Source organism: Indicator indicator, chromosome 27, assembly GCF_027791375.1.
Source record: "Indicator indicator isolate 239-I01 chromosome 27, UM_Iind_1.1, whole genome shotgun sequence".
NCBI classification, from domain to species: Eukaryota; Metazoa; Chordata; class Aves; order Piciformes; family Indicatoridae; genus Indicator; species Indicator indicator.
Window position 1 is genome coordinate 13,439,810 of NC_072036.1, and position 137,202 is coordinate 13,577,011.

General features: G+C 50.0%; 7 protein-coding genes across 7 annotated transcripts in view; 5 read left to right on the forward strand and 2 right to left on the reverse strand.

The window, feature by feature from the left end:
* Positions 1 to 1,752, reverse strand: part of PRDM13 (PR/SET domain 13) — a 6,690-nt gene extending 4,938 nt beyond the window's left edge. Inside the window, exon 1 of the mRNA XM_054393173.1 lies at positions 1,612 to 1,752. Within this exon, the coding sequence (XP_054249148.1) occupies positions 1,612 to 1,752 (141 nt within the window). The remainder of the gene's footprint in view (positions 1 to 1,611) is intronic.
* Positions 1,753 to 17,665: 15,913 nt separating this feature from the next.
* On the forward strand, positions 17,666 to 31,511 carry CCNC (cyclin C). The gene is made up of 12 exons (XM_054393009.1): positions 17,666 to 17,697; positions 18,424 to 18,530; positions 22,557 to 22,641; positions 22,893 to 22,962; positions 24,513 to 24,564; positions 24,841 to 24,896; positions 26,510 to 26,545; positions 27,634 to 27,725; positions 28,379 to 28,446; positions 28,727 to 28,806; positions 30,579 to 30,697; positions 31,405 to 31,511. The coding sequence occupies exons 1-12, from the start codon at positions 17,666 to 17,668 to the stop codon at positions 31,457 to 31,459; spliced, it is 852 nt and encodes a 283-aa protein (XP_054248984.1). The 3' UTR covers positions 31,460 to 31,511.
* A 1,714-nt stretch (positions 31,512 to 33,225) lies between these two features.
* TSTD3 (thiosulfate sulfurtransferase like domain containing 3) lies at positions 33,226 to 35,799 on the reverse strand. The gene is made up of 4 exons (XM_054393037.1): positions 35,721 to 35,799; positions 35,415 to 35,570; positions 34,704 to 34,863; positions 33,226 to 33,953 (listed from the first exon to the last, which is right to left on the reverse strand). The coding sequence occupies exons 1-4, from the start codon at positions 35,797 to 35,799 to the stop codon at positions 33,890 to 33,892; spliced, it is 459 nt and encodes a 152-aa protein (XP_054249012.1). The 3' UTR covers positions 33,226 to 33,889.
* Positions 35,800 to 38,434: 2,635 nt separating this feature from the next.
* USP45 (ubiquitin specific peptidase 45) lies at positions 38,435 to 76,043 on the forward strand. Its single transcript, XM_054393161.1, has 18 exons — positions 38,435 to 38,468; positions 42,827 to 42,936; positions 44,025 to 44,194; positions 44,766 to 44,869; positions 45,882 to 45,982; positions 53,990 to 54,135; positions 55,208 to 55,303; positions 57,031 to 57,161; positions 62,505 to 62,592; positions 64,250 to 64,331; positions 66,068 to 66,159; positions 68,484 to 68,540; positions 70,141 to 70,284; positions 71,300 to 71,969; positions 72,568 to 72,665; positions 73,045 to 73,131; positions 73,759 to 73,912; positions 75,077 to 76,043. Exons 2-18 carry the CDS (start codon positions 42,837 to 42,839, stop codon positions 75,208 to 75,210), a joined length of 2,454 nt encoding a protein of 817 aa, XP_054249136.1. The 5' UTR covers positions 38,435 to 38,468; positions 42,827 to 42,836; the 3' UTR covers positions 75,211 to 76,043.
* A 2,152-nt stretch (positions 76,044 to 78,195) lies between these two features.
* PNISR (PNN interacting serine and arginine rich protein) lies at positions 78,196 to 95,058 on the forward strand. The gene is made up of 12 exons (XM_054393162.1): positions 78,196 to 78,261; positions 83,415 to 83,533; positions 85,174 to 85,359; positions 85,922 to 86,145; positions 88,028 to 88,214; positions 88,717 to 88,907; positions 89,462 to 89,599; positions 90,048 to 90,147; positions 90,806 to 90,859; positions 92,308 to 92,478; positions 93,556 to 94,657; positions 94,988 to 95,058. The coding sequence occupies exons 2-12, from the start codon at positions 83,446 to 83,448 to the stop codon at positions 95,016 to 95,018; spliced, it is 2,472 nt and encodes an 823-aa protein (XP_054249137.1). The 5' UTR covers positions 78,196 to 78,261; positions 83,415 to 83,445; the 3' UTR covers positions 95,019 to 95,058.
* A 3,084-nt stretch (positions 95,059 to 98,142) lies between these two features.
* COQ3 (coenzyme Q3, methyltransferase) lies at positions 98,143 to 103,263 on the forward strand. The gene is made up of 7 exons (XM_054393038.1): positions 98,143 to 98,239; positions 98,589 to 98,682; positions 99,018 to 99,170; positions 99,887 to 99,986; positions 101,022 to 101,264; positions 102,321 to 102,480; positions 103,034 to 103,263. Exons 1-7 carry the CDS (start codon positions 98,143 to 98,145, stop codon positions 103,228 to 103,230), a joined length of 1,044 nt encoding a protein of 347 aa, XP_054249013.1. The 3' UTR covers positions 103,231 to 103,263.
* A 1,828-nt stretch (positions 103,264 to 105,091) lies between these two features.
* Positions 105,092 to 113,671, forward strand: FAXC (failed axon connections homolog, metaxin like GST domain containing). Its single transcript, XM_054393168.1, has 6 exons — positions 105,092 to 105,360; positions 105,984 to 106,119; positions 106,901 to 107,097; positions 110,094 to 110,311; positions 111,750 to 111,866; positions 113,388 to 113,671. The coding sequence occupies exons 1-6, from the start codon at positions 105,092 to 105,094 to the stop codon at positions 113,669 to 113,671; spliced, it is 1,221 nt and encodes a 406-aa protein (XP_054249143.1).
* Positions 113,672 to 137,202: the final 23,531 nt, after the last annotated feature.

The window sequence follows — 137,202 nt, forward strand, 5'->3', positions numbered from 1 at the left end:
GAAGAGCCTGGGCCCGTCGGGGACCTGCAGCATTGCAGGGGGAAGAGAGTTTTCCCTTGGGTAGCACTGGCCCAAACGCACCCCAGTATTAGGATATTAGGGGAAAAAATATTTGCTGCAAGAATGGTCAGTGATTGGAACAGGCTGCCCGGGGAGGTGTTCAAGAAACCTGCAGCCATGGCACTCTGGGACATGGTTTAGTGGCCAGGGTGATGTTGGGCTGAAGGTTGGACTCGATGATCTTAGAAGGCTTTTCCAACCCAAATAATTCTATGGTTCTGTGTTTTTGCGGTTCTATAACTCTCAGCTGTTATACATATCTATATCCTAACGCTCTATTAAACGCCCCAGGTTTACTATTTATTTTCGTCCGGAAAGAGCTTCTGAAGCCTCTGAATCTGTGCGAAAGAATCGCGACATAGACGAGAAACGGGGAGGAGGGGGGGAAGGGGAGAGGATCCTACGCAGCTACAAAGTCTCTGTAGCCCCATACTTCATAATCTGCTCGTCCATACAAAGAGAAAATGAAGTGCCCATTCCCTGAATGACCGTGCAATAAAAGTCATCGGAACAAAGCAGTCTAAAGCGAGAAACCAAGGGAGCCAGATGAGAAATAAATTTGAGTGGGCTGGCAGAGCGTTTAAAAACAATTAAGGGGCATTAAAAATCCGAGCGGAACGCGTGAGCCGCGGCTGCCCGGGGGGGTGGAAGAAGGGCTCTCACCGCTGCCCCCTAAAATGCCTGATGGACGGGGCGAGCACCCTTCAGCACCTCCTCCTCGCTCCTTCCCCGCTCGCACCCCGATGGAGCCGGTACCCGGTGGCCGTTCCCCTGCCCCGCCTCGGTTGTGCAGGTTGTTGCGGCTCCGGGGATCAGAGCTGGCCCTGAGCTTTGCGAGAAGGGTTGAGCAGCTCTGGACTGCCCCGACACCTGAGACCTACACCCCGCCACCGCCCCCGGGTACTCCCGGCCCTCTCGCAGCACGTTCCCCGCCGGCCCCAGCCAAAGGATTGGCAACTGGCGAGAGGGATGGGTTGCGGGGGACCACACAAACCCGAGCCAAATGCAGAAATAATTTGGTCCATTTGCCTCTCCCCCCTGCTCCTTCTCCGAACAAAACCGGGGGGCTGAGAGAGCTGCCTGCCCTTGTCCCGACGGGAAGGCGGCAGAGAGGAACCAGGCGTGGCAAGTCCCGGCCCTGCCGGGGAAGGGGCAATGACCAAGTGAGAGGGGCCGGACCGATGCCCTCCAGCCGCGGGCAGCGGGGATGTGGCGGTGCTTTCAGCACGTCCTTGTCCAAGGCGGGGGCGAGTCCGCTCCTCTGAGGGAGCCGTGGGGTCCTCTGGCCTCGCCGCGGAGGCCAGCTTAGGCTAGCGGGGCCCGGGAGCTGGGGAGGAAGGGGGGAGAGCACAGGCGAGCAGGTTTCCTGGCAAAGCCACGGGGAGACATCTCGGGACGCTCTGGGAACGCTTCCCTCTCCATAGCAAGGAGGATCGAAGAGAGAGGGAGGGAGAGCAGCCTCTTCTCCCAAGCTGGCTTTCCCCGAATGAAGAAAAAAAAATCATAAAAAAATGCAGGTCCAGCGGTGCAGGAGAGGCGGCAGGAAAATACCTTTTTTTTGGGTCCCGGCTCCCTGCGGTCCGACAGGTACTTGCCCAGTTTGAAGATGCCCGGCACAGGACCCAGGCGCAGCCCGGCCGGGATGCAGCTCTCGGCGCTGACGCTGGTGGCCGGAGCCCGGCTGGTTTGCATCGCTGCGAGCCTCGGGAACCCCAAGGACTGGAGGGGGCCGGAGTGACAGCGGCGGGAGGATGAGCACAGGCGTATCTCCGCCCGCAGAGTGACGCGGAGCTGCGCGGACGGCGGCTTTTGAACGGCAGCAGGAGGGGTACCCCTTGGCAGGGGGATGCTCTGGGGCGCGGAGTTTGGTGAGAGAGTTTGGCTCCTGGAGCAGCTGCGGAGTCCCATCCAAGAGGGTCACATGGAGCCTTTCCCTAACCCTCCTGCATAATCAGGCGGAGTGAATGGCTGGCAGACAATGGGCCAGGCGACCTTCCCATTCCTAAAAATCCAATTTGTCAAGGGCAAAGAAAAGGCGCTGGTGAATCAAAGGTCTGGAGGGACCATTAATCCTCAGCATGGGGTATTGTCCCCGAGACAGTTACGATATTTTAAGTGACAAATCCACTGTATAATTTCTCCATAAATTTTACTTCCTTTTATTGTTCCCCGACAAACCAGTTTTGGAAAATAAGTGACTATTTTAAGTCTACTTGGCTGAGCCTTTTGAGGTTTAATATACTTCAAAGATTTTTAATTCTCTTCCCTTGGCTTTATTGTAAAGGAGATTAAACAAAGAGATGGGGAATGTTTTGAGGACTTGTTAACTTCTATTGATTCCCGGCGTGTGCCATACAGAAATTGGGCAGGTACTTGATGGGAAAACACCAGAAAATACCTACACTTTTTTTTTCTTTTCCTTTTCTTTTTTTTCCCTTTTCTTTTCTTTTCCTTTTTTTTTTTTTCCCTTTTTTTTAAAAGAACGACCATATTACCATTTCAGTAGGTTGGTTTCAGGCCAGTAATCTGTTCAGAAGAGCAGCTTTGATCCTTAAGGAAAGTGAAGAGCGCAAGATATGAGCCCATGTAAAACACAAACCGCTGCCTCTCCGAGCGCTGGGGAATCTGTGTCTGTAGTTTCTGCGATTAAGGAAGGGAGACAGGAGGAAATAGAGCCATACAGCCACCAGGAAACACAGACACGGCCAGCAGATAACACAGACGTCCAGCGAACAGCCTACAGCTGGATTCATCCTTTAATTCATCTACAGGTTCCTCTCCCACACGCAACATCGCCTGCACCCAGGCTGCTTTCAGAGATGGAATCAGCAAAAAACGACTGTAGACAAAGCCGGAGAGAAGAGGTTCCAGCAGAGAGCATCTATGTCCCTCCTCTTAGCATTAATATTCTAATTAAGATGCAACGAGGCTCGAGGCTTAAGTCAGTTTCTAATTCAGGATGAGGGAATGCCTTAGGAAATTTTTTTCCCAGGAGCTGATAAAGAAAAGGTGTGCGACTATTTTCAACTTCACAGTCCTGCTGTGCTAAGGGAACAGTAACAAATTCAGTTTTCCACTTTGACTTTTTCAGTCTTAATTCCCACTAGCAGGTTTTTTTCTCCATAACTCTCCAAAAGAGAGATTTTTCCGAACCTTTCTTTGGGGAAGTTGGACGTGCGATTTTATCCGTCGCTTTCAGAAGCAGATGCGGATATGGAGGGGTTGGTGGGTCGTTTTTTTTAATTATTATTATTTGGGGATGAGGGGGTTGGTGTTTTGGGTTTGTTTGTTTTTCCTGACGTTTTTCTAATTGTCAGAACCAATACATTTCAAGAGAAAAACCCCCCAAAAAAAACAGGCTTAGAAGTGTGTCTGCTAGTTAGGGGCCAGCTAACCGAGTAGGCTCTTCTCAGGCAAGATAAACCTTGGCACATCGTTTTCGGTGTGACCATTGGTGCGGATTTTACTCTGGATCCATTTGCCGCCTTCACGAGTGCCACCGTGGGAGCAAGGGCCACGGGGATGGAGGCGCACAGGCGGCACAAACCATTTGGAACGGGCGCGTCTCAAAGTGTTAGAGGTCATAAAGATGCTCTGTCCCCTCTCCCTGCCTGGCACCGCACCGGGGGAGCAGCTACCGCTGCTGCCGGTGGCATCTGCCCATGCCGGTCACTGTTCGCCCCTCTCCCGCCTCTGCCAGTTGGTTGCCCTCCGCAGGCCACCGGTGTCTGGAGCCGTGAGCTGTTGGTGCCACTGCTAGACCCGCGGGCAGCCCAGCGCTGGCTACCCCGTACAGCCCCGCACCTCGGATCTGCCCCGACCGGGACCGGGAGCTGGAGCGGGGGCTGCCGCCTCCTGTTCCGGTTGCTGCTGGCCGGTAATGAGTTCCCGTGGGCCGTAGATGTGTTTTGAGTACCGATACCTATCTGCCTCCCCCGCAGCATCAGTGGCTATCGATCGCCTCTGCCTGGGATGCCGTGGTAGGCACCGTCCCGGCAGCGGCGGGGATTCTTTTTTTCACTTCAGGGACGGGAAGGGGAAGGGGAGAGGGAGAGGATGTGTGGAACTGAAGATGACCCCTTTGATCAGCGGCTTTAATGGGGGGGGAAAAAACCCAAACAGATAAACAAGAAGTTGAGGGCGATAAATTTAAGCCATGAACATGTCCCTGTAACCTCTGGCCTGGCCACTTGAAAATGAGCATCAGAGGTGGAGAGAGAGGCTTTTAAGGCGACCAAGGTACCCAACTGCTCCGCCTCGGGAGCTGCTCCCTCCCAGGCCTTAATGAGTCAAAAAGCGTGAACGACACGCGAACAATTTTATCAATAGGAGCATGTAAAGGCCGACTGTGAGGAAAGTTATTTATTAATATAGCCGATTGTGGCTGGTTCCCATCCACTCAGAAAAGAAAAGCCCTTGCTCTGGAAGCATTCACACCAGTTCTCCAATTTTTATTCTGTCCTGTGGCTCAAAGTTGAAGTTCCCCAAGTGAAATAAATTGTCCACAAAAGAGGAAAGGAACCACATTTTCTTTTATTTTTCCTTCCCTAAAAAGGAAGGGTGAAACCGATCTAATGTGCCCACTGGAGCAAGATGCAGCATGAAAGGCTGGGTGTTAAAAGTAAAAGCAGCCTTTGGAGCAAATGGGATGGAAAATTAAATGAAATTAAATAGCTTGAACGACCGTATTGTCCCTTATTAAAAAGACACATTAATTACATGGTTTCAGCTTTATTCAGAGACAATGTTTAGGCTCAATCTAAACATTCCACTATCGCTCTTTATATACTTAAACTGGGCTATAGAGGCACCATTAAAGCCAGATCACTTTTGCCCAGAGATGCGATGAAAGTTATTTTCCTCGGCGGCCCTTATTTATGCCCAGCGCTGAACTGCCGGTGCCCCTGCCTAACACTTTGGCACACTGTTCTCCCTGATTTAACAGGTTGCCCCATAATGAGGCATGAATGTTAAGGAACAACAGTCATCCAAAGAGGCACAGTTGCGGAGAGCAATGTCCCACCAGGGAGCTCCATTCAAACCATCAAGCCGCTCCGGCACAGAGAAGGTTCAACACCACATTCAGACCAGCATGAATGCCTGTATACAGCCTCATTATGCCGCCCAGCATCGTCGCCGAGAAGCCAACAAAATGCTGCAAGTTCATTCAGCAGGCCATACTGCGGCGGGGCCGCCCAGCCGCCGGCTCCCGCCATGACCTTTTTCCCCAAATGGCTTTGCCCCGCCGAGGAGGCTGCTCCCGAGATGCGGGACGGGATGGACCGGGGGTGCCTGCGCTGCCCGGGGCTCCGGTGATGGCGGTGGAAGGCAGCGAGGGAGGCTGGCTGAGCACCTGAAACACAGAGATCGCCTTTAAATTAAGAGATCAACGTGGCCTGAACATTTCCCTTCCCTTCCCTTCCCTTCCCTTCCCTTCCCTTCCCTTCCCTTCCCTTCCCTTCCCTTCCCTTCCCTTCCCTTCCCTTCCCTTCCCTTCCCTTCCCTTCCCTTCCCTTCCCTTCCCTTCCCTTCCCTTCCCTTCCCTTCCCTTCCCCGCCTTTTTTTCCTTTCTTCCTCCCTTCCCTTTTCTCTTTTCCTATTCTTATTTCTCCCTCCATTTCTACCATTTTCACTCTTTCAGCCACGCTCTCTCACCCATACCCCCTCCCTTTTTACCACCTTTCCTCCCTCTCCTTTCCATCTTTCCCGTGCCGCAGCCGCCGCCTCCCCTCCGTGGCGATGCCGGTGCCCTGTACCCGGTGCCGGTTGGCAGGACCAGGCGGCTGCGTCCCGGGCCGGCGGCCCCCAACCAGCTGTGCGGTGTAGACGAGATGCGGGTGGGATATTAAAGCAGCTTTTGAATAGTAATTGAGGTTCTCTGGGAACCCGGGCAGATGACAGGAGCTGGGGTTGGTATTCGTATTGTTAGCGGCGGGCGTCAGCCCAGGTCGGATTCAAACGCGGTTTGTGCTCGTTAACAATTCCAGTGTAAGAGCTGAGATTTCTTTTTTTTTTTCCTTCCCCCCCCCTTTTTTTTTTTTTCTTTTTTCCCCCTTCTTTTAGCCCAGTTTCAATTGGAGGCGAAACTTGCCGCATAAAGTATTCAAAGTCTGTCTAAAGTTGCCTTTTAACCGGATTCTCCCCCTCCCGCAGCACCCCCACCGTATCTCTTGGTTCTTTCGGTTGACATGGTGCAAATAAAAGTCAGTCAACTTGTTGCTGAATTGCAATGTTTCGGTGTACCTTATAAATTCATACCTTTTCTCCCTCGATCGCCTCAGAATGAGCCCCTGCCTCAATTCGATTTTCCTTGCTGTTGGGCACATTTAGGGGAGAGTCTATTTGTGAAGTTCATTTCTAGGCAAATGTATTCAAGAGCTGATTGGGATGAATAGGACCGTGTGTCAGCCGCCCCTAATTGGGATTAAAGCACTTCGGGCCATATGCAGAGAGTGACAGAAATTCTCAGGTTTCATTGTCCTCAGACTTCCACCCGCATGGACACTCCCCCTGGAAAAAGGGGGGATTTATAAAGATTTCAGGGAGTACGTCTGTCTGGTAGAGACTGATCTGTCATCGAAGCCCTGCTAAGAGATTTTAACTTCTTGCAACACCTGGGAAACTGAGGCAGAGCAGGTCTGGCGTTTAACCAAAACTTGTCCGCAGCCGCAGTCATCAAGGCTGCGGTGGTTAAATTCAAACAGCTGAGCGAGGGAACCGAGGTTGTTTAGTCTGGAGGAAAAGAGGTTGAGGGGAGACCTCATTGCTCTCTGCAACTCCCTGAAAGGAGGTTGGAGCCGGGTGGGGGTTGGTCTCTTCTCCCTAGTAACAAGTGATAGGAGGAAGGGAAACGGCCTCAAGTTGCACCAGGGGAGGTTTACGTTTGATATTAGAAAAACTCCTTCACTGAAAGGGTTCTCAAAGCCTGGCACAGGCTGCCCAAGGAGGTGGCTGGATCCTCATCCCTGGAGGTGCTACAAAGAGGCAGAGATATGGTGCTGAGGGACGTGGTTTGGCACTGGCCTTGGCAGTGTTGGGTGGAGAAGAGCCTGCGCCGCCGTCAGGAGCTTTTGCAGAGGCCACTTTGTTCTAGCGAGGTGACCCAGAGCTAGTGTCTCTCTGCTGCTCTCGTCCTGTCTGTGCCCCCCTGCAAAACACCCATCCCCTGACAGGGTGGGTTTGTGCTGGTGTCCCTGGCAAGCTGATCAATAGCTAAAGCCTGAGTGCTAGGAGGATGGAGCCAGATTCTTCCCAGCGGTGTCTGGTGAGAGAACAAAATGCGGTGGGCACAGACTGGAACCCAGGAGGTTCCCATGTAAGTATAAGGAAAAATCCTTCACTTTGAGGGTGGCAGAGCACTGGAGCAAACTGCCCAGAGAGGTTGTAGGGTCTCCTTCTCTGTGGTCTTTCAAACCCCTGCTGATCTAGGTGAATCTGCTCTAGCAGGTAGGGTGGACTGGACGATCTTCAGAGATCTCTTCCAACCTCTATCATTCTGTGATATCCACAGACACCTCAGAGGTGGGTTTGCCTGTGTGTCCACCCATATACATACAGAGATTCATTCATAAGTCACTGCAGCCTCTTTTTCTTTTCTTTCTGTGGGTTTCATGACAGGAGTGTAGGGGTGAAGGTCCTTCCTCTCCTCCCTGGCTGTCTTCTGGGGCTCTGATTTATGGAAAAGCATCCTGGAACACACAGCACATCTACGAAACATCTGTAAAGGTCTGCTTGCTGCTGAGGAACCGAGCTGCTCTTGTGATTCAGAGAGCAGCAGGGTAAAGAAGTAGAGGATGATTCCCTCCTTCCCCATCCTCCAGCACCTAAAGCATCCCCAGGAATGCAGGTCATCGAGTTATGTTCTGATCCAAGCTCCTTCTGAGTCGAGCTTTGTAAAGACAGTGGTTGCGCCACTTAAAGATGAAAATCTTGAGCTTTGATTGTTGGGTATTTTAAACCGCAGCAGGAGTCCTCTTCTCTGAGCATCTCCGTGGCCTGTCTCTCTCTGTCCTGACAGCTTGGGAGATCTCAGCCCTCCCCTGAATTTCTGATTCTTTGAGTCTTCCCGGGGTGAAACTGCCCAGCGACAGAGAAACCCAAAGCAGGCAGGCAAAGCCTGCATCCCACGGAGCATCCCCCCTCCTCCTCTTCCTCAAACCCCTCTGCACTGTTCAGTTCGGCTGAAGGAAAAAATATTTCTTTATACACGTTGTAAATTTGTTTTTGCTGTTTATTTTTCCTTAATAGCTTACCAGGGAGAGGCGGGGAGAGGCGAGGGGGCACTCATCTCTTGGAAAACCAGAGCAGTGTTTACCGAAGAGCTGCGGCTGTAAAATGAAGCATTTAAATCTCTGTACATCTCCCCGGGGGGCAGCGTTATAGCGCAGTAAGAGCAACGATACAGCTGTAAGGATGGCTCCTAGGGAGATGCCAAGGAGCAGGGGAGAAGCAAGTGCCCTCCGGTGCTGGAGTGGCAGCGGGCACCAGGGGCACGGCAGATGCTGGTTCCTAGGGAGCTGCCAAGGAGCTCAGGAGAAGCAAGTGCCAACGGTGCTCAGGTGGCAGCAGGGGCACGGGGAATGATTTGGTTTGTGAGTGGGGAGCTGACTTTGCTTCCCCTGAACCCAGCGCTCGGTCTGAGGAGAGTCAGGGAAATAAATCATTGGCACGGAAGACAGAGATGGAAAAAAAATAAAATAAGAAATGGTAACTGCTGGAAGGGAGATCTGTCTGTGCAGTGGCACCAGAGAGCAGGGCAGAGCTTTCTGGCTGGCTGGTAACAGTGTAAATGGAGAAAGAGATAGGTTTTGCCAGCAAGGAGAAGGGGATGTAAAGGAGCTGACTTCCTAATGAGCGCATCTAATGTTGTAAAGGGTTTTGTGCTTTTCGAGATACGACTATCAGCAAGAAAGAGGGGGGGGGGGGGGGGGGGATGGAATTTAGCAAAAACGCAGCCATCAGAAACTGTTGGTTACACTCTGGTAAACATCCCCTCATGGTGAAATTGTTGGTGGGGAAGGAAGGCAGGGCAAGAAAATGCATCTTCTTCTAGTGTATGCAGCTCTCTAATTAATGAATCTGACAAACTGAAAGGTCTTCTTCTGGTTCCTGCGACTTCACTTCTTTTTTCTTCCCTTTTTCTTTATTTTTAACCCAGTAAGTATATCCAAAACAAGGAAGTATTTGCTTTAGATACGCAGAATAAAGGAGGTTAAACCCATCTTGTCCAGGGATTATCTTAACCCACGCTGCCAAGTGCAGCCCTTTCCCTTCTCTTTATCTCGGCGTTGCAATTTCTACTACTGAATTATGCATAATTTGTTGACAGCTTCCGAGTTACGAAACCAAAAGAAACTTGTAGGTGTCATCTGTCGGAAATAATCTTTCGTTGCAGCCTGTAGATTTAACGTTGTTCTTCCTCTTCATTATTTGTGCTATTAAAAATAAAATCTAAAGAAAATTATTCAGTCTTTCTTTTTTTTTTTCTTCCCCCCCCCCCCCGCCCCCCTTTTTCCCTGATCTCCTGTGGACCGCTGCCCTCAGCTTCCCCAGTGTCATCATCTTTCAGTCTAAACATTCAAATACGTCTTTAGAAGAAGACGACAACTTAACCTCCAAGTTCCTGTCTCCCTCTATGTCTCTCACACGGAAAATCAGGGCTCACTTCGGGCACACACATGAAGAAGGCTTAGCTCTTCCAAAACTGCAAGGAAAGATTCTTTTTGCCTTCGAATATTTCTGTCACGGCTTGGGATTGGGGAGGGGTGCGCCTTGTTAACAAACTGACCTCTTAATTAGTCGTGGAATGAACCCTTCTTAAAATCGGGATGAAATTAAGCTGCACTCAAAATATCAGAGCCAGACTCCCTCCTGCTTTTGAGTCTCTGGGTTTAAAGTTGAAATATTCTGCCCGCCGTATGCGTGTTTCTGCCTGGGAAAGGAGACTTGCCACCGTCGTGTTTAAACCCGTGTCCCGAGGGATTTGGGAAAGAAAAGCAGGGGCTTTTCAATAGCCCCTGCTAACCAGAGCAGCCCCCGGGCTTTGGGGCTCTCCTCCGGGCGCAGAAACTGTGCTCGGGTGGGTGCGGGATTGTACCCTCTGCTAACGTCATCCCGTGTGGAGGGAATATTTGATTTTCCGACATCCCTTTTTAGCCTTCCAGGAAGCTTTTCCTCAGGAATTTGAGACCCAGACCAGTGCCCGCAACCCCTCGCTGCACCAAGCTGTCCCTGCTGCCCACCCCCGGGCTTGGGGCTGAGCTCCCACATCCCTCCCGCTCCCTGCTGAGACTCCGCAGCCCTGGGCAGCCTTTTTGTGGAGAAAACCCATCACGGGCATCCCTTGCCCGCTGTGCTACGGCTTCCCACTCGTGCTTTGTCTTGAGAAGAAAATAAAAGCAAAGAGCAGAACCATGACTGGCCCCTGGGATGCGTTCCTGGGGGAAGGAATATCTGGATTTTCGTCCTGGCACACCTGAAGCTGTCACGGTGCCAGCGGGCACAGCCAGCCCCGTTCTCAGTGCCTCTCGGTTCCTGCAAATATCGCCGTGAACGGCATTTCCCCCGCAGCCTTCTATGGCTGAGGGATGCTGGCGGGGGGTGGGCTGCGCATCCCCCTGCCGCTGCCCTCAGGGGTTCGTTGTGTTGAAGGAGGTGAAATGGCAGCTTCTCAGCTCTGCCAAATTTGCTAACCCCCAAAATTTCCCTCCATTGAACAGTTTAAAGCCTCAGCTTGCCAGGGTGCTGGGCCAGCTCATTCCGACTCCGCTGTTACCCAGAAAGGTTGGAGCAGATGATCCTTGGGGTCCCTTCCAGCCTATCATTCTGGGATTCCATGATTCTATGACTGATTCTCTGATTCTGTGAAAACTGGGTGGCAACGGATGTGTCTACACATACCTGTGCAGGGGCACCTGTCCAGGGGAATAGAGACCGAAACGCACAAGGCATCTGTGATGCATTTATTTTCCTCCCTCTATTTGACAGTTTTCCCTCATTTCTGTAGTTTCAGACCTCCTCTATGGGGTGCTGGGCTGGAGACAAACCGTTTGCTACCTGTCTGGCAGCGAAGCCTCTCCTCAGAAAAGCGTCTCTTAAGCGTGAGCCCGAGAAGATGCAGCTAATTAACTCCCGTCTATATTTTCTGCTCATTTCTCCCCGGTGCTGTCAGGGGCTCGGAGGGGTAGGGGCTGGGGGTGTTCTCCTCGGGCCAGGCTCTGCCGTGCGCACCGGGGAGCAGCAGCTCCCTCTGGTACCTTCGCCCAGTCGTGCAGAAAACTCAGCACCGGGGTCCCACGGGAGCGGGGCAAGCAGAAAACGCCTGGTTCCATTTTAATTCGAATGGAGTTAACAGTCAAAGCCACACGACAGGTCTGCAAACGCGGGCGGCTCGGAGGAGCTGCTCTGCGGGGAGAAACCTGCAGGTTTTTGGGTGCAAATCTGGAGGAATAGAGAGAACTTCACAATTGTTAGGTCCTAGGGAGGTGGGGACAGCCCCGGTGCAAGCCTGGAGCGGCACCAGAGCATCCCCGGTGCCCTGCTGGGGGCCGCGGGCCCCTTTTCATGGCAGCATCCTTCCTCCCGAGGGACCAAGGGCTCAGAGCAAGGAACCTCCACCTTCTGGCAGAGTCATCTCTTCCACAATGTGTTTAGGGTGCAGAGGGGTCCCCCGAGATACCAGGGGTGCAGGGGCAGCTAGAGAGGGCTTCTGCTCTAGGCTGGGCCACAGACTCGGGCAGCCTCCTGACTTCTCAGGATGCTTTTCATTGCCCATAACGGCTTCATGTTTGTTGAAATGAACCTTTGGGAAGAGGTGAGAGAGAGGTGAACTCCCCTGCGAGGTGCAGGCTACCTCAGAGACCTTCAGTACCCTCCTCTTGTCTCCACGAAGGTTTTCAGTGGAGCCACCCCCTCCCTTTGCAGCTTCAAGGCAGAGAAAAAGGAGAAGCTGTGACTCTGCTCAGCTCTGGGGTTTGAGGGGCAGAGGGAGGGCACCCCAGAAAGTACCCTCTCAGGGGGGCTGCACTTCACACTGAAAACTTGGTCATTCCAGGAAGGAAAGCTCTCCCTAATGGGACACATGCCCCATGTGAGTGAAGGACCACTCAGTGTCTGGACCATGAGTTGGGAAGTTGCACCAGGGAAGGGTTAGCTCAGAGATTAGGAAAAATTTCTTTGCTGCAAGAGTGGTCAGGGATTGGAACAGGCTGCCCAGGGAGGTGGTGGAGTTCCCGTCCCTGGAGGTGTTCAAGAAACCTATGGCCATGGCACTTGGGGACATGGTTTAGTAACAGCCATGGTGGTGTTGGGTCAGTGGTTGGACTCATCACCTTAGGGGTTTTTTTCCAAGCAAACCAATTCCATGATTCTATGATTCTGTGATCCACAGGCTGCCAGGGCTTGAAGATCATTTTAATCTCTGTCCCAGCCTGGACTGGGTGTGCTGCTAAGGATTTGGCCCCACACACTGGGGCCAGGGACACCTCCAAGCACACCACCCCTGAGCCATGGAAGCAGAGGATGCATTTCCAGCTGACCAGAGGAAAAAAAGAATGCAACCAAGATAACACTGATTTGATTCTCCATCCTGCATATGCTCCTGATGTGTGTGCTTTGCTGAGATGAGGTGGGGTTAAACACCACAGTGTCTGTGACCCAGAAAGGAAAACCCTTTGAAATAACATTGTGGAAATGCTGGTGAGGCTTAAAAATGATTTTAAGAGTGCAGGTTGGAAGGAGGTGGCCAAGAGCATCTTTTTGAGCCAGCTGCCCTCACCATGGAGTTCTCACAAGGGAGCTGATGGGCTTAACAACACCTCCAGATCTTGGTATTTCTCTTCATGTTGTAAGCTGGACACTCATTATTCTAAAGCCTTTTTGTCACCAGATGAAATCATCCTGAATTTCTTCTCTGTAAAATATGAAGTGTTTGCTTTTGCAAAGGTCTGTGTGTGTGTGTGTGTTGGGTGGGAGGCTGAGGGGGCTTCAAATAAAACATTCTGTGATAGAAATCCTCTGCCCCTGAAACTGACAGTCAAGAAGGAGAGGATCCTGACAGTCAGATCCGTGCCTTACTGAGCAGCTGAAATTGTATTTCAGATGCAGAAACGTTATTTGTGGATACTTCCTACTGGTTTGACATGGGGCCACATCCAGAGTCACCACTCCTCCAATCCACCTCCCTCCTTGCAAAATATAGCCCAAAAGACCACCATTATTGGGAGAAAATATCAGACAACTGTCACATTACCTAACTTAGTGAAATCATAACAAAGGCTTCCATTAGAAGTGACATAACATAAGCTGGAAGGGGTTTTCAATTCCACTTACACTTCTTTTCCCCCATTCCTTCCCTGAAATGTCTCACATCCTTGGCATGTTTTGTGAAAGCTTGATTAAAGTCAGTAAATCTGGGTTTGTCCTGCTCCTTCCTTTCCTGAGGGGATATTAAAGAGAAGAGGGCAAACAGGAATGCTTATTGTCAGATCTGTGAGGAGATCCTCGCTGTTTGCAGTGATTAGATGAATATGTAAACATGTAAAAAAACCCCCAAAACCTGACAGTATGAAAAATAGAGACTGTGTGTGTATGTGTGTGTGTGTGTGTGTGTGTCTGTGTGTGTGCAGCTGAGGGAAAGGGCTACAGGAAATATTGGGGAGGAGGACTTGCGAACAAAAAAAAACCCCAACCAACAACCCTCAATGGGCATCATCCATAATTTTAAATGCTATTTATAACATGGGAAGATGAATTTGTTTTCTAAATAATAATAACAACAATAACAACAACAGCAACAATAATAATTAAACTCTCCAACTGCTCTGTGTGTATTTATATCCAGCACTGGACTACTAAGTATATTCAATGTTTGTGATGGGTTTTGTCAGGGGGGCAGAGTGGGGGAGAGAGCAGGGAGAGCTGACAGATAATTTCATCTCACAGAGACGACAAAGTATAATTTTACCTGCAGGTTCTTGGCTGCAATTTTTTCATCCTCTATCTGGATGTCCCTCAGAGCAGCAGCCAGGTCTGAGGCTGAGCAGAAGATGCTGGCACACGCAGCAGCACTGCACATCTGCTTCATGAGATCTCCATTTGCCTGTTTTGACAGAAGAGAGGACATGGTCAATAAAGTGATCCTCTGCACGGCTCCCGGAGAAGAAAGGCTGCAGAGCAATGTTGAAGGGGAAAGGCTATGCCTCGTCTGCCCCACGCCGTGCCCCTGCTGAGGAAGGCAGCTCCCAGCCGTGCCTGCAGAGACACAGAGCCGCAGCAGCAGCCACGTCCTCCAGGAGCCACAGGAAATCACACATGGCCATCAGGCCCCCTGCCATGGGTCTCCTGGCCTGGCAGTGGGCATCCCTGGCACGCTACTGTCAGGAGAAGCCTTTCTCTCTTTGCCCAAGGTGTGCAGCAGGGCTGGGATGGATGCCCTGAAGGACTGGGAGCACCCCCAGGTGCCATGCTGCAGAAAGGCTCTCTGGCATGGCAGGATGCCCCTTTGCAGGGCACTGGGAGGGTAGCTGAGCAGTGCTATGCACATCCCAGGGGCGCTTTGCCTTTTGCTCTGCCTCTGGGTCTGTGGGTCAGGGAGGGTGTGCCCCTGCAGAGCCTTGGCATTGGTGAGGGCTGCTGTGCAACAGGGTCATGCAATCTGAGGGCCTGTCTTGGCAGGAAAAGGCAGGCTGGGAGTGGGGCTGGAGAGACTCTGTGGTGCCAAGTGCTCCCGTTCCAGCAGCCTTACACAGCCCCTGCAGTGCCAGGTGCAGGGCAAGCAGAGCTGTGCCCTGTGCCCAGTGTGCAGCAGAGCGATGGGATTTATCCCAGCTGTGGCAGGTCTCCTGCCCAGTCCCTGCTCAGCATTCCCTGCCACGCTGCAGTGCACAGAAGCCTGAATCAGCAGCACGAGGGAACAAAACACAGGTCCCAAAGCAGAGCAAGGAAAAGGCAAGGAGGGGGCAGGTGGAGGTGGATGGTGAGACAAAGAGCTGCCTGCTTGATGTGCAAAGCAGCAACACGAGGGCTGCTGCTGGCTTGGTAGCTCCAGCAAGCTCAGTGAGGCAGTGAAGCTGCCCAGCTTCTCCCTGCTGGCTCCTGGGTGTTGTGCTGGGTGTGATGCAGTTGTGGGCAGCTGTGATCCAAAGCCATGTGCTTGGCAGTCTGCTTCCTCTCTTCATAGCTGTGACATTGAAATAGTGGAATAAGGACTTTCTCCTTAGTGTTTTCACATTCTCAGCAAGTCCTGAAAAGTCTGGATGGTTTTCTGGGGAAGGCTGTCAGGTCAGAAAGCCTCCACAGGAATTCCACAGAAGCCAACCTGTGGTATCCCTCATGTGTCCTTCAACTGAGGGAGAAATAAAGGAAACACAGCCAAGGCATGCAAATTCCTTCTTCCTCACCTCACCCTCACACTCCTACTTATAAACAGGGTCTCAAACGTAGACTGCTCTGACATGGCAAGGGAGCTGTCTCATTCTGCCAGCAAAGCCACTTGGAAACGTGGCAGTGTCCATCTTGTTCCATGCATCTTACCTCTCTGCTTCATAATTCCTCACGCATCTCCAGCATCTTAGCTGCACCACCAGCAACAGATCACTGCAGACTGGGTCTGAAATGCCTGAAATGGTTTGGGTTGAATATTAAACAAAACTTCTTGACTGAAAGGGTTCTCAAAGACTGGAAAAGGCTCCCCAGGGAGGTGGCTGAATCCCTACCCCTGGAGCTGTTTCCAAGAGGCAGAGGTGTGGTGCTGAGGGCCATGGTTTAGCCCCAGCCTTGGCAGAGTTAGAGAATAGTTGGGCTGAATGACCTTGAAGGTGTTTTATAGCCAAAATGAGTTTATGATTTGATGAGCCCTCTCTCCAAATCTGGAGCAGGGTTTAGCCAGGTGTGTGGATATTTGGTCTCTAACCCTTCTCCATGGTTGTGCACTGCCAGCTGTCCCAAGTACCAGGCAGGCTTGCTTGGCTGGGAGGTGATGGTTTGTGTTCAGCTAGACTCCTTCAGACCTTAAATATGCACTTTTCTTACTGAGCTCACTGCAAAACTCAGGTGAACTTCCCCTAGTGACAGTGCTGCCTGGAGAAGTAAAGGCAGCATCCCACCCTCCCTCCATGCTGACCCTGCCAGGAGTAGTGCAGGTATGGGGAGCCTCAGCCCCTGCCCTGATGCACCCATCCCACGGATGAACCCATCTCAGATCCCACTCCAGGCTTCAGAGCTGTGCTTTGTATCCCACCACAAGGAGGAGCTGGAAAGGAAAGCTGCAAAGGATTTAGGTTGAAGTTTGTGTGGTTAAACTCAAAAATAAAAAGAAATCCAGAGGCTCACTCCACCAAGGAAAATGCCAGCACAGAGCAAGCACAGGGCAGGAGACAGCTTCAAGACAGGGAACTGGTTTTGTTAGGACTTTATTTGGAACCGCCTGGTACTGAATTCAGACAGCAGAGATTTCACTCTAAAAGAAGGCAGGGTCAGAGTGTATACATGGGAGAAATTTTTTAGGATCAGGGGGGTGAGAAAGATTTCCCAGAGACATTGTGGATGCCCCCTTGGTGCCTTCCCACCTCCCCATCACCCAGCCCTGTGTGGGCTGGAAGGACACAGAATCAGAGTCATGAAGGTTGCAAAAGACCTCTTAAACCATCAAGTCACCACCAAGTCACCATCAACCCAACTCTTGCATGGCCACTAAGCAACATCCCAAAGTGCCATGGCCACAGGTTTCAAGAAACATCCCCAGGGATGGGGACTCCACCACCTCCCTGGGCAGCCTGTGCCAATCCCTGACCACTCCTGCAGTAAAGAAATTTTTCCTGATATCCAACCTAACCCTCCCCTGCTGCACCCTCAGGCCATTTCCTCTCATCCTAGCACTTGTTTCAAGGAAGAATGTGATGAATATAGCACTTCACAACTTGCCCCTCACATCTCCAGTGCCACAAGCAGGGTTTTGAATGCTTCCTACTGTGTCACATTGACCTTCTCATCAACACAGAATGGCTCAGCACAGGTCCCTGCAGCTCTGACCCACATCACAGAAACCATTGCTGTAGGAATGCCTAAGAAACAGCAGAAGGTCCTGGTTTGCCTCCTCAGGACTCCTTTCAGTGGGTTCAACACCATTGTTGGGTTTTGATATTTGTATTTCTTCAGCAAAGAGAATGTGTTGAGTGCTTTCCTCTGTTCCTTTGGGATGTGATTCTCAGAGCACAACAACCCTCGGAGTTCAAGGCAAACTACAGCTCAGAAACCACCTTGCAGAGCAGATGCTCTTAGGGATGGCATCTCCATGTGCTGCAGGGAGCAGTGCAAGAAGAAAATGCCCTGAACACAATGCCCAGTTTCGAATGGATCATGTTACTTTTCGACAGCTGTATTTCATCGGCAAAGCAAGTTTGTGGAGAGCTTTTCTGCGCGGGGCCGGGCGGAACCCCCGCGCCGGGGAACAGTTCCGAGCGCGGCGTGTGGCCAGCCGGCGGCGGTCGGGGACGGACCTGCGGCCGCCTGCTTCCTGCTGCCGGCGCGGGGGCGGCGGCGCTGGAGCGGCGGGGCCGGGGCATCGCGGGCCCGGGCGCCTCCTCCCCTTTCCTCTCCTCTCCTCCCCATGGCCGGCAACTTCTGGCAGAGCTCGCACTAGTGGGTGCCGCGGCCGCGGGGCTGGGCAGGGGCTGAAGGGGCTGCGGGCCGCCGCGCTGTGCCCATTCATTGCCGGGGCGGCGGGACCGGGCCGCGGCCGCGGGGCGCAGCGCCAGCGGGAGGCCCGGCGGGGGCGAGGGGAGCGCCGCGGCTTTGGGCTGCGTCCCCCAGCGACGGCAGAGCTGCTGGTGAGGCCTGCCGGCCGCGGAGCCCTGCCGGGCTGAGGTGCGAGACCAACCGGGGGTGCCCCGGCTCCCGCCGCCGCGCCGGCCGGCCTGGCTTCGCTGGGACTGCCCAACGATTTGGGCTCCCTGCGAGAGGAACCGCGGCCTAGGGCTCCTACCCGCGGTGCTCTGGACTCCAGCGATCGAGTGCAGTGTGATCTGCTGATCCCCAGCCGTGTGATCTGTTGATCCCAGCGGCAGGGCTGCCAGGACTGAGCTGCGTTAAACCACCTGGCTCTGACCTTGTTGAGGTTCGGTTTGGTGCCTGTGATGTCCTAAATCGAGCTTAAATCAGTGCTGCTCAGCCAGGTTAGTTTACTGCTGGTAAAGGCCAAGCTTAGCCCCTGCTGGGTAGGTGTCCAGCCTTGAAAAGCCTGGTGAACATCTGCTGGTTGTCTGGTTTGGGTGATGGTTGCTGTCTCCCATCTGTAGTCTCTCGGTACAGGAGACGTTGACCTTAGTGTTGACAAGGAGTCACTGAAACAATTCTCCCTTCCTTTAGTTTACAATGGATTTTGGATAAGCAAGATCTGCTGAAGGAACGCCAGAAAGACTTGAAATTTCTGACTGAAGAAGAGTATTGGAAGCTGCAGATATTTTTTACTAATGGTAACCTTGTTTTATTCTCATTCCTGCTGTGAAATCCCTGCAGCATCCGCAGTGTGTAAATGCAAATCTGAATTGCTGAGGCAGTGTCATGTTTGGGGGTACCAGGTGGGCTTTACAGGCTGTTCTAAAGGTTTTGGGTTGTATTAACACATTTTGAGGAGAACTTGCAGGCAAAGGAGCTGCCTGTTCAAAGTTTTGAGCTGTGATGGGACAAAGCAGAGGGCTTTTGCTTATATTGAAGAGGTTTTTATCAAAAGCACAAAAGGAGAAGCAAGCAGAGAGTGTTAAGCTGGCATGTTAAAGGCTCAGTGCCAAGCATTAATACTCAGCCTGGGCTTTTGAGGGGCTCCTGGGCTGTGGCAAGTGTCCTCTCTGTGGTCCTTTGAAACAGCAAAGCCTGGAAACTTGGTGTTCAGTTACCTCCTCTGAAACCTGCACCACAGCCTGTGTCCTGCCTCCTGACTGATTCTGCAGCACCCAGAGGCTCTCAGGCTGTCTGCAAGTTGCTGAGAGCTGTCAGCTCCCAAAGTTTGTTCTCCCAAAGAGTCTGGGGCTTGGCTGTGAACTTACCTGAGACTTCCTTGATCCTGCAAAGCATTTAACTGTGTCAGTGGCTGCACTGCAGCACAAGCTTTTAAACTTTTTTCTGTGCAACTCTTCAGGCTGGCTGAAGGTGAGCCAGTGTGTGCCCAGTTGGCCAAGGAGGCCACCAGCATCCTGGCCTGGATCATCAATGGTGTGGGCAGCAGGAGCCGGAGAGAGATTGTTCCCCTGTACTCAGCACTGGTGAGGCCACACCTTGAGTACTGGGTTCAGTTTTGGGCTCCTCACTCCAAGAAGGATGTTGAGGGGCTGGAGCAGGTCCAGAGAAGGGTCTGGAGAACAGGGCTGGTGAGGAGCAGCAGAGGGACCTGGGGTTGTTTATTCTGGAGAAGAGGAGGCTGAGAGGAGACCTCATTGCTCTCCATAGCTCCCTGAGAGGAGGTTGCAGTAAGGTGGGGGTTGGTTTCTTCTCTCTAGCATCAGGTGACAGGATGAGAGGAAATGGCCTCAAGTTGCCCCAGGGGAGGGTTAGGTTGAAGATTAAAAGAAACTTCTTCCCTGAAAGGGTTCTCAAAGCCTGGTGTAGGCTGCCCAGAGAAGTGGCTGAATGCCTGTCCTGGAGGTGTTTCCAAGAGGCAGAGATGTGGTGCCCTGGCCTTGGCAGAGTTAGAGAATGGTTGGACTGGATGAACCCAAACTATCTGATGAGAAAATCTCCCTAAGCAAAGCATTTTGCTGAGTGATTTGTTTGCAGACAGCTCTTTAAGTGTTTTTCACAGCAGTCCCTTCAAGTACTGATTTTTTTTTTTTTGTCATCTGGCCAGACTTAGAGAAGTGACTTTCCCAAGGCCACTGGAAGAACTTAGGTCAGTGCTAGAATGGAATCAGTGAGAGATACTTAGCCCAGCTTCTCTCTTAGCTTAGGTATTTCATAATCATGGTGTGTTCTGCAGATCTGATGGCTCTTGTGCATCTCTGGTACTGCTTAGGTGCACCAGGAGATTAAACCAGCAGGGATTTACCTGTTCAATCAATTCCTGGAATTGCTTGAGGTTAAACCAAGGTGTGGTAGCAAAAAAAAAAAAAAAAAAAAAAAGAGAGAGACCAGGATGCTGGTATTTCTGACCCTGTGTTTCTGTGTTCCTTTTCGCTGGTGTTAGGTGGAATTGTGAAATGTGCTTTTTGCCTTTGAGTTGTGTTGTATCATCACCTGCCTCTGCTCCTTCTCCTCTGCTCTCCCACCTCCTGCATTGCCAAGCTATGAGTCTCAGCACAGGTTGGCACATTAAGCCCAGGAGATGATTATTGCTAGCAGCCTAAAGAAGCCACAATACTGCCTGGAGAGAGACAGTTTTGGTGCTGCCTCCTCTTTGGAAGGCAAATGCAGTTAGTAACCAAGCAATGGTGTGGCCAGCAGCAGCTGCTCAGAATGTTAATCATGAAGAGAAGGAAAAGGATCATCTTTTAAAATAGCAGGGAAAAAGACATTGATGTTGATTTCTGGTTTGGATCAGTCTGGTTTTGATTGAAAAGTGCATGAGTTGGTTTCCCTGGCTGGTTTAGGGCAATTTGTGTTGCAGGCTGCCCAAGGTGCTCAGATTTAAACCGATTCTTATTTAATAAAGCCCAAACCAAAACAACTTCTTTTGTAAACATGAAGGAATAAAGAATCCAAAAGGTTCTTTTAAAATACTTCAAACATGAATTACCAGTGTTGGACCTTTTCCCAAGCTTCCATTTCATTAAGTCTCTCCAGGCTCTTGTCCATTTTTTGCCCTAAACCACACTTGATTTTTCTCTGACAGCAGATGGCCTAACAGCTCCTGAAAATCCCAGGGGATTGAGAAACATATTTGGAGAATTCTGTTCAGTTTAATATCTGAATTTTTCTGCTGCCCCAGTAGCAGGACAGCTTTGTAGCCCCACAGTCAAATCAAAAGGAAGAATCCTTTCAAACCTCCCAAGACTGCTGATAAATATTTTGATATTTGTCCAGATACCGCATGCCAGGCTTCACCTTCCTGACAGCATTGCTTAGCCTGCTCTCACTGGCAAAATAACCTCAATTTGGCATTCTTCTCTTCAGGAAAAGAGTGATGTGACATGGGCAGGGACAGATGAGAGGTGACAAGTAAGGGAAAAAATCAGGGGAAAAATTTGCCAATTGTCAGTGCTACTGAGTGTGGTTTTCTCCTTCCCTCTATGTTCAGCCCTTTCCTAGCCAAGTGTCCTTAATATTCGAGTGTTTTTGGATGCTATTCATTAAGAGTGAGGTGCACCCTGGCTGTTCCCAGAGGATGTGAGGAGAAAAAAATGTGGATTTGGGTGGGTAGGGAGAGACTTAAGAATTTAGCAATGACTGCTAACAGAATCCTTTGCTTTCCCCACCAGTGGTTGCTGCCTCCATCTGGCTGTCCATATTTTCAGTATATATTTAAGCATATTTCACATAATTTTTGGATATTTCTGGGGAGGGAGGGAAAAAAAGAATGAGACTCTTAGCCAAGACTTGCTCAGAATAAAGGCCACAAAGCAGTATGGGAACAATAACAAGTAACAACCTTCTGCTTCCCTGTGCCACTCTCTATCCAACCTCTGCTCTTAATCTCAGCTTCATGCATCTAATTTCCTTGGCACCTTTCCTTCGCCTGGGAGGCCAAACAAGAGCTACCTGCACAGATGACACCAGGGTTGTTTCTTGGCCAACTGGCAGAGGACCACCATGATGGAGCAGCTGACTGCATCCTCTGGTCTCCCACCCCCTCTCCCTAGACTAAATATGTCATTTTTTTTAACACCTGCTGCCTCTGCCAATTTTAATGACCATGTTTGTGTTGGCAGCTTTACTTGTTTGAAAAAAACTAACATCCATTCTGTGTGGCACTGAGGAGCCAGGGGCTTGTGTTTGCATTGGGCTGACTGAACCCAAGCTTTACCCTCCTGAGGTTTGTGTTATCATAGAATTGTGGAATGGCTTGGGTTGGAAGGGACCTCCAAAGGTCATCCAGTCCAATCCCTCTGCAATCAGCAGGGGGATTCTCCACTAGAGCAGGCTGCTCACAGCCTTGTTGAGCCTGACCTTGAATATCTCTGGGGATGAGGCCTGAACTCCCTCCATGGGCAACCTGTTGCAGTGTTCCAGCAGCCTCATGGTGCAGAACTTGTTCCTAACATCCAATCTAAAATCTCCTCTAATTATCTAATTATCATCTTTAAGGTGATGCTCACTTTGTACTACACAATGAAGCCAAGTTACCTTTTTGAAGGTTTCCAGAAGCTTCGGGATGCTTCTTCCCCTGCAGGTCTGTAGGATTGCAGCAAGATGTCACAGCAGCACTGAGGGAGGAGCCTGTGCTGCTGCTCCTCAGAATCCCCAGCCCTAGTCCTGTTTTGAGGTCCATTGCTATTTGGTATCAAATGGTTGTAAAAAAACTCAACTCAAAGCTTTTGTTGATGGTTTTGTTTTTGTTTTCTTTTTTTAAGTTATCCAGGCTTTAGGTGAACATCTTAAATTAAGACAACAAGTTATTGCCACTGCCACAGTCTACTTCAAGAGATTCTATGCCAGGTATGACTGTTTACTCTGATGGTAGAAGAATAAACCATTTGCTAGGCACATTTTTTTTTTGGTAGCCCTTTTAAAATGCTGTATTAAAACCAGTGCCACTTTTTGTTTTCTGGAGGGTGTTTAAAAGCTTTTCTGCTAATGAAGTTAACTTAAGCTTTGCTTTTTCTCCAAAGGCAAGTGTGGTGCTCTTAATAGATGAATCATTGTACCTGTGTGAAACAACCTATTATCATTTTGTTATAACATTTCAGATATTCCCTAAAAAGTATAGATCCAGTATTAATGGCTCCTACCTGTGTGTTTTTGGCATCCAAAGTAGAGGTATGAAGCATTACAATTTTTTCCTGTCAAATGATGTGATGTATGAGAGATAGAGAGAAAACCTTTAGGCCTTTAACGTTTTTTTGTCATTCTTCACGCTTTGGGGGTTGAAATCTTCTCTTTTTGATAGAGATTTCTGTAGCCTTTAAGAAAAGGAGATGGAGAAGAAGGCCCTCAAACACATTATTTAGTGTTTGAGTTTTCAGTTTTGTCTAAGTTACTAACCCTGAAGGGTCTCTGCAAATTGGAATTGGAAATGGCTGTTTCCCTGTGCTATACATTCACCTCAAACTGGGCAGGGGCTCCTTTCTGCTCTGGTTCTTCCTTATTTATGTTTCCTCAAACTTTAAAACAGAATTTGAAATTATTTTTTAGCTAATTCCCCTTTTCCCTTTCATCTAGTGAGGGATTCTCAGCTTGCCACACTTTCATTACTTGAATGTTAACTACGTTGTAGCTGATGACACTGAGAAGTTATCATGAGGACCTGACCCATTAGCTGCCTTCCAATAGCTGAAGGGATCCTACAGGAAGGCTGCAGAGGGACTTTTCCTGAGGGTGTCTGGAGACAAGACAAGGGAAAATGGTTTGAAGCTGAGAGAAAGCAGGGCTAGACTGGAGCCGAGGAAGAAATTCTTCAATAGAAGGGTGGTGAGACTCTGGAACAGACTGCCCAGGGAGGCTGTGGTTGCCTCCTGCCTGGGGGTGTTGAAGGCCAGGCTGGGTGAGGCCTTGAGCAGCTGAGTCTAGCTGAGAGGTGTCCCTGGGCATGGCAGGAGGTTGGAGTAGATTATCTCAGAGGTCCCTTCCAGCCTGGGCCATTCTAGGATTACAGACAGTGGAAGCTCCATGCCTCCAGCAGTAGAAGTCCACTTTGAATGTGGCTGAGAGTTAGCATCAGCTGGGTACTGCTCTTAGTCCTCTCTAGTGCAAGAAGCTTGTCAGCTGTTTGAGAAGTGTCTGTGTATGGGAAAAAATCAGCCTGGCCAGTTTGTGGTCAGCATGGGTGAATTTTACAGGAGGAGATCAAACACCCAGTGGGTGGGAGAAGCTGTCCTGCTACACCAGTGTCTGCTGTGATGCTGCTGTCTGTACAGATGCTGAGCTGCCTGTCAGTTCTTGGAGGAGGTGAAGGAAAAGAGAAAGACACAAAGGAATGGAGAATATGTTAGTCATTAGCCTGTTAACGAAGCCTTGAAGAAAGTGGAGAGCCAGAGAGGTACAGAGGTGTGCCTTGTGTTTTAGAACAAGCACTGTGCAGCCTGCCTTTCTTGAAGCCCTCCTGTCTGTTTTATCTGTGCAGAGTTAGCCAGCTGAGCTTTTGTGACTTTAGGACCTTTCAACTCCACAAACTAATCAGTGGCAAAACTCTTTACCTAAGAATTTATCCTTCAGGAAGAAAATAAAAATGAAGGGGAAAAAATGCGGGAGGGGGAAAGAAATCCTGCATAAAGCAGCTCAGTTTAGGAGGAAGCTGTTACTTGAATTTGCTGACAGTGAGGATGATGTATTCCTGGTGGTTCACCTCACTTCCCATTCTTTCTCCTCAGGAATTTGGTGTTGTTTCAAATACAAGATTGATTTCTGCTGCTACTTCTGTATGTAAGTATTGGTGATTTTCTTTATACCATAAGGCAATGGGCAACCCTAGATACCAGTCTGGGCTGGGGGGTGCTGAGATTGAGAGCAGCCCTGCAGAAGAGGACTTGGGAGTGCTGGTGGGTGAGAAGCTGGACAGGGTCAGCAATGGACACTTGCAGCCATGAGATGTCCTCTGCATGTCACGGAAGTGGGGACAAAATGACTTAATATAGAAAGGGAAAGAACTAAAAGAATGAATCCCTTCACTTTTAACATGTTGATTTCTCTTTCTTGCAGTGAAAACTAGGTTCTCATATGCCTTCCCCAAGGAGTTCCCTTATAGGATGAACCATGTGAGTACCTGTCTGAAATGCACCTGGGTCAAAGACATTCATGAATTGTGAGCAGGAATCCTGCCCTTTAAATTCTAACCAATGAACATTTTCATGTTTCACCATCAACCAGCAGTGCTCTCATGCAGCCCAGAAGGTAGCTGTGTGCTGGGCTGCACTAAGAGGAGTGTGGGTAGCAGGACAAGAGAGGGGATTCTGCCCCTTGGCTCTACTCTGCTGAGACACATCTCCAATCCTGCCTCCAGTTCTGGTGTCCCCAGCATAAGAAGGACACAGAGCTGCTGGAGTGAGTCCAGAGGAGGCCACAAAGATGATCCAAGGGCTGGAGCAGCTCTGCTGTGAGGACAGGCTCAAGGAGCTGGGCGTGTTTAGCCTGAAGAGGAGAAGGCTCCAGGGGGACCTTAGAGCTGCCTGCCAGTACCTGAAGGGATGCTGCAGGAAGGCTGCAGAGAGACTTTTTCTGAGGGTGTCTAGAGACAGGCCAAGGGGGAATGGTTTGAAGCTGAGGGAGGGCAGGGTTAGACCGGAGCTGAGGAAGAAGTTCTTCAGTAGGAGGGTGGTGAGACTCTGGAACAGGCTGCCCAGGGAGGCTGTGGCCCCTTCTTCCCTGGGGGTGTTCAAGACCAGGTTGGATGAAGGCCTTGAGTCTAGCTGAGAGGTGTCCCTTGCCCATGGCAGGAGGTTGGAGCAGATGAGCTCTGAGGTCCCTTCCAACTCGAGCCATTCTAGGACTCTCTGATATTCCTATGTCAGGTTGTTCATAATTAGTTTTGGATTGGGAGTGTTTCTTTAAAAAGTGATAAATCTGAGCTAATTAAGGTTGACAGGGATGCTGTAAAGAGCAGTGCCACGGCTGGGTGACTGAACTAGTGATTTTTATATAGCATGATGATAAAAGAGATTGATTTAGCTTTTTTTGACTGCTCTTGTTTACAAATACATTGCTCCAGGGAAGGTAAAGAGCCCTTGCACCTGGGATGCTTCCAAGCTTGCACACAGGAACAGCTGGCTTACAGGAAGCAGTTTTATTTTTGCCTGTAAAATGTAACGGCTTTTGAAAAATAAATTGGATTTATTACTTAAAATTCAGTGGTTTGCAAGTCACAGTGCTGAGAGATTTTGTAGTTTTTCTGAAAAGCAGTTTTAACCAATTGTGTGGTATTTTCAAAGTGAAACAGGTCTGATTTTAAATTATTTAAGTCACTAGTACACAAGTGGGATTTTGGCTGCTTCCCTAAAAAAAAACCAAATTTAATCCATTCCCTCTCCTTCCAATGCTTTACAAAGTATTTAAGGATAAGAAATTTGCATAATATTAAAACCCTAAATCATGTCCTAGGGAAAATTCATAGAGTCATAGAATGGTTTGGATTGGAAGGGACCTCCAAAGGTCCCCCTGCAGTCAGCAGAGACATCCTCAACTAGAGCAGCTTGCTCATAGCTTGTCCAGCCTGACCTGGAACAGCTCCAGGGATAGGGCCTCAACTACCTCCCTTGGCAACCTGTTGGAGCACTGTTGAGGTTTGCTCTGCATTCATGGTGTGAAGCTGGCTGCTTGTTAACGATTTTTGCTGTCTGAAATGTGGTTTAACTGGGATTTTACTTCTTTGCAGATACTAGAATGTGAATTCTATCTCTTAGAGCTAATGGTAGGTGGAGTTTTTTTGAGCTTTGCTTTGCCTTTTCCTGTCACCTCGGTTCACTTTGTACTGATGATGAATTTTATGCATTAGGCTGTCTCTGGTTGGTTGTTTCCAGTCTCAGAGCAATGTCCCTGCAGGGCTCCTCTTTACATTTTTAGCAGAATGCCATCATTGCTGTGCTGTCACCTAGGCTGAGGGAGGCTGTGCTCTCCTCCTTGCATTGAACTTCTCAAGAGGAAGAGGGCAGATGCAGGAGTGGTATGGACAGGAGGGGTGTGCATGGCTCTGCATCCTAGTGCTCAGAGAGAGCTCTTGGGAAGGGTCTGTCTGCAGAACTGCTTCTGTTACTGAGACAAAGGGAACTAAGTCCTGATGCAGAGACTAGGATGTCTTTTCTTCTCTTTTTCCTCCCTTTCTTTTCTTCTCTTCTCTTTTTCCTCCCTTTCTTTTCTTCTCTTCTCTTTTTCCTCCCTTTCTTTTCTTCTCTTCTCTTTTTCCTCCCTTTCTTTTCTTCTCTTTTTCCTCCCTTTCTTTTCTTCTCTTTTTCCTCCCTTTCTTTTCTTCTCTTTTTCCTCCCTTTCTTTTCTTCTCTTCTCTTTTTCCTCCCTTTCTTTTCTTCTCTTCTCTTTTTCCTCCCTTTCTTTTCTTCTCTTCTCTTTTTCCTCCCTTTCTTTTCATTTCCTTTCCTTCTTTTCTTTTCCTCCCTTTCTGGTTGCCTTTCTTGTTTCCTTGCTTTCCAAGCCAGTGCAAATTCTTTTGGCCTGCTGTCCATGAATGGTATTTACTGACAGGCTGTTCTCTGGCAGAGCTTTGTGTTTCCAAGTGGGAATTACAGGTTTGTAAGCAAATGAGGTTTCACTGTGCTGCAGATGTGGCTTTCCCTGTCTCTTAGGGGAAGGACAGTGACAGGCTGGCAACCATGCAATGTGATGGTATTCTAGAGAGAGCTCTGCCCTCATTAGAGCAGGATTAGGTGTCAGAATGCTGCTTAAAAAGCCCTCAGTAATTGATTTGTAAGCCAAATGTTTCTAACAGGAACTGACAAGACATTCTGCACTGTAACCTGACTTGAATCCTGTTGCCATTCTCCCCAGGACTGCTGTTTGATAGTCTATCATCCCTACAGACCTTTGCTCCAGTATGTGCAAGATATGGGCCAAGAAGACATGCTGCTACCTCTGGCATGGTAATGGAGGGCTTGATAGGCTGCAGAGCCCCCTTTCCCTGCTGAACAGGCTTCAGAGAGGCTAAGCAGGCTGAGCCAGATCTGTGTGCAGAGGCTGCCCCAGTGAAGCTCTGCAGATGCATGCTCCTGACCTAGCTCATTCTGGCTTCAGCCCTGCAGTGACTGGACTTTGCAGTGGTCTAATTGTGATTTTTAGACTAGCTCTAGCAGGACAGATCTTTCCAGTACCAAGTGGTGCCCATGAGCAGAGGTGAGCTCCTTCTCTCTGTGTTGGCTTTCTGCTGTGCCTTGTCACAGGAGGCAGAAGCAGTATGTAGGGGGTTGCTGCTGTGTTAGCACAACCCCCATTCTTGGACTGATTCTGAAGTCCAGAAAGACAGCAAAAATACTGCTTCTGTGCTTGGCCTGGCTTCTTTGTGAATCAGGGGGAACTATGTTATAGTATACATCAACACCCTCTGCAGAGAGACAAGAGAAACCTCTTCCAAAGAAACTTCTGCTGTGACTACAAGGGAAAAAAAGAGATTGTTAGTGGGGCAGAGATCTCTACCTTCACTGCTGCTGCTGTGGGGGAAACTGACAGAATGTTGGTAACCCTGCAGCAGTTTCTGCAGGTGAACTGGCTGGCACTTACAAGTTCTTTCTTTGCACAGGAGGATAGTGAATGACACATACAGGACTGATCTTTGTCTGCTGTACCCTCCTTTCATGATAGCTCTAGGTAGGTGACACCAGCAGTGTCTCTTGTCATGTCTAAATGGGTGTATTTTGGTGCTGTCCCATCAACAGGCATTTCTTGGAGTGGCCTCAGAAGGTGCTTCAGTTTATGTTCCATGCAGTGCTGACCAGCACAGCCTGGCAGCTTAAAATGTCTTGCAGAAAATCAGCTCTTTAATCCTAAGTTTTCTCTGTTGGCCTATGCAGTGTTTATAAAGCCCTGACTGTTTCTGACTATACAGAGTGGATTTCTGTTCAGTACCTGTGTCACCTTCTCTTTGCAGCCTGCCTACACGTGGCCTGTGTTGTCCAGCAGAAGGATGCAAGGCAGTGGTTTGCTGAGCTGTCTGTTGACATGGAAAAGGTACTTTGTGTTTGATTGCCACCACCTCCTACAAACTGACCACAAGTGTGGTCATGGTTCTACAACTCCTGTCCTGATCTGAACTTCATTCAGTGGTCATTCCAGTACCCAAAGGGCACCTCCAAGAAAGCTGGGGAGGGGACTGTCTACAAAGGCATGCAGCACTAGGACAAGGAGCAGTGGTTTGAAACTAGAGCAGAATTAATTTAGGCTGGACATTAGGAGGAAGTTCTTTACTATGAGGGTGGTGAGATGCTGGAACAGATTGTCCAGTGAGGTGGTGGAGGCCCCATCCTGGAGACATTCAAGGTCAGGCTTGATGGGGCTCTGAACAACCTGATCTAGTTGGGGATGTCCCTGGTGACTGCAGGGGTTTGGACTAAATGAGTTCTAGAGGTCCTTTCCAACCCTGTGCATTCCATGGTCATGTCAAGCACTGCTGAAGTCTGGGAGCTCTCTTGGGGAAGGAGACTGTCAGGTTGGGGGGTAGCACCCTGCTCTGGAAGTGCCAGCAACCCAAGCTGGTACTCATACTCCTTACCACACTGCACATCCTTTTTTCTTTGGAAGCTGAGTGTCTGGAATATAACAGCATATCATGGATGAGACCTGCCACTGCCCTCTGTGCTGCCCTTCATTCCACTGATGATATCCTGGCATTGCATTTGTATTCCAGGATTCATCTTCAGATTCCAGCGCAGTGTGGATGCTGTGCTGTGTCAAGAGCTCTGAGTGATGCTGTCATGCATGTAAATGATCATAAATTGGCAGCAGGGGAGAAACAACCTATATTTGACAGCTAAGGTCACCATGAGCTTGATACTGAACGTGTCTGAATGTTTCCGTGGTTTGGTTCTGGTGCCAGTGATGCACTCTAAGCTTGATTTATCTTTTTATATTAACACCATGGACCTCTTAGCCAACTACAACTTTGGATTCAAGGATATATATTGTGCTAGCACTTGAAATTCGTGTATGGAAAAAGAAGAAAGAAGCCTACTTCATTATTTTAGAGGATGATAAAACAGATTCTGAACCAGACCTTAACTGCTTTTATACAGAACATAGAACTGCACTAGAAATTTAAGAGGAAATTCAAATAGTGGAGGTGCAATAGGTGAAAAATGTCCAAACTCGTAGTGAATGCTGACTCTTCCAGAAGTGGAATATGAGTCACTGAGCTCAGCAGAAGGAATGAAGGTGTCCCTGCCCATGGCAGGGAGGTTGAAACTAGATGATGTTGAAGGTCCTTTCCAACCCAAACCATTCTCTGAATCATGAAAGTTCAGCAACTCTTACTATAGCTATATAGGAATATGTAAGATAATAATAATATAATGTGCTAAGAAGTATTTAGATACCCCTCGGCTCTTTATTTCTTGGAATGAAAGAATTCAGGCAGATGTTTTTTGCTTTTAGGCTTTTTTTGTCCCTTCACTGTGGCTCTGATGTGTGTAGAACATGGATGATCTTCAGTTCCTGTGTTGGTGATCAGTGATGATCAGGCTGCAGTCCTGCTGTCAGCAGTCCCAGTTACAATAAATAAATAGCAAGCTGTTTAGCTTGCAGGGGTTGGATGGGAGGGAAAATATTCTGTTCAGGCTTTCATTCACAATGAAATTAAAAGCTCATTCTGGAAACGGCTGATTGTGAGACAGCTCTTTTATAATGTGGAAGTTGTGCTGCATGTTGAATTAATTACATAGTTCAAGCGATAATGACAAAGATAAAACCACCCCTGTGTCTGACCTTAGGCTTCTCTTTCTCATCAGATTTTAGAAATAATCAGGGTTATTCTGAAGCTGTATGAGCAGTGGAAGAACTTTGATGAGAGGAAGGAAATGGCTACTATTCTCAATAAAATGCCTAAACCAAAACCACCTCCAAACAGGTACGGTACCCAACATGCCTTCAGCATGACAACACCAGGCTGCTGGCTTCATGGGGTAATGTCGGGCTGGAGGTGCAGCCTGGCTTCCAGCACAGCCCTTCCTGTCACAGGAGCTAGTGAGGAGCAGAGCAGTGTTCTGTGCAGAGCCTTCATGCGATCAGTGCAGCTCAGGGAACGTGAGGAACTGCAGTGTGAGGCAGCGCGGCCAGGCCAGATTGGCTGGAACTGGGCCTGCTGCGTGTCCTGGTTAATTACTGTGACTAACCATCACTGCTGGCAGCCTGCACATCACAGCCCTCTGCACAGCCCCATGGCATCTGAACCTTGGGAAGGCTGACTTCATGAGGGGATTCAGCAGGCAGCTGCCTAGGTGTGTGTTCAGATTGTTAGTCAGGTAAACTGAAGTAATTTGTGCATGCTGAGAGCAACCTTTGCATTTTCATGGGGCTGAGCAGAACATCTGAACCTGTTTGGGTAGATGTTGAAGCATTTTCCTTCAGAAGATTTTTCCTCTAACCTATTTATCTGTATGTTGAATTCTTTCCTTCAGAAGGTTTTTCCTTTAACTATTTATTTGTTGAAGTATTTTTCCTTCAGAGGTTTTTCCTCCTTTCAGAACACTGTCATTTTGCATGAAACAAGCCCAAACTGTGATGTAATTGCTTCTTTCTTGACCTCTGTTTTTGCTTTTTCTCTTCTGCCAACAGTGAAGGAGAACAGGGTCCAAATGGTAGCCAGAACTCTAGTTACAGCCAATCTTAAGACATTCCAAAGAACTTCTTTATGGACCACTTTGACTCAAGACATCCTGGGATCCTTGCTGTGTTCATGACATGGACAGAAGGTTTTTAATGACATCTTGGACAAAGAACTTGAAGAAGAAATAGCTTGTTTGTGTCAAGCATTTGGAAAGCTTTTTCTCTAAACCTGCATCATTTTCTCTGGGGCTGGAGCAAATGTACTAAGATTTTTAATTTTTTTTTCAGAGTAAGGAATCAAACCTTAAACCAAGCTGCAAAAGATTAACTCTATCCACTCAAAAAAAAAAAAAAAAAGCTCATTTTTGGTTTGAGAAAATTGTCATTTGCCATGGCAGTGAACTCTTTTTAAAGCAACAGTAACCTGAAGCCTGAGTGTTAACTATTAACAACTGTGTTGTCTTCATAATGTTTGTGACTGGAGGAAGTGGTGCCCTGTGTGTGAAATTTCTTCATTACCTTGAGTTTGTTGGTTTTTAAAAGGATAAAACCAGAGCCTGTAACAAGTAACACAACAACCTTTCAGAAACAAAGTCTACTATGGCCTGCAGTGTTGGTACAGCTTTAATGAAGGCTGCAGGGAGGAAATTCAGTTCCTTTTTCTGGGTTAGGAAAACACTGCTTTAGACAGTAGATGGACTTGGGTGGCTTTGCTGTGAAGCAGAGCAGCCCTGCTTGGCAGAGCAGTGCAGTGGGGATAAGGGAGTCTGCAGGTTCCTTCAACATTTCAAGTGTTAGAATTACCAACCCCCACAAGTAAACACACTGTATGGTGCAGCTGAATTTCACTCAATTAAAACCTGACTCTGATGGTTATTTGTGAGGGTGTGCAAAGAATGCCCACTGCTGCTCTGCCCTTAGCGCTACTGTGGATTTGTGTGGTTCATTAGGGAGTTTTTATTTAAGAGGATCAAGCTTTTGGTGAGCTTCATCCTGGCTCATTTTAATTGTGATTTTTAGGAGCAGCTCTATAGACTAACTGACCTGGGATTCCTTAACTATGTGCTGGAGAAAATGAGATTCCTTCAAAGAGGAGGCCATATCCTGTGTTCCTTACTCAGGAAGATAGCCCACTGAAGAAGTCAGGAATTGGCCTACATTGATTTTCTTGATTTTTTTTTTTTTTTTTTAATAACTTTGTAATTAATTTCTGCACAACCTCATTGCCAACTTGCCCAAGTATAAAACCTGAATGATAAAATAAACTGCAAGTAACACTGTTCTTTTTTCTTTCATATTTTCCATTTCACTGAATATTGGATGGAAATTTTTGCTACGTGATGCATCTTGGTTCTAAAAATTGACTCCTTAACCCCACCATGGGTTTGCCAAATGTCTTTGTAATTGGCTGGTCAGTGAAATGCAGCTGAAGTGTGTTTGTGTGGAGCCCATTAGGCTACAAACATTTCACTTCAGGTTATTTTGCTAAAACCAAACACGTTGGTGAGACAGAAAATCCAAACATTTTGGTCTTTGCTGCTTTTGTTGCCATTTGATCCATACTTTTATAGACACTTGATTGATGAAGTGGAATTTGGCTGTTTTCCTTCTGTTTCTTGAAGTTTAAAATGTGCTATTTGTAATGTGGACTCGGGGAGCAGAAATAAATCAATGCAACTTGAGCACTGTGTGGAGTTCTTGAACAGGAAAAGTTCTTCACCTCAACAGGGATCTTCTCACACCCCCCACATCATCTGCTGAGAAAGCTCAAGGTCATGTTTTCAAATGAGGGATTTCCCACTAGGAATGAAGAGTTCTGGATGGAGTGATTGAAGTTTTTATTGCTGCTCTTCAGACTTCACCCCTAAATTACCTATGTGACCTAAGCTAGAATATCAGGTACTTCTAACTTCACTTGTTAAATCTGTGCTTAGGGCACAGGATTAGAATTCACAGATCCCCAGAATGGGTTGGGTTGGAAGGGACCTTCAAGATCACCTTCTTCCAGCCCACTGCCATGAGCAGGGCCACCTCCCACTAGCTCAGGTTGCTCAAGGTCTCATCCAACCTGGCATTAAACATCTCCAGGGAGGAGGCATCCACACCAACCACATCCGACCTCCTTTGAGAATAGCTGAAGTTAATTACTCTAAACAGAATACCCACTAGAGTTTTGGAAAATGCAATTTTATCTGCCCTGTGGATTAAACACCCAGAAACTACAGCATACAAAAATCTTAGTACACATAGTAAGTGCTTAGGTTCTTTTCACGTGCTTTAGGCTGTGTTTTCTAGTGAAACTAGAGGTGGTCAAATGTCACCTCCTGTTCATGTCGCAGTCTTTAGCTGTATTTTACACCAAGCAGTTAGGTGTCCACTTACACAAGGAGTCAGAAGTGGGCTGTATTCTGGAGCTGGAAGGCAGGTAGTGTGGATGCTGAAGCCTACGAACCATCCTGAAGCCTTGATGGGGCAAAGCTTGGGGCACTCCTATTCATTTTTTCTCTGGAGGTTCATGTTTCACCCAGTCTTCAAAGCCACCTTCATACTGCTGAGCTCTGAAAACAGGCAGAAGATACTGTGCTAAGAAAGACTCTTCTTGGAAAAGGTATCTAAGAGCACATGGCAAAAACCCCAAACAAATGAAAAAAGCCACAGAAACTTCTCTGCCATCACTCTTGTACCCAGCTTCAGTGAGCTAGACTGGCATGGATCTAGTCTCGTGGGAGGTGTCCCTGCCCACAGCAAGGGGGTTTGGAACTAGATGATCTTGAAGGCCCCTTCCAATCCACACCATTCCATGAGTCTGAATTCTTGTACTTCAATACTGCTTCCATGCAGTGTGGTCTGTCATAATGCTGGAGATCAAACAGAAGCAAGTAGCAGCACCTGGATCAGTGAACCAGTCTGCCACTTCTTTTTTGTTTCACAAAGGCAGATGGACATACTATGTCTAACCCTTCAGATGTCATCCAATAAATGCAGCACACTGAGCTTTAGTTCCTTGCAAACCTACCCACTCTATAGCTCTTGACACAAGCCTGCATAGAACCTAACTTTGGAAAACAAATCCCTACCAGCAAACCAGCACTGGCTCCCTCAGGAACAGACAAGATGTTGCACCTCCAAAACCAATCTTTTTATAAAACAAGAATATAGTTCCACAGTTTGAATTAGAATGAGCAGGGATATTCTGGTTCAGCACAAACATGGACAAACAAGCAATGAGCTAAATTCTATCTGCAATTCTCAAGCCAGTGAGGGACCTTCTGGCACAGGTGTGACAGTTCTGCCAACAGCACTCATACCTGCTGAACCCCAAGGATGTGGCAACACCAAGTGCTTGTTTACTTCTTGTTCCTGCCAAACAAGAGAAAACCACAGGGTCTGACTTGGATGGCATCTTTTGTTTGTACTGCTTCTTGAAGTCCGTTGGGTCCATTTGCAGAGCTTCCACTAATTCACCCACTAGGAAATGCAGACAAAAAGGTCTCAATAGTTCTCCATGCACAGACAGGATCACACTGTAAGGCTTCCAGATCTTCTGGAGGAAAAGTTTAGCCTCACAACATATAGCTGCTGTTTAGCACAGCTTCTTTGCTCAGTCACTACTACTTGCCCACAGGCTTAGCCATCAAGGTCAAAAGGAGGCTGACGGGAGACCTCACTCTCCACAGCTCCCTGAAAGGAGGCTGGAGTGAGGTGGGGGTTAGAAGAGGGGAAATGGCCTCAAGTTGCACCAGGGGAGATTTAGGTTGGTCATTAGAAGAAACTTCTTCACTGAAAGGGTTCTCAAATCCTGGCACAGGCTGCCCAGGGAGGTGGTCTAATGCCCACACCTGGAGGTGTTTTGGAAAGGCAGAGCTGTGGTACTGAGAGCCATCGTTTAGCACCAGCCTTAGTGGGATTAGATAACGGTTGAACCGGACGCTCGGAAAGGTCTTTTCCAAACGGAATGACTCCCAGCTGAGGCAAAGGGACACAGCCAGCACCGCGCCGGAGCGCCGCTCATCACTTACGCGGTATGTTGATGGACGCCGGGATCCTTCCGGATCTGTCGATTTCCCACCTCTCCCGCACGTCTATGTGCAGGACGTTGGTCTTCTTCAAGTCTTTGAGCTGTTGGTAGGAAAGGCCTGGAGCCCCTCCGGCGCAGAGGCTGCGGCTGGCGGCACCTGTCGGAAAGGCACAGCCCCTGAGCACAGCGCCGGCCCCGCTCTCCCGACCCCTGGCTGCCGGCCATCGCCCCTCTCACCGCGTGTGCCACACGGGGTTCCCCCCGGGCGCCGGCAGCCCTCAGCCCGCCGCCCGCTCTCCCGCCTCACCGGGCGCCACCGCCCGCCCGCCGCCGCCGCTGGCCGCCCGCAGGGCCCGCGACGCCCGCCACCAGCCCCCGAAGCCCATCCTCAGCCCGCCCCCAAGATGGCGCCGGCCCGGCCCGCGCCGCCTTCTCCTCGGAGGCGGGGCCCGGGCTCCCGGCGGCCGCGGGCCAAGCACCTCCAGAGGAGCCAGGTTCGGTTAAAAACTCTGTTTTAGAATCCTCGAATTGCTAGGGTTGGAAGGGACCTCAAGGATCAGCCAGTTCCAAACCCCCTGCCATGGGCAGGGACGCCTCACACTAGATCAGGTTGCTCAGACCCACATCCAGCCTGGCCTTAAACACCTCCCTCTGATCGCTAACAATTTATGATGTGACACCAGTAAAAGATCTGTGTACTCGCAACCCAGGAATTTAGAGCTCAGCACTGCGTGGGGCACCCTGCGCTATCAGGGGGTTTGGACGAAATGAACCTCAGAGGTCCCTTCCAACCCCACCATGCCAGGATTCAGTGGCCAGTGAGGGCATCCCCCCTGTTGAAGGGTGCCTGGATTTTTCCAGAGCTCCAGAAAGCTGAGAGGCTCGGGCAGAGGAGCCTTAGGCGAGCTGCCTGCTGCCATGTGTGGCACCTGCTGGCACTGGGCACAGCTGGGGTTGGCAGCTGCTGCCTTTGGTCCTGCTACAGCCAGCAACTGCTGCTTTGCCCAAGCAGGGTGAGCTCCGTGACTGAGACAAGCTGTTGAGAAGCCTTAAACCATCAAAGGCTGGGAGAATGAACAGGGATGAGAAATTTTGATGCCACATCCACTCAAAGTAATTAGAAAAAGGCCAGCTTGGTGTCTTCAAAGGGTTATAAACACATCCTGTTTGAGACACTTTGGGATTGAAAGCTGCCTCCCAGCCCCAAGGACTGCTGGCCAAGCCGTGTTTTAAGTGGAGAAATGAAGGTTCAGCGTGTTCTAAATCAGTGCTCCATGTTTATACATCTTTGTATATTATAGAATCATAGAATTGTTTGGGTTGGAAAAGTCCTCCAAGGTCACTGAGTCCAACCATCAATCCACCACCACCACGGTCATTCAACCATGACCCCAAGTGCCATGGCCACACATTTCTTGAACACCTCCAAGGATGGTGACTCCACCACCTCCCTGGGCAGCCTGTTCCAATACCTGACCACGCTTCAATACAGAGATTTTTCCTGATATCCAACCTAAATCTCCCCTGACATGATTTCAGGCCACTTCCTCTTGATACATTACATAGCAGTGGTTCTAGTTTTTAAAGGCAGGATTGTTTCCCTTTAAAATATACCTTTTGAGCAGTATGTTGTTGAATCTTTACTAATGAGAGTTTTCCTTCTGAAAAGGAGAACAGAGTATTTCTCAGTACTGTGTAAGTGTGACAAATTGAAGCTGGCACATCTAACTGGTTCACTAGCTGCCCTTCTGCCAGCCTCTCCATATGGCCTCCTTGACAGGCATTTGCAAAGTGTCTCTTCGAAACACTCCGTCTGCATGAGTTGAAGTTTTATGCATTCCCATTTTTAAGGAGGTATGAGTAGAATACAATACTCCCAGAAATTCTCTTTGCAGGGATAATTTACTGTGTAGTTCATTTGTAGTAAGCTAACAGCCAGTTACTCTCCCTTTATTGCAGGTATCACCACAAGGACCATGAAGTCTGTGATACAGGGGCAGTCTGCTTGCAGATTCTTGTGCTCAGTCATCACCACTGTGAAATGACCAAAGAATTCCTCCTACCTAAATCAAACCCTGCATCATCTGTCAACTTTTTTTTCAACCATGCTCTTCTTGACATCTCATCTCTGCTTGGTCCAATGACTTCTACACACTCCTGTAACCCTTCTTTCAGTCTGTTGTCAACAGACCCACTGCATGTTCTCCATCCTAAGGTGAGATTTGCTGCAGCAACTGCACCCCTTCTCCCTTTTTTCTCTATGTCTTACCACTAGATAATCTTCTTCTAACAAAACTGTGAGCTCTCAGCCCTTAATTCAGATTTGCCTTCTGACACAATAAAGCCCCTTTGGCTCAGCCACATGCTGAGTTTAATAATCTCAACCCGAGTTTATAGTAGCTCCTCCCTTGTGTGCAGGACACTCTGCTCTGCCTGAACCTCACCTGGGATGTGCACCTTTGACTCCTGATTTCACTCCAGGCCCTCCCACGGTGGGTACCTCGACAATCTACACATGGCCCAGATCCTTCTGCAGATCCCCAGGCTGGCACACACAGGCCTGTTCCTCTGCTCCTCCACGCACAAATCCAGTGCAGGATCTGCAGGCATTTCAGCACAACCCTGCTAAATTCAGATGCCAGGTACCCCACATCACGTCTCTTTCCTTTTGCATTCCCTCCCTTCCTTTGCCTTCCGTTTCCAAGGTGTCCCGCAGCCAGCCCTGCCGCTGGTCGCCACTCAGCGGGCCCCGGTACGCTCCCACCCCGCTGGCAGCGCCGCTTCCCCACCCCGCTTCCCATCCGGGACGCGCATTTTGCCCTCGAACCGGCGCTATCCATCCTCGCCCGCATTTCCTCTGCCTCCGGGCCGGGGCCCGCGGGGAGCTATCCGGGCTGAGGCTGGGGCGGAGAACGACGCGGCGAGGCCGGGGGCGGGCCGCGCCGGGCGGAGCGGAGCCGAGTGGTGCAGCGCGGCCCTGGCTGCGGCCCAGCTTCCTCTGCCGCTTCCTGCTGCCGCTGCCTGCCTGCCTGCCTGCCGCCGCCGCCGCCGCTCAGTGAGTGCGGGACGCCCGGGCCGAGGAGGGGGGAGCTCGCCGGCACAGCGCGGGGGACTGGCGGGACCGCGGCAGCGCTTCTGCTGCGGAACCGGGGGGAGCGCGGAGCCTGGAGGGCCGGGCCGAGCCGAGCCGCCTGGCCGTGGCAGCGGCCGGGCCTGCGGGGCCTACAGAGCCGCGTCCCGGGGGTCGCCGCGCAAGTGCGGCCAGGAGGGATGCGAGGAGGGGGCGCGACGCTGGTGCCGGGCCGCGGGCAGTCGGGGTGGGAACTGCTCCGCCGTGGCCTTGGGCCGGAGGGCGGCCGGTGCAGCGCTGCCCGGTGCTACTCCCGCTGTGTCCAGAACTGGTGGCCAAGTAGGGCTGGCCTGGGCTCGTTATGGGTAGCCGGCGACAGGCTGCTGGTGCTGACAGTTCGCTGTCGGTCTAAAATAGGTTAACTCTGCCGTGACATGAACGCGGCAGCAGCGTCTCCGTGACCTGCAGGAAGTTTCTCGGTCCGTTAAATCGGACAGAGTCGGTAGCATCGCCTTTGGTCGGGTTTGAGCATAAGCTCAGCTCACTTCGCATTAGGCAAGTTAGCAAGCGAGCTGCAGCTCCGAAACGGGCTTGTGGCTCCGTGTCGTGAGGCTGGCGTGATTCACCCTGCCCTGCTCTGACAGCCTGGCATATGCTGGCCTGGTGATGCCACCGCCGGCCTGCTGCCACGGCTTCGTGAGTGCGTGAAAGCAGGCGGTGGGCTCCCCACGCCAGAGCTCCTGGCAGGCAACATGCCTGTGGCTGCTGCACCAACCAGCTGCCACCTGGAGCTTGGACTTCAGACCCATACCTGCCTGGTGTGGGGGTGACAGTCCTCTTGGTGGTATTTTAGACCCATAGCTGCAGGCCTGCACCTATTTGAGTTGATGTTTTTGTTCTCTGGTTGCTGGGGTTTTGTTAGAACTTGGTGTAGTCTTCTGCTCTTGATGGTCTTTAGGACTCTAAACCTCCCCTGGTGCAATTTCAGGCATATTAAGCACAGATAGAGAAGAAGACAGACATGAAGAATGTGGAAGCAGATGGCATAACTCCAGCTGTGGCACTGTATTCTTGTTGCCCATCATTTTTAGCTCCAAGTGTTTCACTGTTCTATTAAATAATCGTCCCATACAAGCATATAAAGCAGAGTTATGTTTAAAGGATTCTTTCTACTCTCATCTTCTAGATTTTAAATGGAAGCACAGCAGTGATATGAGCAAGTGTCAGACTGATAGCAGAAGCTGCCTTTGTGGAATTGCTCTGCAGTTTACTACAGCTGTAAATATTTTGTCAGATTTCTTCATGAAATATTGAAGAATTAATGCTCTGTAGTTTGGTTTCTGTGAGCTTCCCAGCAGTGCAGCTAGTGTCTCACGGGTTCTGCTGTCAGCATCAGCCATAGATCCAAGGACAAGTTGCTCCACTTTAGATGTGTCATCGAAACAAACTGGGGCAGTCGGTATGGAGGAATAAAATGGGATGAAGCTTTTTGCTCTCAGCGGCAGGCCTTGACTTTCAAAGAGCTCAGACTACTTTTCCTTAGCCCTTTATGGTTTTATCTGTCTTATCCCCAGTAATTAGCTAACTCCCAGAGTAGGTGGGAACTTGGGTGCAGCCATCGTCTGCCTTCATCTGCTCAGACTCAGCCCTTTGGGCAGCGCTGCAGCCTGAGTCTCAGCTCACCTTGAGCTTCAGCCTTTCTCGCCCACTGTGCTGCACCCACAACTCCTTTTTTGCTGCTTTTGGACTTCACAGTTCATCCTTTGCTCATATTGCTCTCCATGTTCTCTTATGATGTCTTAGACCACTTTTTTCATAGTTCTTGTCTGTGTGGCTGTCCTGCCAAGATAACTGAGTTCACTGGTTTGTGCTTCAGCTGTTTCAGTTGTTACACCCTTGGATTTTCCGTGGTGATGGCACTGTTAGATCAATGTTCATACCACATGAGTGCAGAGCCTGCCTTTTCACAGAGAAAGTTTTCACTTGTAATCCAGCCTCACTAGTTCATAATCACAGAATCATGGAGTTGTTGTGTGGGAAAGGACTCCTAAGATCATTGGGTCCAACCCTCAGATCTGAGGGGGTTTGCGTGGGATGCAAACATGAACATTGACAGACCATGTTTAGTGTGGGCAGCTGGAGAAAAAGGACTAATAACAGTGCTCTGGAATTTTTTCTGTCGCTTGGGAAGTTGTCTCTAGTGGTCTGAAGGCTCTATCTCACCCCTTGTGCAAGAAGTCCACCAGTGTCTCACCCTTTCAGGACTGTAAGATAATGTCAGGACTGGCGTTTGAGCTCCAGTGATGGCGTGTGATGTGCCTTTGGGCTAGGAAATCTTGGAGATGACACTTGCAGAATTTCAGATGACATTTTCCAGGGGAAGAAGTGTTTCTGCCACTACCAGTCAGCAGTTCTGGTCCTTTTACTGCTCTAGCAGGCAGTGGGGGCTTGTTTGCTGCAAAGGTTTTGGTGGCTGTCAGAGCGCGGAGCCTCCTGGCCCACTGATGGGTGCCACTGCCTGGTCACTAGCTGTGATGGATGTGGTTCCTGCTCTGATGGGGTGACATCTGATCTGGCAGTCAGCAGGCCAAAATGCCACAGGTAATGCTGGGAACAGATGTCCAAAATAGATCAACTTGCAGCTTACATCTAAACGTGCAGCAATTCAGCAGAGGATCTGGCATTGCAGACCCACACAAGGCACTTTTCTGTACTTGGAGTGCCTTGTGTGAGCTCATAAAGACCCTTCACGGGTGTCCTGTGGAGCATCTGTGTCTAGAGAAGGGCCAGAAGAATGATCAGAGGACTGGCAGTCCTGCCATGTGAGGAAAGGCTGAGAGAGCTGAGTTTGCTCAGCCTTGAGAAGAGAAGGCTTAGGGGAAACCTTATCACCATGGACCAGCACATCAAGGGTGGCTGTCAGGAGAATGGATTCTCCCTTTTAACAAGGAGTCCCATGGCAAGGACAAGAGGTGATGGGGACAAGTTACTGCTGGGGAAAGTCTCATTGGACTCCAGAAGGAAATGTTTGCCCACAAGCACAGCTGGACATTGGGATCATCTCCCAAGGGAAGCAGTGGAATTCCTCCCTTCCATTGGGCAGTTTGAAGCCTCAGCTTGCCAGGGTGCAGGGCCAGCTCATTCCAGCTGCACCATCACCTGGAAAGGTTGGAGCAGATGATCCTTGGGATCCCTTCCAACCTGGCATTCTGTGATCTTGGCCTTTGGACTTAATCTGCACATCTGTGCTGTTCCTCGGCCCCTTGCTTTGGTGCTAGGCAGCTGTTGACAGCCGGACAGTTCCATGAAAGTGCTGATTTTTCCCTGACTTCAGTGTATGCAATGCCTTTTAAGGCTTATGCAGGTGTTTTTTTGCATTAACAGCATAAAATGGTATAATTTTAACTTAGAAGTTGGACTACAAGTGGTGAGAGAGCTGGGCCTGAGGCTGCCTTACAGCTACACTGTGCTGCTTGTGTCGTAGATGTGTGCCAAGCAGCTCGCTGCTCCTACCCACTTAGATGCCTTTCAGAATCAGACCCAGCCCCCAGCTGGCTAGGTCCTTGATGGGCTATGGCTTTTCTAAATGCTCACAGGTCAGTGACCATTGTCTGTCTGTGTGCTCATGGCAGCTGGTGAGCCTAATGGGCTGGGTTGTCTTTTGGTCTGCCTGCTCTGACTGAAGCAGTGCTGAACAGTCTCTGGGTTGCTGGGTGGGTTCCCAGTGCTGCAGTGTGAACGCTGGCTCCTGCCACGCTTCATTTCTGATGCCTTGTTGGTTATGTAGGGCTAGAAATGCCACTTTTCCAGTCCTTGTGGGTCCAGCTGATAGTGTCTGTTCCACATGTGGTGAAGGACACTAAGTGGGATCAGTGGTGGGTTGTGTGTGCCCTGATCCACATCAAATCCCCTGGCCTGTGGGCCACAGGATGCCGCAGTGGTGAAGACCTGCTTGTGTTTCAGCTGCTCAGACCCGTGGGTGTCCTTTCATGAAGCTACCCAAGCTCTCCAAATGTACTGATGTGAACATGACTTTCATTTGGGTGAAATTTGTGGTTTGGACAGACTTACATAATCTGTCCAAGTTGATAAAAATTGTTATGCTGGAATGAACTGGGAGATCATTTGTGTCAGCACTGAGTAATCTAAACACAGCTCTGTTCCTTCAGGGAGGACATTTCTGCTGGCTTTGCTACTGACTCTGCAGAGTTTAGGGTACAGCGATGAGGTTTCTATCAGCAGCTGTGTTGGCCTTGCTGTTTGATGGATGCTGTGGAAAGCAGCAGTGTCACAAGTGGTGATGGTGTTCAGGCACTAAACAAACCTCTGCTTCTCTTTCCCAGCAAGTAACAGATGCGGGTGAAAGATCCATCAAGAGCCAACCCTGAGAAACCAAAGAGAAGCAAAAGGCCCAACAGGCCACAGGATGAGGACTCTTCAGATGATATTTCAGGTACATGCCTCAGATGGTGTTTGGCCCTGGGGTTGTGGGCTGGTGACCCCCATGCTGGCTGGTGAAACCCACAAATCATCAGTACCGTGAAAGGCTTTTCTTGTTGGCATTGATGACAGAGCTGTCCCCAGCCAAGGGCTTCTGACACGATTGGTTGTTACACTGTGTGACTGCCCTGAAGGGCTGCAGAGTTGGTTGATCTTCAACAACAACCTCTTCAATGCAGGGGAATGATCTTTTCCTGTGTGGGGAAGGTCAAGCACATGTGGCAGGAGGCTCCTTGCCTGAGCAGGGAGCTTCCAGCAGAGCTCAGGGCGGAGAGGGTGGAGGCAAGTTTGTTTGGAACATTGGGCTGGCTGTGACGAAATGTATTTTGTTTTCACTCTGAGAATCATCAGACAGAAAACTGATTTTCTGATGAGTTGCTAAAATCTCTGTCCTTGAAGGTAGTCAACACTCAGCAGGACAAAGCCATCATCAGCTAGCTCTGAACTGATATGTGGCCCTCCTTTGAATGAAGATTTGGACAATGCGGCCTGCAGAGGTTCTTTCAGACTTAGATTATTCTGTGAAACTGTAGTGGAATTTGTGCAAAACAAAGCATGACAGAAGAGTGGTGATTGATCAATATTCATGTTCAGGATGGGCAGCTGTAGGGATGTGTGGGCATGAGAGATCCATGGGGGTGAAATTCTTCGTTATGGATGGAAAAGGAGGCCAATTGCCTGTGTTGCTATATGCAAAAATAAATTTATGTAGCATTTATTGTTGACAAGGCCCCCAAAATCCCAGGGAAATTCATTCTGTACAAAAGCAGCCCTCGTACTTCTGTACCAAGCAGTTGATCTGTTTTTAAGAGGTAGGCATTTCTTGGCTTTGAAAAGGATTTTCATTATATAAATACTGAATCAGATCCTTCATAAAATTCAGTCTGTGGGGAGCAGCTGGCTGAGTTTTCCCCCTTTCAATTCTCTGCTGTTTTTTTTTTCCCTGATACTGAATTGGTTGAAGGCTGTGACTTTCCAGTAGTGCTCCCTTTCAGAGCTGTGCTTTTTCATGGCTGAAAGTCAGTGTGCTCTCCTCTCCAGGCTTAACCTGCCAGCACGTCAGCCAGGCAGTGGATGTGCACCATGTGAAGAGGGCAGTGGCTCAGAGTGTCTGGTCAATATGTGCAGAGTGTCTGAAGGAGAGGAGGATGAGCGACGGAGAGCCCCTGGCGCCGGCCGACGTCTGGCTCTGTCTCAAATGTGGCTCTCAGGTAAGGCTTGAATGTCTCTGCTGTGGAGAAAGGCTGAGAGCCCTGGGGCTGTTTAGTCTGGAGAAGAGAAGGCTGAGAGGGGACCTCATCAGTGTCTATAAATACCAGGGGTGGGTGTCAAGATGAAGGGGCCAGGCTCTTTTTGCTGGTGCCCAAAAACAGGACAAGGCACAACAGGTACAAGCTGGAAACCAGGAGGTTCTACCTCAACATGAGGAGAAACTTCTTTGATGTGAGGGTTCTGGAGCCCTGGAGCAGGCTGTCCAGAAAGGTCGTGGAGTCTCCCTTCTCTGGAGACTTTCAAAACCCACCTGGATGTGTTCCAGTGTGACCTGCCTTAGGTGACCCTGCCTGGGCAGTGGGGTTGGCCTCAATGATCTCTAGAGGTCCATTCCAACTCCTAACAGTCTTTGGTTCTGTGATTTACTGGAAATGTACAGATGTGCATCAGCCCTGATTTTCTAAAGGTTATGTCTGATGTGGATCCTTGCCTGTTTGGCATCATTCTTCACTAACAGTCCAGTCTTTTCCTACTTTTTGCCCCTTACTGTGTTGATGTTTCTGTCTTCAGGGCTGTAGTAAGAACTCAGAGGGCCAGCATTCTCTGAAACACTTCCAAACAGCATGCACAGAACCTCACTGCATCGTTATCAACCTCAGCACCTGGATCATCTGGTGAGAAGGAGAGTCCAGGGAGTTGTGGGTGTCTATGTGTAACTTAAAGCAGGATCTTCTCCTGATAAAGAGTGGTTCTGGCAGATAAAATGAACCCTTTATCTAGAGGAAAGGGCAGCTTTCTGGAGAGAAAGTTAGTTTTGTCCTTAAGACTCACCTACAGTGCTGTGTCCAGCCCTGGGGGACCCCAACACAAGAGAGATGTGGACCTACTGGAGTGGGTCCAGAGAAGGGCCACAAAGATGATCAGAGGGCTGGAGAACCTCTGCTATGGGGACAGAGTAGGAGATTTGGGGTTGCTCAGCCTGGAGAAGAGAAAGCTCTGGGGAGACCTTAGAGGAGCATTCCGATATCTGAAGGGGACTACAGGAAGGCTGGGGAGGGACTGTCAGAAGGGCCTGGAGTGATAGGATGGGGGACAGTGGTTTGAAACTGGAGCAGGGCAGGTTTAGATTGGACGTCAGGAGGAAGTTCTGCACCATGAGGGTGGTGAGACACTGGAATGGGCTGCCCAGGGATGTGGGTGAGGCCTTGGAGACATCCAAGGTCAAACTTGATGTGGCCCTGAGCAAACTGCTCTAGTTGGAGGTGTCCCTGCTGAGTGCAGCGGGGTTGGCCAAGATGCCCTTTGAGGGTCCCTTCCAACCCAATGCAATCTGTGACTCTGTGTGACCCTCAGAAGGGTAACAAATCAGTACCAAGACAGAAGTTTGAGTCTGTGTGCTGTAGACAGATGGCTGGTCACAGGAGTTTGTCCTTCTTGCTTATTTCTCCAAGATCCTTTGCAGGACTGTAAACTGAGATTATTTAACTCCTAACTGTCACTGGGAATAGGGACTGCCCTACAGAAGTGCAGTTATGAGATGAAAGAATTCAATTTGATTCCTCTTTTTAGTACAAAAAATCAAACCCTAGAGCTTAAGTCATTTGTTTAAGGCTGCCTGAGAAGTTTGTTAGAGCTGGGAGGTGCATCCACATATCCTGAATTGCAGTGAATTCTTCTTTTGCTTAGGTGTTATGAATGTGATGAAGAGCTGTCAACACACTGCAACAAGAAGGTTTTGGCTCAGATAGTTGATTTTCTACAAAAACATGGCTCCAGGGCTGAACCAAGTAAGTTTACACAGTTGGGTTTTTTTTAAGATACCAGGCATTTGCTCTCTCTGAAAATTAGTATTTCAGATTTTGAGTCATTAAACATCTGTTTGAAATCCAAATTATCTGGGATGGGAGGGTAGTGCAGTTTGTAGCTGCACAATTTCTTGTCCAAACATAATGGCTTTTTTTTTTTCCTACAGTGTAAATACATTTAAAATAATATTTGGGACACTGTAGGACAGATTTACACATTTTGTCTTTCATAAAACCCCCTTGTGTTTGTTTGGTATTTTTTTAAGAGAAGTTGTTAAGTTCAATAAGATGCCATAGAAATGAATGCACCAAAAAGATTTTGAATTTGTTTTCCACGATTAATGATACTGAAGTTAGTTTTCTGGGGCTGTGTTGTTGGGTGTAATACTTTCTGGTAATTTATGCAGTTGCGTTGTAATTGATGGAATGTTCATTTCTGTTAACAGAAAATAGTAGGAAATTCTTTAGAATAAGCTGAAATTCTTTAGAGAAGGCTCCAGGGAGATCTCAGAGCAGCCTTCCAGGACCTGAAGGGGGCTACAAGAAGGCTGCAGAGGGACTGTTCCCAAAGGCCTGCAGGGGCAGGACCAGAGGCAATGGTTTGAAATGAGAGCAGAGCAGATTCAGATTGGATGTGAGGAACAAGTTCTGTACCAGGAGGCTGCTGGAACACTGCAACAGGTTGCCCAGGGAGGTAGCTGAGGCCCCATGTCTGGAGATACTCAAGGTGAGGCTGGACAAGGCTGTGAGCAAGCTGCTATAGTGGAGGATGTCCCTGCTGACTGCAGGGGGCTTGGACTGGATGACCTTTGGAGGCCCCTTCCAACCCAAACCACTCTGGGATTCTGTGGTTCTGTATCTTCTGACTCTCTGTAGTAGCAGGCAGAGCTGTGTTTGTGTTTCATTTGGATGCTCTCTTTTCAAACCCAGATCGATTTGATGCAAACATTTACCTGATGGAACTGGAACTGCAAACGAATGGACCTGGGAGTGGGCCTAGGAGTGGACCTAGGAGTGGACCTTTTGAAGTGGCAAGAAAAAGAGTTAAAGAGCAGCTTGGCTGGCAGGGTTTGCTTTGGGCCAAGCTGCTGGCTGGAAGAGGCTGAGAAGCAGCTGCGTGTTGATAAAGGAGTTGCAGGGTTCTCCCAGGCAGAGCTGGGATCCTTGTTTCACTGTGATAAAGGGAAGAGCAAGGTCTTCCTGCTCTCTGCCCTCTATCTGAGCTGATGCACTTGGTGCTTGCCCTAAAGAAACGTAACGGAACTACGTTTTTTGGTTCCTTTTCTTTCAATTAGGCTGCCTTTAAAAACAAAACTCTGAAGTCAAGATGTGATTTATGCTGTTGTCCAGAACACAAAGGAATAGCAGTGAAAAAAAATGCAGCAGTTCCAATGAATTCTGCTACTGATCAGTTGTCTCCTGGGTGTTTGGGGGTGTAGGATTTTACGTCATGTTACACTGCTATTTCCAGGGCTAGCCTTTAATTCATAGTTGGCTTAGGTCTTTAACATTTATTTCGTGTATTCATCCATTAAAAAACATAAACTGAATACACGAAAAATGACTCAGGAGAAGCAAATAGTGTAAAACTGACAGTAATTCATATTTCTCACTTAAAAATCAATTTTTTTTCATCAATCTGAGCTCTTTTGTCATCAGTCTAAGCTGCTTTTTTTCATCAATCAAAGATTTTTTTTATTTATTAATCAAAGCTTTTTTTTCATCAATCAAAGCTTTTTTTTCATCAATCTAAGCTTTTTTTCATCAATCTAAGCTTTTTTTCATGAATCAAACCTTTTTTTTTTTTTCCCATCAATCAAAGCCTTTTTCTCCAATGCTTTTCTATTCCTTCCTAGGTAAACCACTTAATGTTCATCTCAGACTGTGGCACTGTAACCACAGTTCATCCCATGGCTGGATGTGTGTCGCTGGTGTGGGGCATTGCTAACATTAACTAGCACAGGGTAGAAGTTTTCTGCAGAAATGCAGGTTGAGGAAGGCTGTAAGTGACAGATGAGGGCTGCTAGAGTTTGTGTTCCTGTTCTCCAAAGTGCAGGAGTCATTTAAAGATAAAATAATCAGCTGAAACATGTGAGGGGGTGTTCTATGGATTTCCTAATTAATGCACCTCGGAAAACAAACAAAAGGCAAATGCTCGTCATTTGGTACTAATGTGGTGGAATAGCGTGGCAGCAGGATCCCTGCTTTTCAACTCAGCCTCTGCTACAGATTCAGCTTCACTTCAGCTGTAAAAATGTGCAAATTACGTTACTGCTACATGACTGACTTTTGTAATTACATTAAGCGATTGAGATAAATCCCAGTGCTGGGTTCCCAAAAGAATGCTTGCAGCTGTGTGATTTTCACATCTGATCCTGGGGCTTCTTGTACCCAGCAATGCCTGCTTGGCTTTTTTGTTGTTGTTGTTGTTTTGTTTTGTTTTTTCTCTTCTTTTTCAGAGGAGTCTGTTTGGTTAAGAGGTCATGTTGGGCACAGGATGGAAGAATAAAGCAAGATTGCTTTCTAGGGTGTACCACCCAGAAAGGTGTTTTGTGCCAAAGGTTAGCAGGCCAGGATGATTTCCACAGCCAGGCAGGTGCAGCATTGTCTGTGTGGCACACTTGTGAGCTTCTCATGGGCAGAATGCACGTGTAGTACACAGAAACCATGCTGAGACATTGCAGGCTGCCTATCTGCTCATTTGCTGCAGAAAAGAAAGGGGTTTGCAGCCTGAAAAGTGAATATTAGCTGCCTTTTTCCCTTACAAAAGCCAAATTAGAGACAAAAGCTTGCAGGCTGAATTTGTTTGTTTTATAGATATAGAGCAGTTAATGAAATTGGTTTGTGTGGCAGCAGAGTGGGAAGGAAGAATGTTTTGGAGTGAGATTTATGGTTGGGAAGGTCAAGCAGAGGAATGAGGTTTTGCTACTAAGTTCAGCTGCCCAGATTGGTCTCTAGGTAAAAGGAGGTTGATTTCTGTTTGAATGGTTGTGAGGGATGTAAACCAATGATTAAAAATAGATAATTTTGCTATAGGATTGAAGTGATGTAAAACGATTAAGAATAGCTAATTTTGATATGTAATTGGATATAAGTGATGTAAAACAATGACTAAAAGGATAATTCTGATATATAATTGTAATGGATATATAATTGTATTGGATATAAGGTCCTGTCCCTGCAGGCCTTTGCAAACAGTCCCTCTGCAGCCTTCTTGTAGCCCCTTCAGCTCTAAGGTCTGCCTGGAGTCCTCTCTTCTCCAGGCTGAAAACCCCCAGCTCTCTCAGCCTGTCCTTGTAGCAGAGGTGCTCCATCCCTCTGAATCACTGGCAGCAAATTTTGTAGCCATTCTGTCATTTTTATCCATGTTTTTTCCTCTTTCCTGCCCATGATTTTAATTACTTGTGAGGTGCAGCCCAAGCCATCTGAGCATAGAGCACCCAGACTGGTGCTTGAGGAGCTTACTCTTTCCCACTGTGCAGACATGTTTCAGCTGGTAACATCCCAGCAGAAGCAGAGAAATAAATTTGGAGTTTGTGATCTTTGGTTTGGTGGGATTGGAAAAAAATCCTGCAAGAGAAACTGGGCTTTGTGAAGATGCAGCTAGTGAGCAGTGCAGAAGAGAAGCAGGCTGCTTTGCTAAGGGCTGGATTCTCATTGTGGTACAGTGTAGGGGGGGAAAATAATTTCTTTTAAATAAAAAAAAGAGTGGCAGACAATTTAGCAGCATTTCATAATACAGCATGAAGAGAACTTGGTAAGAGAAAGGCAGTCTATTAACCTTGCTTTGACTGTGAAGACCTTCAGCTGAAGTGCCAGAGCTGTGTTCTATAGGCAAGGCTCGACCTCAGAATAGAAGAGCAGATACCTGGAACCCTTCTCTTTAATTAAAAAAACAAAAACAGTTGCATTGAAAGGCTGAGCAAAAGTGCTCACTGCCCTGCCTGGAAGAAAACCTGGCTGGCATCTACCCTTCTGCTTGCATACCATCTGCACCCCCAGCAGCAGCACTGGAGCCCAGCAGTGATGCAGGTCTTTGATCTACTGCAGAGACAAAGGGAGAGGGACCTGTGGGAAGTTTTCTGAACCTCCTCTGCAAGTGGATATGCGTTTGTACACCTGCCCCAGTGGCTCTGATTCATGGGCTGAATCATGGGCTTAGGAGTCAGAGCCATGTACCCTTGAGCTGGGGCTGTGCATCTGTGGGACACAGGTGTGTTCTCTGCCTCCTGAGAGCTGGAGAGACAAGGCTAGAGGTGAGCAGAAGTAGGGGGAAAAAAGAAATCCAGAAAAGAATGGCAAGAAAAGGGTGCACTGCAGGCAAGAGCTGTGGCAGAGGAGCAGTCTCTGGCTGCTCTTCTCTTTCCTGTGCCTCTGATGGGAAGGGGATTTGATGGCATGGAGGAGAGCAGGGTGATGGTGGGAAGCTTTGGTGAGCATGAAGGCTGTGCCTGTGCACAAAGGCAGCAGTTTGAGAGCTGGAGGTACAACGTCCCAGGGACCAGAGGCAGGCACTGACCTAGTGAGTTGGGCAGCTCCAGTGGCTCTTGGCAGTGCTCTGCTCAGGCATCTCTGCAGCAAGATACACTTAGGCATGGGAGAAGGAGGCTGTGGTGAGACTTTTCCCTGTGTGACTGGGTTGGATAGGGCACTTTGATAGCAGAACTGCAGAAGGAGTCTTGAAGAGAGGTGAAACCTGAATGTGTAAGCCCCAAACCAGTCATGGTGGGATACACTGTCCCCCCTGCAGAGGCACTGATGTCCACAGTGCCTGGGGAGGGTGGAGAGGCTGAGGGTCACCAGGTCAAACCTCTAAAAGATGTAGAAATCAATCTGTCAAGGTAATGATTGTTGTGCTTCTCATCCCCCTTGTTCTCAGGAATGCTAAGAGGGTCCTTTGTAACAGATCTTACTGCATGGGGCTTAGACCACTTCCCACCTGCTTCCCCAGGAGCTGAAGGCCCTCATGGGCAGCAGCAATTGACAACCATTTTGATCCAGTCCTTCTGCTGCCATTTTGCTGGAATCTTTCAGTTCTTGTTGTGTTTCTAATGCCTTCAAAGTCACTTTTCCTCTCCAGAAGCACAGCTGTTCAGACCTTACAGGGATGCAAGGTTGACTTGGTAAGAGGGCAGGAAGCAGTTGAGTGCAAATTTACTTAAAAAAATTCCACATTAGGCTTTTGATTAATGAGATGCTCATAGCCTTGGGGGGATCTTGCAGAAGGAGCCTGCAGCCCCAGTCTGCAGGAGGGTTAGCTATCACACTCATTACCAGCATCTTCCATTAAGACTGACCAACTCTTCACATGTCAGCTAAACATTCAGCTTCAGGCCTGTCTGTCATTTATCACTGAGCTGGGAACACTGAGCAGATTTAAATGGAAAACTGCTGTCCCTCCTCTGGCTCTGCATATGGCCTTGAAATAGCTGGGTGGGACAAGGGGGGCAGTAGGGGGAGGTTTGGCAGGGCAAAGCAGCACTTTTCTGGCCAGACTTTTCTCACAGGTACAGAAACTACCCCCAGCAACATGCCCTGTTAAAAAATCAAGAGGCAAAAATCAAAACCTGGTTGAAAGGAGGATCCTAACCTTCAGCACCAACACACAGGCCTCTCCTTGGTTTGCTTCTCCTTATCCCCACACTACTTACCCAGCTTAGAGGCCATCAGGGAGCTGGCCCTCAGTCATTGTGCTTTATAACTGCGTGTCCACGCTGGTCCCACAGCAAAGCTGGGTGCTTCAGCTTTGTTTTCCCTGCTTTAGATGTGAGGCTGAGCAAATGGATCCTCAGTACTTGTCTGAAGCTGCCATTTCCCCACTCAGGGAGCTGCTGGCAGCCAGTTTGCCCTGCAGCCAGGGTCTGCCGTGGCAGTGCTGCCCATATTTGGTGGCTGTGCAAGGAGAGCCAGGTGGTGCTGCAGAGCCTAGCACAGTGAAGCGTGGACAGATCTAGGCTTGACATTTGTCATCCTGTACTGCTGAAGGGAAGAGAAAAATCTGCTTTTCCATATGCTTATGCTTTAATTTTTGCCTGCAGTTTTGTCCAGATGGCCTTGTGAACATTGTTTACTTTAAGATGCTGTCCCAGATGTTTTGGAATGCCGATGGATAAATGCAACAACTGTGGTACACTAATACACAAATTATTTACACAATTTGGGCGTTTTTTTCCCCCCTCCTTTTTTTTCCCCCTCTTTCTTTTTCACTCTTTTTAACCATCTCTTCTCCCCAGCACTACTCTGTATGGCACTTAGGAAGACATTAATGATTTTAACTCTTGTCATGATCACCATGAGAACAGGCAGACATTGGAATTGTCTCCCAAAGGAAGCAGTGGAGTCCCCTACAAATTCACTTAAAAAATTGAGATATTAGCCTTTTGATTAATAAGAGGCTTGGAGCCTTGGACAGTTTGAAGCCTCAGCTTGCCAGGCTGCTGGGACAGCTCATTTCAACTCCACTATCACCTGAAAAGGTTGGAGCAGGTGATCCTTGGGGTCCCCTCCAACCTGGCATCCTGGGATTCTATGTGGCACACTCTCCTGAGGGGAAGTCTCCTCTAACGTTAAACTTCCGAGTGAGCAGCACCTCTGGGTTGCAGACGCTTGGAGCTCCCATTCTGCTGCTCCAGTTCTCTTGGAGCTGTGCTGGCTGGACCAAGTCTCCAAGGCTGTAAGCATGTCAGTGGGAAGGTGCTGCTGCAGGCAGCTCATGACTGTGGGGCTGAGCAGCTCCTGAGCTGTTTGTCATTTGCTGCATTGACTTTGCTTTTTCAAGGAGAACTTGGTCTCCTACTTTGCCCTTGCACTGCCTTAGTTTTCCACACGAGTGGAAAGCAGAAGGCTCTGAAGCTGTGTAAGCAGGATTGCCAGGAACACTGAAAATGGATTTTAAACAGCAAAGCCTCTCTGACTGGCTTTTGACAAACTCAGATACAAGTTTGGAAGATAATTATGCCTGGCTGGCACTGCAGGGTGTGTCAGGAGATTGGTGCCTGGTACAGGAAATGATTTCTTTATTTTGTTTTTTTCCAGGAGTGCAGAGAAAAGAACCTTTTGGCATGAGCATTTCATTAATGTAAATAGGGCTGTTAGTTACTGCTCAGGAACACTTTAATGAGACTTCAATGTGAAACTCATTAGGACAAATCCATGGATTCAGATGTCAAGACAGAGATTGCAGCATCACAGTTCTTGGCATCTATTAAGTCCATAACTCGTTTACATTGACATGCATTGTTAATCAATACTTAAGAGACTGCAGATGTCACTAATGTTCATAGTTAGTCCTGCAGCCATGACAATATGAAAGTTGCTAGTAGAATTGGAGGCTAAATATTGTGATCTCAAGTCTTCCCATTCCCTCTAGGCTACAAGTTAATGACTGTCTAACTTTGCTGCCCCTCATCTGTTTGAATAATAAGACAAAGAGGGGACTCCGTGGAGGTCGTACTGGTAGCACATTCCAGGGCAGTTTTACCAGATGCTTGTTGTCTGAAATTAAAACATTTTAGCACTGTGTGTGTTTGGGTCGTGGGAGCAATTCCACAGGCCTTGAACACCCCCAGGGAGGAGACATCCACAGCCTCCCTGGGCAGCCTATTCCAGAGTCTCACCATCCTCATACCGAAGAACTTCTTCCTCAGCTCCAGTCTAACCCTGCTCTGCCTCAGCTTCAAACCATTCCCCCTTGGCCTGTTTCTAGACACCCTGATGAAAAATCCCTCTGCAGCCTTCCTGCAAGATCCCTTCAGCTACTGGCAGGCAGCTCTAAGGTCCCCCTGGAGTCTTCTCCGGGCTGAACACCCCCAGCTCCCTCAGTCTGTCCTCACAGCAGAGCTGCTCCAGCCCTTGGATCATCTTTGTGGCCTCCTCTGGACTCACTCCAGCAGCTCTGTGTCCTTCTTTTGATGGGGACTCCATTAATGTTCTAGCTTAATTCTTAAGAACTAATATGGTTTAATGATTAATATTGTGGTTTAATTATAGGTTCATCAAAAATCATCCATCTGTGTGAGGAAAACACTGAACCAAGTGAGATACTGAAAGGAAAAAGCTCTGGCAGTGGTGCCTCAGTTCCAGTGAAAGGAATCAATAACTTAGGAAACACCTGCTTCTTTAATGCTGTCATGCAGGTAAGATGGAATGGTCTTGCAGCCTCCTCTTCACAGGCTTCAGAAACACTTCACTTGTGCAGATTGCAGGCTTCAGCAAGGGTTCTGACTCCTACCAGCCCTCATTCTGCTGTCTGAAGGTCTTTTTCAAACTTCTTGCTATCCAAGTAATGCTTCCTGTTGTTAAAAAAGCAGAATTTCTGGACCAGCAGCATTTTCCACAGCAATGGGACAAATGCAGATGCCAAGTGCACAAATGCACACTGCCTGTGTGTGGGGGTTGTACTCCAGCATATGGTTTGGTTTGTAGTTCAGCATTAGGCAGTCGTGAGCGATGCTCAGGATCTGGTGGGTGTGAGAAGTGGTACTTTGTGCACAGTGTAGATGTCTGCAGAGTGCTGTGGGATCATTTTAACCCTCTACAGTCACAGAATCCTAGAAGGGCTCAGATTGGAAGGGACCTCAGAGCTCATCTCCTCCAACCTCACCACCATGGGCAGGGACACCTCTCAACTAGACTCAGCTGCTCAAGGCCTCATCCAGCCTGGCCTTGAACACCCCCAGGGAGGAGACATCCACAGCCTCCCTGGGCAGCCTGTTCCAGAGTCTCACCATCCTCATACTGAAGAACTTCTTCCAGTCTAACTCTGCTCTCCCTCAACTTCCAACCATTTTCCCTTGTCCTGTCTCCAGACACCCTCAGGAGAAGTCCCTCTGCAGCCTTCCTGTAGGATCCCTTCAGCTATTGGAAGACAGCTCTAAGGTCCCCCGGAGCCTTCTCCTCTCCAGGCTGAACAGCCCCAGCTCCCTCAGTCTGTCCTCAGGTGCTGATGTCCTCAGCACAGCAGAAAAAATAAAGAATAGGAGAATAGTTTGGATTTACAGAAATATCCTGGCTTTTAGAGAAGTGATGCCTGCTTTTCCTGCTGCTCTGATTTAAACCTCAGCTGTACATGACCAGATGAGCCTTGGGGTCCCTTTCAGGCTGGCATGCTGTGTGATTAGGAAATGTCTCTGAATCTGTAACTAAACCAAGTGTCTAGCTGAGAGGTCAGCACTGGTCTCTTGGGTTTCTTTCTTCCTTTTCTTTAAGAACTTGGCACAGACTCATGTGCTGAACGAGCTGATGTATGAGATGAAGGAGAAAGGAACCAAGTTAAAAATCTGCCACACTTCAGAGTCCCAGCTGGTGAGTATGCAGTGAGAGAGAGAAAGCTGGGGAGGTGTGGGCAGAAGCTGGAGGCTGGGGAGTCAGAGCCCTGTTAAAGACACTCTTACTCTTCTGCTTCTTTTGCCTTTCACTTGTTTATGGCAGCTTGGAACTCACTCTTTTTACAAAGCTAATTATTCAGCCTTGGAGGAGGAGGAGGAATAACCTCCTCCTTTCATATTTTGTGACATTGAAGTAGCAAACAATGCCTGACCTGGCTTAGTTTTGTTTCCCATTTCATCTCTTCAGCATGGATGTATGATGCAGGAAATATTTGGCTCTAGAAGATGTTGATGAGGTATTTTATTCTAATCTGTCCCAACTCTTCCTTTATAAGGCTTGGAAAATTAATTATGTTCTTCATGGGCCAGAGGATTGAACCAAGAGGAGCAGAACTTCAGTGAGGACCACATTTCATGTCCTCAAGCTCCTTGCAGGCACATGGCTGCTGTTGGTGCTGTCAAAAGAATATGCTGCTGTTCCCAGTCATGTCTTCAGACTTGGGTTTCTAATAGGCTTGGCAATAGGGTTAATAACCCTCAGCCTCTGCTAGCTGAAGAAAGCAGCTGGCAGAGGATTCTTCACTCTGCTTTTTCCTTTTTTAGTTTCTGCTTCTCTTCACTGGGAGCTTTCTGGTGGCAGGGATGGGATTCTGGTTCAGATGGAGATTTCTCTGTATTGCTGTGGGTGATGTTTGAGGCTTCTGCAGGCAAAGAACAGTGTGGAGTTTGCTGCACTGCTCTCGCTCTTTCCTCCTGTGGCAGTTCTGAGCAGCAACATTTGACTAAGTTATCCTGAGCCACAAGAGAGATCTGGAGCTTGTTTGTGCCTGCAGGCTTGGACAGCCAGTGGCACAATGGCTTCTGCTTGATGTGAGACTTGCACAGCCATGAGATGGAGAGATTGATTTTTGGGTTAATGACAGTGCTTAAAATGTAAAGAAGATCTCTGTGTTCACTGCCCTTTGTATGTCAGCAGAGGACCAGAGGGCTGCAGCAGCTAAGAGTGATGTAGAAACTCCCAGGGAAAGGGCATTTTCCCACCTTTTGGAGGTGCATGTGATGCAAATATTTTGCATCTGTGTGTGTCCAGAGCATTTCTGTTGTGTTGTCTGCTGTCTGTTTGAGGCACCCCCTCCCTGCTTGTCCACCAGTTGGAGTCTGGTTCTGTGAGAGTCAGGTCAGCTAGTGGGAAGCACTCTGGTTATGGATGAACCCTGCAGGGGCTTAGGCAGAGCTGCTGTGGAGGCACTGCAGGAGTGTATCTTGCTGCTGGTCATCTCCTTCCAGTCCCAGGACTCATTGGTTGGGGCAGATCTGGCACCAGGAGGGGCTGTGTGAGTTGCAGTCTGTGCCTGTTCCCTGCTGCCGTGGTGGACCTATAGGGTGTGCATGAGCCCCTGCTGTCAGCTGCTGCTGCTGGGGCCTGCTTCCTGGAGGAACAGGGAGTGTTGCTGTGGCTGTTGGGTGTGGGGGGATTTTGGTGTGCAACTCACAAGTCAGAGAAGCTGTTTGGGTTTCAGCTTTCACATACTTGGCTTTCTCTTCAGCTGATTTGGTTAGGTGGTGACACCAACACCTTAGGGAAAACCAACCTAAACTCTCCAAGGCTGAAAGTTCCTGAGAGTCACTAATGTCCTAACTTGAAATAATCCTCGTGTGGCATTATCTTGGAAATCTGATGTGCAATTTGCCTTTGCTTTGAAGGATCCTTTGGTGGTCAACCTCTCCAGCCCAGGACCTTTGACTTCAGCAATGTTCTTGTTCCTTCACAGCATGAGGGAGGCTGGAAAAGGTCCTCTTTCTCCCAAGGTGCTCTTCAGCCAGCTTTGCCAAAAGTAGGTATTTGCAGTACCTTCTACTAAGTTCTTTATTTCCAGTGGGATATTTCCTCCTGTACCATCTCTATTGTCCTTTGTAAGGTGCCAGCAGATTTTTACTGGGCAGTCCAGCAAATATCTTCCTGTTTTAAAGCTGCAGGGCTCTCTTCTGGTGCTTATGCTCTTCATGAAATGTGTGGCCCTGTCTATAACCACAAAGACCTGCAGTGACAGGACAAAGGGCAATGGTTTGAAATGAGAGCAGAGCAGATTTAGATTGGATGTGAGGAACAAGTTCTGCACCAGGAGGCTGCTGGAACACTGCAACAGGTTGCCCGGGGAGGGAGTTGAGGCCCCATTCTTGGAGATATTCAAAATCAGGCTCAACAAGGCCGTGGGCAAGCTGCTATAGTGGAGGATGTCCCTGCTGACTGCAGGAGGCTTGGACTGGATGATCTTGGAGGTCCTCTGGATGACTCTTCCAACCCAAACCATTCTGTGATTTTGTTTGGAGGAAAAAAAAAGTATAAGCTTTTAACTGGGCAAACTCTGCTCTGATATCTGACCTTGACATCAGTTCAGAATTCAGAAGGGTCTAGCAAGTAAGGACTTGAAGCAAGCACTGCAGTGCATATGGCTCCAGATTGCAGGGAGCTGACAAGCCCTGAAGGAGCTCCTGCTTCCTGGTGTGGAAAACGTTTACAGTGGTGCTCTGTAGGTGCCCTCAGTTATGCTGCAGACAGCCTTGCATCGTCAAACACCTGCCTTGGAAAAGTCAATGCAGATATTTCAACCTTGGCTTTGCAAGCAAAAGAAGCTGCAGAAGCAGAGGAACTGGGGGGAAATGGAGCTGGATCTCACATTTGAAAATATTAGTGCCTGGGAATTTGGGATCACAGAATGGTCTGGGTTGGAAGGGACCTCCAAAGGTCATCTAGTCCAACCCCCTCTGCAGGAGGATTTTTGCTGCAGGAGGATTTTTGCTGCAGTACATTGCATGCAGCAACAGAATCATAGAATCATAGGGTGGGTTGGGTTGGAAGAGACCTCCAAAGCAGGAAGGAGAGGAAGGAAAGAAAAGGAGGGAAGGGAAGAAAGGAAGGAAAAGAAGGATAGGAAGGAAGGGAAGGGAAAGGAAAGAAAAGGAGGGAAGGAAAGGGAAAGGAAAGGGAAAGGGAAAGGAAAGGGAAAGGGAAGGGAAGGGAAGGGAAGGGAAGGGAAGGGAAGGGAAGGGAAAGGGAAAGGGAAAGGGAAGGGAAGGGAAAGGGAAGGAAAGGGAAAGGGAAGGGAAAGGGAAGGGAAAGGAAAGGGAAAGGGAAAGAGAGGGAAAGGAAAGGGAAACGGAAAGGAAAGGGAAAGGAAAGGAAAGGGAAAGGAAAGGAAAGGGAAAGGAAAGGAAAGGAAAAAGGAAAGGAAGGGAAAGGGAAGGGGAGGGGAGGAGAGGAGAGAAGAGGAGAGGGGAGGGAAGAGAAGGGAAGGGAAGGGAAGGGAAGGGAAGGGAAGGGAAGGGAAGGGAAGGGAAGGGAAGGGAAGGGAAGGGAAGGGAAGGGAAGGGAAGGGAAGGGAAGGGAAGGGAAGGGAAGGGAAGGGAAGGGAAGGGAAGGGAAGGGAAGGGAAGGGAAGGGAAGGGAAGGGAAGGGAAGGGAAGGGAAGGGAAGGGAAGGGAAGGGAAGAATTCAGGAGTAAGAGATGAATTCAAAGAAAGGGAGGAAGGAGCTCCCAGAGAACTGGAACGCTGCTTTCAGCTGCCAACTGCTTCTTGAAGAGCCTAGGGAGAGCAGAGTGTGGAGCTGATTGCCTTGTGCATGACTTGGTGTTTGTGGTGCCTTTCTTTACTGAAAGAACAAAAGGAAAAAACCCTGCTCCCAAGTGTTAATTTTATCAAGTGGTGGGGCAGCCAGGTTGGGAGAGGGGAGAGGAAGGAGAGAAAGGCATGAGTCTTGCTCCAGCAACTGTTTAGCGTCTGGTACTAACTCATCCACTGTTAATTTTGTTAGTGCTGCAGCTGTCAGATGTTTTGGGAGGCCAGATTGTCAGCATAGCTACGGGGCCCTTCTGTTGGTTTTCCACTGTGCTGAATATCAGGACTGCAGCCTTCTGACTTATCTGGAGACTTCCTAACTAATGTTAAGAGGACATACATTTTATTGCCTTCATTTGTTATGACTGAATAATTCTATTGGTGGAAGAAAGCTTAGATTGGTGTAGCAAGTTGATGTTGCAGCATATGAGGCCAGAAAGTAGCTGCAGAGTGTTCTTTTTTCTTTCTTTCTTCCTTGGCTGTGTTAAAAGGAACAAACGGTTGCTTGCTCCAAATTGTACTGGTGGTAACCAAACATCCATAGGGCCTCCCTCCCCAGGCAGCAGTCAACATTCCTTCTCAGGTGCAGAAAGCACAACTCAACGCAGAGGTGGGACTGGCAGAGGTCATGTGCAGCTGGGACTGCTGATGAGTTTTGAAGGGAAACCTAAACAGTGCTTGGAGCAGTCCACAGTTGCCACCCTCCAAGAGGAAATGCTAAAGGCTGCAGCTCAGAAGGCAGCCATGTGCTGGGCTGCATCCCAAGCAGGGAGAGCAACAGGACAGGGAGTGGGATGTGAAACCAAAAAGCAGCAGACTTAGAGCCAGGAGTTAAAAAGAAGGGGGTTTGGTAACCTTCTGTAGAGCTAAGCTGTGGAACTTGCTGTCACAGAGCACTGCTGGAAGGCTTAGCAGGACTTAAAGGAAGAAAGCAGAATTAGATGTCATAGAAGGAGAACACTTTCTTGGTGGGGATGCAAGACCTCATGCACAGAGACCTGTCCTTGGCCACCAGCTTCTAGGAAGAGATTTCCCCAGACAGGCATCTCCATCCCTCAGGCACAGACTCTCTGTTTTCCCTCTGCTGCTCACTCTCTTGAGGCATGGCAGCCCTGGTGTCCATTCAGAGCTGCTTCCAGCCTTTTGCTCAGGTGCATCACAAGGAGGTGATGGTGCCTCATTCTCTCTCCTGGAGGAAGGTGAGCCAGGAGAAGCTGAACAAAATCATCCAGCACGGCCAAAGGAGAGCTGAGTGTGGTGTATCCATGCCCTGGAGACAGCACAGGCATGGCTGGGGTGGGTGGCAGGAAGATGAGGTCAGGCTTTTGTCAGTGGTGCCCAACAACAGGACAAGGGTAACAGACACAAACTGAGCATGAGAAGCTCCATCTAAACATGAGGAGGAACCTCTTTAATTGAAGGGTGGCAGAGCCCTCCAGCAGGCTGCCCAGACTCTGCCACCTGGTGTAGTCTCCATCGCTGGAGACATTGCAAACCCTCTTGGATGTGTTCCTGGTGTAACCTTCCCTGGGTGACCCTGCCTTGGCTCAGTGATCCCCAGAGGTCCCTTCCAACCCCCAGCACCCTGTGATAAGGGTGAAGCATATCACTGCTCAGAGGTCTGGTTTCCCTCTCCTGCTAATGATGTTAGCTGTAGGTTTTGTGATGAACACGTTGCAGGAGCAGATCATCCTAAAGCATTCTTGAAGTGCCTCGGGAGCCACGCTGACTGGTCTGCAGATGAGTCAGGAGAGGCTAGCTAAGGTGTCACAGTTGTCCTTCCCCACTGCTGGCCATGAGCGGGGTCCAACCTGTTCTCCATCACCCTGCTGACATTGTACAACAGGTTGCCTGGTGTCGGCACTGGCTCCCATATGGCAGCACAGCTGTGAGCGGTCAGCAGGACCAAGCAGGCTCACGGCCCCACTCCTGCCTGGCAGCTTGCTCCAAGCACTTGTTCAAGGAGAGGAGAGCACACATCTTTTACTTGTCAGCTCTCTGTGTATCAGCAGGGATGAACTCCCTTTATTTTCACCTCCCCTGATGCTGGTTGGATGTGTTCCTGTGTGACCTTCACTGGATTCTATGCTCCTGCTCTGGCAGGGGGGTGGACTCGAAGATCTCCAGAGGTCCCTTACAAACCCTAACATCCTGGGATTCTGGGATTTATAAGCACAGGAAGGTTGCAGTGAGTGCAGTGCCTGCTGTGAAAGTCCCTCCCTCTTTTTTTTTTTTTTTATTTTATTTTATTTTATTTTGTGGCTTTCCCCAGGGCTGGAGCTGTGCAGTAGCAATATGCAGTGTTGGCAGTGCCAGCAGGTGGTTTTGCATGTGCAGGCCCAGATGGATTCTGCTTAATTTTAGGCACTGACCTTTGATGCCTCCTCACCTTAGCTCCTTCTCCAGTTACATCCCCAAGTGCCTTCAGCCAGCAGCTCAGAGCTGGGATCCTTGTGTCACTGCCCTGCCTGTAGCCCAGGGCTGCTGTGCCCTAACTTGGCATCTTGACAGCTTGCCCAGCTCTAAGTTCTGCTCTTGCAGGCATGTTGCATGTCGGAAGCATTTTCTAATTGCCTTTGATTTCTCCAAGGCAAACCTGAGCAAGTTCAGTCTGTGAGTGGGAAAGAAACCAATCTTGAGGACCCCTAGGACAGCTGAGTGCCATTTGGTGGCATTGCTGCAAATGCAAATCCCCACCCCTTTAAATCCCATTGCAGATGAATTGGTCCGAGGTAAATTAAAGATCAAAAGTAATTAAAGATCAGAAGAGCAAGGTGCCTGGCAAGACAGGTGTGGTTTGGCCAGGAGGTTAGAGTTTCTGGGGGCAGAGAGATGGGAATAGGTGTTCAAGGCCAGGCTGGATGGGGCCTTGAGCAGCCTGCTCTAGGGGGAGGTATCCCTGCCCATGGCAGGGGGTTGGAGCTGGGTGATCTTGAAGGCCCTTTCCAACCCAACCCATTCTGTGCCACTGAATGGCTGAGGCAGTGTTACCCCTGTGCAGCTGGCTGAACTATCACTGGTGTGGATGGCAGTGTAGTCTGAATCAGATGTTCATCCTCTTCTGGCTTGGGAGGGTCATGCAGATGCTGCTGGTGCTCTAAACAGACTCTGAAAGAATTGCCTTGGCTCTGGAGCCTTTGTCCTTCTGTTTGTCCTGCCTTGTACAGCTCAGCAGCAGAAGAAAAGGGGGAGGTGGAAGAGAAGGGTGAGATAGCAACAGCACTCTGCAGATCTTCCTCTCTCCTCCATGGCACTGGGAATGCATGGTGGTGCAGAAGCACTGCTCAGGTAGTGTAGTCTCTCAGGTAGGTGCTGCTGGCATGGATGAGCCTCGCCTGGCAAAGCTGTGTTGTAGTCAAGCCATCCCCAAGAGGGGCAGAACGTAACCCAGATGGCAGTGTAGCTTCATTGGTGTCATTGCAGCCACACCAGGACTTCCTGAAGCCACATCAGGTCCAGCAGGGATTGCTGCCCTGGTATCCAACAAGAGCCTGATGTGGACTTTGTCTCATGAAGAACCTCCCAATGTAAACTTGAATTCCTTACCACTTCTCTCCTAGGGCTCCTCGATTTAAGGGGTTCCAGCAGCAGGACAGCCAGGAGCTTCTGCACTACCTGTTGGATGCCATGAGGATTGAAGAGACCAAGGTGATGTCTTTGTGCCTGCTTTTACAAACCCTGATGAGAGAGCCACATCCTGCACAAGGTGGCACTAACAAAAAACCAGATGAGACTTTTGCCTCTGCCCTGTGCCTTTGTGTCCTGTCCCCAGCAGCAGTGCTTAGCTTTGCCTCTCCACGTGGCCAAGCTTGGGCAGCAGCCATGCACAGCAGTGGGGTTTGGGTGAAGAGCTTATTGATAGGCCTGGAAAGATGACACAGTGTCTGTGTTTGCAGCAATGTGAGCTGGAGATGGTTTCACACCGGGGCCTGAAGTGGCAGAACCCTGCTGCTAATTGATTAATGTCTGCTGCCATTGTCCCCAGCCCCTGCCCATTCAAGGGCTGTGTCTTTCTTTGACCTAAATAAATGGTTCAAAGCACTAATGCCAACAAAGGGCTTGCTTATGGCCCTGAACCCATTTAGGGTGCTCAACTTCATGAATTACCTATTGATTAGTCCTTTTAGTGTATTGCTGGCTTCAAGATGAACAAAGCTGAGCTGGGGGGGGGGGGGGGGGGGGGCAGGGCGGGAGTTAATTCACAAGCCAGGTCACACACTCAGGAGGTAGGAGGATGACTTGGTCTGATGGCTGCCTGAACTGGAAACCAACCCCCAGCGCTGTCTGTCACCCAAACACACTGTAGTGCATGGCTGGGAAACGTCTCTTGGTGCCTGCAGCTGAGAGCTGTTTTCTCACCAGGACACAGGGCTTGAGGTACCTGCAGAAGGTCTGTGGGACGTTGGGCTGAGCTGCAGCTTGCACCAGCCCATGCCATGTGTCTGCTGCCTAGTACCACGTCATAGAAGGAGAGGAAATGGACTGAAATTGTGCCACGGGAGGGTTGGCTTGGAGATTAGGAAAATTTCCTTGCTGCAGGAGTGGTCAGGGATTGGAACAGGCTGCCTAGGGAGGTGGTGGAGTCCCCATCCCTGGAGGAGCTCAAGAAATGTGTAGCCATGGACTTGGGGCCATGGTTTAGTGGCTGTGGTGGTGTTGGGCTGAAGGTTGGACTGGATGAGCTTGGAGGTCTCTTCCAACCCAAACAGTTGTATGATTCTATGTCTGAGGGACACAGCACATCCTCACCCAGGGCCACCTCCACAGCTCACCTATAGCAGTTTGCATCTTTGTGGTTCTTCTTTCAAAACACTGAGCTTAGGTTTTTTGGTGACCTTTTGTGGATCCCTCAAGGTTTGTATCTCTCCTAAGATTTTCTAAGGAAACGTTTCTGCAATGTGCAGCATTAGAAAATAAAGAGAAGTCATAAAACCACTGCCCAAAGGCATTGAAGTCGGGGTGTTAAAAGACCCTTAGCTGCCTTCAAGAGTATCTGGTCCATCAGTCCATTCTTCAGCAGTTCTTTCCCCCCAGAAGCAGAAGAAATGGACAATATTTGTTCCCTGGAAACCTCAGCTTGATGAACTTTCAACACCTCCCTTTTTGAAGGGAGGACATTTTTGGCTGGTTACCTGCTAAGGCTGAGCTCCTGCAGTTGTGACATTTAGTGAATACCAAGAGTGGCTTTAAAATGCAAAATGCTGCTTATTGAAATAAGCTAAAATGTGCCCCCTCACTGGCAGCTTGTAGGATGTTTACCCTTGAAATCCTTGCTGATTTTTTCCTCTTTCTCATTGAATTGCAGCGCATTCAAACTGGTATCTTAAAAGCATTTAATAATCCAACTACTAAGACAGCAGATGAAGAAACGAGAAGGAAAGTCAAAGGTATGCAAGTCTTTGGTGAAAGCTTTGCAGAGGGCACCCGTTTTTAAATCCCATTTTCTCCAGCCCTGCCTATTGCCCAGAGCAGCAGCAGGGTGATGACAGTAGTGCAGCATTGTTCTAGTGCCACCTAGTGCGGTGTCCACAGCCTGGAGAGCTGAGAGCCTGCTCAGCTCAGAGCCTGCAGCTTGCTCAGCAGGGGAGAGGCTTCCACTGCATTGAAAATGCCTCCTTTCAGGAGAGATGGAATTTAATTTTGTCTTCTAAAACAGCCTGCTGCACCTTCGGGTGTGTTACAGAGCCACAGTTATTGTCTGGCTCAGCAGAATAAAACTGATTTCTGTCAGCTGACTGATCACAGAATCCCAGAATGCCAGGCTGGAAAGGACCCCAAGGATCATCTGCTCTAACCTTTCCAGGTGGTAGTGGAGTGGCCCAGTACCCTGACAAGCTGAGGCTTCCAACTGCCCGGTAGAGGGGACTCCACTGCTTCCCGTGGGAGATGAATCTGATGTCTGATGCTGCAGGCACTCTGTGGTTACAGAGCCAGGGGAGCTAGTTCAGAGGAAGGCAGCTGTGTTAAAAATCAGTGCTGAAATTGTTTCTGTGGCTGTGTTCTAATTTTGGGGATTGAGTTTTACTTTAAAATCTTTATAATAGTTAAGCTGCTTTAGAAGTTTCCCTTCCCAAATCTGCAGCAGTTAAGGTACCCAGTGACAGGACGAGGGGTAACAGGCATACAGCTGGACAGCACAACTTCCACTGGGACATGAGGAGGAGCTTCTGTAATTGAAGGGTGCTGGAGCCCTGGAGCAGGCTGCACAGAGAGGTTGTGGAGCCTCCATCTCTGGAGGCATTAAACCCCCCCCTGGATGTGTTCCTGTGTGACCTTCTCCAGGTGCCCCTGCCTTGGCAGAGGGGTTGAGATAGATAATTTCCAGAGGTCCCTTCCAACCCCTCCCACTCTCTGATTCTGTGATACAGATGTATTAGAACAGCCTTTTCCCCCTCATGTTTTTAGAGTCCCTTTTTCATTCTTTAGCATTCACTAGTTTCAAAAACCATTTAGAGGCAGTGACAATCTGTCTGGTAGCCCAGGGAGGTTGTGGCTGCCCCCTCCCTGGAGGTGTCCAAGGACAGGCTGGATGAGGCCTTGAGCAGCCTGGGCTGGTGTGAGGTGTCCCTGTGCATGGCAGGGGGGTTGGAACTGGTTGAGCTTTAAGGTCCTTTCTAGCCCATTCTATGATTTTATTAATTTTATATGTTCAAAAGAAAACTAAGATTTTATGTCAGATCTGCTCCCTGAGGGCTCCAGGATTATTATCACACAGGGGTGAGGAGACACTGGAACAGGTTGCCCAGGAGGTTGTGGGTGCCGCCTCCCTGGAGCTGTTCAAGGCCTTGGGCAACCTGGGCTAGTGGGAGGTGTCCCTGCCCTTGGCAGGGAGGTTGGAGTAGATGATCTTTAAGGTCCCTTCCAACCTGAGCCATTCTAGAATTCTGTGATTCTTCTTCTGTCAGGGAAGGTGGGGAAGGGAAGGATCAAAGGGAAGCATCTGGCTGAAGTATGTAAATGTGGAGGTGCTGCAGCATGGGAGGTCACTGTGTTGTGCTGAAAACCTGCTGAATATGCTTTGAAACTGTTGCTTTCCTAATGTATCTGGGGCAGTTTGTTGTGCTTTTGATGTGCCAGGGGATGTGTTCTCTTTCCCATTTAAAAAAGGCAAATGTTTTTTCAGCGTATGGAAGAGAGGGTGTGAAGATGAACTTCATAGATAGGATCTTTGTTGGTGAATTGACTAGCACTGTCATGTGTGAGGAATGTGAACATGTAGGTATTCTGGTTTGCTGTGGAATAGATCACTCCTGGGTTGATCACCTTGTCTTCAAAGTATAAAATTGGGCTGTCAATTTTATACTTGCTCCTTTGTTTGTTAAAAACAAACCAAACCAAGCCACCAAAACTTGATTGAAAGTTTCTCATTTCAAATGATTTATCGCTTCTTTAAAGCGTTCTCCTCCCAAACCTTTGAATTCCAAAAGGGTTCAAGCACTGGGCTTGATTTGCCATCAGATTAAGGCTGGAGGTGCCAAATTCTCTCATCCTTGTTACACCAATTTGATTGGATATTGTGAAGCACCTACCTGAAACCATAAATCCTCCTGCCTGCTTTTCTGGGATATGTATTTTCTGGGATATGTATTTTCTGGGATTTATATTTTCTGGGATATATATTCTTGACCATAAGGGTGGTGGAACACTGGAACAGGTTGCCCAGGGAGGTAGTTGAGGCCCTATCCCTGGAACTATTCAAGGTGAGGCTGGACAAGGCTCTGAGCAACCTGCTCTAGTGCAGATGTCCCTGCTGAGTGCAGGGGGGTTGGACTGGGTGACATTTGGAGGTCCCTTCCAACCCAAACCATTCCATGATTCCATACCTGAAAATTGGGGCTGACATCCTTCGAATTAATAGGAGTGGGGAAATGCTAAAATTACGTTTTTTTATCTTGAAGTATTTTGGATAATTAACACAATAACCCTAATGAGCAGCATATTCCTTTCATAATTAATCTGACTGACATTTCATCATCAATGCTTTCCTTAGAATTTTTCTTTTAACTTTGGAAGAGAAAAGAATAAAATAAAATCCTTGATTTGCATGACTTTTCTAATTGAATGTTACATTCTGTGTTTGCCTTAAAACATTATATTTCATATTATAGAGATTAAGTAAATGAGTCTGACTAATTAAGGCCAGTCCTGCAGGACCAGGTAATGATCCCTGTGTGTGATGTGCAGATGACACCTCAATGTGTTGCTGCTAGCAATGAAGAACTTTGACCCCACACAAAAAGAGAGGTTGTTTGTATTTTGTGTGTCACACTGATTTTTCCTGGATTTCTGTATCTCTGCCTGCACAGGACTCAGGAATTTGCTGACTGTAGCCCTCAGAGGAAGAGTTTAGCACTGGCTGTGCTTTGCCTGCACTGGCAAAGAGATGTTGGGCTGGTATTTGTTGGTGCAGACTGACTCTTTAGAGGCAGCCCTGTGTGGACAGCTCTCCTCAGGCAGGCACTTACAGTAGCTTTTATCCCAGTTATTGCTTTATTGGAACCTAAGGCTTGCTGAGTCCTTCACATGACAGGTAAAAAGAAGCCTACAAGCCCTCTCCAGTGTCTCAGGTGGAAGAGAGGGTCACAGGCACAGCTGAAGGGACAAGAGAGGCAGGGATCTACTGGAGTCCAGCAGAGAGCTGTGAGGATGATGAAGGGACTGGAACATCTCTCCTGTGCAGAAAACCTGAGAGCCCTGGAGTTCTTTAGTGTGGAGAAGAGAAGGCTGAGAGGGGATCTGATCAACATCTATCAGTATCAGGGGTGGGTGTCAGGATGAAGGTGCCAGGCTCTTTGCAGTGGTGCCCAGTGACAGAACGAGGCACAACAGGTACAAGCTGGGACACAGGAGGTGTCCCTGCCCATGGCAGGGGGGTTGGAACTGGATGATCTTTAAAGTCCCTTCTTCAGGTTCAGCTTAGATTTTATTTGGCTTTTGGATGGCAAAGCCAAGGGTGGGTACAGAGAGGAAAGCTGTTTGGTTTTTCCCAGTCCTCTTGCCCCCCAGCAGCTGGATTAATTTACCAGTGACTGCTGTCTGCTCTGGGTGCCAACCTCTCACACAGCTTTTGGCTCCAGCCAGCAAGCCTGATAATCTTTTCTGAGAGCATCAGGTCAGAACCTGCCACCTCCCTGGCAGTACCCAGCCCCTGCTGCTGAGCAGGGCAGGAGGTCAGACACCTCCTGCAGAAGCGTCCAGGGTCAGTGAGCTTTCTGCAGAACTGAGCCTTGAAAGTCTGTCTGGAGCTCAGAGAAATGGATCCCCACAGTGCTTGGAGGTGCAGTTTGTGCCTTGCCCTGTGTGTCTCATTGCTAAACTTTTGTGCAATGTTAGAAAGAAAATTAGAGCTAACTTAAAATTAATTAAAAAAACCCAAGCCCAAAGTTAGTTGGAAGTTCTTCGTTGTGGTTTGATACATCCTGCTTGTACCTAATTAGCTTCTTGTCTAGTTCCTGATAATTGGTTTTAAGAAGGGAGCTGTGTGCTAAACCTGGGTAATGTTCTTCCCATTTAATCTGCATTTTCTCTTTTTCTTCAAGATTTCAACAGTAAAAGAGCCTTTCATTGATCTTTCACTGCCTATAATAGAGGAGAGGGTAAGAAACAGAACGTGTGGCCACTAACTGCTGCTTCCAGAGGATTGTTCTCCCAGAGTTTGGTGGAGGTGTTGATGTTGATGGGCACAGCTTGGGTTTCAGGCCTGGAAATGCTGCATGAATGCTGCACTGGTGTGGTTTGGTTCAGCTGTAGACACACAGTGTGGGAACAGCAAATAGCTGTGAAGGAGTCCAACCTGGCACAAATGGCCACTGGCAGTCAGAGGATGTGGAGGGCTGAGGTGGGCTGCACTCACTGGTGGGTTTGGTGTATCCTCTGACTAGCATGGTTCTGAACTCTTTGTGGAAGGGCAAGAAAGTTAGATTCTGGCATCTGGAGAAGCTGAGTGCCTTGGGCTGAGGTGTGCCTTGGGCTGAGGTGTGCCTTGGGCTGAGGTGTACCTGTGGGATGAGACAGTGTACAAATGGAGAGACTTTGAGCAGGTGCTCTGGTGGTGGTGGCATTTCAGAGAACACCTCCCTTGTGTCAGGAGGATGGCACCAGTCCTATCTCAGTGGTGCCCAGCAACAGGACAAGGGGTAACAGGCACAGAGTTGAACATCAGAAGAGCAGTTTCTTTATTTCAAGGGGGTTGGAGCACTGGAACAGGGTTTGGAATGCCTCCAGAGATGGAGACTGCACCTGTTGGATTCTCCATCTCTGTAAGTATTCCAGACCCACCTGGATGTGTTCCTGTGTGACCTTCTCTAGGTGCCCCTGCCCTGGCAGGGGGTTGGGCTGGATGATCTCCAGAGGTCCCTTCCAACCCCCACTGTTCTGTGATGATTCTGCAGAGGAGCTGTGCTTCTTTGAAGGAATAACTTTGGGGTTTGTGGGGCTTGGGGTTTTCATTGGAGAATTGGGGGTAGGCTGGGAGCTGCTCTCCCCTGACCCTGCCTACATTTGTGTGTATTTAAGGGAGAACATTCAGGGTCGTATTTAACTCTGCATAACCTCAGCCCTTCTGCAGACACCAGCTGTGTTCATTAGGCCTTCATCTTCCTTGCTGTGTGGAGTGCAGATGCCTGTGGCAGTTGAAGCTTTAAAAGCAGGGGTGTAGCTGGGCCTCTGTGCTCCCTGGCTCCCATATGGGACCTTCAAGGGTTGTGTTTGGGATGGACCTGTTGGCTTTCAGCAGTTGTGCATTGAATCCCCACCCCTGGAGGTGCTTCAGAGAGGCAGTGATGTGGTGCTGAGGGCCATGGTTTAGCCCCAGCCTTGGCAGAGTTGGAGAATGGTTGGACTGGATGAATTCAAAGGGCTTTGCCAGCCAAAACAGTTCTCTGATTCTGGTCATCTCTGTCCTTAAGTCTGGAGACACCACTGCCACCAACATGCTTGTAGAGTTCTAGAGTAGGTGATCTGGATCTGTGCCAGAACTTTGTATCATTCCTACTTATTGTGGCTCTCAGTTGATCCTTCAAAGATGTTGGCAGTGTGTTTATGATAAACAAAGCAAAAAGGAACCTTAAACCCCAGTTGAGGGGCAGCTGGCTGGGTTTAGGTAGAGTCTTGTTTTCCAAAGTGAAACCCCAGCTAGGCTGCAGAGGAGCACAGACAGGCACCTTCCCTTCCCTGATTTCCTCTCTGATTCCTTAGGTTGCAAAGCCTGTGCCTTTGGGAAGGACAGGCAAAGGAAAAAGTGCACAGGAGGCAGATGTTGCTCAGTATAACTGTGCTTCTCTCACTACACTCAACAACCAACCCAAAATGGGCAAGAAACAGACTGGAACAAAGGATAAGGTAAGAAAGACTCCCACAAGCCAATCCTCTCAGTGCTGGCATTCCCTGGGCAGCAGGGGTGGGAATTCTCTCACGGGGGGTTTTAGACATGTGGCTGACACAGACTTGCTTTAAAATATTGAGGTGATTATCTGAAGTGTGAGGAATGAGTCACCTGGAACCAGGGAGGTGAATTTTCTTCTTGAGGTGCTCATCAGCTCAGGGCTCTGATGAGAGGCCAGGGGATGATCCTCAACTTGAGAAGCTTTCAGAGGCTCAAGCTTGATTAAGTGGATGCCACTGCAGCTGTCACACAGTGCCCACAGTTAGCTGGGCCAAGTATTGATCTGACCCCAGGATAATGCTCTTAGCTGCTGGGGTGTAGGTTTCTAATCCTAAATGGCTTAAGAAAGATCTTGAGGAAGTCAACTGGCTTAAAGATGTCAGAGATGGGAGAGCAGGAAAGAGCAGGGCTCTCTGGAGGCAGGCAGAGTGAAGGCAAGGGGCAGGGCTTAAATTCAAGCACAAAAAAGGCTCCTGACATCCAACATGGAGATGTTGGTCGGGCCTGGAACATCCGTCTGGTGAGAAAAGGCTGAGAGGGGATCTGATCAAGGTCTATAAGTATCTGAAGGGAGGGTGTCGAGGGGAAGGGGCCAGGCTCTTTTCAGTGGTGCCTAGTGACAGGACAAGGGGCAACAGATACAAACTGCAGTCCAGGAAGTTCCACCTCAACATGAGGAGAAACGTCTTTACAGTGAGGGTGCTGGAGCCCTGGAACAGGCTGCCCAGAGAGGTTGTGGAGTCTCCTTCTCTGGAGACTTTCCAGACCCTTTTGGATGTGTTCCTGTGTGACCTGCACTGGCTGATCCTGCTCTGGCAGGGGTGTTGGACTCAGTGGTCTCCAGAGGTCCCTTCCAATCCCTGCCATTCTATGAGGTTTAATTAGCTTTGACTTTGTCAGGTCTCCAAAGCTGTGTTAGGTGACAGCTCTGGTTCCTGCCCCTCCCTCTGTCACTGCTGCCATCGTTTCCAGAACCAGCTGAACCAGGAGAGATGGCTCGCCAGGAGAGCTGCTTCCAAGGAAGGGGAGAGAAGTCCTGTTATCATGCAGGAGAAGGGCAAGAAGCTGGAGCTGGAAGGTGGCTCTGGCATGCTGTACTCCAAAGACTCGAGTGCTGAGTGCACTGTCAATGGCAGCCAGACAGAGGGCAGTGAGAAGGAAGCCAGCCGCTCCGAGAGCAGCTTCGATGCTGACAGCGAAGCCTCGGAGAGCGAAACCGCTGTGAAGCAAGCAGCTTCCAGCCCAGCCTGCAACTCCTCTGCTCTGCAGATCAACCATATCAGCGTGAAAATGCCACACAACAAAGCAGGGGACAGCAGTGAGGAGGTGATTTCCAGTGCCATAGCCAAACTTGGCTTCTGCGACGCCATAAACGAAGAGAAGAAATCGAGCCGTGGGGACCCTGCCCTGGGGCTGTCCCACACCTCCGTGTTCTCAGTGGACAAACCCTCCCTGCCCCAGAACCCCCAAAATGCTTTCCAGACACTGTCCCAAACCTACATAACCAGCTCCAAGGAATGTTCTGTGCAGTCCTGCCTTTACCAGTTCACCTCTGTGGAGCTCCTAATGGGCAACAACAAACTGTTGTGTGAGAGCTGCACGGAAAGGAAACAGAAGTATCAGAAGAAGACCAACTCCACAGGTAAAGGGCTGGTGTCTGTCTGGGCACCGGGGGTTGCCTCAAGCCCCTGGCTGCTGTCATCACTCCACCCTGGGCCTCCCTCTTGTGGCTGCATGGATAATGTCTCTCCAAGTAGGACTTGCTTGTAGGGACTGCAAACCTCACCTTGCAGAGGCAGCAGAGGCAGACATAATGGAAGCTGGAACTTTGAAGAGGGGTTGCAGCTTTCCTTGATTGTGTCCCAGAGAAATGGTTTAAAGGTGGCTAGCAAAGGAAGAGGTGCATCATGCCATGTCATGCATTAGGCCTTGTCAACCTTCCCTGCTGTTTCTGTTCATTACCATCCTGCCTTTGAAAGGATGCAGCTCTAGCAGCTTACATACTCAGAGCAGTAATGCCACAAATGGAATTAAGTGTAAGGAGAGTGAGAAGAGACTTTCCTGTTATTGCACAGAATTCCCCTGGCGTTTTATGCTCACAAAATCAGATGGGATTCTTACGAAGTCACTGCAGTACCTCTCTGTTCTGTCAGGAGGTTAAAAAATACCCCAATTCTGTGCTCTGTGTTGGGGTTAGTTTACCTTCACTTTACAAATGGTTTTTCTGTTCCCACCTACAGAAAAGAAGCTGGAAGGTGTCTACACAAATGCCCGGAAGCAGCTGCTGATCTCCTCGGTTCCTGCTGTTCTTATTCTCCACCTGAAAAGATTCCACCAGGTAAAAGGCCCAAAGCCTCCTCTCTTGCTCTGGTGAACAAGCAGTCCTTGAAGGGTCATTGTGTGTCCTGGGATTTGCTGCTCTCCACGGACAGCTGGTGGAACAACTGCTGGAACTGTGCTTGTGGTTCTGTGACCACAGTGACCACACTCAGAGGTCTTTGTCTGATAGCTTCTGAGTGTGTTTGGCTGTTGAGATGTATCCAGGGAAACCTCTCGTGTGTCCCTCAGACATGGATAGAAAACATGACAGAGAATGTTTGCAGCAGTTACAATCTCACCTTGCTGTGCTGATGTCAGTAGTAGAACAACAGAGCTTAGCTTGAAAAGGCTTCCTGGGAGAAACATTCATTTACAGCCTCTTTGTTTGGCTTTTCCAGGCTGGTCTGAGTCTGCGGAAGGTGAACAGGCATGTGGACTTCCCACTCATTTTAGACCTGGCACCATTTTGTGCTGCATCCTGCAAGGTACCCACTGCAAATCTTTCTGTGGTAATTCAACAGCTGTCCTAGCAGAAGTTAAACTGGATCACAGAATCCCAGAGTTGTTTGGGTGGGAAAAGCCCTTTCAGAGCATCCAGTCCAACCACGCTCTAGCTCTGCCAAGGCTGGTGCTAACCCATGGCCCTCAGCACCACATCTCTGCCTCTTGGAAACACCTCCAGGGATGGGGATTCAGCCACCTCCCTGGGCAGTCTGTGTCAGGCTTTGAGAACCCTTTCAGGGAAGACGTTTTTTCTAATATCCAACCCTAACCTGGTTGCAACTTGAAGCCATTTCCTCTCTTCCTGTCACTTGTTACTTGGGGGAAGAGACCAACTCCCACCTCACTCCAACCCGAAGGGGTTCTCAAAGCCTGGCACAGGCTGCCCAGACAGGTGGTTGAATGCCCACCCCTGGAGGTGTTCAGAAGATGCAGAGATGTGGTGCTGAGAGACAGGGTTTAGCCCCAGCCCTGGTAGTTAGGTGATGGCTGGGTTTGATGAGCTGAAAGGGTTTTTTCACTTGAAAGGATTCTATGAGTCCAAGATGACACAACTTAAAGATCTGTGTCCATGGGCTGGGAACTGCTGAGTGTCTGTTCTGTGCGTGCAGAACGTTGCAGATGGAGCCAGAGTGCTGTACAGCCTCTATGGAATTGTGGAGCACAGTGGGTCCATGAGGGGTGGTCACTACGCAGCCTATGTCAAAGTCAGGACTCCCTCCAAGAAGCTGCTGGAGCAGATGAATGCCTCTCGGAATGTTCTGGGTATGTACAAACACAGCTCCCTTGCCCTGCCAGCAAAACTAAACGCAGCCACTGGCTCCAGCTGCTTATCCCTAAGGGGATTTACAGCAAATGGTTGTGTCAGCTCAGGATTTCTGCTGCTTTTAGGGCCACATAAATAAATTCTCTTTTGTGCCCTGTTACAACCAGCACATGCCCTGCTTCTTTATTAGCCCCACCTAGAGCTGAGTGAGCAGTGGAGTTTTGGTGCAGTTAAGGGTAGAATTGATGGAAAACTCTCCTCTCTTTCCTACCAAATAATATCTCCAGGTGAATCCTTGTACCTGGTCAAATGTCATCATTTGGCATATTAAAGTGTCCTAAGAGCCAAATCCATGACCATTTCAGTGCCATTTTCTGTCTGTTTGAGCATTGTACATACCTTAGGCAGGGACATTTTTAATGCTTCCATCTGGAATACTCTGCTTTCATGTGAACAGCAGGAAACTTCTTCATGGGGCACAGGAGGTTTGCTGGAGGGTTTCTGGTGGTGCTCGGAGCTCAACATGCTGGTTCTCATCCCTGTGCTTTCGATGAGGAGAGTGGAGGAAGGTGCTGGGATAGACTCTGTAAGTGGTATATGGAGGCCAGAATGATGAGCTGTCAGAGTAAGGGAAATAAATGGAGTGTCCTTTTGTGGAGGCAGTGAGAGCCAAGCACTGCCCTCTGCAGTGTCCCTTTGCTTTTGAAGCTCAGTTCCCAGAAAGACAACTTTTGGTATTCTTTTGGAAAGGGAAAAGGAAGCCTCCCTCAGTCTCCTGCTGCCCTTGCAGTGATTATTAGACCAGATCAAATCTTTTTGTAGGTTTAATCTTGCACTGATCAGCTTCTGAAAGAGGATTTTTATTTCCTGTCAGGACTGTCTGTGTGCTGGCATGACTCACTGCTAGAATTCAGCCAGCTGTACTTGCAGTACAGCTGGCCTTCAGGAGTGATGGCAGCACACATTTGTCAGTGGTGTCTTCCACCAGCTTCTCTTGCAGTACCTTTTGGCCTGGAAATTTCAGTCTAGACACCCTGGAGTGCATCTAAGTGAGGATTTATTCTTGTGGATAAGCAACTGCTCTTGGTTTGGAAATATCCACTGTTTGTTTAGATGGTGACAGGACAGGCAACAACCAACTTCCTTTTGCTTTTGCATTTCAGGTTTAAAAGAAGCCATGGGAGCATCAGGAGGGCAGTGGGTGTATGTTAGTGATGCCCATGTTCAGATGGTTCCAGAATCCAGAGTTCTGAACGCCCAAGCATATCTCCTTTTCTATGAAAGATTATTACTCTAATTCCCAACAGTGTAACTGAACAGATGGTAGTGGTTAGCTGATCTTATTTAAAGCTGCAGAGCTAAGAGTACCTGTAAATATTGTGCCTTTATCTTGTAAAGAATTTCTCCTGTGTGGACTCTGAAGTTCAGTCAAGCTATTAGAAGTTCCTGAATGGTTCTCTCGCAGTATGCACTTTGCCAAACACGTCCCAGTCCTGGCTTTGTTAAACCCCCGTGCTGTTAGAATGTAAGATGCTGTCCTAGCCTCCTGAGGTCTGTGTAAAGCTGGGGTTTGATTTTCATGAAGATAAACTTTCACCCATGGCTCTGCTCAGAATTAAAATACTGATAGTGTTAAGTGCCTGGATTTGCTGCTGTCCAGTAACCCCAGAAAGCATTTCCGTGGCCTAGGCCAGACCCTTCCCAGCACTGGGTTGGGTGTTAGCTTTTAAGGTCTCTGCAAACAAGAACCTGTCGAGTCCTGCTGCTTCCAGGTGTAGTCAGTGGGAAGCAGAGTGCTACCAGACTGGAGTACCACCAGCTGCCTGTGGGTAAAGCTGCAGTGCTGGGACTGGGAACAGGTTGGGAGATCATGGCTCTGCAGAGTCCTGAGCTGCCTAGCCAGTGTCTTCAGCAATCTACTCCTGGTCTCATAGAAGTAGCTCCTTGGTGTGCACACAGATATCCCCTGGTGTACACACCGCACCTCCAGCAATGTGCAGTGTCAGTGTAGCTGCTGGGAAAGCCAACTGCAAATCCTTCTCCTGTATTTAGTACGTTTTTATCCTCCCCAGGCTGACAGGGTACGGATCCAAGCTTGTGTAAGGTGGGGGAGTGCTGTTACTTTGGGTTCTGAACATGAATTTGTCTATGTGTTCCTGAACACTTTTCTCACAGGAGTAATAAACTATACATTATTTTTGCACTGTGTGTGTGAGTTGGGCAGTAAATGATGGCTTTTGCTCTCGGGCCTGTGTCTGAACTTCCCTCTGGCCTCAGTGGAGGACAGCAGGTGGCCCAGTGACAGAATTTGTTTCTGGGCCCTGTTAGGAGTTGTTGCTTCTTTGGGTAATTTCTCATTTCCCTCCCAGAGAACAACAGGTACAGTTGAAGATCAAAATCTGCTGAGTCATTTGAAGCTGTGTGGTAACTAATTTATTTAATGAGCAGCTACTTAAACACAAATTCTGTAACAGTCCCTTCCTGTCTAATTTGCTTTTTGGTAGAGGACAGACCTTGTTTCTTTCTGCTTACTGTTTTCATTTATGGAAATGGTGGTTTGGTGCTGTCCCTGCTGCTATCAGCTGTTCCCATACCTACCTGCACAACTTTCCTAGCCTTTAGTTCTGCTTCAAAGCTTCATCCCACCTCTTCTGCGTAAGAGAAAAAGCTGCCATAGTTAATTTGTTTAGACCACTGAGGGATATTTTATACTCATAACACAGTGAGCCCCTGGTGGCACAGGATTTTTTTATTTTCCAAAGGGAAACTTCTCTGTTTAGGTCAAAATTAGGCCAATGCAAGAATTTTTTTCCACTCCACAGACTAAAATTGTCTCATTCTACCCAAAAGTAGTAAAACTCATCTGAATTGCAACCAAACAAATCTTGAGTCTACACTAAGAAAGAAAAAACAATCGTGTTTAGACTAGAGTTGGTTAAAAGGTGTTATCCTCCTTATCTTCCCATACCCTTCATCCATCTAGACACAACCTGCTCCTCTTTTTATGTGGCTGGTCAAAAGTCAAAACTACTTCTGGGCAAGTCACAGCAAACACCAACCAAAGTTCACTTCTGTGACACAGTCCTGGTAGGAGAGCAGAGCTAGAGTGTATTTGCATTTTATCCACCTTAAAGCAGACACTGACCAGATGTGCCACATGAAAGGAGACGTCCTGAACACTTCACAGCAACATGCAGTGCAAGTGGCACCAACAAACCTTGCAATGAAATCAGTGCGTGAAACAAAGCATGAGCTCCTCAAAGCTTCCAGTGTTCTGCAGAAGTGAAATTTATTCTGTTGCTCCATATGGGTGTTGATGCTGCTGCTCCAAGAGCTGATGGATGTTTTAACCCTGGACTGAAGGCAGGCAGGGCAGTGAGGAATGTGCTAGCTAGTGGAGGCCTCTGATCACAACAAGCAATGCAACCACCGAATTCTTGCCTACAGAATCAACCCCTGCTACAAGAGGAGCTATTGCCCAGGGATGGTTTGGGATTCTCTTCTTGCATTTAAATACAGTGATAGCTTCGTGGTAACTCTCATGACAACTTAAAAGTTCATTTGTATACTGTGATACATAAACTGCTTTAAAGAACTGTCCTGCTCCAGCAATGCTGCAGACAGGCACCGGGACCTGCCTTACCTAGCAGGCCCACAGCCTGCAGCTGGGCAGCACCTCTCGGTTGCTCACATTTCCATACAGCACTGGTCAGACAACCACCTCACCAAGCTGCTTTACAGACTTCTTCACGTGAGTCTATAAAGCCTCCAGACCAGCGCCACGCTCCCTGCCTCGCAGCTACCTGCAGAGCTGATGTGGCCTCCTCACCCTAACGCCTGCAGGCAACAAGGTGAACGCCGGCTGCCTCCGCAGGAGGCCTCGGGTAGCCCTGCTCTGGTAAAGTGATGTGTGCCTCCCCCTCCCAGTGGGGCCTCGCCGGCGTCACGGGGCTGAGCGCCAGTGCCGGACCGTTCCCTCTCCCGGCGGCTGGCAAGGGCGGCTAGCAGGAGCGGCAGGGCCCCGCCTCCGGCTGCCACGGGGAGCGGCGAGAGACAGCCCCGCTGTGGCTGCCCACAGTCAAGATGGCGGCGGCGTGGCACTGCGTGCGCCCGGCCGCTTCCCATCAAGGCGGGAAGAGGCGCCCGCCCGCCCGCCCTTACCAAAGATGGCGGCGAGAGGCGTTCGCGTGTTCCTGGCAAGAGTCAGCGCTGTGACGAGTTCTACTTCCGGGTGAGCGCGACTGGGCGCCATATTGTCTTGTTCGTGAAGACGAGGAGCAAAAGAGGGGAGAAAGCGGCCGCGGAGCGGTAGTAGCGGCAACGCCTGCGGCGGGAGGCGGGGGAGAGTGTAAGTAGCGGGGCAAGCTGCGCTCGCCAGCGCTCCCGGGGGGCCAGCGGGTGTCGAGCTGACCCGATCTTCCCCTTCGCTCCTCCTCCCCCAGCCGAGCCGAGAGGCGTTGGAGGGCGCCGGGCTGCTGAGGGAGGCAGCTCCTTGCCTAGCCCGAGAAGCCGGCCGCGCCGCGCTGCCGCCAGCGGGAACCGCCGGCCTGGACCAGAAGGGACGATTCGAGCTCTCCGCCCGGGCGGGCCCTTGCGCATGCGCGGCGGGGGCGCAGGGGGCCGAGGGGCGGCCGGCGCCGGGGAGTCCTCGGGACCCCGTCCCGCCCAGCGCGCATGCGCCGCCGCCCCTCTGCGGGGTCCCCGGTGGCCGGCGGGGCCGGGTCCCGTTACCTGGCAGTGCGCATGTCCGGGGGCCGCCTCGGCGCCGCCTCTACCGGGGGTGAAGCCGCCGTGGAAGCTGTGGGTCGGCCGTGAGAGGCCCGGGAGAAGTGCACGTAAGCAGGCCCGCGGGAGGAGGCCGCAGGAGCGATGCCCGTTGCTTGTTCGGTGCGCGGGGCCGCATGTGGCCTCGTTTAAGCAGTTACCGAGTGAGGGAGCAGCGCCTGCACCGGGGCTTGGGAGCTGGCGGTGCCAGCAGCCTGCTTTCCGCGGAGGAGAGTGTCTGTCTGGAACATTTGTGCTGTTTCATGGGTTTCGGGGCTATTCCCACGAGTTCGTTCGTTCCACTGGAGGGCTCCAGAGAACTAAAATTAACGATCTGGTCACATGCAGCAACAGTCGTGAGATACCCGAACCTGCTGCAGCAGCTTGGCAGAGGCAGCCTGTTTCTAAATCTATCCTTGGGCAGACCACAGGTTTGCAGCCCTCTCTGCACACACAAGTCCTCAGGGCTCCTTCAAGCGTCCCGTGGGGTTCAGTGCTGAGCTGAAGTCCGATGCCAGGCTTTATGGCCAAGGATGGGGCCACAAAACTGGTCAGAGGGTTGGAGGACCTCGCCTGTGAGGACAGGCTGAGAGAGCTGGGGGTGTTCAGCTTGGAGGATGCCTCAGAGAGACCTTCTGGTGGTCTTCCAGTATATAAAGGGGCTGATCAGAAAGGTGGGGACAGACTTGCTAGTAGAGCCTGTTTGACAGGGCAAGGGGTGATGGTTTGAAACTGGAGGAGGGGAGATCTAAACTGGACATAAGGAAGACTTTTTTTTTTTTTTTTATGAGAAGGTGGTGAGATGCTGTGATGGGCTGCCCAGGGAAGTTATGGATGTCCCATCAGTAGAAGTGTTTAAGGCCAGGTTGGATGGGGCCGTGAGCAACCTGATCTAATGCAAGGTGGCCCAGCTGATGGCAGGGATGCTCTTTGATGGTCCCTTTCAACTGGGACCTTTCAATGATGCTGTGATGTGCTGCTTCAGCTGGAATTCATCAAGTTTCTGAAACACATGACAGTGTTCAGCCACAGTGGTTGGTGCTCGTTTCATCTCTGGCAGTCAGACTTGTAGATGCCTTTCTATAAACAATCCTTATGGAAAGATGTGGGATGCAGAGAGCAAAGGGGTGCTCCAGAGGGTTTATTTGAAGGCACAAGGTCAGCCACCTTTTAAAGATGAGGAACGGTAGCCTCCAAAGCATGAGGCATGTCTGCCAGCAGGCAGTAGTCAAGACAGGGTTACAGGTTAGAGTCCAGCCCAGCTGAGCAGCTGTGTCTTGAGAAGGAGTCCTTGCTTTGGAATTCTGTAGCCACGTCCCACTGTTGCCTCTTGCAGAGGTGACAGATGCTGTAGAACACCCAGGGAACTGGGAGCCTCAGCTTTGACCCATGATAAGTCAGCATCACTGACAATCCAGTGACAAAACAGAAAACCAGCTGCTGGCTTTTAATTTGCCTGGGGCAGCAGCAAGCCTTGTGTCACCCCTGCTGTTATGGTGTTACCAGACTTGCTGCCTTGTCACTGTCACATGGGGCAGACAAACCCCTGCTCTGAAGGTGGCTTCTCCACTTTGGGGCTTGCAAGGCTGAAGATTCCACAAATTCAGCACAGTTTCACTCACCACATAACCCGTGGTGGTAGAAAGGAGTCCTGCCTGTGTTTGATTTTGAGTTGGCTGCAGGGTTGTACAAAAGTACTGTGGAGGCAGGCGTGTCCATCTCCCTTCTTTCCAGCTCTGAGGTGCATGAGGGTCCTCAGCCTGCCTTTGTCAACAGATAATGCACTGGGTGGGTTTGGTGGGTGAGCTCACTTTGATCACTAGCTGATCCCTCTTCCTGAAGGGATAACTGTGTTTGTCTTTGATGGTATCTGCTCATGCTCAGTGAGGAGTGGATTGATGGGCGAAGGCCAAGTGCTGGGTCCTGTGCTTGGGTTAGGCCTGGGGAAATGCTCCATGAAGGCTCCAGGCTTGGGGAAAAGTGGCTAGAAATTGCCCAGCAGAAAAAGACCTGGGGTTGCTGGTTGACAGCAGCTGAACATGAGCCAGTGTGTGCCCAGGTGGCCAAGGAGGCCACCAGCAGCCTGGCCTGGATCAGTAACAGTGCTGGCAGCAGGAGCAGGGCAGGGATTATCCTGTACTGAGCACTGGTGAGGCACACCTGGAGTGCTGGGTTCAGTTTTGGGCTCCTCACTCCGAGAAGGACACTGAGAGGCTGGAGCAGGGCCAGGGGAGGGCAGTGAAGCTGGTGCAGGGTACAGATTCTAAGGAGAAAGCATTCTGTGTTCCAGTGACATGGGTGGAGGAGTGCTCAGTTAGTGTGGAGCACACTGAGATAAGATACTCCTGGGGTTTATGCACTTGGTGTCCTTCATTGACTTTGGACTCTGTGTAATTCCTGGGGAGAAACCTGAACTACCCCTGGAGTATTTTCCCCCCAGTCCTTCCAGCCCCACCACTGATGTGTGCTGTGGTGACCCAGATGAAGCAGTAGCGTAGTGGGAGGAAGGGGAAAGGAGGAGCAGCTCTCAGGCAGGGCTGTTCAGCTTGAGCTGTTGGTGGCATTTGGCTCAGTTCCTGTCTTTCTGCCAACTGCTGTGCTCCAGGGTGTGGATGTGTAGTTAGATTTGTCCTGTCTGCAGCTGAAGGCTTCCACAAAACTCATCATGGAGGCACCTGCAGTGCCTGCAGCATCAGCTATGTTGAGTGAAGGCAAAAGGTCTTGCCTTAGAACATGCTGCCTGCACAAGAGGCCAGGCTCTTGATTTCAAGGACTTCTGTTTCTGGAACATCTCCATTTCCCCTCAGGCCAATCTCCAGAGCCTATACAGGACAGGGAAGCTGCCCACAGAGCATGTGGTGCTTTTGAGACCCTTCTGAAGGTGTGAAGTGGATGACTGCCTGCAGCCCAGGAATTCCACAGTGAGCATCAGGAGCTGATGTACCTTTGCTGCTTGTGTTGTCCTGAGCTCCTGCCAAAAGATGACCAGCTGAGGACACTGATTCTTTAGTGCTGGTGTGCAGGCTCCTCTCCAGCCCCAGCAGGACTGAGCTGTCCCAGGAACTTCTCATGTGACTGGTCTGCGCCGGGGGTTGACAGGCTGCCTGCCCCACGTGGTGGTGCTCCTGTGTAAAACAAAGAGAATTAGCTTCTGTGTCTTCATTGGTAAACAGATTCTTTAATGGATTCAGGTTCCTGCTCTGTGATCTGTCATCAGGGAATAGCTCTTGAAGCACTAATAAATGTTCTTTTGTTTGTGTTTGCTGGAGAGAGGAGGCAGAAAGGCGAGGTCCAACTGGAGGGTGGAACAGCTAAGGAACAGAATCTTAACCCATCAGCATCTATCTGCATTGTCCTTTGCAAGCAGGGCTCATTTTCAACCTTTTTGCTTCTCAAAGCCTGTTGTACACACTGGTGACTTGAACCACAAAGGGGGCTACAAGAAGGATGCAGAGGGACTGTTCCCAAAGGCCTGCAGGGACAGGACCAGAGGCAATGGTTTGAAATGAGAGCAGAGCAGATTTAGATTGGATGTGAGGAACAAGTTCTGTACCAGGAGGCTGCTGGAACACTGCAACAGGTTGCCCAGGGAGGTAGCTGAGGCCCCATGTCTGGAGCTATTCCAAGTGGGATTGGACAAGGCTGTGAGCAAGCTGAAAGTAGTGGAGGATGTCCCTGCTGACTGCAGGGGGGTTGGACGGGATGAACTTTGGGGGTCCCTTCGACCCCAAACCATTCTGTGATTCCTGGCTGGCCACCCAAGTGGCACTGGCTGCTTGGAGCTGGTTTCCTCTGAAGCAAACAGGCCACAACTGGGGCTTGTGTGCTGCTCCTGTGACCTCAGGGGATGAGTTGGGAGTTGGGAGTGTGCCTACATGGGTGACGTTTATGTAGCATGGAGTGTTGGATGGTGGGAGGATAGAGTTGTTGAGGGTGGAAAGAGCCTGGTGAAGAGTTGGCAATAGACTGGGTAGGACGGAGGGAGGCACACTCAGAGCAGCCTTACCCACTCTGGTGCCTCATCAAAGTCTGGGAAAAGCTGGTCCTGGAGCTTCCCTGGGAGCAGGTTGTGGAGCTACCATGGTATCACATTTCATTTTTGGTGCCAGGTTGTACACCCTCCCTGAGCAGTGTACAACAAGGCACCCAACCCCATTTCTCAAAGGTGCAGTTATGCAGTGATGGGTTTGGGGGTTTGCTTTCTCAGATCTGAAGGCTTAAACTGTTTAGAAGTGATGATGGAACCTTTACCGTGCAGCAAATGCATCTGGACATCCTCTGGTAGCTGTGCAGCTCTTCAGTGCAGGCCTTAACAGTGTGTTTCACCATCTGGCCACTTGCCTTCCTCTCCCTTAACCACCTTGCATGACACTTAGCTCCCAAAACACGTATCTGCACCCCAAAACCCAGGCAAGGATGTCTTTGGAGTAATGCCTTTTGTATTTTGATTTACTTTCAATTGCATTTCTTGGGTTCTTGCCTTACAAACTGGTCATATCTCTCCCTGAACATCATTTTGTGCTTAATTTCTTTGCAAAACTAGAAAGGCTTCTGAAATCTTGCAGTAATACTCTCAGATGTGACTCTAAAGGATGAACCATTTCCACCAGCTTAACAATATTAAGCCAGCATTGCTTCAGCTTGCTTTGCAAGGCTTAACTTTAGCTGCACTTATATAAGTTTCAGTTATGTGCTGTTTCATGGGCATCTATTTAAACATACAACTATTATTTTTAGTTGAAATATAGACTATATAAAGACTTAAAAGATGTGGGATCAAGGTGGACAACCTTGGCAGCAATGGCCTTTGAACCAACAGCAGTGGATGCAGTCATTTCAGCACCAGCAAGACCCAAGTAAGTACACAGAAAGCTTTGTGGTTTCATCTTTATTTAATATTTCTTAATCTGTTGTCATTTGAAGTCCTGAGTCTTTGTTACAGAGCATGACTGATAGTTGCTTTCTTGTAGCTGCTCTCAAGATAATACCTCAAGATAATGCTTTTCTGAACAACTAGCAAAAAAAAGAAAAGATTGAGTTTTGAGACAATTAATATTTACTATGCAAAACAGAGGCAGGAAGCCTGAGTTATCCTGAACAAATGATCACCATGTTACCAGTCACACAGACCAGCATCTAGAGGATCTCTGTCCCTGTCAGTCCTTCAGCCAAGCTGAATTGTTCAGCTGAGAAAATCTGCTTTTTGTTCAGTGCCCTTGTTCAGATGTACGGACAGAAAAACTCGCTGGAAGATGAGTGTGGTCCTTGGCTTAGGTTACAGCAGTGATGGTCCAAGGGCTGGAACAGCTCTGCTGTGAGGACAGGCTGAGGGAGCTGAGGGTGTTCAGCCTGGAGAGGAGAAGACTCCAGGAGGACCTTAGAGCTTAGGAGGACCTTCCAATAGCTGAAGGGATCCTGTGGGAAGGCTGCAGAGGGACTTTTCCTGAGGGTGTCTAGAGACAGGACAAGGGGAATGGTTGGAAGCTGAGGCAGAGCAGGGTTAGACTGGAGCTGAGGAAGAAGTTCTTCAGTAGGAGGGTGGTGAGACTCTGGAACAGGCTGCCCAGGGAGGCTGTGGCTGCCTCCTCCCTGGGGGTGTTCAAGGCCGAGTTGGATGAGGCCTTGAGCAGCTGAGTCTAGCTGAGAGGTGTCCCTGCCCATGGTGGGGAGGTTGGAGCAGATGAGCTCTGAGGTCCCTTCCAGTCTGAGCCCTTCTAGGATTTTGTGATCTCTGGATTTTTCTTTCTGCACTAAAAACCACTCCAACATTTTAAACAACAGAACATGGCAGATGTTGAGAGGAAGGTGGCACCAGCTGAAAGTATGAAGGGAAACACCGGACTGGCTAAGAAGAGTAGAGGCATGTGTTTAACACTCAGGCAGTGATAGGCATCCTGGCTGTATGCTGCTTTCTGTCACATCAATTACTGTCACTTCACCAGAGAGGCTTCCTGACTCGTTAGTGAGCAGAAGACACACTTCTTCATCTCAGGGGACAGCTTGGTTACTTAACTGGTAGGAATGGGAGAAGAAAAAAGAAATGGGAGAGAACTGTGCCATAAAACAGCATCCAGAAAGCAGGGCTGATGCAGAGGGTGTACACTACAAATTGTAGCTCTCTGACCAGCTTCTTACACCTCAGTCTTCCTGAATTCAGAATTTGTGGCTAGATACCTTTATAAATATCTTTCTGATAGCCAAATGAGTTCACTTGTGAAAGCAGTGGCTTGCTATACCCCAGTCAGTGCTAATGGGAAGCTAAAATAACCTGGCAGGCTGCACACATGCAGAGAAGCTCCACTTCAGCAAGTCTCCACCCTGGCATTTGCTTGCAGTTTGTTTCCTGCACACTGAATCAGTTGAAAAGGTGCTCATGGTACTTGCTGAAGGTAAAGGTGCCCCTTTCTCTGGGGCAGTGAGACATGTAGCTGAGCAGCAGCTGTAACCTGGAGAGCTGGGAGTGCTCACATTTGGAATTTTCCTCTCTTTCTTGTAGGCCAGATTGACTGGGCTGCATTGGCTCAGGCATGGATTGCTCAGCGAGAAGCCTCAGGGCAGCAGAGTGTAGTGGAACAACAAGGAATGATGCCAAATGGACAGGATATGTCAGGAATAGAGTCGGGGCCAAACAACCATAATAATTTTCAGGGGGATCCCAACTTCAACAGAATGTGGCAGCCAGGTTTGTTTTCTTTCCCCTACGTTCCTTTTTTTTTTTTTTTCCATGTGATAAAATGTCACTTTTATCAGGTATTGTTGGAGGTCAACATGCCCTGTCCCTCAGGTCTCAAGGTGCAGGGCTCCCATCTAGCAGCATCGACTAATGAACTGTCACAGCTGCCGCTGTCCACTCAATGTTCCTCAGAATGGGTGACAGCACAGACACAAAGGTCTGATCACAGCTCCCTCACCTCCATCTCCAGTGAACTGCTTTGCAGTGCACATCTGCAAAAGGCTGCTTCCTGCCCTGGATGTTGTGGACAAAGTGGGAATTTGACACTGGAACAGGCTGCCCAGGCAGGCTGGAGGTGTTCAAGGCCAGGTTGGATGAGGCCTTACGCAACCTGGGCTGGTGGGAGGTGTCCCTGGAAGGTCCTTTCTGACCCAAACCAGTCCACGATTCTCCATAACTTTATTGTTTGTGTTGCTTTGAAGAACTTTGTGGTAGATAGAACACTGAGGGGTTGGTGACATGCGGCAGTGGTACTGACTTGGTGTTGAATTGTGTTCTGAATCCTGAACAGAATGGGGAGTGCCTCACCAACCCCCTCACCCACCTCCAGACCAGCAGTGGATGGCTCCAGCCCCAGGTCAAATGGAAATCGTGCCTCCATCTGAAGACAGCAACAGTCAGGACAGTGGGGAGTTTGCTCCTGACAACAGGCATATATTTAACCAGAACAATCACAACTTTGGGGGACCTCCAGATAACTTTGCAATGGGGCCAGTGAACCAGTTTGACTACCAGGTGAAACATATTTGTTGCTTTCCCCTTGTAGAAGCGCAGAGTCCCTTCCATGGAGGTGTTCCTCTAATGTCATCTCGTGGCGCCTTTCATTCTCCAGGCCTGCAAACATCTACCGAGTCTGTTGGCTGCTAAGGTGCATTGTCACCAGGTGCTTTACAGAAGAGACTTGTGTAGAGGTCTCAGTTCTGTTCTGAGGCAGAGGGGCAGGGTTTGGCCATGCTAGCAATGAGAAGTGGCTGTTGTCTGCAGTGCTGAACCAGCTCTCTGTGTGCTGGTAGATAAATTAACCTCCTGTGGCTTGGTGTTTGAAAAGAAAAGGAAGAAGAAGAGGCAAAGCAAAAGTTCAGAAATCCATTCTTAAAAGCAGTGGGTAATGGACCCTAGGGAACAGCCCTGTGCTTGCAGGGAGATAGACTGGATGATCCAGGGATCCTGTCCATCTCTATCTGCTGTGACTCCAAATAAACAATGGTATTGCCAAGCAGCCCACAGCCCAGCTTTGCTTCATTCTACTATGGAAGGGACATAGCATAATAAACCTGGAGCTGGTTTTAGCACTGATCATGGCAGGGGGTGTTGCACAAATCTTTAAACACAAGGAAGTTTTGGATCTCTCCCGTTTTCATTGTTTTTCTTTTCTTTCTTGATAGAATGGCAAACTGTACCTGTTGACTCACCTGCCTTCTGTTCAGAAACACAGCCCAGGGCAGAAATAGGAGGAGAGGCAGGCAGAACAAGGGGCAGTGGCTTTGAGCTGGAAGAGGACAGATTTAGGTGGGAGATGAAGAAGAAATTCTTGGCAGTGAGGGTGGTGAGACACTGGCACAGGTTGCCCAGGGAGGTTGGGAATGCCTCCTCCCTGGAGGTGTTCAAGGCCAGGCTGGATGAAGCCTTGAGCAACCTGGGCTGGTGGGAGGTGTCCCTGCCCATGGCAGGGGGTTGGAACTGGATGATCTTTAAAGTCCCTTCCAACCCAAACCATCCTATGAATGAACCTGTGAGATGTCTCCATCTTCTGCCCTGCTGCTCTCTGTTACTCAGCACTGTTGTTAGGAAGTGAATCAATATTTTCAGTTGGCTCACCAATTTCTTGTAATTCCCTTGTTTGCTGTGGTGGGAGCAGCTCAACATTAATTTCTCTAATCACTACAGAAGGTTGGTTTTGCAGTAGGCAGAGGGCTGCTTGGCCTGAGCCTGGGGTGGAAGAGCTCTTCCACCACTGGTCAGTAGAATACAACACAAAATATTTGGTGCTGTTTCTTCCCAAGCACTCTCTTCCTGAACAGTTTCATTAGGCATTTGTGGGCAGCAAATACTAACCCCAAACCGCGCTCCTGTATGCCTCAGGACCTGTGACTTTTGGTTTGCCTGCAGCTTGCTCAGAAACCAGGCTCTGTACCAAACCTGCAGATATTTTAGTGAGCCCTGCTAATGACCACCCACAAATGATTACTGGGAGGTGCGCAGTGCAAAATTCTTCTGTAACAAAATCAACTCTTCCTTTTTGCCCTCAAGTTGTAGTTGCAAGGAAAGACTGCTGAGCTGGGTAGAGTTGTAAGCCTTCATTTTGTGTCCCCTTCATTTCACTGCATGCTCTGGTGATAAGCTCACAAGGAACTGCTGGAGGTGGATGGTGGTTGAAAGGCTTGTGTGAAAGGAAGTTGGTCAAAGCCTTTCAGCTTTGTTAGTATCCCTGCTTAAATCTAAGTGCACTTAGTCCATGTGGAAGGAAACCTTGTTTCTTGGGGGCCACAGAGGAACTTGGGGGATGTCAGTAGCCTAGGAGTGCTGGGTTCCTGCTTGCATGGACTCCGCAGGCCAGCTCGCACAGGTGCTCTGTACTGTTCCCTGTGAAGGAAAACAAACTGCGTTACTCTTTCAGCATGGGGCTGCTTTTGGTCCATCTCAAGGTGGATTTCATCCACCTTATTGGCAGCCAGGACCACCAGGGCCACCAGGTCCACCAGCACCTCCTGCACCTCCTCAGAATCGAAGGGAAAGGCCCTCGTTCAGAGACCGACAGCGCTCCCCCGTCGCGATGCCTGTGAAGCAGGAGCCTCCACAGATTGGTACATGGCAACCACTCCTTGAGGAGCAGAGAGAGAAGCTGCTTTCCAGCAGCTGTGACAGCAGCTGGATATTAGATATTAGAAAGAAATTCTTTACAGTGAGGGTGGGGAGGCAGTGGAAGAGGTTATGGATGCCACTTCTCTGGAGGCGTTCAAGGCCAGGCTGGATGAGGCCTGAGCAGCCAGGGCTGGTGGGAGGTGTCCCTGCCCATGGCAGGGGGTTTGGAACTGGATGATCTTGAAGGTCCCTTCCAACCCAACCCATTGTGTGAATCTCTGAAAACAATTGCAAAGTTCTATTTTAAAATAAACAGAAAGGAAAGAAAAAGCTTTTGCAAATGGTTTTTAGCCCACAGTGAGATGTGTGGCTTGTTTGGGGTTGGGGTAGAGGGTTTCATTTTTTCTTCTTGGGTGTTTTTTTCTTTTTTTGGGGGGGGCAGGGGGAGGGGGAAAGGTTGTTGGTTGTTTTCATCTTACCAAAGTGCAAACCTCGTTGCTGTAGATGCTGTGAAGCGCAGGACCCTGCCTGCCTGGATCCGTGAGGGCCTGGAAAAGATGGAGAGGGAAAAACAGAAAAAGCTGGAAAAAGAGAGAATGGAGCAGCAGCGTTCACAGATGTCCAAGAAAGAGAAGAAGGAAAGTGAGGAAGCTGAGGAAGGGGATGGCCCACGGCTACCTCAGAAAAGCAAATTTGTAAGTAGAAGGGTTTGCTCCCTCCTCAGGTTTGTGTTTCCTGAAGGGTGTCAGCTTCTTGGTCTCTTCAAAAGGAGACTCTGCATACCTGGTTATCTTTCTTTTCCTGGTGCTTCAAGTCAAATGAAGCTGCTGCTTTGGTGATATTTCCTTGGTGTTTTGAAGTTGTTCATGTCTGAGAGGTAAAAGTGTCTTATTTGATCTGTAACAGCAAAGAGAAAATGATGAAACTGGACTTGTTTCTGTGTTCTGGGAACGTCTCTTTGAAAGTTTGAATTCTAAATTAGTAGCTGAACAAATTCAGATAGCTGCATTTGCTAAACTGAGCAGTTACTCATTTGGGTGCAGTTCTGAGTAGCTGCCTGGCACTGATCTGACAGCTGTGTGCTTATCTTGTGTGGGTGGAGAGGGACCTGCATGTTTGTTAGGAGGGGAGAAAAGAAAGGGAGTTTGATGATAACTGCAATACAGATTTCAGCATGAAGTAAATCAAGGTGACTGTCAGGAAGCGCACACCTAAGTATTTCCTGAGGTATTTGATGCTGTTCTTGCAGGACAGTGACGAGGAAGATGAAGATGCTGAAAACGCAGAAGCTGTAAGCGCTGGGAAAATCAGCAGGAGTCCATCCCCAGCTCCTCAAGAGGAGCAGAGTGAACCAGAAATGACAGAAGAAGAAAAGGAGTATCAGATGGTATTACTAATGCAGTTCTCACTAATCATTTCTGTCTGCTCCTGTTGTTGGGGCACAGCAAGCTGAAGCCCTTTTTTCTCTGCCTGCTCCTGGCAGCAGCAGTGCAGCAGTAAAGCAAGGTTAGAAGTGCAGGTCTCTGTCTCATCCAGACAAAGGTCTGGGTTATGTAACTCCTGTGGAGCAGAATAGTGCAAGAACGTAGTGACTGCAGCTTTACCAGTCTGTACTTGGACATCCCTTGTCAGATCCCTGGAATCCTTGAGTGACTCCATGCACCCACCTGGAATCTGCCACAGTAACTTCCTGTCAGAGGAGAGTGAGGAAATGGCATGAAATAAAACAGAGCCACCCACAGAAGTGCAGCTCCAGGGGTTCCAGTGGAAGTATAGCATTTATTCAGGAGGGTTTGGCTTTCCTCTGTATATTCAGTTGTTGTTTTTTATTTTAGATGATGCTGACAAAAATGCTGCTGACAGAGATTCTCTTGGATGTCACCAACGAGGAGATTTATTACGTGGCCAAAGACGTTCACCGGAAAGCCACCAAAGGTATGCCTGGAGGGGTTTCTGTTTCTCCTGTGGATATTCCTATACTTGCATGTCTCTAGAATATTGAACCTCCATAGTTACCCCCAAGAACAGTCCCAGTGTAATGCATCCAGCTGGGTAGAGATGAAGCCCAGTAGCCATGCCCTGCTGTCCTGTGCAGTGTATTGTGACTGACCTCACTGACTCCATTGCTGTCATACAATCCATGGTAGTTCCAATGGTACCTGGGTGTCAGTGCCTCTTGAGCTGTAGCCCTCTCTTAATGCTGTCACCTTGACCTCAAGTTCTGAGAAGTGAAAAGAGATGTACTTTGAGTCCTCAGTAACTGATTTGCTCTCACTAGGATCTTCCAGAACAGATTTTTTTTAATGTAACTCCTGAAACTTGCTATGCAGATGCTGTAACTGGGAATGTGATTTCTGATGCTGTTTGTTGTTTTTCTTTTCTTTCTGTTCACTGTTAATTTGCAGTTAAATTGTAAATCTTCATGGTGAGAATCTCTAGAAGTGGTTTTCAATGGCTGATGCGTTTTTAATGTTTCTTCTCTCCCTCCAAAGAGCAGCACTAGTAGTAGATTTAACAATACCATAGACTCATGACTATGAAATCGTGGCTATTTGTGTTAACATGTTGTTCCTGTTGTTGATGTGATACAAAGCTCCTGCAAAGCAGCTGGCACAGTCCAGTGCACTGGCTTCCCTCACTGGACTCGGTAAGTGTGTTCCTTATTCTTGAGAGGGCTTACAGGGGGAGTTGCACTCTTGCCTTGCCTTTCTAGAGATTGCATTGTGATGCTAGATTTGAATTGCTCGAGTCACTTGCCAGTAACTTGATCCTTGTCAGCACCTTTGTTTGTTCCACAGGTGATCCTTACTGCTGTAAGTGGGATGGGTTTTGGAGGCAGTGTGAGTTAGTGTGTGAGAATCTTGCCCTCCTTTTGAAAATGTTGAAAAACCTGAGATGAATTTGCTTTTCAAAGTGTGATTGCTTCAGAGAGGGAATGGATTGAAGCTTGAGGAGGGCAGATTTAGACTGGAGATTAGGAAGAAATTCTTCCCAGTGAGGGTGGGGAGACACTGGAACAGGTTGCCCAGGGAAGTTGTGGCTGCCCCTTCCCTGGAGGTGTTCAAGGCCAGGCTGGATGAGGCTTTGAGCAACCGGGGCTGATGGGAGGTGTCCCTGCCCATGGCAGGGGGTTGGAATTGGATGATGTTTAAGATCCCTTCCAACCCAACCCATCACATGAATGTATGAATGAAGACTGGTTTGTATTTTTCCTGCTTTGATCCATCCAAACAAGAAGGGCAAGTTGATGGAAGGGTAATGTGAGAGTCTGTGGCTAAAACTATGATCACCTTTGGAATGATTATCTTATTTAAAAGTTCCCTTACCAGAGATTACCAGAAACAACACAGGGAAAAGAGACTGAAATTCCAGCTTGAGCCACAACAGCAAAAGATCTTTCCCCACATGCTCCTTACCACCTGAAAGATCCCACAGCAGTGTTGGTGCTTAGTTGTGTGTTTGATAATTGAGTGTTACCTTCCCAAGTGTTCACCTGGTATATAACTAACTCAGTAAAGACTCTAAGAACCTCAGACTGAAAGCAACTCAAACATATCTCCATGTCAGGTGTTCACACTGACTTCATGTCTCTTCCCACTGCAGCAGTTGGTAATGTCTGTAAGGAAGGAGAGTCCTTTTCTGTTCCTCTCCCTACCTGCCAAAGCCCAGTGCTTTCTAAACCAAGACAGCAAACCTCTTGAGGCCTGCAGAACTGCTGTAGCCTTGACCTGTGGCTGAAATCATTCCAGAGGTGTCTCCTGGGAAAGGTCCTGAGCAGTGTCTTGGGTTGGAGCTGCAGAGGCAGACCCTGTGTGAGCTCTGCAGGGAGCTGGTTTGCCCTTTATACAATGGGAAGAGTTTCCTGACCACAGGGGTTGCTTGCTGAAAATAGAGGAGGAGCTGTTCCAGGAGGAGCAGAAGCAGGCAGAGAGCATCAGTGCAGGTGTGGGGGCCTGGCTCACACCAGTGCTGGCACCCTCTGAAGGAGTCACTTTGTTCTGCTAAGAGGAAGTGAAGGAAGGGCAGTGTTGCTCTGCTCTTTGCTTGAAGAGAGCTTCACCTTGCCTGCTGATAGACTGGACTCTGTGCATGCAGGTGGCCTGGGTGGTTATGGATCAGGAGACAGTGAAGATGAGAGGAGTGACAGAGGCTCTGAGTCATCTGATACTGATGAGGAGGAATTACGGCACAGAATCAGGCAAAAACAGGAGGCCTTCTGGAGAAAGGAGAGAGAACAGCAGCTACTGCTGGAAAAGCAGCTGGAAGGTGAGCACCCAGTGGCTCCTTACTGTCTGCTCTGGGGTGGGTGTGAATTGAGGGGAGAGAAAATGCATTTTTAGCCCAAAAGTTCTTACTCTGCTGCTCTGTATGGAATCTACTGCTTAATGTGTGTAAATTGGTGGGAGAAAATAGACATTTGAAGCCAAAAGGTTCTTACTATGCTGCTCTATATGGAGTTTACTGCTTAGAATGTGTAAATTGGTGGGAGAAAAGCCACACTTGAAGCCAGAAGATAGGAAGCCAAATTTAGAAATCATGTCTTTTAACTCAAAAGTTTGAGGAAAAAAAGCTGATTCAACCACTTGAGCAAAATGCACAGAGGGAGGTTGCAGCTCCTTTGCAGCTCCTAGTTGAGGTTTGTGTCACAGACTCACAGAGTGGTGGGGGTTGGAAGGGACCTCTAGAGATCCTCCAGTCCAACCCCCCTGCTGGAGCAGGAAGACACCAAGTAAATCACATAGCAACGTATCCAGATGGGTTTGGAATGCCTCCAGAGGAGACTCCACAACCTGTCTGGGCAGCCTGCTCCAGGGCTCTGCCACCCTCCCAGCTGCAACACTGTGTATGTACGTGAGTTTGAGAGTTCTGGTGCTCCAGGATGTTTGTTTGAAAACCTTGTCTTAAACATGGAATAACATCAAAGACTTCTGAAAGTGTCTGGATTCTGCACTTGTGAACCAGGAGAAAAGCTGCTCCAGAAATTCTTTCCAGTGAGGGTGGGGAGAAACTGGAACAGGTTGCCCAGGGAGGCTGTGGATGACTCCTGCCTGGAGGTGTTCAAGGCCAGGCTGGATGAGGCCTTGAGCAACCTGGGCTGGTGGGAGGTATCCCTGCCCATGGCACGGGGTTGGAACTGGATGATCTTGAAGGTCCCTTCCAATCCAAACCATTCCGTGGATGATAAAACAACAAGAAGGTGTTAGTGGGTGCTTTGTATGATGGCAGACAGCGCAGTACAGCACTGTGGGCAGAGCTGGGACGTGTTGGGTTTGCCAGGAGCAGCAGCCTGGGCATCACTGATGTCTGACTGCAGATGAATTGCATTTTTCTTCTTTCTTTCAGAAGAAAAGTTGCAAAGTGAAAAGGTTTCAAAGGAGATGAATGAATTCATCAACAAAGAACAGAACAATAACTCAGCATCCCAGGAGGCAAAAGAGCTGGAAGCAGATGTGCTTCATGAAAAGAAAAGATCTCCCAATGCAGTGGCTCCTGAGGCAGAAGTGAAAAAGGAGGGCAAAGAGAGAGCAGGGAGGAGCGGGTCAGGCAGCTCTAGCAGCGGCAGCAGCAGCAGCAATAGCAGGAGCAGCAGCAGCAGCTCCTCTGTCTCCAGCTCGTCCTACAGCTCGAGCTCGGGCAGCACTCGCAGCTCCTCGCCTTCCTCCTCTCCCAAGAGGAAGAAGAGGCACAGCCGCAGCAGGACTCCCTCGCATAAAGTTAGGCGCAGCAGGAGCAGGAGCTACACCCACAGGAACAGGAGGGAAAGGAGCAGGAGCAGGGAGAAAGTCAGGGACAGGAGGAGATCCAGCAGGAACCGCAGCACTGAGTGGGGGGAGAGGCGCAGGAACCGCAGCCCCTCCAGGGACAGGAGCTGGGAGAGGCGGCGCAGCAGCAGTCGATCCCGGGACCGGCGAGCAAACCGCGCCAGCCGCAGCCGCTCCCGGGACCGGCGCAAGGCCGAGGAGCAGCGCAGGAGCCCCCCTGGCGGCAGGCACAAGCACAAGGGCGAGGGCAAGGAGCAGGAGAGGAAGAAGGAGCAGGGCGGGGGGGCGGAGAAAGAGAGGAAAAAGAACAGAGACAGGGAGAGGGATCAGGAAAAGAGGAAAGATAAGGCCAAGAAGGAGGAGAAGGAGAGCAAGGCTGGCAGCCAGGAGGACAGTAAGCTGAAGAGAAAACGAGAGAGCGAAAGGACTTTCACTCGTGGGGAGTCCATCTGCGTCAAGATCATCAGGCAGGACTCCAGGCACGAGAGCAAAAAAGTTTGTACCAAAGAGAGCAAAAAAGGGTCAGGCTCGGAGTCTAGTGGCAGAAGTAGCTGTGAGTCTGCAGGGAGCAGCAGAGAGAAGAAGGGCAAGAAAGTGAAGCACCTCCGGTCCTGCTCCCTGGAGAAATCCCAAAGGTCTGGTAAGAAGGCAAGCCGCAAACACAAGTCTAAGTCACGATCAAGGTAGTATCCTTTTTATCTGCTTTGTCTGCCTTTTGCCTTTAGTTTTTGCTACTCATCCTCATGTGTACACCTTACGACTTTTTGTTTTTAACAAACTCTGGTACTTAGTAACTTTTTCTTTATGGTTTTTGTTTGTTTGTTTGTTTTTTTGTCTCGGGGCAGAAAAAAAAAAAAAGTAACTTTGGGAAAAGAAACCAAACCAAATCTTTGTAAAAGCCTATTAATGACTAAAGCCTAAAATGTGTGTGTGGGTTTGGGGGGTCTTTTATGTTTTCCCAATTAACTTTTCCCTCCCCCTCTGTGTTTTTTCCCTCCCTTTTTCTTTTGCAGATCCACAACTCCTCTTCGTCGTAAACGCTGAGGAATTTTCTGGCAGCAGTGCTATGACCTTTAAAAATTCCATGAGTTATAAGAGGCTTGTCTCATTATAGAGGCACTTTGTGGCTATGTAGGTGAAAGCAGAATCCTTTTTTTTTTTTTTTAATCTGTAAATAGGTGTATTTTTTATTTTTGTTTGTTTCTTTTTTTTTCCCCAAATGCTGCTCAGAATTAAAAACACAAACTTAGGATTTCTTTGTATTCCCAGTATTTTATTTTTTCTTTTTTTCTTAAAAACATAACTCACCCCCACCCCTGCCCCCAGGCCATTCTCTTCCAGCTGTAATGTTCTTAAACTTACTCTTGAATGTACTGTGATGTCAATAAAGCTCTTTAGTTCAGTTTTTTTTTTTTTTTGGTTAAATGTCTTGCACCTGAATTTTGTCTTAAACTGTAGAAATTCTTTTTTTTTTTTTTTAAAGGAAGAAGGCAGCTTTTTTGCTATAACAAATTTTCCAACTACTTGAAACAAAACAAAACAAAAAAAGATTTTAAGGTAAAATATTTGTCAAAAAACAATTGTAATTTGTGGATGTGAGCTGTTGAGGGATGTAGAAGGAGAAAGAGAAGAGATCTTATTTTTGCTTTGGATCTGTGTAATAGATTTTTAATAACCTTTTGATTTGGACTAGCAAGAAATGTGCTGTGTGTAAAATATGGGTCACTGTCAAACGAGACTGGAGCCCCTTAGGAATATGTGAGTGGTGTGGCAGGGGGAAGCTCTGGAACTCTACCCCTCAGCCAGTTTCCTGGCTGTTCAGGGATGTTACAAGAGCAAGAGTCAGAGTTGGAGCTGTGTGTCTGGAATGGGTTCAAAAGCGGCACTGGGTGCACATCAGGAGCCTGGCAGTAGGTTAGCTCAGTGTTAGTGTGTGGTGACCATTGGAGTTGTGCTTCCTGCAAAGCTGACATGGACTACACAGTAGCTGAAGCTCTGGCTTTATCATCACCATAAAGGGAGAGAGGTCCCCAGTTACCTCTTCAGGAAATGGAGACCTTCTGGCCCTCTACAGCTCCCTGAGAGGAGCTTTGAGCCAGGTGGGGGTTGGTCTCTTCTCCCTAGGAACAAGTGATAGAACAAGAGGGAGTGGCTTCAAGCTGCACCAGGGCAGGTTTAGGTTGCACATTAGAAGAAAATTCTTCCCTGAAAGGGTTCTCAAAGCTGAATGCCCATCCCTGGAGGTGTTTCAGAGAGGCTGATGGACCTGGTTTAGCCCCAGACTTGGCAGAGTTAGAGGATGGTTGGACTGGATGATCTGAAAGGGCTTTTCCCAACGAAACCATTCTCTGATTGCTGTTAGTAACAAGAGTGTGAAATAATAGTAAGTCAAAAACCCAACCCATAATCCACATCTAGGCCAGTGGCTTACAGGAGATGAACTCAGATCCTGGAGATCTGTGCCTAGAAGGTCTGGTGAGGTAGCAGTTGCGAAAGAGATGAAAGGCTTAATGCCACAGTAAGAGCTCTTTGATGGCTCTATCTTCAGAGTCAAAATGAGCCTAGCACAGGCACCTTGCAGTCTGTCTCCATGAGCAGATGAATCCACTGAGCTATACTCAGCACCCAGCTAGGCAGCAGCAGTCCTGCCACTGCAATCCTTCCCATGAATGAGCTGCAGGAGTGAAACTGCTCCAGTGCCAAGAATCCCATTTCCACTCCAGGGTTATTGATCAAGCAAATGGCTGGTGAATACCTGCACGCTTATTTAACAGAGCAATAGGTGATCAGTCATCAATAACATCCACCCCAACAAGGTCCTTCCACCCAGAGTGAGCAGCTGCATCCTAGCAAAACAAGGCAGCACTTGCAGCACTGCTTTGGCTTGCCCGGAGACAAGGATGGATTGGTCTCAGCTGGCTCTTGGCACATGGAAGTCGGTAGCAGCACGGTTCAGGTGCCTCAGGAGGTGTCTTGAGGGTTGGAGAAGCTACAATGAAGCTGAAGAAAAGCTGAGGAATACAGTTACCATGATGCAGTGGATGGGATTTTCAGTTCAGCTTTTTGTTCTGTCTAATAAATAACAAAGACTGTGTATGGAAACCTTTATATACTCTGCCAAGCCCTGGAATTCTGTCACTTCCTGTAAATATGAGAGTTATTTTTTGACACAAATGCACTTCTATGGGCAGCGACTTGTATGCCAATAAAAGGAGCATACTACCTCTGGACTGCACTGTTTCAGGCCTGAATCTTCCTCTACCGCACACCAGGAACTCCAAATATATTGGTTCTGTGGCAGCCTCACAGGCATCAGATCTCTTTGTGTCTTAGTTTCCTGTCCTTGGTTCAGTCTTTAATTCTGCACAGCTGGAGTGGGCTCAGATCACGGGCAGACATCTGTGAAGTGGGAATACTGCCTTTGGGGAAGGTCTCACCTGGGTTGTTGCTCCCTGCCATTGTCTGCTAAGACCTGAAAAATCATTTCAGTGCCCTGCAGGAGAGCAAGGCAGCCACCAGCTGTGGTGTCTTTGAGGCCCTATCTCCTGGGAGAGGGTTGGGCTTGGGCTGCAGCTTTTAACTCTGGTACGTGAAAGTCTGTGTTTAATAATAGAGAAATTGATAACTGCTGGTTTAGCGTTGGGGTGAGGGTTGGACTCGATGACCTTTTCCAGGCCAAACAATTCTGTGCTTCTGGTTTACACCCTGCTTATCCTGGCCGGTCAGGTACTGCCCCTCTGCCTCTATTTCATTGCTTGGTAACTGTATTTTTAAACATCACGGATATAAAAGCAATGGTGGGGGGTGGAAGGGACCTCTGCGGGAAATCCAGGGCAGGATCATCCAGAGTGGGTCCCAGAAGAACACATACAGACGGGTTTGGAATCCATCTGGAGAAGGAGACTCCACAATCTCTACGGCAGCCTGCCGCAGGGCTCAGCACCCCGGCAGGAGAGAGGCTGTTCCTTGTTTGCTATCAGCAGCGTTGCGGTGACAAGCCGCATCGGGACACTGCAGCGGACCCGCACCGCTCCCGAGCACAGCGGGGCCGCCGCGAGGGCCGGAACCAACCTCGCAGGCGCCCGGCCCGGCGCCGGGATCCTGTCGGCAACGCACGCCCGGCGCGGGGGGACGGAACGGAGCCGGACGCGGGAGAGCGGTGGCGCTGATGTGGGGCGGCGGCGGCGGCTGTTCCCTCGGCCCTGTCCTCAGCCGTGCCCTGGGGCGCCGGCAGGCCGGGGCCGTGCTGCTGGGGGCTGCGAGCGGTGAGCAGGCAGGCGGAAGGCGCGGCGGGAGGGCCCTGGGACCTGCCCCTGCCCCGGCCCATGTCGCCTCCCGCAGCTGAAGCCTAACCGGGGGTCTTTCCCTCAGCCCCCCAAGAACAGAGCCCCAGCACCCCCCGCACGCACCGCCTTCGGCCGCAGGTTGCTTCGGGCAGCGCTTCCCTGTGCCCTCCGGCCGGCCTGGGCGCGGATTCCCTGCTCCCGAACCGCAAGAGCAAGCAAACGCGCAAAGATTTGCGTGGTTGGGGTTGTCCCGGAGCGGCATAAAGTGAGCCAGTGGCATGAAGCTTGCCAGTGAGCTCTCATGAACCTGCTCTTTCTGCCTCTGCAGGTGACCAGGCAGGCCTGGGAGGTTCCCTTCAGAACCGCAGCAGGAAGATGCACCTGAGATCCAGCAGCGCCCTGACTGAAATCCACAGCAAGATGTAAGCATCTGAGCCAACCCTGCGTGCCCAGCACCATCATTCTCTGTAGCAATTTGGTTTTGCTTCGTGCCAGGTGAAGCCATTTGTGGCTCTCACAAATGTTTGGTGCAGCCTGGTTTGGGTTTATTCCTTCCTGAGCTGCAAAGAGGTGTACAGCCTTCTGTTCTGGGAGCTGAGGTCACACAGGGTGTCCAGAGCCTGTTTGTTGCTGATCAGGTGTCCAAAGGAAGAGGACTTCTGGCTTTGTTTTCATTTCCTGCAGAAAGTGTTTTCCCATCCTTCAGCTGCCAGCAAACACTTTTTTCTTTTCATGACATTCAGCTTTCATTACTTAGGGTGACTGCAAGGAGGCTTTGCAGCACTTCACGCTCATCAGTGGATCCAGCAGAAATGAAGAAATTCCAGCTCCTGGCCCATAAGTGGTGGGATGAAGAAGGAGAATATTCAGCCCTTCATTCTATGAATGACATCAGAGTGCCATTTATTAGGTATGGCCCTGAGGACAGAGCATGGGCTGGTTCTGCCTGAGCACAGCACAGAAGATTGATAGAATCAGCAATGGCTTGGGTTGGGAAAGCCCTTTGAGACCATCCAGCCCAGACATTCCCTAACTGCCTAGGCTGGTACTGGGTTGGAAGGGACCTCCAAGCTCATCCAGTTTCAAGCCCCTGACATGGACAGGGACACCTTCCACCAGCCCAGGTTGCTCAAGGTCTCATCTGCCCTGGGCAGCCTGTGCCAGTGTCTCCCTACCCTCACTCCCAAGAATTTCTTCCTAATCTCCAGTCTTAATTTGCCCTTCTCAAGCTTGGAGCCCTTCCCTCTCACACCACATCTCTGCCTCTTTGAAGCACCTCTAGGGATGGGGATTCAGCCATCTCCTTGGGCAGCCTGTGCCAGGCTTTGAGAACTTTTTCAGGAAAGAAGTTTCTTCTAATCTCCAAAGTTGACCTCCCCTGGTGCAACCTGTGGCCACTTCCTCTAGTCCTAAAGAAAGAAACCAAATTACCAGTACTTAAGATAACAGCACTTTACATTTACAATGCTGCTTTGTGTTTGGAGGTCTCTTAGATTTTAATTACCCAAAACCCCTCTAAGTCTAAAGTTCACCAGAGCTGCTCTGTTTAATTTTTAGGCACATATAAAGGTGTACCTAAAAGCCAGCCTGGTGTGTGTGCCTCTCATCACAGCCCTTTCCTTTCAGAGATACTCTACTGAGCATGAACAGCAATTACCACCTAGGGAGTCCACTTGCTGGGGTGAAGATCCTGGATGTTGGCTGTGGTGGTGGCCTGCTAAGTGAGGTAAGCAGCTGTGTGCTCTGCTTTCCCTTGGAAAAGGGGTTCCAAGTATCTGAGCTGTTCTGCTGTTACACTGCTTCCTTTCTCCTCCTCCAAGGAGGAGCTCTGCCCTTCATTTTGGAGTGCCAAGTTCGGTTAGCACAGTGCTGGTGGCTCACAGCAAAGGAGGGAGGTGGCAGTGAGACAATCCAGAGTCTCACCACCCTGGTACTGAAGAAATTCCTCAGCTCCAGTCTAACCCTGCTCTGCCTCAGCTTCCAACCAATCCCCCTTGTCCTGTCTCTAGACACCCTGATGAAAAGTCCCTTCCTGTAGGCTCCCTTCAGTTCTTGGAGGTCTTCTCCAGCTGTACTGATTCTTTGCCAAGCCTGTGCCCTTGCAGAGCCTGCTGCCCACCAGGGCTGTGCCAGCTGCTGTGCCTCCCCTCCTGGAGCTGCAGGAGCGATGGCTGCTGGGCTGGAATAACATACATGTGGTCATGTTCTGCAGCCTGTGTCAGTTTCAGGAGAGGTGATGGCTGAGGTGGTAACCTGTGAGTAAGAAGACACTGCAGAAACTTGAGTGACAGCCAAGCCTGCTGCTATCCCAGTAAACATCAGTGTTCAGTTGTCAGCAGTGAGCAAGCCCCAGAGCTGCTCCTGTATTGGGTAACCATTAAAAAGCGATGAGGCTTTGCCATTACAGCTGCATGTTGAGGAGAGCAGTGGCGGTAATCAAATCCAGCCTTGCCTTCCCCCCTTGCATTACTGGCTTGGCTCCCCCCAGCTTTGTTTTCCCTGTCAGGGGGCAGGAGCGAAGCAACTCTCTATTTGCTGTAGCAAAATGGATCCAGAAGAATTTCTTCTCAACATTCCTGCCTATAATTTCCTAGGAAAGTTCAACACCACCTCCCCCACAGCTTTGTACTAAAGGGTTAAACCCTACCTGCCAGATCAGGGCTCAGCATTCTTTGTCTTGTTCTCTGCTGGGTGTTTTCAGCCACTTGCAAAGTTCAGATGCCTTTAAGTGAATTGTTTTCAGGACACTCTGTGTTATTAGCCTTTAGGTAGACTGGGAGCTTCAGTTACTGGAATTGATCCTCTGGAGGACAACATCAGAAGAGCAGATCAGCACAAGTCATTTGATCCAGTCCTGGCCAAGAGAATACAGTACAAGCCCAGTTCACTGGAGGAGATTGTGGAGGAGTCTATGGAAACCTTTGATGTAATTGTAGCTTCTGAAGTAGTGGAGCATGTGGCTGACCTTGAAATGTTTATCAAGTGTTGCTCTCAGGTGTTAAAGGTAAGGGAGTTCTTGCTTTCATTATTGGGAATATTTATCCCCTTTTATTCTCAAGAAAGGTGAAAACTTCTACACCTGCAGTCATTTCTCCTCCTTGAAGTCTGCTCTAGAGGTTCCTTCCATTCTTTGTGATGCAAGCAGCTCTTCCCCAGCTCAGTAACTCAAGTTAGAGGCAATGTGTTTCCCAGCCCTGCCCTACAGCAATGGCAATGGCATTGCCCAGCAATGCAGAGCTGCTTTGCATGCAGACCTGCTGATGTCACCCAGGTGAGAGAAGGGATGGCTGTGAGTCAGGTTGCATCAAAGCTGTCTGTAGGCATGTTTCTGACCCACAGGACTGCAGCTCAGGCATCAGATGTGCTCCTGGCTGGCTTGTGAAGGGTCACAGTTATGCTTTGAGATAATCAGCTGAGGATTTGTTCCTCCTGATGTCACTTAATTTGTGAAGCAGGACTGCAGGCCCTGCACACAAGCAGCAGCTTTCCTTTACTCCTGATTTACCCTTCTGATCACCCAGAGGAACAGAGATGAGTGGAACACAACTCACGTTCAGCCTCCTGGAGACACAGAAGTGATCCTTCATTGCTGCCAAACAGCCTCAGGAGCACTTAGAACTCACTTCTGCCCTGGGTTTTTGACTTGTGATCATTCAGCCAAGCCTAGCAGCAGATGCAGGCAGGGCTGCATGTTTTGGGTTGAGTCAAACCCAAGTGTTTCTCTTCACAATAGATACTGCATATGCCTCAATACCTTTTATTTATCCATTTCCTGGGCAATATGTTACAAGTGACTTTATCACATAGGTTTTGGGGCAAGGAAACAGTTTTCAGACCACCTAAGAGTTTGATTGTGTTGAGCCTTTGATGCCTGCTGAGCCATGTGGTTAAACATTCTATTCTGGGCTGTATTTAAATGATATAGTTGTTAATACCTGTTCTGGGGTGGAATTAGTTCTTAGTCCTGCAGCATGGAGACTTGCAGATAGGCAAATTCTGTTCTTTAGTGCAAAACTTAATTAAGTGTTCTTCTAATTGAACATTTTTATCTTTTAATTAGCCTGAAGGTTCTTTATTCATTACTACCATCAACAAAACACAGTTGTCCTATGTGCTGGGAATTGTGATTGCAGAAAAACTCCTGGGCATTGTACCAGATGGGACACATGAGTGGGAGAGGTTTGTGCCTCCTGAAGAGCTGGAGAACCTCCTGGAATCAAGTAAGTTCCAGGCCAGATGACAGGAGTACAGAGAGGTCTCCAAGATGTTTTAAGCCCCTGCCATCCACTACCCACTGGGCTCTAGCTCACTGTAAAGAAGCTGAAGTCTGAGTGGAGCTCTTCTCTTGCAAAGGCCTTTCCCTGGCACTGTGCAGTGATGCTGTGAGGGACAGGACCAGCCCCAGTTCCTGTGCTGGTGGTTCTTCTGCTCTCCCTGCCAAAGGAGAAGCAGGTGCAGGGCAGTGATTGGATGGGAGGGCTGTTTTCTGCTTCCTTCATCTTGGATATGAAGAAGAAACTTCTTCATTAAAAGGGTTCTCCAAGCCTGGCACAGGCTGCTCAGGGAGGTGGCTGAATCCCCATCACTGGAGGTGCTTCAGAGAGGCAGAGGTGTGCTGAGAGCCATGGTTTAGCCCCAGCCTTGGCAGAGTCAGAGAGTGGTTGGACTGAATGAACTTAAAGGAGTTTTCCAACCCAACCCATGCTATGAAGGGCTTTGCTGTGGCAGTGACTGACAGTATTGAGGACCATCCCTTGCTTCTCTGTCTCCTAGATGGCTTCTCAGTGAAGGCTGTGCAGGGGATGCTGTACAACCCCCTGTGGGGGTCGTGGAGCTGGGTGGGCAGCAGGAGCATCAACTACGCCGTGCACGCCATCAAGCCCCGGGCTCAGGGACAGCACAGTCCAGCAGAAGCCCTGCCAGAGCTGGGAGGTGAACAGCCCTCAGCCACAGCTGGAACTGCTGTGTGATGGAACTGCCACCAGCAACAGAGTTGGACACAGTAAACCCTTCTGTAACTACAAGTTTGGTTGTGTGCATTAATAATGCTGCTGCTCTTTTTGGCCCGATACTGTAGGGCAGTCTCAGAAAAGAACCCACCAAGTGCCATTGTCTCAGGGGTCTCTTCAGACTGGAATGAGCAAAGCTTTTCCAGAGTGAGTACTGTTATCAGAGAGTCATTTTCCAGTTGTTGGATCCTGCCAGTAGCTTGGAGGAAGCTCCTTTATGGAGTGGCACTTTCAGTGCTGGTGGGAGAGCTCAGAGCTCCCCGGAGCTATAACTGAAACCCCACAGTGATGTGTCAGAAATAAACACCTTGGGATTTGAAGTACTCAACTTGTTTTTTGCTGGACCCCTGTGAGATGTGTTACCTTAAAAAAACCCAACCCTGAGACACTCTGGAGGCTGAGCTGCTCAGATTGCCTTGTGGAACACAGGCTGCCCACAGAGGTGGCTGAATCCCTGTCCCTGGAGCTGTTTCCAAGAGGCAGAGATGTGGTGCTGAGGGTTTAGCCCCAGCCTTGGTAGAGTTAGAGAAGGGTTGGGCTGGATGATCTGAAAGGGCTTTTCCAACACAAACCATTGTGTGATTCTGTGAAAGCAAGCTTAGATTTATGTTAACTGGGAAAATCTACTTGATTCTGTTACTCTCTCTCCCCTTTTCCACTGCCTTCTCTGGGGCAGCACTGGGAGGTGAATGATTTGCTCCTTCCTGTCCTGTCTCCCTCACAGCTCACCCCCACCTGTGCTGGCCACTGATTCCAAAGGCAGGTTTTAGGAGAGCTCATCTGCCTCTGAAAGTCAAGCAGTGGCAACAGCTGGGACCTGCATGTCCAGGATCTTTCTCTGCCCTACTAGCAGCTTAGATCCCATCTGTAACAGGATCCCTCTTATCAGCAGTAACACAGCAAGCACTTCCCAGGCAGTGGCAAAAGCTCAGCCCAGCTACCAGCCTGTGACTGCCCAGATTTATCAGGCTGTCTGCCACTGGCTATGGATCTTCAGCCTGAGATTTGCAGCTGCTGCAGCTGAGGGGAAGCAGTTTTCTCCTGTGTCGCTTCAGTGACCTGCTGCAAGAGCTTAGTGGAGCCTCGTGCTGCCAGTGATCAGCGGTGGCATGAAGGGGCTGCTGCTCTCACCTGCCACTCTTATGTCATTACCTATGCATCAGCTTCAGTGTGGAGTGGCCCAAAAGCTGTGGAGAAGGTGCTCAGCCAGCAGCTCCCAAAGGATGAGGGCAAAGGAGTGCAGCAGGTTTTGGAGGGGATTCAGCCACCTCCCTGGGTAGCCTGTGCCAGCCTTCGAGGACCCTTTCAGGGAAGAAGCTTCTTCTAATGTCCAAGTGACAGGATGGGAGGAAATGGCATCAAGTTGCACCAGAGAAGGCTTAGGTTGGGTATTTGAAGTGCAGGGGTGGGGATCCAGCCCTCCCCGGTAAAACACGAAGCCTCTGTGCCTGTGCCGAGGCGCAGCGGCTCAGGGATGTGTCCCCGTGCCTGGCTACCCTGCGGAGCCCCCAGCCCGCAGCGCGGTCACCGGCGCGCCTCTTCGCCCTGAGCTTCGGACAGCGGCTGCCGCTCCGCAGCCTCCCGCAGCCCTCTCACCCCACAGCCGCGGGTGGGACGCGGCTGCCTCCCCGGCCGCAGGCCCAGCCCTCCCCATCCCCTCTCCTCTTCTCCCTCCCTCCCTCCCCAGCGCCCTGCGCAGCCGCGCAGCCACTGCTGAAGGAGCCGGCGGAGCCGCCCAGCGCGGCCCTCCCCGCCGGAACCGCGGCTGGGCAGGGCAGGGCAGGTGGGGGGCTCGTCGGGGGATGCGGGTCGCGGACCCAGCATGCTGTGGGGGGTGGGCCTGGCCGCGCCGCGCTCCTGCGTGGCGGACCTGAGCCGCAACCGCAGCCTGGCGCTGGGCTGGGGCGCGGGGCCCGAGGAGCCGCCGCCCGCTTTCTATGGGGGGGAGATCGTCGCCTTCCCGCTGGCGGGCGGGGGCGGCACCATGGCGGCGCTGGGCTCCGACTCCTGGTGGAAGAAGACTCTGTACCTGACCGGCGGAGCGCTGCTGGCCGCCGCCGCTTACCTGCTCCACGAGCTGCTGGCCATACGGTGAGGCGGCGGCCCGGGGGGAGCTCCGCCCGGCTGCGGCGGCGGTCCGCGGGGGGCCTGCGGCGGGGCCTGCGCCGGGCCGGGCGCTGCCCTGCGGGGAGCGGCGGAGGCTGCGGCGGGGTCTGAGGGGAGAGGGCGCTGGGGCCTGGCTCCTCGCTGCGCCCTGGGTTAGCTGGTTTTGCCTTCCTTAGTTTTTCTGTCACTGTTCGTTTATTCGCGTGGGGGTTTTGCCGTTTATTTACCCTTCGCAGCAGTGCCCTGCAGAGGTGCCCTGCGCTGCCCCCTCCACAGGTGGCCAGAGGTGGCCTCGGGGCCTGGCAGCCCCGGTGCTGGTGCGGTGCGGGGGGCTCTGCCCGCTTCTTGCTGCCCCTGGAGCTGCCCCTGCAGCCCGGTGAGCCAAGGCAATGCCCGATCCGGCTCCGGGTTGAGCCGAGGCTCTGCCTGCTCCCTGCGGCCCCGGTTGGGCTCCGGGTCCCCTGAGCCAAAATCCTGCAGCAATCCCTTAGGGGAGGACGTGTGTTTGTGCTCTGTGTATTTAACACCTCGAGGCATCGTGCACTCGTTCAGGGGTGTGTTGGTTTGGTGGTGGCTGTGTTTTTTTAATTCCCTTTTGGTTTTGACAGGAAAGAGGAAGAGCTTGATTCCAAAGATGCCATCATACTGCATCAGTTCTCGAGGCCTACCAATGGTGTTCCAAGTTTGTCTCCGTTCTGTCTGAAAATGGAAACCTACCTGAGGATGGCTGATTTACCCTACCAGGTACATGGAGCAGCTTCCCTTTCCTGCAGCTTTCCTTTGCACTGCAGCTTGCTAGAACTGCATGAAAAGGCAAAAAGGCTTCCTGTCCCTCCTCCCCCAGGGCAGATGAAAGCATTCAGCTGGTGGCTGTAGGTACCTTTATGTCTCCAGTTCAGTTTGGTGTTTAACCTTCAAGGACAGGGTTTGGGTAATGCTGGTCTGGAACAGCTCTAGATTTAACTGACAAAGCTAAATGAGCATTAGAAGCTAACTTGTCTGGAAATGCTGAAGTGGCAGCATAGCCTGGAGTTTATATCATGTTAATAACAGCCCAGAAATACAGCGTAATACTATTTGGTCTTCGAATTTCACCATGCTGGAGAGACCAAGATTGGACAGTTGCAGCTTCTCATTTTCCTGGAGGGTTTCTCCCAGGAGCAATCCTGGGAAGGCATTCTGGCTCACCTCCTGTCACCCCTGCTTCCCCTCCAGTGCAGGCAGGCAGGGCTGCTGTGAGAGGCTGTGAATACAGGTTCCTTGAGTGTGGCAGGGTGCATCTTGTGCCATCTTCTGCAGAAGTGCCCTCCCTGTGCCTTCTGTTTCTACATTCCTCTAGAGATGAGGTTCTGGGGAGCTCTTGGTGGCATTGCTTTGCAGGCTGCAGTCCAGTTTAAATGCACTGTGAGCTATAATATTGCCTTTAAAAACACAGAAAAGTATTGAAGCAGGACCTGAAGGGACTTTTGTTTGTCTGTATGTTCATTTGCCTTTTCTTTTTTCTTTTTTTTTTTTTTTTCCTTAGAACTATTTTGATGGAAAACTTTCCCCTCAAGGGAAAATGCCTTGGATTGAATACAACCACAAGAAAGTGTCTGGCACTGAGTTCATTATTGACTTCTTGGAAGAGAAGCTTGGAGTGAATTTAAATAAACATCTTGGCCCTCATGAAAGAGCTGTCTCCAGAGCTGTGACCAAAATGGTGGAGGAGCACTTCTACTGGTGAGCTTGCCTGCTGAAGCTGCTGCTGTGTCCTGCACCCCTGCCTGCCTCTGGGGCCTCTTTCCTCTTGCAGGAAGCTTGGGTACCCAAGCCGTCATTCCACACCTCTCCTCACCTTAGGAAACTGCAGCTTCTGTGTGGGGGACAGATCTTGCAAACCCAGACACTAACCAGGGAGGAGGCATTTGAAATCGGTGGGCAGAGCTGGCCTGAGGATGGGCAGAGAAGTGCATGCCTGGCTGTGTATCCTGCTGCCTTTCCCCTGCAGCACACAGAGGAATTTCCCCAAGGGCTGTGTTCCAGCTGCAGTGTGGTAGAACATTCAGCTCTGACTCTCACTGCATTCTCTGCTGTGTGGCTTGGTGAGGTTACACCATGCTGGGTACAGCCTCTGAGGCATCACAGCTGTGCCACTGTACCTCCTGGATAACAACTTTGAACCATCCCTTAGTTACACCAAAATCCAGTCAGGCTTCAGCTGTCTGGGACCAGGACAGCATCACATCTGTGGCTGTGCCTTCACATCCATCCTTGACCCTGCCCTCTTCCCAAGAGGCTTGGGCTTGCTTCATGGTGTCCTCAAGTCCCATGATGAGGAATTGCCCAGAATTACAGAATTGTTTGGGTAGGAAAAGCCCTCTAAGGTCATTGAGTCCAACCTTCAGCATAGGAGCAGCATGGCCACTAAGCCATGTGCCCAGGGGCCATGGCCACACGTTTCCTGAACACACTGTCCCAGTGGTGGCCTTTCTGCAGGTGAAAGTTGATAAAATGAGGCCTCCACAGCAGAGCCCCAGAGTGATTCACCCTGCCCATTGCCAGCAGCATGCAGAGTAGTTGCAGCATAAATAAGTAATGGTGGAGTACATTTATTGAGCAGAGGAGTGAAGTGCATCCTGTGGTGTGCTCTCTCTGGATGGAGTTAATCCTGCTGGCTGGTGAGCATCTCTTCCTGAAGGGTTTTGCTTTTGCTGAGGTCATTTCTCTTCTTCACCAGTTAGTGCCTCTTGCAAGTGGAAATTGCTGCTCTGGCTGGAGCTGAGAGCAGGTCAGGGCACCTCTGCCCCAGGCTGTGGTGCCTGGCAGGGGTCAGCAAGTGAGTCAGTGCCTGTTCTGGTGCTGGGGTTAGAGCATCTCTGAGGTGGGCAGGGCTGGGCTGTAGCTGGTGCTGGAGAAGTTCTTCACTGTTAGGGTTGTGCTGTGTTTCGGTGAGCAGGAGAGAAAGCTGCTGACCTAAATGAGTGTAGGGAGAAGAGCATTTCCTGGCTCAGGCCCTGGGTCCTGGACCCAGTGCAGACCTCTGTCATCTACTGAAGGCTTGTCTTGGGTCACCTCCACTGCTTGCAGTGAGCTGTGGGCACTCAGAAACCAGCAGGGTATGCACAGGGCACCTCGAGTTTGTAGGACCAGCCCTCTGTGTCAGCTGGGCTGAGGACATCTGGTTCTCAGGTCCTTCTGGTGCTAGCATGCTGGGCTCAGTGGCACTGTGGCACTGAGGCCAGGCAGCTCCTGCTACCTGGAGCGTGGCAGTGCCTGGGAGGTGCTGTGTGGCTCTTTGATCTCAGGAGAGGGATCTCAACGTGCTTGATGAGAACTTAAAGCCTTGGGTGTGCAGCTTGACCAAGCTAAGCCCTCAGATTGCTTTAGCTGTGTAGTGAGCACAGCCTGAGGGGTTTATGAGTGTGTGTGTGTGTGCACATGGGTGTATGGACACACAGCTGTGTATTTGCACACACTGGACTCACTTCTTGCTTGATCTTCCCAGAAGTCCATGCAAAACATCCCACAGGCTGAGTGCCTCAGGTACAGGTAAAGCATGGGGTGAGAATCCAGATGAAGCTGACTCTGGGTGGTGTTCAGACCTGCCCTGCATGGAACAAACAGAGTTCAAGTAGAAAGATGTTTAACTAGGTCCAGCCGGTTATAAGAGTCAGCACCTCCCTGCAGGTCTTCAGGGCCAGGCTGGATGAGGCCTGAGCAACCTGGGCTGGTGGGAGGTGTCCCTGCCCAGGGCAGGGGGTTGGAACTGGATGAGCTTTGAGGTCCCTTCCAAGCCAACCCCTTGTGTCTCTCTTGCTGTTAATGGTGCTGGGGTTTGAATGCCACTGGTGGCTCAAAGGCCACAGCTGGTCTAGCAAGTCACACAGCATGTAGGGTTTCTACAGCTGGCTCTGAAATGAATTGGTTCAGATCCTTTTGTATGTCAAGAAGTTCCAGTTTGCTTGGGTTCAGATGAGGAAAATAACTCCCAGCTGACATCCCTGTGCCACCTCCCCTGGCCCTGATCAGGCAGCTCACTGCTGATGAGTCACTTTCTTCATCTCGATTTATGCATTGAGGCCAGAGCTGCTCTTACATTTACCCTCCAGATCTGCTCCACTCCTGCAGCACTGCTCTTGCCCAGACCATTGTTTTATTAATGCCGATGTGCTGGCACAAATGGCAGTGTTAATGCTTCCCAAAATGTCAAACCATGATGTCAGCCTGCAAAGACCAACTGTGGCTTGACATCCTGAGCTGTGCTGCAGCAGGTGATGCAGGCTGATCCAGTTCTGGCCTTGGCAAACCTTTGGCAGTGTCAATAATCTCCCAGTCCGAGCAGAGGGCTGCTGGTGTGCTGAAATGTAGAGAAGCATGTGTTAAGAACACAGATTAAGGAGCCTTGGAATAGAATTATTGTAACAAAGTGCCTGCAAAGGCAGTTTTGGAAGTGCTGTACTGGGCACAGGCTGGAACCTCAGAAGTTCCATCTGAACATGAGGAGGAACTTCTGTAACTGAAGGAGGTGGAGAGAGGTAGTAGAGATGTTCCCAGCCCACCTGGATGTGTTGCTGTGTGCCCTGCCCTGGGTGCCCCTGCCTTGGCAGGGGGGTTGGGCTGGGTGATCTCCAGAGGTCCCTTCCAAGCCCTCCCATTCTGTGCCTCTGTGATTTGTGTGAGTCCTTGCGGGGTGCTGGTCCTGGTGCACCACTTCACTTCTTTTTGCATCCTTCTAGGACTTTGGCTTATTGCCAGTGGGTGGAAAACCTTCATGAGACACAGAAGATGGTTTCACTGTTTGGCCCCTTCAGTGACTTGCTGAAGTGGATCCTCTGCCACCTGACCAAGGGCATCGTGAAGCGGGAGATGTACGGGCACGGCATCGGGCGCTTCTCGGAGGAGGAGATGTACACCCTGATGGAGAAGGACATGAGGACTCTAGCAGGCCTCCTGGGTAAGCTGCTAGAGCCATGTGTGTCCTCTGTGCACAGCCTGCTGCCCACAGCAGCTGCTGGAGTCCCCATCCCTGGAGGTGTTTCAGAACCGTGTGGCCGTGGCATGGTTGATGGCCATGGTGGTGGTGGGTTGCTGGTTGGACTGGATGACCTTAGAGGCCTTTTCCAACCCAAATCATTCTGTGGCTGTATGAAATGGACTGCAAGGGCTCCCTGGCAGCTCCAGCACCTACACAAATAACCTCAGTCTGCCAGTGGATGGAGCCCATGCTGCTGCTGTCCTCCAGTGCCAGGCTGGCAGGCTCTGCACTTGGCTGCATTTGATGGCTGAACAGTTCCTCTGCACTCACTCAAGAACCCTAACATTTAATAACCTGCTGAGCTACAGGCAGCTTCTGCTGGGCACCAGTCTCCTGGGCAGATGGGTAACTGGCCTGGGAGAATTCAATTACAGACCACATCTCACAGAGTTTATAGGACTTCAGGCAGAGGCAGGGACATGCAGCCATAACCTGACCTCTTCAGTGCCACACATCTCACCTGCCTGCACTGTGTGTGGCCTTGGCTCCAGGCCTTGTGCCTGTGGGGGGCAAACAAGGTTATACTGATGGTTCTTTGCAACAGTGGCTTTGAAATGGGATTTTTCTTCCCTGTCTTAGGAAGTTATCCATCTGTGTGTGCTGTGCTGGTCACTTAACACCATCATGGCATTGGGGTGCCCAGACAGGTAAGGAGAACAGTGGTGTGGAGCCGACATGTTCCTCCTCTGGATCAGTCCCAAGCAGCTGCTGTGTGCCTGGCATGGCTCTGATCCCTGCCAGGTAGAAAGCAGGGTTTGGGGATGGAGACTCCCCCTGTGATGACTCATCCTGTCTGTGGCTGTGTCCTCCTGGAGCAGCAGGTCCTTTCTGAGCGGTCCCTGCCATCCTGTCTGATGCACTGGGTTCAGCCTGAACATGTGGTGAGAGAAGGCTTTGGGCACAGCTTCCTTGTGGGTGAGATCAGAGAGCTGCTTTCAGCAAGGGCCTTCCTGACTTTGAGCCATGGTTGAACAGTTTAGGGCTTGCACCAGAAATGGTGGTTTCAGATGGCTGCTGGCTGCAGAGGTGAGGAACCGCAGCAGAACTAGTGGGGGGTGTGCTGCTGGCTGGGATGAGTGGAGGAGCTGACCTGGCCAGTGCAGGCTCTGCACTTGGCCTAGATGCAGAAGTGGTGAGCAGAGGAGAAGCTGAAGTAATGGCTTTCACCTGCTGAACCCTGCAAGCAGCTTCTGAAACATGTTCAGCATCACAGCTCTGCCTCTGAACCAGTGAACCTTTGAGCTGAGTGATCTCAGTGAAAAAAGATCTGCCCCAGGTGTCACCTGAGAGGAGTTCTGTATATTTTTTGAGGCAGAAGTGGCATCCACTTGAGAAATGTTTGCTGTTGTGTTCACAGGTGACAAGAAGTACATCATGGGACCAACTGTTTCCACTGTTGATGCCACTGTCTTTGGGCACCTGGCACAGGCAATGTGGACACTACCAGGGACTCGACCAGAGAGGCTGATCAAAGGTAAGGGAGCTGAAGTGATCTCTGGTGGGAAACTCGTGGTGTCCTTTGCCATGCTGGGACCTGAAGCACCTTCTAAGAACACTGGAAGTCTGCAGCAGCACCTCAGCTGCATTGCAGGCTGCTCTTGCCTTTGCTGTGGCTTTTGGATCCTCTGATCTTGTTTTCTCTTGTTTGTTTTCTCTTTCCTGCTGTACACAGTAATTGCTTCTGCTCCTGCACGTGATCTTTTCCCATTTAACATAGCAAAGATTGACTGTGAGGAGGGAATGCTGAGGAAAGCATCAGAAGCAGAGCAGGGCCACAAGCCAAGCTGTGCTGAGCTGAGTAGTTGGAGGATGGAACTGCTGTTGTCCCACTGAAATTAGAGCCTCTGCTGTTGCTGAAGATGCTGGGCAAGAATAGTTCAGCCTGGCTGTGGAGTCATGAATTGGAAACCAGCACAGCCCTCCCCTCCACACACCTTCCCTTGTTAATATAGGGTGCTGCAGGCATCTGAAAGTGTCTTTGAGCCCTTTGCAGAACAGATATTCCCAGAATGGGTTGGGTTGGAAGGGACCTTAAAGGGCATCCAGTTCCAACCCCCTGCCTTGGGCAGGGACACCTCCCACCAGCCCAGGTTGCTCAGGGCCTCATCCAGCCTGGCCTTGAACACTTCCAGGGAGGAGGCAGCCACAGCCTCCCTGGGCTACCTGTGCCAGGGTCTCACCACCCTTATGGTGCAAACTTTGAGGGGGAAAAAAAAAGGCTCCAGCTGTGGACATCAGTATTGCCTAGACAGTTCTTCCCCTTGGAGTCTGGGGAAGCATGGATAAGATTCTGAAGGATCCATGGATAAAATTCAGAAGGTTCCATGGCTAGAATCCTGGCTGGCTAACAGCTGGTAATAACTAAGTGGTAATGGATGCAAGTAGCTGAGCATGTGGCTGGTTGTGTGCCAGTTCAGCTGCCCTGCTGTGGTGAGTTTCAGGCACAGGCTGCCTTTGCCAGGCTCTTCTTTCTTCGCTGTCCTCTGTGCTTTCCTCCCTGGGCTTGCACACGTGTAGAAGGTGGAGGCTTAGGAGGGAGGGGCAGGGACCGTGCTGCAGTGCGTTTCTGCTGCAGACAACGTTGCCATCTGGTGGTGGAGAGCCCCAGCTCCCTGGGCTTTGTCTTGTGCAGCTGTGGGACCAACTCGGCCTCCACAGAGCAGCTTCCTGCAAACCCAGAGTCTCACTCTGCAAACCTGACCCTGTTAGCATCTTCTCTCCATTGCTTTCTGTAGGGGCTGCATTCAGGATGCTGCTTTTGCTCCATGCATTGATGTTCATCCCAGTGTGAGCCTTCCCGTTGTGTGCAGGTGAATGACACAGGGTGTGAGTTACACAGAGGTTACAAACAGCCTGCTACGAGGAGTGAGTGGATGCTGGCCTTGGGAATCCTCTCTGGAAGGAGGCTGCACCATCTGTGTGCAAGCAGGGCTGAGGTGAGTCAGAGTGGTGCTGGCTGGAGGCACTGACTGCAGCCTGTGGTGCTGTGTTGCAGGGGAGCTGATCAACCTGGCCATGTACTGTGAGAGAATCAGGAGGAAATTCTGGCCAGAGTGGCACCACGAGGATGACAACACCCTGTATGAGTCTGAGGAGAGCAGTGAGGCCAGCAAGACCTACTCCCCTTTGCAGGACTTCAGTTTCTACTCAAGGACAGAAACCTTTGATGAGGAAGGGAACAGCATTTCCCAGACCCCTGACACAGACTACACTGGGCACTCCCTCTTCGACTCAGACGTGGAGATGGATGAGTGCAGGGATCAGGAGCAGGGCAAGTGATGCCTGCCAGCACCTCCCACCTTGCAGACTGGGCTCAGCCTGGTTTGCTTCCTTCTCCAGGAAGAGCCCCATCCTGCTGGACTTGGCTGTCATGTGCTAGCTGGACTGTTGCAACCTTCCTTCACGTGTGTGACTGCTGGGGTGGAACCCAGGGCAAGAGCTCTTCAGAACACAGGGGGTGCAGAGGGCAACAGTTCAAAACCAGATCCCACAAGCAGGTGGGACAGACCTCTGGGAAGTGGAGCCTTTGCTGGAGCTGGTTTGTGTTGATACCTTCACAGGAATGGGTTAAAGACATCAGTGGAAGAGGCTTGACCTGGCCACCTTTCTCCCATGGAAGAAGCTGAGTGCTGTGGTGGAGTTCTGGCAGGGCTGGATCTGCTCTGGGTTCACATGCTGGTGGAGAGCCTTCAGGGAGGGCCTGCTCCCAGGTCCTCTGGAGACACTCAGAGAAGCCAGGAGGAAAACATAGTCCTGTGGGAAGGAGCTTCTTAGTGCTGCTTTTTCTTTGCAGAAGGTTGAAATCACTCCCACAGAGTATCTCCCAAAACTCTTACCTGCAGTGTGTGTGGCCAGGTCTCTGCTGTGGTTTTGAATTCTTCATCAACTAATGATGTTTTACTTCCTGCCACTGACTGCTGCCTGCTCTTGCAAGGCAAGGCTCTGCCATGGAGGTTGGGTACTTTTGGCCTGCTGTGTCTTCACATCAAACCCATGAGGCTTGCAAAGCCCCTTTGGGTGTTCCTAGGTGTGAGATGCTCTCTAACACAAGATGTTGGCCCAAGGCCATGTTGTGGTTGATTGATTGATTTTTATTTTTTTTCCTCCCTCACTGATCAAAATTACAAGCAATAGGGTAGGAGGCACTTGGATGGTCGGAGGAGTGGGTGGGAAGCACCAGGTGTGTCCTGGTGAGGCCACAGCTGGAGTGTAGTGCCCAGTTCTGGGCTCCTCAGTTCAGGAGAGAGTCCAGGTGAGGGCAATGAAGATGCTGAAGGGCCTGGAGCATCTCTGGGGGGAGGAAAGGCTGAGAGCCCTGGGGTGAGCCTGGAGAAGAGCAGCCCCAGAGCTAAAGCGTGGGGGGCAAGAGGCTGGGGTTGGGCTCTTGTCAGTGGTGCCCAGGGACAGCACAGGGGGTAAGGGGCACAAACTGGAACCCAGGAGGCTTCATGTGAACCAAAGGAAAAAATTCTTTGGTGTGAGGGTGCAGAGCCCTGGAGCAGGCTGCCCAGAGAGGTTGTGGAGTCATTTCCTCCGGAGAGCTTCCAACCCCACCTGGATGTGTTCCTGGGCAGCCTGCTGCAGGTGACTCTGCTTTAGCAGGGGGTTGGACTAGAGGATCTCCAGAGGGTTCTTCCAACCCCTGCCATTCTGTGCTAGAGGGTGGGCTGTGGGAAAGGTGCCAAGACTGTGACCCTCTGCCATCTCAGAAGGGATTCCTTTACCCCCCAGCAGAGCTCACTGTTAGCAAAAGGGGGAACAGACCCTGGGATGGAAAGGTCCTACAGATGTGGTTGACTGAAAAACCAACCCCAGCCCCACGTTTGAGCTCTGGGGGGCTGTTCCCATCCAGTCCTGACACTGCCAGTCATACGTTTTGATCTTTCAAACCATGGCAGTGTCCCTCCAGCTCTATGTCCTCTTGGAAAAAGCATTTCCTGCAGTATTTCTGCAGCTGAGGCACAGATCTTCTGTCAGAGCTGTCTGCTGCAGCAGTGGTGCCAGTCTGCTGCTGCTGTCCTTGGAAGGGCTGCCTCCAAGGCTTACAGAATCCTGCCTGCTGGAAGGTGTGTTGTGGGCAGAGTTATGCAGGGCAGCTCCCCAAGGGACACTGCTGGGGCAGGGGAGGATTTCAAGTGGCTCTAGTCCTTACCTTCTATTTGAGTAAGGAGCTGCCTCTTGTTTTCCAACAAGCAGCTTTGGCCCCACAGCTCCAAGTGCTGCAAAGTGAGCAATTGGGCATCTGATGGAAATAAAGCAAACTGCTAACTGCAGAGTGCCCCAGGAACTGGGAGGGGGAGCCACGGAGAGGGCTCTCAGACTGGCACAGGCTGCCCAGGGAAGCAGCTGAATCCCCATCCCTGGAGGTGTTTCTCAGAGGCAGAGGTGTGGTGCTGAGGGCCATGAGGGCAGGTTTAGCCCCAGCCCTGGCAGAGTCAGAGAATGGTTGGACTGGGTGAGCTCAAAGGGCTTTGCCAACCCAAACAGCTCTGTGATTCCTTCCCAGTGGGAGTGCCCTCATGTGAAGTGCTTGCAGCAAAGGTTTCTGCTGCTCCCTCAGGTGTTTGGGGAAGAGGGGGGCCACAGGGGATGGTCAGAGGTATGGAGCACCTCTTCCATGAGGACAGGCTGAGAGGGCTGGGGCTGTTCACCCTGGGGAAGGCTCCAGAGAGACTTTAGAGCAGCCTTCCAGTGCCTGAAGGGGCTCCAGGAGAGCTGGGGAAGGGCTTTTGACAGGGGCGTGACAGGACAAGGGACAATGGTTTGAAAGTGGACAGGGTAGATTTGGCTTGGGCATCAGAACATCATTCCCAGCACTGGCACAGCCACTGACCTGCCCTGCAAGTCCTGCTGGGTTGTGGCAGAAGGGCAGAGAAGCTGTGCTGCTGGCTTGCTTTGAACCTCTCTGAGCAACTAGAGAAGTGCTTGTGTGAGCCTCACTGCCCATGGAGATGCTGTCCCAGGGCACTCTTGTGTGTTGTGCCCTCACCCAGAGTCACAGAATGCTTTGGGTGGGATAGACCTCCAAGATATCCCCTCCAACCACTGACCCAACACCACCATGGCCCCATGGCCACAGGTTTCTTGAACCCCTCCAGGGATGGGGACTCCACCACCTCCCTGGGCAGCCTGTGCCAATCCCTGACCACTCTTGCAGGAAAGAAATTTTTCTTCCTCTCCAACCTAAGCCTCCCCTGGCACAATTTCAGGCCATTTCCTCTTGTCCTGTCCCTAGAGAGAAGCTTGGTTTGTTTCATGCCTGGTCTGCCCTCAAATGCTGTACAGATTTTTTTGTTTTCCAGGTGAACCCTCAGGGTGTGCAGCCCAGGAAGAGCAAAGCAGCTGAGGTGGGTTCAGGGGGAGGGATGCTCCCAGCCCACTGCTGTGGGGGAGGAAATGAAGGCCCAGCCTGCTCCATGAGGCCTCTGCAGCTGCATTCTCCTGTTTGTCATGCACTCCTGTTGGACATTCATTGTTCTAGCACTGTTCCTAGTTTCTGAAGCCATATTTACCACTCCACTGGACTGTACCATAGCTGTGTACTGTGTGGCTCCCTGTACATAGCAACAGCTGTAGAGGTGTTGATGCTGTGTCCTTGGTGTGTAAATTACAACTGATCTAAAATACCTCTCTGCTTCCTGTCCTCCTTCTGAACCTGCCTCTGCTTCCTGGAGGCCTGAGAGCCCTCATCAGGCTGCCCACTCTGACACCCAGCAAGCGAGAGGCTGCAGCTGGCATTCCTCTTCACACAGCCTGGGGAAGCAGCTTGCTGGGAGAGTCATGGAGGGAGAGGGTCGTTTGGGTTGGCAAAACCCTTTCAGAGCATCCAGCCCAACCAGTCTCTAGCTCTGCCAAGGCTGGTGCCAAGCCATGGCCCTCAGCACCACATCTCTGCCTCTGGGAAACACCTCCAGGGATGGGGATTCAGCCACCTCCCTGGGCAGTCTGTGCCAGGCTTTGAGAACCCTTTTGGGGAAGAGATTTGTCCTAATGTCCAACCTAAACCTCCCCTGGTGTGACTTGAGGCCATTTCCTCTCCTCCTGTCACTTGTTTCTAGGGAGAAGAGCCCAACCCCTACCTCACTGCAACCTCCTTTCAGGGAACTGTAGAGACCCAGAAGGTCTCCCCTCAGCCTCCTCCACACTAAACACCCCCAGGCCCCTTAGCTGCTCCTCCCCAGCCCTGTTCTCCAGCCCCTTCCTCAGCTTTGTTGTCCATCCAGCCCCTCAGTGTCCTTCCTGTTGGAGTGAGGAGCCCAGCACTGAGCCCAACGCTCAAGCTGTGGCCTCTCCAGTGCCCAGTCCAGGGGGACAATCCCTGCCCTGCTCCTGCTCCCCACATCCTTGCCAGGAGGCAGTGCTGCAGGTGGGGTGTGAGCAGAGCAGAGGGGCAGAATTCCCTCCCTGTGCTGCTGCTCTCCCTGCTCTGGGTGCAGCTCAGCACACAGCTGCCTGCTGGGCTGCCAGGGACCATTGCTGCCTCCTGGGGAGTTTGTCATCACCTCAGGTCCTCCTCCAGCCTGCCTCACACTGAACCTCCTCCCTGTTTCTGTCCAGACTCAGGGCAGAAAAATTCTTCAAAGTAAAACCAGTTTTAGGGCAAGAAGTTGGAGGCACAGCCCCTGACCAGATCCCTGCTGCTGGCAGGGGCCAGGGCCAGTTGTTAATTCCTTGCACACCCCAAAGCTGTGTCTGTGCTGGGGTTCAGATGCCAACCAAGGTGTCAGTCACCCTGGTCTGCATCTGGTGCCACAGTGCCCTGCAGCAGGAGAGGCCCAGCCCAGCCCCCTCCAGCTGCTCTCTCTATAATCTCCCCTGAGCAGAAGAGCTGCTCCCAGGTGCACTCTCAGCCTGCTGCCCTCCCTGCCAGAGCTGGGGCTACCTGGTGGCATAGGGCCACTGCAGACAGAAGCAAAACAAGCTGTGAGGTAAGGAGAGCTTGTTCCTCTGTGCCCTGTGAATGAAATGCAGCAGATAGCAGTGACTGACTGACACCAGGGATGGCAGCCCCCTGGGTGCCTCCCTCCTGGCTGCTGTTCTCAGCATTTTGGTCCACACCTGCTCCAAACAGGGCCAGTTTTGTTCAGCCAGAGCTCTCCAGGAGGGAATTAAAGTGCTGACCCTTCCCCTGCTGTAAGCCCTTCACCCCCAGCAGGGTGTAGTCAGCAGGGCAACTGTCTAGCCAAGTGCCACAAGCTCTCAGTGACACAGTTCCATCAGCTGGGACACACAGAGTGTTCCTCAGACTGCTGCTGCTGTCTGCCTGCTGCTCCAGCTCCTAGCAGCCATGGGTGAGGAGGCAGAAACAAAGCACAGAATGGTTGGGGTTGGAAAAGCTCTTCAAGATCATCCAGTCCAACCCTCAACATCAACCATGGCCACTAATCCATGGCTCCAGGTGCCATGGCCACACCTTTCTGGAACCCCTCCAGGGATGGGGACTCCACCATCTCCCAGGGCAGCCTGTGCCAATCCCTGACCACTCTTGCAGCAAACAAATTGTTCCTCATCTCCAACCTAGCCCTCCCCTGGTTCACCTTCAGGCCATTTCCTCTCCTTCTATCACCTGAGACTAGGGAGAAGAGACCAACCTCCAGCTCACCCCAACCTCCTCTCAGGGAGCTGTAGAGGGCAATGAGGTCTCCCCTCAGCCTCCTCTTCTCAACTCCAGACATTATATCGATTTCCCCCCTCCCAATTCACTATTTTTCCCCAATTTGCAGAGAGCTCTGAGCACACTTTGCTCTCCCATGGTTTTAAATTGCACATTTGGGGCTTTCTGATTAATGTTCTCCCTTTATGCAAGTTACAAATGATCTTTCCTACCTCTGATCAAGATCTTTTAGCCACCAGCCGGGCATAAAGTGCCGGGGAAAGAGGAGAGGAAGACAATTCACTGACGTGACAAAGGTGTTCGGCTGGACTGGAGGTCTTGCTGTGCTACGAGCGCTCTGGAGGTGTCCCCCGCAGCCACGGGAGGGCAGTGGATGACTTGCGGATGTGGCTTCTCCAACTTTGCAGCTGCTTTTAATCCTTTCCCTTCCACCCAGCTCCTGCCTCCTCAAAAAAGCACAAACCTGAGGCTGATGTGAGAAGGGGGTGGGGGGTTGGTTTTCCTTTCCCTCTGCGGGTTTGGCTCTTTCTCTGCATCTCCTTGCCCGAGGAGCTTGTGCTCAGCTTGTGCAGAGCGTGGGGCACCCTCCCTGCTGCTGCAGCAGGAAGCCTCTGTGCAGCTCCCAGCTTTACACAGCTCTCCAGGTCGGAGAAGCTGTGGATGCCCCCTCCCTGGAGGTGTTTGAACCAGCTTGGATCAGGCTTTGAGCAGCCTGGGCTGGTGGGAGGTGTCCCCATGGCAGGGGTGTATGGAAGTAGATGATCCTTAAGGTCCCTTCCAACCCAACCCATTCCATGACTTCCTCCCCATCATGAGAGATTTTGTGACAGTGACCTGGCCCCAGCCCCAGCCTGCATCTGCTGGAGATGCTGAAAAACTTGATCTGAGTCAAGCTGAGGGAACAGTTTTGGTTGTGCCAGAGCTGTGTCTGTTGCCTATGGCACCGAAAGCCAAATGCTTCTGCCAGGCTGTGCAGTGGCAGGGGGTGGTGGAAAGGGGGAGAGGTGACCAAGATCAGCCTCGCCTGCACTGAATGAAGTTTGGGGACAAGCCTGGGTGTGCTGCTTGTTTTGAAGCCACTAAATCAACAAGAAATATTAATGACCTCAGCAATGCCTCCTGGCCATGTGCCTGGCCATTAACTTCTGCTCCTCTCCTAAGCAGAGGCAGCAGCAGCCCGGGGTGGTGCTGGTTTGTTGAAGGAAATCTCCCCAGCAAATCATCCTGCCAAGGTCATGCAGGTGGCTGGAGGCAGTGCTTGGGGCTGGGAAACACAAGGTGGACTCCAACCAAAACAGCTGCTCCCCTCCACACTGCTCTGCTGCTGCCCACCAGCAGAATACCAACCCAGGGAAGGCTGCCCAGCCAGGCACTGCCTCACAGAACAAAAGGCTCTGAGCCCCTTTGGGGTGAGAAAATCTCTGATCAGTGCCAGCTGCCCTCAAGGTAGAAGGTAGACAGGCAGCAGACAATCAGAGGGTCAGAGGAGCAGATCATGTCCAGCCTGCTGCATGCCACGGGACTTCTGACACTCCTGACCACATCCATGCAGTGTTTTTACCTGCTGGGTGCAGTTCCAGCTCAGCTTCCAACAAAGGTGGGTGTCAGGAGGAAGTTCTTCAGTGTGAGGCTGGTGGAACATTGAAAGAGGTTTGCCCAGAGGGGTGGTTGAGGCCCCAGCCCTGGAGACATTCAGGGTCAAACTTGAGGGGGCCCTGGGCAGCCTGATCTAGCTGGGAATGTCCCTGCTGGCTGCAGGGAGAGTCCCTTCCAACCCAAACCATTCCATGATTCTATGAGGTGTGGTGCCAGCTGGTTTCCAGTGGACCTTCAAGAGGTTTTTCTTGGTTGCTCTCCATCAGCCCAGTTTTAATGGAGCAGATTCATAAGGGCAGTGCAAGCTCTGTGCTTTGTCTCTGCCTTCACATCTGAGGAGGATTGTGAGGAACATCCTTGGGCAGCAATAGGCTCTGCTGGCTCCTGCAAGGCTCCTGAGCAGTCACAGATGCATCTCCAGAGCCTGGTGAGAAGATTTGCAGGAGAAGGCTGCAGAGGAAGAGCACAAGGGGCAAGATTTACTCACAAGCCCATCTCAGGTGGGGCTCACCCTGAGCCTTGTTTTTAAACAGCCTTGTTTATGCTCCCTGGTACTCAAGTGCTGCTGTTTGCTGGAGACAGGGCAGAGCTTCAGGCTAAGTTCTGAGTTTCTGCTGCTGGAGGCTCTCCTGAATTTCCATTTAGACATTTGGACAGCCTCAGGTTCCTCTGGGCTGTTTGCTCACAGGTGGTGTCTAACAGCTCTCCTCATTACCTGTGTTTTTGTAGCATTCTCTTTGATTCTAAATTGAAAACCATCCTCATCCCCTGCACCTTCTGATCCTGCTCTGCTGGATTCATTTCTCACTGAGGGAGTCCTGGGGCTCCTTCACTGCTTCTCCTAATTCTGCTTCAAAAGAACCAGGGTTTGGGAGCTCAGTGTCTGTACTGCCCAGCCCGAAGGAGCTGCTCACCTTTATCTTCCCTTTTCTTTGCTCATTGTGGTGAGTTGACCCTGGCTGGATGCCAGGTGCCCACCAAAGCTGCTCTCACTCCTCCTCCTCCTCCTTCTCAGCTGGACCAGGGAGGGAAAATCCAATGCAAAGGCTGGAGATGAGGAGATCACTCAGCAGTTACACCCAGGGGCCAAACAGATTCAGCTTAGAGAAATTGGTTCCATTCTTCGGACCATTGCCAACCAAACTTAGAATGAGATAATGAGAAATCAACTCAAATCCTTCCCTGGCTGAACTTCTGCCCATTCCTTCTTCCCTGGCTGAACTTCTCCCCTCGTTTGCTCCACCTGCAGTGGCAGAGAGGGATGGGCAATGGGTGTGGCAGCCATAAATCACACCTTGGCTCTGCTTCTCCTTCCTCCTCACAGCTCCTCTGGCACCTGGGGCAGAGCTCTGTGCCATGCTCCACATCTTGCCACACAGCTTTTGGAGCACTGAAGGCCAGAGATATGCTGAGATGCCATCAGGTGTCCTGGGGGCTCTGCTGACACCTTGCCAGAGGAGGGCTGGCAGGAGCTGCCCAGGCAGATGCTTGCCCACATCTCCCAGCAGAAGAGCAGCTGAGTGGTGACTGTCCAGGAGAGGGGAAGAGGTATGAATAAAATCACAGACTCCCAGACTGCCTGCTTGGAAGGGACCCCAAGGATCATCTGCTCCAACCTTTCCAGGTGATGGTGCAGCTGGAATGAGCTGGCCCAGCACCCTGGCAAGCTGAGGCTTCCAACTGCCCAATGGAAGGGAGGGACTCCACTGCTTCCCTTGGGAGATGATTCCAGTTTCCAGCTGTGCTCATGGGGAAACATTTCCTTCTGGAGTCCAATGGGAATCTCCCCAACAGTAACTTGTCCCCATCACCTCTTGTCCTTACCATGGGACTCCTTGTACAGAGTAGCCTCTTGGTAGCCACCCTTGATGTCCTGGTGCAGCCTCTTCAGGCAGGCTTGAAGCTGGATTCCCTTCACACCTTTCTTTTGGCACTTACAACCCTTTGTGCTTATCTACACCTCTCAACCTTTGTGTCCTCTGAAGAGTCTGAAGAGCATCGCACTGGGTGGCTGACTTCAGACATTGGAAACAGCTTCTGGAGGGAGAGGATGCAGAAACACATTGAGCATTTCTGTCACATTGTGTTGAAAATGTCACACAAAGAAGTAACTCCTGCATTGTCACTGCCTCTAGCAGCAGCAGTTGGGGCAATAGCAGTTTGCTCCACACCTGTGCTTTGATTTTGCCATTCTGACATGGAATAGAAAGAGACCAGGAGCCTCCTATCCCTAAATGATCACTGACCACCTATTGAAACCAGTGCCCTGCTCTTCACACTGGTGATCCAGACTAATTCTGTCACCTGTGAGCTCCAGTAGCTGTTTCTGGTTGCAGATAATTCTGATTGATGCACAGAGGGCTCACAATCAGCTCCTTTCAGTTGTGTTTCATTTGTGATAGTGTGTGCCTCACCATTAAGTTGTGCTGGGGAGGCTTAGGTTGGAGATGAGGAAAAGATTTCTTTGCTGCAAGAGTGGTCAGGGATTGGCACAGGCTGCCCTGGGAGATGGTGGAGTCCCCATCCCTGGAGGGGTTCAAGAAAGGTGTGGCCATGGCACCTGGGGCCATGATGGGGTTGGGTTGCTGGCAGGACTTGATCTTCAAGGTCTTTTCCAAACTTAATGATTCTCTTAATGACTCAAGGCTGGCCCTTCAAACCATGGCACCTTCGCCAGTATTTGCCCCAAGGCTGGGGCTGCCCTGCCTCAGGATTCCCTGGCTGTCCACAGCAGTGCTGCACAGGCTGCAGGTAGGTAAGCTGGGAGAGCTGGTGCACAAAGTACCCATGAAGGAGGCTTGCAGCATGCAGAAATTGATGCTTGGTGGCTGGGGCTGCCCAAAGAACTTTCCTTCCCCTCTGTTTTCTCCAAATTGGTGATTTGATGGGGGAAAAAAAAGGAAAATAAAAAGAGTAATTTTCCTTGTAAAAAATGTAGCTGTTTTTCTTCTGGCAGACAACTGGAGAAACCTTGTCCTTGATTCTCAGCAGAAGACTGGAAGAAAAGCTTCCAGTGTCCAGCCAGCCCCTCCTGACTCCTGGAAGAGCTCCACAGGAGGTCAAGCAGGACAGCTCAGGAAGGTCCTGCTCTGCAGATGCCCTCTTTCCCCTGGCTGTGGCTCCCAGCCTGACAAGCTCTGCTTCCCCATCACTTCCCTGGCCATGTCACACTCTCTCCTTGCTCAGATACTGCCTGCTTGAGCCATTAGCATTGCAAGCTCTTGTTCTGTTCAGCATGCACTTCATATGTCATTGGCCCCCAGCTGCTGCTGCTAGCACAGGAGAAGACAACTTGACCCTTAGGTGGAAAGGAGGAGCCTGAGGGGGGACCCTGGAATGAGACAGCCTGGGAAGCTGTCTCAGGGCATTGCCTGTGCAGAGAGCAGCTGGGGAAGGCAGGGGCTGCACACAGAGCCCTGCCCCAGCCCTCAGCTCTGCAATTTCCTGATCGATTCACACTCTCCTGCAGGAGCAGCCCAGCCCCAGCTGACTTGGTGGTGTGAGCCAGGCACGGATGCAGGAGCTGCTGGGTGACAGCAGCACCTCCTGAGCAATCCCTGCAAGCCCAGCTGGCAGCCCTGGCAGGAGGCATACATCTCACTTGGAAAACCAGCCCTGAGGACAGGCCACTTCTCCAGAGGGAAGGGAGTTTGGCTGCCTCACTGGTAGCAGAATGGCCAAGACTTTGAGATGTGGAAGAGCCTGGAATCATCTCCCAAGGGCAGCAGTGGAGTCCCCTCCATTGGGCAGTTGGAAGCCTCAGCTTGCAGGGTGCTGGGCCAGCTCATCCCAACTGCACCATCACCTGGAAAGGTTGGAGCAGGTGGTTCTTGGGGTCCTTCCAGCCTGGCAGTCTGGGGTTCTGAGATGTTTCTCTGACTTAGCTGAAGTCGTCACAGACTAAGGATAAGCAAATCTTGATGAAGGGGATCCACATGGAAAGACCAGGAGGGTACAGCTCCAAAAGCTGCCTTGAGAGAGAGAAAAATCCATGGCAGGAGGCGAGGAGGAAGGTGGAGCAGCAGAAAGCCTCAGAGCTCCTCACTCTGCACACACACAGCCCCAGCTGCTTCTCAGTGCCTGCATTTATGGCCCACACCTGTGTGCGTGGGAGCACAGAGCTGGTCAGGTGGGAAAAGCCCTTTCAGAGCATCCAGTCCAACCATTCTCCAACTCTACCAAGGCTGGTGCTGAACCATGGCCCCCAGCACCACATCTCTGCCTCTAGGAAACACCTCCAGAGATGGGGATTCAACCCCCTCCCTGGGCAGCTTTGGGAGCCCTTTCAGGGAAGAAGTTTCTTCTAATATCCAACCTAAACCTCTCCTGGGGCACCTTGAAGCCATTTCTTCTCTTCCTATCACTTGTTACTAGGCAGAAGAGACCAATCCCACCTGGCTCCAGCCTCCTTTCAGGGAGTTGTAGAGAGCAATGAGGTCTCCCCTCAGCCTCCTCTTCTCCAGACTGAACACCCCCAGCTCCCTCAGCTGCTCCTCCCCAGCCTGGTTCTCCAGACCCTTCCCCAGCTTCCTTGCCCTTCTCTGGACCATCCCAGCCCCTCAGTGTCTTGCAGTGAGTTGTTGAGTGCCTGGGATTTCTTTTTAGGGTTATTATTTGTATGAAGGCAGCCTGGCCCCACTGCCAGCATCTCACAAGGCTGCCTGTTGGGGCAGAGGTGGGAGAAGGTCTGAGATGCCCAAGTGGCAGGATGAGTGGAGAGCAAGGCCAGCAGCTCCAGATCCATGCTGGACTTTGCTCCCTGGGGAGGAGGCTGTTGCCCATCTCCAGAAGAGGCTAAGGTTGGTGTGGGTGCTGCCAGGGTGTGGGGAAGGGGGGCACAGGGCTATGGTGGGTTTGGAGCCCTCCTCCTGCTGCTGATTGAGGGAAGTGCAGAGTTGTGAGCTCGCTGTGTTTCAGGTGGCACAATGCAGTGGGATGGGATGGGATTGAAAGGGCTGCAGACAAAATAGGCTGTGAGGGAAGGCTGAGAACAGGTCTCCTTTCTTCTGGGCAGGCCTCTGTAGCTGTACCTGTTATCTAACCCTGTAATTAGGGTGGCAGTCAGGAAAGGCTGTACAAAGTTGGTATTCTTTTCATCACCCCCAAATCTTTGCATTGCTGCATGAAACTTTTGGCTTCAGCATTTCCCCTGTTCATTAACCATGCCAAAATTTTTAATCTAACACCACTGTTAAAGAGTGGCAGGCTTCCAGGGAAATACATCAGCCAGGCTTATTAATTTCATGCCAAGTGCTGGAGGCGTGAATGTAGAGAACGCTGTTTGAGTTTGGATAATAGGAATCAGGCAGCTTAAAGGCAGGGGATAAAGATCAGGAGCCCTGTGTCTCCAGAGGAGGAGCAGGTGCAGGCTGCAAGCAAGCCCTTCAGGCCCAAAGGGGCAGCCAATGCTTAAAACAATCTGCAGCCCCCTTTTCATTTTTTTTTTTTTTTAAGACCCCCCCCCCCCTTTTTTTTTTTTTAATTTGGCATGTGCCTCTCACAGCTTAACAGCCCAGTGCTCCACAAAGAGGGGGAAACAGAGAGAGGGGAAATTAAAAAGGGAAGTCCCATGGTAGACAAAAACAAATTAGGGCAAACAAATTACACAGAGTCAACAAATAAACAACGGAACATCTGTGAATATATTTGCTTGGGTTTTTTTCTGGTTCTGAAAGCAACCTGAGAAACAGAGCACGGGGATGGGGAGGATTTGATCGGGGAGCCAAGGCTCCCCCTCCTCTGCCCCCGGCTCCTCCCTCCCCGGGAAGCTGCAGCAGGGGACACCGGCGGCAGCGCTGGGGACCAGGCTGCCAGGGCACAGCTCGCAGCCTCCCCAGCCCAGCCCCACTGCTGCTGTTCCTGCTGCAGCCAGCCCCTCAGGCTGTCCCGGGAGCTCTGCTGGCAGCCTCCAGCCGTGGTGGGAGCAGGAGAAGGCTGCAGCACCCCGGTGCATGATGCTGTGCTGCCCAGGGTAGTCCAGGTTTTGACCTGCAGCTGTTTATCTACCATTTGTTATATCCATCTAGAACCACAGAGCTCTTCGGGTTGGAAACACCCTCTGAGATCACTGGGGCCAGCCCAACCCAACACCATCATAGCCACTGAACCATGGCCCCAAATACCCTCCAGGGGTGGGGACTCCACCACCTCCCTGGGCAGGCTGTGCCAATCCCTGACATATCCATATCCATATAGGAAAGCTGGGGAGGGACATCTAACAAGGGCTTGCAGTGCTAGGATGAGGAGCAATGGCTTTAAGCTGGGAAAGGGCAGATTTAGACTGGAGATGAGGAAGAAACTCTTCCCAGTGGGGATGGGGAGACACTGGAACAGGTTGCCCAGGGAGGCTGTGGATGTCCCCTCCTTGGAGGTGCTCAAAGCCAGGTTGGATGAAACCTTGAGCAAGCTGGGCTGGCGGGAGGTGTCCCTGCCCATGGCAATGGGTTGGAACTGATTGAACTTTAAGGTCCCTTCCAACCCAACCCATTCCATGACTCTATGATTAGCAGTTCTCTAGCATTTGGGGGCACCCCAACCTGTCCTGCCTAAAGCACCACAAATGTAAGCATCGACAATTGAAGCCTGGGCACAAGCTGCAGCAGCAGGCAGAGGACATGGCTCAAGGATGGCTCCTGCCTCCCAGACTGATGCTGGAATGTTCCCCCTAGGTTGGGACACTTAGCTGCTCAACTTTCAAGAGCAATTTTGCAACGCAAAAAGCTGGGGGAGCAGTCAGGATCCAGCCTGCTCTGAGCAGAACTCATTTATCTGAGAGGAAAATCACCTTTTGGAAATGCACTTTCTGCCTCACAGCTCTCTTGGGGCTCCGTATGCAGATCAGAGGCAGGCAGTGCTGGGTAAACACGACCAGGAGAGGTTCCTATCAGACTGATGCACACCAGCTGATGGCTTCCAGTGTTAGCCAGTGCAGAGAGAGGAAAGATGTGGCAGGAACACTGTCACCCTTTGTGCCCTGCCTGGCTTGGCCAGCTGCTGTGACAGAACTGCTGAAGAAGTTGAAGAAACTTTGCTTGTCTGAGACTTGCTACTTGGAGGAGGAAGGAGAAGGTACAAGGGAGTCTGTGAGTGCCAACAGGCTCCAGGCACTGCCATGCCTGCAGCCCTGGGCACAAGGAGGAGAAGTTTCAGTAGGAAAATAAGAGTCCCCCAGCAGCTTGGGGTCCTCTGAAAGCTTTGAATGGCAGAGTCTTGTAGCAAGTTCTTTAGTCTGGAGAGGGAGGAGGAGGCTGAGGGGAGACCTCACCACCCTCTACAGCTCCCTGAAAAGAGGCTGCAGCTGTGAAAGAGAGAGCAGCTGAGCCTTTGGCTGTCAGAGATCCCATCAATGGCAAACCCTGGTCAGCTCAGCCCCATGCTTGGAAGCCTCAAAGGCCAGGGAGAGGCAACTGCTGCTTCCCAGCTCAGGAAGCCAAGCCCCAGGTTGGTGTTTCTCCATCTAACACATCTGCTGCTCAGCTAAGCATGAGGCCAGAGCCCCTGCAAGAGCCACAGAGAGCAGCAGCCCACTCAGACAAACCCCAAGTGTCTTTGCTGAGCTGCATTCAGAAAGCCTGGAGAGCACCTTGACAATTCATTACAGAAGAACAAATGGTGTCAGGAGGTGGCCTGGCTGCCACTCCAGCCCATCCTTCAGCCTTAACAACCAGAGCCATGACAAAAGCTGATTCTGAAATTAAATGGGTGGGGAAAATGATGGTGTAAGATGAAATGACAAATAACTGAGGCTAATGAGGCCTGGATCATTCTGGGCTGATTCATGAAGCCCCTGAACTCCACAGCAGGATGGGATTTTTCTCTTCTCAATGCTCAGTCCCAATGTGAGTGATGATCTTTGCAAATCTCCTCAAGAAAGGGTTTTACCTGCAGGTGAGTGCAGAAATCCAGACTGGCAGGAGGGTGTTTGCAAGAGCCAGACCTTGACCTAAAGATCAGACTGGAGTAAAACCTAAGCCACATGGGCACAGAGATGTGCTCTGATCCATGGTTTGCTTAGTTAAGCAGAAGCAGGGGTGAAAGGTAGCTGCTAGGGCTTACAGTGGGCTCAGGGCACAACACAACTAAAATTCTGGAGTCTTCTGCTAGGAGGCAAATTTTCTCAGTGCTTCTAGGGCTTGAGATTTTCCCCAGTGCTCCCAACTTCCACCTGCTCAGAGCCTTGGCGTCCATGCCCCTGATCCTCCAGGCTTTGCAGCTCTACAAGGCAGTGCTTTTAGGGGAAGGGCTGAAGCCCAGGGATCCAGCTGTGGCTGATTGTCCCCAAGAGCAGTCAGGCAGCACACTGAAGGCAGAGACTCAACCCAGGATGTGCTCCTCAGCCCCTGTGCACATGATGCAGCTGCTGAACTCCATGGAGGTGGTCACCAGGATGTGCTCCTCAGCCCCTGTGTGCATGGTTCAGCTGCTGAACTGGAGATGGCCCCTTGGCCAAAGTGGCCACACCTGGTTTGTAGCAGGCATCCCTTTGAAAGCTGAGAGTGGGTGAAATAAACCCAGGGAGGGCTATCTGGAGGCACTGCAGGTTTCTCATGAAGCTGTCCCACGGCAGTGCCTTCACTACTCAAGAGGTGAACACCCCAGGTGGAATCCTGGCACATCTGAGGGTTTCATTGTGGTTGATATTTCCTCTTCCTGCAGGGCTGAGCAATGTGAGTGCCATCAAAACATCAAAGGCAGAGCTGTCTTCCTTCTGAGAATTTCCCCCTTCTGCTTCTCCTCTTCTCCTCCTTGCTTTGAGGATTGCTACAGCTTAAAAAAAAAAAAAAAAAAAGAGTCTGTCTCTCTTTGCTTTACAGCAGAGTCTCTAAATTCCAGCTCTGCACTTCCCAATTTGCATTTCTCATCCCTGAAGCTAATTTTTGGTGCTGCAAAGCAATTTCAAATACTCACAGGTTGCATTGGATTGGAAGGGACCCTCAAAGGTCATCTTGGCAGTCAGCAGGGACACCTCCAACCAGAGCAGGATCACTTCCCTCCTCTTAACAGAACCTTCCTCTGCTCCTTTCCTTCAGTCTCTCCAGTCTCTCTTTTCACCACAGAAGCCCCAAAGACCAGGGGGAAAAATGAATCCTTGTTGCTATGCACAAAAAACACAGACCATGGAATGGTTTGGGTTGGAAAAGGCCTCTAAGATCCTTGAGTCCAACCTTCAACCTAAGAGCACCATGGCCATGAAACCATGTCCCCAACTGCCATATCCACACGTCTTGAACACCTACCATGAAGCTCCATCAATGATATCCCTTGCACACATTTTCAAGCCTCCAAAATTTTATTTTATTAATTTTTTTTTTAAGTGAGCTAAAAAACCCAAGCTGGAAGGACTGAGATGAAAGAGGAGCAAACCCACAAATCTCCCTTGTCATCCCTTCCCTCTGCAGTGATTAAACAGAAAACCCTTTAGCAACCAAGTTCCATTTTCACTTTAAAAACAGAAAAAGGAAAAAACAAAGGGAAAAAGAAATCTTCAGCAAAATATAACGTTGCAGCTGTAAACATATGTCTGAATAATTATTCTGGCTTTATATCAAAAAACCCACCTCTGCCAGAGCAGACAGATTTTAATTTAGCATTCCCCCCAGAGCTCTGGAGGGCAAGGTGGATGATTGAGAGGGCAAGGTGACTTGGCTCCAAGGGCTATCTTTATTTGCATGAATGACTAACTGTAAAGCACAGAAAAATATCTTTAAGTAAATTCTGCCTGTCACTGACAGTGATCTAAATGGAATTATGGTTGCATGAAACTCTCTTTTGCTCATATATATATATAATTTTTTTCCCTGAAGAATTATCTTCCCCCCATCCATTTTAAAATAAGGAAAAAAAAAAACCAACCCAAAATCCCAAACAGAGGTAAGAGCAACCCCAGCATGGTGGAAGTACAACCAAGGAACTCAAAACCTCGCAGGCTGCAGGAATTTGACCACTTCCTGCCGTTGAGGCCATTGCAGATGGAAGGTGTTGCACCTAGCTCACAGTTAAGCCCTCAGCAACTTCTGCAGAGTCCATGGCTTAGGCAAATCTTCTCTCTAGAGCTCTGCTGATGTGTCTCAAAGGCACCCTGGAGAGCCCTGTCCCAGAGGAGTGCCCGGTTCCAAGCCTGGGATTTTAGGGTGCTGAGCTTTCTAGCACCAGAGCTGGAGCTGAGTCTGTTCAGCCTGAGCAAGAGGGAGGGTGTGGGGCAGGGAGGAGGTGAAGCAGCCAAGGCTGTCTGCAGTGGTTCCCAGAGGTAATGGACACAAACTCAAATGCAGGAGATTCCCGCTGAACATCACTCAACTCCTCTTTACCACCAGGGTGACTGAGCTTTGGCAGAAGCTGTCCAGAGAGGCTGTGGGGTCTCCATTCTTGGTGGTGGTGGTTGAAACCCAACTGGACAGGGCTCTAGAGGGCCCTGGGGTTGGACCAGAAGCCTTTTGGAGGTCCCTTCCAAGCTCACCCAGTCTGTGATTCTGTGAGTGTTCACTCATTCAGGTGACTTCTGTATCTCCAAGAAGGTCCCAGGCACTTCTGGTAATTCCAGCCACCCAGTCACAGGGGCTGGGCAATGGAGAGGAGCACCTCTGGAGAAGAACAGATCTGTGGATCTGCCTCCTCAGAGACAGAGGACTGAGAGCTTCCTCTTCCTCTGCATCACTTGCTGAGAACTTACTGAGCAGAATGTGGCAGCTTGGCCATCTTTGTGTTTCAAGCTGCAAGAAGGAGGTTTTGTTGCAAGCCTAAGTGTGACAAACAGGTGGGAGCCAACACAATGCAGCTGCAGGGAGCTGCTGCAGGACAGCCAGCACGAAGGCACTGGACTTGCTGCCTCCTCAGAGAGGTTCACTCCTTTCTGACCTTGCTTTCGGAGGAGGACAAGCCTGGTGGCTGGAGCTGTGCTCAGAGCCCTTGCCACACTTTGCCATTGGCAGTGGCAGGACACACAGGAGCCAGCCAGGGGGCCGAGAGGCTGGCAAGAGAGAAGAGGCTGCCTGCTCTTGAGAGCCAGGTTTGATGATGAGCATTATTAAAGGCCAATTCCCAGAAAAAATCTGCATAGGTAGCATTTATCACCACGTGAAGAGCAAGACCTGTGCCTACAGATACAAATAGCTGTAACCTTGGAGGTGTCTCTCAGGGAGATTTGTCAGCCTGGTGGTCTCCCTGGGACAGGAATCATTTTTTTGCATGACAGCTCCTGGCTTCTTTCTTGTTTGGTCTGCTCTATTCAATTGCCTCCTAATTCTGCCAGATTAATAAAAGGAAGGTGTAGTTAAAATCTCCAGTAATTTGTATTCCAGGTCTCTTTTTCCCCCTCCACCACATTTTTGTCACATTCCATCAGGGTTCGGGGTCACCTCAATGTTATTCCTTCTCAGTTCTCTGAAATGTCACTCAGGACAGGAGGACACTGGGGAATGCTGCTGAGGACTTGTCTCCATGGGGAGATGTGCTGGCAGAATGATGCTGGGGTAGTATGGAAGTGGAATTTCTTTGGCATTCTCCATGGCACTACTGCATGTAGGATTTCCTTGGCATTTCCCATGGCACTATTGAGGCAGGGGATTTAAGTGATGTGGTAACTTTGGAGCCCCCTCTATCTGATTCTGCTACAGAAAGCAATTCCATTTCTCTCTGTGCCTCTTAAAATGATTTCTACAAGGTGCTTCCTGAGTTAAGGGTAAGTGCAGCAAGCAAAGTCAGTTAGAGAGGATAGAAGAGAGCCTGGGAATAGGCTGTGGTGAGAGGAGGAGCAGAAGTGCCAGCCCAGGAACATCTAACAAGCAGGGAGCTGAGAAGGGCAAAGCCTTTGGCATTTGTATTTCAGAGAAGCACAGAATGGGTTGGGTTGGAAGAAACCTTAAAGAGCACCCAGTTCCAAGCCCCCTGCCATGGGCAGGGACACCTCTCACCAGCCCAGGTGAAAGAGGTGGCTGAGCCAATGCTAACACCTAGCACCAAAGGACTTACGGAGCAAGAAGGATATTTGTATGAAGATGGAGATATTTCAAATCAGCTCAACCTGGATAGCTTGGGAGCTACCTGAAGGAGCTGGAGAATTAGCAGAGCTGTGGGAAGGGCCTCAGAAGAGTGGATGATGGCAGCTTAGAATCATGGAATCACTAAATCATTAAGGTTGGAGAAGGCCTCTGAGATCATCAAGCCCAAGCATCTACACCACCATGGCCATTCCATTGTGTCCTGAGTGGACAAGCTCCAGCCTGGCTGAGCACTGGGGCAGGGTCCCTGGTAAGGCATCAGGATGGGCTCCAAGAGCTCCAGGGGAGCTTCTTCCATTCATGACACAATCCATCAACGTGCTAAGGGCAATAAACCAGCACTGCTTTACCTCCCTCTAGAGCATCTCAAGTACCTCCATCCTGAGCCTCTTCTGCAAATTCCCCTCTGAAACTCCTGAATTTCATTTGTAATCATTCCTACTCTTTACTTAGTTAAGTAGCAATCCAAAGCATGCATTGGGTGAAGCTACAAACCTTTCAGAAAAATCATTGGGGGGTTGCTACCCAGGGCTGAAAGCTCTTTTGCTGGCTCAAACTGTGTGTATTTTAATGAACTGGTTTGAAATGGGTTTGTTAATCTCCAGATTATCTTAATGAAGTATTTCCAGGCCAAGAGAAGACAATGGGAAGTACCTGTTCTCAGGCACACATCATGTTTATTGGGTGCAGCCAGCCTCTTTAATTTGTGCTTTTATGTGACATTTGGAAATGTCAATTTGCCTTGAAGACCATCTAATAATTAAAGGATGCAGCCATGCTTTAACCACCTAAATATATAAACACAGGAAGCAAATATTTGCATTTAAATGCAATCCAAAACAAACACAGAGCAGGGATTTTTTTCTTTTTTTTATGTCCCAAACTGCATTCTTACATCAAAATGATGACTTCTATTTTTTTTTTTTTTAAAGGAAAGCTGTGATTTCTCCTGCAGTTACTTGCAGGCAAAAGAACTTTTTCCTGAGCCATAAATTTTCTGGCCATTTCTGGAGGTGAGTCATATGGATCTTTCTGTACCTTCTAATAACCAAACCTGCATTTTAATCATATCCTATGTATTCCTGCATTGATTACCTGGATATTTACTGTACTTAGTAAGCATTAAACGACTGTTTCCATTTATTTTTTGTGGCTTCCTGGAATTGCTGAAGGATCCATTTGTACACACTGGCTTTTAAATGTCTTTTATTTTAATGTTCATACCAATTAATAAGCTCAGATTTAGAGTAGGGGCTGAGCAGAATGTCACAGAAGCATAGAATGATTGGAAGGGATCTTAAAGCTCATCCAATTCCAACCCCATGCCATGGGCAGGGTCACCTCCCACCAGCCCAGGTTGCTCATCCAGCCTGGCCTTGAACACCTCGAGGGAGGAGACATCCACAGCCTCCCTTGTCAACCTGTTCCAGTGTCTCCTCACTCTCACTGGAAAGAATTTCTTCCTCATCTCCAGCCTAAATCTGCCCTCCTCAAGCTTCAATCCATCACCCCTCATCCTGTCACTTCCATCCCTTGTCAAAAGTCCCTCCCCAGCTCTCCTGTAGCCCCCTTGCACCCCCCCTGCAGGTCCTGGAAGGCTGCTCTGAGGTCTCCCCTCATTGTAAATACTCTCAGGGTGCTGAGCAGCCACTGGAACTTTTTAATTGCTGGTGCCATGAATCAGGCTGAAGGCTGCTTCTTGGGTGGGAAAAGACTGCTTTGAACTGCACAAGTGCCCCTGCACAGGCCACCCTCTGCCTCCCTTATCTTCAGGAAGGCTCCTGACATCTAACATGCACATTTGGGGTCCTAGTGCTCTGCCCTGCTTCTCACTCAGCATCTGAGTTGTGTGGTGTGTTGGAGAAGCTGAAAAGCCTTCCCCAGCCCTGCAGGTTTGTGGACCCCTTCATGGTCTGCTCTAGAGATGGATGCTGGTATCCAGGACTGTGGAGACAAGATACTTTGTGATTTTAAGTAACCTGCTGCATCCAAAGACCCCTCTGCTCTCCTCTGCAGTGCCACTGCTGTGAGAGCTTCTCAAGAGCCACTTGTCTTCAGCAGCTCCAAATCCTTTTCTGAGGCTGGGTGCCCCAGCCTGGGGGCAGCAGAGCCTGCTCTCCACTTTCCAGGTGTTACTGGAATGCTGCAGCATTCAGCTCCCCTCAAATGCATCTAGTTGGCTGCTGCCCATCCATCAGCCTGCAACAAGGAGCTGCTCTCCTTGCTACCACTCTGCTGATCTTCATCTCACTATTGAGTTTTACTGATTGCATTTTATCCTCTGGGTTGCTGATAAAAATTGCAGTGGGGCCCTGCCTCAGCGACCCTCCTGTCGTATTTCCCCACAAACACCAGCACCTAAGCCCTCTGAGCAGGACCTGATACCTGCTCTGCTTGTGGTGGGTTCTTTCCAAAGGAGTTCAAGATGCAGCTTTAAAAAGAAGGCAAAGTAAAGCCCTTTAGATCCTGAACCACAAATTGCAAGCAGCCCAAAGTGCCAGAAACAAAGAATTTGTAAGCTGCAGGAGTGGAAATGTCTCTTGTGTTGTACTCACCTGTGCTCAGTGTTCTGCTTGGCTCCTTTTATGCCTGGTGGTATCCCTAAAGCTGTACAGGAAAGTCCTTTTAACGATGGCTTGAAGTGTTTGATGTCCTGGAATGTTTTATGTGGAGCACCCAGAGCAGAGGACAAGTCTTGGCAGGTTAAAAACACAAACCAGAAAGAAAAGAAAAGAAAAAGTACTTTTAAGCTCAGTTTTCCAGCTTCCTTTGGAAACCCTTCTCATAGAGGTTCATGTTGTGAACTCTTTCAGGTTTTGAAGCCATGGCACCTGGCTTCAAGGGACCCTTGATGTTTCCCACCTCATCACTGCCTAAGCTCTTTCACCTGGTCTCCCTGAGACACAAGGAGAGAGGACACACAGCACTTTGCTTGCTTGGTTTGGTGACTGCTGTGAGTGCCCTGGAGGGAGTGGTTAGACCTCATCTGCTGGTGGGAGGCTTCCCAGGTTCTCCTCACTGGTGGGATGGGAGCAGTCTGACTTGCAGTTGGGTGTTAACTGTGGGGCACCTCTCTTCTGATAACCAGAGCTAACATTAGGGAATCATAGAATGATTTTGGTCAGAAAAGATCTCCAGGAGCATCCAGTCCAGCCATCAACCCAACCCCACCATGGCCACTAAGCCATGCCCAGAAGTGCCATGGCCAAACGGTTTTTGAAACCCTCCAGGCCTGGGGACTCCAGCGCCTCCCTGGGCAGCCTGGTCCAGTGCCTGACCACTCTTGCAGCACAGAAATTTTTATTAACATCCAACCTAGCCCTTCTCTGGAGCAGCTGGAGGCCAATTTATGGGGTTGCAGCGATGAGCTGCATTTGGTCTAGGATGCAAATTCAGCACATGGGGAGGGGAAAGGCACACATCCACCCACCCCTATAGATACACAGGCATGTGCATATAGAGAGAGATATTTTTTTTTTTTTGCTTGCACTCTTGCTTATCTCAAGCCAGTTTAAAAAAACTAAATGAGAAATACTACTAATGAAGCAAAATCCCCAAGTTTCCATCAGAGTTTGGAGGAAGAAGCAGCAGCACATTTTCCCTGTCTCTCCCGCAGCATCGCAGCCCACTCCGGGCACTTCATTTATATGCACATCGTCTGCAATCTGAGTGACTCCTACTGTACCTCTGAACAGATCCAATCAGATACCCATATGCATGTAAATGAGGCTCCCCCAGCTGCCGAGGAAGAGGAGTTAAAGAGCAGCCTCTTCTGGAAACTTGTTACGGTGACAATCTCCTCCTGCACGGCACAACAAAGCCTGCCCCATCCCCCAGCCCTGCTCCCCAGCCCTTTGCTTTCCTCTCTCTGCTCTGCACGTCAGGAGAATGCCCTGGAACTCACTTTTCCAGGCTGAGGTAATTTATTTAAACATGGATGATTTAAAAAAAAAATCAAAATATAACAACAACCACCAAAAAATAGGGAAGGGAGGGAGGGTTTGCTCTGAACCCCTGCTAACACAGAGGGAAGAATGCTGGTGTCACAACTCAGTGAGTGGAAAAATTAAAAAAGGCTGAGGCCATTGTTTGAAAACAGGCAAAATAATTAAAATTATTATGGAATAATCACACATCACACAACAACCTCCCACTCTTCTGAGCAACAAGCCAAAGCAGCTCCTCCAAAGCAGGCCCAGGGGCAGAGGTTCTGTATATCATTCACAGACCATCTGTCATTCAATTCCTGCAGCCCCTCTCCACCATTCTAAGGGCAGGCTGCAGCACAGTCCTGGCATTTCTTTCCCCATTTGCTAACAAACAGCAGTGATGGCAGATAAATATGGCAAACAATGGGCTCCTGTAATGAACTGGAAAGGGAGAGGGAGTTTTGGAACCGGCACCAAGAAGTTCCTGGTCCTGCCTGATGCTCTGGGGACCCCCAAAGCCTGGTTCTGCCATGTGGCTGCACAGACAGACATCTGCAGGCTGTGTTAGGCTTTCAAGAATGCAGCCAACCTGCTAAGGGGCTGATTTCAATAAGAGCACTTTTGTTACCTCCCTTTCTTTCTTTCTTTCTTTTTCATTTTTTAAAAATAATAATA

What these genes read in the sequence shown, in the direction of transcription:
- CCNC (XM_054393009.1), top strand. Translation starts at nt 17,666, where the DNA reads ATGGCCGGCAACTTCTGGCAGAGCTCGCACTA. An exon ending in TTCTGGCAGAGCTCGCACTA is followed by an intron (nt 17,698 to 18,423) that starts GTGGGTGCCGCG and finishes CCCTTCCTTTAG; the next exon opens with TTTACAATGGATTTTGGATA. An exon ending in ATGCTGCTACCTCTGGCATG is followed by an intron (nt 27,726 to 28,378) that starts GTAATGGAGGGC and finishes TTCTTTGCACAG; the next exon opens with GAGGATAGTGAATGACACAT.
- TSTD3 (XM_054393037.1), bottom strand. Translation starts at nt 35,799, where the DNA reads ATGGGCTTCGGGGGCTGGTGGCGGGCGTCGCGGGCCCTGCGGGCGGCC. An exon ending in GGCGTCCATCAACATACCGC is followed by an intron (nt 34,864 to 35,414) that starts GTAAGTGATGAG and finishes TGCATTTCCTAG; the next exon opens with TGGGTGAATTAGTGGAAGCT. An exon ending in ACATCCTTGGGGTTCAGCAG is followed by an intron (nt 33,954 to 34,703) that starts GTATGAGTGCTG and finishes GCCTGTTTTCAG; the next exon opens with AGCTCAGCAGTATGAAGGTG.
- USP45 (XM_054393161.1), top strand. Translation starts at nt 42,837, where the DNA reads ATGCGGGTGAAAGATCCATCAAGAGCCAACCCTGAGAAACCAAAGAGA. An exon ending in TGTGTGAGGAATGTGAACAT is followed by an intron (nt 66,160 to 68,483) that starts GTAGGTATTCTG and finishes TTTTTCTTCAAG; the next exon opens with ATTTCAACAGTAAAAGAGCC. An exon ending in TGCCTATAATAGAGGAGAGG is followed by an intron (nt 68,541 to 70,140) that starts GTAAGAAACAGA and finishes CTGATTCCTTAG; the next exon opens with GTTGCAAAGCCTGTGCCTTT.
- PNISR (XM_054393162.1), top strand. Translation starts at nt 83,446, where the DNA reads ATGTGGGATCAAGGTGGACAACCTTGGCAGCAATGGCCTTTGAACCAA. An exon ending in TGAACCAGTTTGACTACCAG is followed by an intron (nt 86,146 to 88,027) that starts GTGAAACATATT and finishes TTACTCTTTCAG; the next exon opens with CATGGGGCTGCTTTTGGTCC. An exon ending in AAGTCTAAGTCACGATCAAG is followed by an intron (nt 94,658 to 94,987) that starts GTAGTATCCTTT and finishes TTTCTTTTGCAG; the next exon opens with ATCCACAACTCCTCTTCGTC.
- COQ3 (XM_054393038.1), top strand. Translation starts at nt 98,143, where the DNA reads ATGTGGGGCGGCGGCGGCGGCTGTTCCCTCGGCCCTGTCCTCAGCCGT. An exon ending in GCTGCTGGGGGCTGCGAGCG is followed by an intron (nt 98,240 to 98,588) that starts GTGAGCAGGCAG and finishes CTGCCTCTGCAG; the next exon opens with GTGACCAGGCAGGCCTGGGA. An exon ending in ACTGAAATCCACAGCAAGAT is followed by an intron (nt 98,683 to 99,017) that starts GTAAGCATCTGA and finishes TTCATTACTTAG; the next exon opens with GGTGACTGCAAGGAGGCTTT.
- FAXC (XM_054393168.1), top strand. Translation starts at nt 105,092, where the DNA reads ATGCTGTGGGGGGTGGGCCTGGCCGCGCCGCGCTCCTGCGTGGCGGAC. An exon ending in CACGAGCTGCTGGCCATACG is followed by an intron (nt 105,361 to 105,983) that starts GTGAGGCGGCGG and finishes TGGTTTTGACAG; the next exon opens with GAAAGAGGAAGAGCTTGATT. An exon ending in GTGGAGGAGCACTTCTACTG is followed by an intron (nt 107,098 to 110,093) that starts GTGAGCTTGCCT and finishes GCATCCTTCTAG; the next exon opens with GACTTTGGCTTATTGCCAGT.